General features: G+C 35.5%; 2 protein-coding genes across 2 annotated transcripts; both read right to left on the reverse strand.

The window, feature by feature from the left end:
• Nucleotides 1–13,892: 13,892 nt before the first annotated feature.
• CalpA (calpain A) lies at nucleotides 13,893–119,461 on the reverse strand. Its single transcript, XM_089091691.1, has 16 exons — nucleotides 119,381–119,461; nucleotides 117,351–117,533; nucleotides 113,157–113,226; nucleotides 109,430–109,550; nucleotides 101,414–101,548; nucleotides 91,689–91,857; nucleotides 87,221–87,402; nucleotides 84,297–84,387; nucleotides 82,902–83,064; nucleotides 72,231–72,391; nucleotides 69,183–69,400; nucleotides 66,426–66,468; nucleotides 40,117–40,261; nucleotides 29,457–29,584; nucleotides 23,682–23,877; nucleotides 13,893–18,279 (listed from the first exon to the last, which is right to left on the reverse strand). Exons 1-16 carry the CDS (start codon nucleotides 119,459–119,461, stop codon nucleotides 18,194–18,196), a joined length of 2,172 nt encoding a protein of 723 aa, XP_088947817.1. The 3' UTR covers nucleotides 13,893–18,193.
• LOC148949924 (uncharacterized) lies at nucleotides 53,017–55,494 on the reverse strand. The gene is made up of 2 exons (XM_089091311.1): nucleotides 55,420–55,494; nucleotides 53,017–54,553 (listed from the first exon to the last, which is right to left on the reverse strand). The coding sequence occupies exons 1-2, from the start codon at nucleotides 55,492–55,494 to the stop codon at nucleotides 53,555–53,557; spliced, it is 1,074 nt and encodes a 357-aa protein (XP_088947437.1). The 3' UTR covers nucleotides 53,017–53,554.
• Nucleotides 119,462–128,192: the final 8,731 nt, after the last annotated feature.

Here is a 128,192-nt window from a genome sequence, read left to right on the forward strand (position 1 = left end):
TTTTTATTTTCTCCTGAGAAAGTAGAATTGAATTGTGTTCGTTGGTAAAATTCAGAAGAGAACTAGGACTTTTCTATCTTCTATGAAAAATTTGGAAGTATTTTTAATTTTTTCATCTCTTTGAGAAAAATCTGAACTGAAGTGGACAATTTTGATATTACTTTTGGGAAAATAGAATTGATCAATAACTTATTTCATTTTCATTAAGAAAGTTCAGAATCGAAGTTGAACTTTTCTTCTTCCGGGGAAAATATTTGGAACAGAACTTTAAATTTTTTCATCTCTTTGAGAAAGTTCGGAATTGAATTTAAGAAAATTTAGAATTATATCAAAGTATAACTTTTTCTATCTTCTATGAAAAATTTGGAACAATATTTTGAATTTTGTCATCTCTTTGAGAAAAATCTGAATTGTGGTGGAAAATTTTTTATTATATTATGTAAACAGACTTGATCAATAACTTAATTTATTTTCATTGAGAAAATTCAGAATCGAAGTTGAACTTTTCTTTTCCGGGAAAATATTTGGAACAGAACTCTAAATTTTTTCATCTCTTTGAGAAAGGTCGGAATTGAATTTAAGAAAATTTTTCCTATCTTCTATGAAAAAATTTAGAACAGAACTTTAAATTTTTTATGTCATGGTGAACTTCAAACTGAAGTGGAAGCTTTTTATTTTCTCTTGAGAAATTAGAATTGAATTGTGTTCGTTGGTAAAATTCAGAAGAGAACTAGAACTTTTCTATATTCTATGAAAAATTTTGAAGTCTTTGAATTATTTTCATCTCTTTGAGAAAAATTTGAACTGAAGTGGAAAATTTTTACATTATTTTGGAAAAATAGAATTGATTAATAACTTATTTCATTTTCATTAAGAAAATTCAGAATCGAAGTTGAACTTTTCTTTTCCGGGAAAATATTTGGAACAGAACTTTAAATTTTTTCATCTCTTTGAGAAAGGTCGGAATTGAGTTTAAGAAAATTTTTCCTATCTTCTATTTAAAAATTTAGAACAGAAGTCTAAATTTTTTACGGCTTAGTGAACTTGAAACTGAAGTGGAAGCTTTTTATTTTCTCCTGAGAAATTATAATTGAATTTTGTTCGTTTGTAAAATTCAGAAGAGAACTTGAACATTTCTATCTTCTATGAAAAAGTAGGAGGCATTTTAAATTTTCTTATCTCTGAGAAAAATATGAATTGAAGTGGACAATTTTGATATTACTTTTGGGAAAATAGAATTGATCAATAACTTATTTCATTTTCATTAAGAAAGTTCAGAATCGAAGTTGAACTTTTCTTCTTCCAGGGAAAATATTTGGAACAGAACTTTAAATTTTTTCATCTCTTTGAGAAAGTTCGGAATTGAATTTAAGAAAATTTAGAATTATATCAAAGTATAACTTTTTCTATCTTCTATGAAAAATTTGGAACAATATTTTAAATTTTGTCATTTCTTCGAGAAAAATCTGAATTGTAGTGGAAAATTTTATATTATCTTATGTAAATAGAATTGATCAATAACTTATTTTATTTTCATTGAGAAAATTCAGAATCGAAGTTGAACTTTTCTTTTCCGGGAAAATATTTGGAACAGAACTTTAAATTTTTTCATCTCTTTGAGAAAGGTCGGAATTGAATTTAAGAAAATTTTTCCTATCTTCTATGTAAAAATTTAGAACTGAACTCTAAATTTTTTATGTCATGGTGAACTTAAAACTGAAGTGGAAGCTTTTTATTTTCTCTGGAGAAATTGGAATTGAATTGTGTTCGTTTGTAAAATTCAGAAGAGAACTTGAACTTTTCTATCTTCAATGAAAAATTTGGAAGTATTTTAAATTTTTCATCTCTTTGAGAAAAATCTGAACTGAAGTGGAAAATTTTGATATTATTTTGGGAAAATAGAATTGATCAATAACTTATTTAATTTTCATTAAGAAAAATCAGAATCGAAGTTGAACTTTTCTTCTTCCGGGAAAATATTCGGAATAGAACTTTAAATTTTTTCATCTCTTTGAGAAAAATCTGAATTGAAGTGGAAAATTTTATATTATTTTAGGCAAATAGAATTGATCAATAACTTATTTCATTTTCATTGAGAAAATTCAGAATCGAAGTTGAACTTTTCTTTTTCCGGGAAAATATTTGGAACAGAACTTTAAATTTTTTCATCTCTTTGAGAAAGGTCGGAATTGAATTTAAGAAAATTTAGAATTATATCAGAGTGTAATTTTTTCTATCTTTAATGAAAAATTTGGAACAATATTTTAAATTTTTTCATCTCTTGGAGAAAAATCTGAATTGTAGTTTAATATTTTATATTATCTTATGAAAATAGAATTGATCAACAACTTATTTCTTTTTTCATTACGAAAATTCAGAATCGAAGTTGAACTTTTCTTTTCCGGGAAAATATTTGGAACAGAACTTTAAATTTTTTTCATCTCTTTGAGAATGAACTTAAAACTGATGTGTCCGAAAAATTCAGAATTATATCAAAGTATAACTTTTTCTATCTTCTATGAAAAAATTTGGAACAATATTTTAAATTTTGTCATCTCTTTGAGAAAAATCTGAATTGTAGTGGAAAATTTTATATTATTTTATGTAAATAGAATTGATCAATAACTTATTTTATTTTCATTGCGAAAATTCGAAATCGAAGTTGAACTTGTCTTTTCCGGAAAAATATTTGGAACAGAACATTAAATCTTTTCATCTCTTTAAGAAAGGTCGGAAATGAGTTTAAGAAAATTTTTCCTATATTCTATTGAAAATTTTAGAACTTAACTTAAAATTTTTTACGTTTTGGTGAACTTAAAGCTGAAGTGGACGGTTTTTATTTTCTCCTGAGAAATTAGAATTGAATTGTGTTCGTTGGTAAAATTCAGAAGAGAACTTGAACTTTTCTATCTTCTAGGAAAAATTTGGAAGTCTTTTAAATTTTTGCGTCTCTTTGATAAAAATCCTAACTGAAGTGGACAATTTTGATATTATTTTGGGGAAAATAGAATTGATCTTATTTCGTTTTCATTAAGAAAATTCAGAATCGAAGTTGAACTTTTATTCTTCCGTGGAAATATTTGGAATATAACTTTAAATTTTTTCATCTCTTTGAGAAAAATCTGAATTGAAGTGGAAAATTTTATATTATTTTAGGAAAATAGAATTGATCAATAACTTATTTCATTTTCATTGAGAAAATTCAGAATCGAAGTTGAACTTTTCTTTTCCGGGAAAATATTTGGAACAAAACTTTAAATTTTTTCATCTCTTTGAGAAAGGTTGGAATTGAATTTAAGAAAATTTAGAATTATATCAAAGTATAACTTTTTCTATCTTCTATGAAAAATTTGAAACAACATTTTAAATTTTGTAATCTCTTTGAGAAAAATCTGAATTGTAGTGGAAAATTTTATATTATTTTATGAAAATAGAATTGATCAATAACTTATTCCTTTTTTCATTGCGAAAATTCAGAATCGAAGTTGAACTTTTCTTTTCCGGGAAAATATTTGGAACAGAACTTTAAATTTTTTCATCTCTTTGAGAATGAATTTAAAACTGATATGGCCGAAAATTCAGAATCGAAGATGAACTTTTCTTCGTCATGGACAATATTTGGAACAGACCTTTAAATTTTGTCATCTGTTTGAGAAAAATCTGAATTGTATTGGAAAATTTTATATTATTTTAGGAAAAAATAATTGATCAATAACTTATTTCATTTTCATTGAGAAAATTAAGAATCGAAGTTAAACTTTTCTTTTCCGGGAAAATATTTGGAACAGAAGTTTAAATTTTTTCATCTCTTTGAGAAAGGTCGGAATTGAATTTAAGAAAATTTAGAATTATATCAGAGTGTAACTTTTTCTATCTTCTATGAAAAATTTGGAACAATATTTTAAATTTTGTCACCTCTTTGAGAACAAAACCATCTGATGTAGTCACGGCTATGTTTGATCAAGAAAATATCTGAATGCATTTAAGGTATAGTATGAATGGCTTGCAAAAAAAAACTAAAAAAGTACTATCATTAAAAACTCACTACACTACAAAACCATCTAAGGTAGTCACGGCTATGTTTAATCAAGAAAATATCTGAATTCATTTAAGGAATAGTATGAATGGGTTTCAAAAAAAAACAAGAAAATACTAATGCTAGTAACAACTCACTTCACTACAAAACCACCTGATTTGATCACGACTATGTCAAAAAACACAAAAATAATTCTACTAGTAACAACTCACTGCACTAAAAAACAATCTGATGTAGTCAGAGCTATGTTTTATCAAGAAAAAATCTGAATACATTTAAGGTATAACATAAATGGCTTGCAAAAAACACGAAAATACTACTACTAGTAACAACTCACTGCACTAAAAAACCATCTGATGTAGTCACGGCTATGTTTTATCAAGAAAATATCTAAATGTATTTAAGGTATAGTATGAATGGGTTGCAAAAAACAGGAAAATACTACTACTAGTAACAACTCACTGCACTACAAAACCTTCTGATGTAGTCACGGCTATGTTTTATAAAGCAAATATCTGAATGCATTTAAGGTATAGTATGAATGGCTTGCAAAAAAAAAAACACGAAAATACTACTACTAGTAACAACTCACTGCACTACAAAACCATCTGTAGACAGGGCTATGTTTTATCAAGAAAATATCTGAATGCTTTTAAGGTATAGTATGAATGGCTTGCAAAAAACACGAAAATACTACTACTAGTAACAACTCACTGCACTACAAAACCATCTGATGTTGCCACGGCTATGTTTTATCAAGAAAATATCATACACACCTATGAAAGGCTAAGAAATCCAGCACAGAAAAGTAAAAAATAGCAAGCCACACATCCCAAATCATAGATTTCAGACAACACACACCAACGAAAGACTAAGAAATCTAGCTCTGAAAAGTCCAACTAGCAAACTACACATCCCAATTCATAATTTTCTGACAACACCCACCTATGAAAGGGTAAGAAATCCAGCTCAGAAAAGTCAAAAATAGCAAACCACCCATCCCAAATCATAAGTTTCAGACAACACATACCTATGAAAGACTAAGAAACCCAACTCCAAAAAGTCAAAAAAAAAACCCATCTGATGTGGTCACGGCTATGTTTTATCAAGAAAATATCTGAATGCATTTAAGCTATAGTATGAATGTCTTGCAAAAAACACGAAAATACTACTACTAGTAACAACTCACTGCACTACAAAACCATCTGATGTAGTCACTGCTATGTTTTATCAAGAAAATATCATACATACCTATGAATGACTAAGAAATTCACCTCAGAAAAGTAAAAAAATAGAAAACCACACATCTCAAATCATAGATTTCAGACAACACACACGAACGAAAGACTGAGAAATCTAGCTCTAAAAAGTCCAACTAGCAAACTGCACATCCCAAATCATAATATTCTGAAAATACACACCTATGAAAGGGTAATAAATCCAGCTCAGAAAAGTCAAAGCAAACCACCCATCCCAAATCATAGGTTTCAGACAACACATACCTATGAAAGACTAAGAAATCCAACTCCGAAAAGTCAAAAATAGCAACCCATACACCCTAAAACATAAGTTTCAGACAACATTCACCTACGAAAGACAGGAGCCCGGGGAGGGCCTTTGAGGGTCTGAGGGGGGCCTGGTGGGATGGGTGGTCCTTTGGGAGCTTGGGGGGCCTTTGAGGACCAGGGGCTTCCTTCTGGATTGGGTTTGGGGGATCGGAAACCTTTGGGGTTGGGGCTTCCTTCGGGGTTGGGGGGGGGGGTTGGATCCCTTTGGGGTTGAGGTAGGGGACCTCACAACACTGTTCAAATGGAACTTGTGTATTATAACGACCACAGAGTTTCACCCTCAAATCCTCTTCTAAAATCATCTTTTAAATCATCTTTTAAAATGTTTCTAACTGTTTCACCGAAATAATTCCCTAAAATAATAATTTGTTCCCTTGGGGTTGGGGCTTCCTTCGGGGTTGGGGTGGGGGGGGGGGGATCGGAGCCCTTTGGGGTTGAGGTAGGGGACCTCACAACACTGTTCAAATGGAACTTGTCTATTATAACGACCACAGAGTTTCACCCTCAAATCCTCTTCTAAAATCATCTTTTAAATCATCTTTTAAAATGTTTCTAACTGTTTCACTGAAATAATTCCCTAAAATAATAATTTGTTCTGAAAAGATATAATAAAGCCTTAAAAAGTATTATAATGGGGGCTCAGGAGCCTTTGGGGCGCCGGGGGTCCTTTGGGAGCCCGGAGAACCTTTGAGGACCGGGGGCTTCCTTCGGGGTTGGGGTGGGGGGATCGGAGCCCTTTGGGGTTGAGGTAGGGGACCTCACAACACTGTTCAATTGGAACTTGTCTATTATAACGACCACAGAGTTTCACCCTCAAATCCTCTTCTAAAATCCTCTTTTAAATCATCTTTTAAAATGTCTCTAACTGTTTCACCGAAATAATTCCCTAAAATAATAATTTGTTCTGAAAAGATATAATAAAGCCTTAAAAAGTATTATAATGGGGGCTCTGGCGCGTTGGGGGGCGCGGGGGGCCCTTTGGGAGCCCGGACAACCTTTGAGGACCGGGGGCTTCCTTCGGGGTTGGGGTGGGGGCATCGGAACCCTTTGGGGTTGTGGTAGGAGACCTCACAACACTGATCAAATGGAACTTGTGTATTATAACGACCACAGAGTTTCACCTTCAAATCCTCTTCTAAAATCCTCTTTTAAATCATCTTTTAAAATGTCACTATACCCTCCATGTAACTGAACACTTGTATAACGAAAACCCTATACAACTGAACCCCCGTGCTAATGAACTCTCGTGCTACTGAACCCTCGTGCAACTCAACCCAATTTAACTAAACCCCCGTGTAACTGTACCCCCTTTAACTGAACCATCGTGCAACTCAACCCTCCATGCAACCCATGATTTCTCATAGGCCACTGGGCTAATTTGGCTTTTGTGTGTGCCCCCATTGTTTTTGTGTTGGTTCCATTGTAACTGAATCCCCGTGTAACTGAACCCCAAGCAAGTGAACCCCCATGTATCTGAACCCTCGTGCAAGTGAGACCTCTTTAACTGAACCCCTGTATGACAATACTTTTCAAACGTTACTTGTGTATTATACAGACCACATCGAAGAGGTAAAGCTAGGTCAAGTCACAATGTCATTCTATATTATTTATATCCTCATTAAGGACATTCAGAGCAGAGTTACACAAATGGAATATCATTTTTGCAAATTGAGTTAGTTTTATGCGAACGATAAAAGTTTTGGCAAATCGAGATAGCTTTACGCAAATGAAATACCATTGATACCACAAATAATACATGCGACACTGAACGAGTTATCAGATAGCTATAGCTTACAGGTTATTAACACGTTTGACCAGTTTTGATTGGAGTTTGTATTTTTTTTTGCCAGAAGAAAGATCATGGATACATGTTTATTTATTTATTTTTTTTTTAAACTGGTATTTTTTCAAGGAAGCCCATAACACATTGCAGAAACCCGTCTGCTAAGCCAATGTACCGTTCCTAGTAATAGATGAATGACCCTGGTAAGGCATATTACGCAATCACTTGTGAAAGCTTTATATAGGTTACTACTGTAATGTTATATAATTTAATGATCGACAAATTTTGAAACCCCCCTAAAATTGCAACCACATCACTCTCGAAAAAAATTTATTTGTCTGCGTTTCAAAATCATTTGTTTAACGCTACTACAACTACCATCACTACTAGTGCTACAACCACTACTGAGACCACCACTACTACTACCATACTACTACAATTACAATATTGAGGGAAAATTTGAACTAAATTAAAAGACACTATGCGCATGTACAATGACAAAAGAAGGTATCTCAAGAATGGAGTTGTGTATTAAATTGGAAGTTTCAGAGAATGCTTAAAGGGAAAGATCAACTGACTAAAGCACAATATGTGCCAGTGGCGGATCCAGAGGGGGGCGAGGGCTCCCCCCTAGGGTAGTCTAAAGTAGTGTAATTTACTTAATTAACTCAAGTTTGCATTAATTAAACTTGCTCTTAAGGCAAGTTTATCGGATCCACCTATTTTGTCCCCCCCCTAAAAAAACCTGGATCCGCCCCTGATATGTGCAACGTGCACAATACTACTAATATTACCACCGCTACCACTATTAAATTTACTGTTCCTAATTCTACTACTAATACTTCTATAACAACTACTTGTAAGGCTAAGAGCATTAAGATAAGAATTTTAGGAAGTATATGAATATGCATGTTATCGAAATGCTATTTCAGCAATTTCATAGCAGCGGCTAATTGTATTAAGTTGAAGCTTCCAGGACTTGATGAGAGGGATGTTCAACTGACCAAAAAGCGACACTTTTATACTGCTGCTACAATTAGTACTTGTTGTATTACTATTAATACTATTACTGTGACTAGTATTACAACTATGCCTAGGAGTTTAATGGTGAAATTTTCAGGGAATTTGGAGGAGGGAATCACAAAGCACCGTCTGTATACAGGCTGTCAAAAGGGCGCATCATTAATACCTTATGAATATCGATAATAATGATTTAATAGGATACCGTTCTGTTTTTTTAATTTATCTTAGATGTGAAGCAGTTCACGTTAACAGGTGTAATATTTTCCGATTGTCTTGTAAGGAAAGGTGAGACACTAATTTTTCCTGGAACTTTGAAGATGCGAATCGAATTTGTTGAAGGAAAAACTCGAAAAGTGGTGGTTGAAAGCGAAAAAATACAGTATTTCAAATAAAGTCCTGTATCCTTATTCATTCCTGAAACAAACATTGAGTTTGTCAAAAAAAAAAGAAAACAAGATGCATTTTTGATTTTACTATTTCTGATTGTATAGAAAGTATATTGTTGTGTTTTATGTCATGACTGTAAACGCTTCGCATTCTATTAACCTAACCCATTACTAAGGCCTTTGCCTTAGGCCATATTTGAGAGAGTAAAGTTCTTTTTATATAAACCACGATGTATATCTTTCAATAATTGTAGAAATAAACTGTGAGTTTGAGAAACCAGCACTTTTCATAAACAGAATATATGTAATAAAAAAATATCATTATTTTTACAGGAGATACATTGAACTTTCAACAAGAATTAGGATATTTGCAGTTTTGTGTTATAGTGATGAGCGGGAAAATGTGTATTTCGACGAGAAAGAAAAACTAGATCCAGGTCTAGGTTCAGTCCAAAAAGGCCCAAATACACCGGCTTTTGGGAGATGTCAAAAATAGGAAATGTATTTTTCAGTTATCATTTCTCGGAATGGGATTCTCTTTCCCCTCTTGCTTCGTTTTCAAGTATATTATTTTTGAATGCTCTAAGGGCATTTGGAAAATATTCATTTATGGGCACCATCTAATGTAGTACAAGACTATCTGGAGATAGGGCGGTTGTACTTCACAATACTCCAGATAACTGTTAATCCAAATAAACCGGAATCCAAGTAAGATTTTGCTTTTTGGGAATCAACCTGGGGAAAAAAAAGCAGGTCATCCAAGGCCATATCCAGAGGTGGACTAGAGGGTTTGAACCCCCCACCCCCCGAAACGTTTGCCCGACTCGTAAATACGTAGACAAAATGAATACAAACAAATTTTTTATGTGTTTTTTTGTTTTTTTTGTATACCTCCCAAAGAAAAATCCTGTTGGTCACCCCCCCCCCGAAAAAAAAATCCTGGAAATGGCCCTGAGGTCATTTCTGAATGGGATGGGGAGTAAGAGAGGATTTGAATGAAATTGCAACTGCACTGGAGGGTGTAAAGAGCTTGGGTAATTTATTAGCCAAAGAAAGTGGTACTAGAAGAAGGAGGGTAAGTACGGAAGATATTTCTTAGGGTAGTAAAACAGATTCACCTGCTGAGGATTTGATCAGTAATCATGGTTGCAACAGTAACTGCAACCTAGTAAAGAGCGAACCACAGCCCATAGTAACAAGAAGTTGAAAAACACGTTTTGAAAAAAAACTGCCTAGTGACAAAAAAATTGCCATGACACTGAATCAGAAATGGTAACTATTGTTTCGGTTAATCTTAAAAGCAAAAGTTTATTGCTAAAACGAATTTCTTTTTCAACCGTCTACGAAGCTAAAATACAATATAAAAATTCCAACGTACGAAAAGTTCTCGTTAACATCTAGTTTTATTTCAAAACGGGTTTTCACCTTTTGGTTACTAAGGGCTTTCGTTAGCTGCAACCATGATTAAATAAAAAAAAAAAATCAGCTAAAAGTAAGGAGCAACATTAGAACTAACGAACAGAAATGACTACGTATATGAGGGGACTGCTCCTCCTCACACCTCGCTCTTTACGATAAAGTTTTTTAGTACTTAAAAACAAACTTCTTATTGTTCTAATTAAACGAACATAGTGTTTCAGGGAGTCGTTTTTAAAGAATTGGGACATAATTCAAACTTTAGCGTAAAGAGTGTGGTGTTGAGGAGCAACCCCCCTCATATACGTGATAATTTCTGTTCGTTTTAAGTTTTAATGTTACTCCTTATTTTCAGAATAAAATTGTTTTTTTTATATTTAATTTCTGATCGTTTTTTAAATAGTGCCGGAGAAATCCCACCAGTAGAAAATCCCCCCCCCCCAAAAAAAATTTATGCATACTTCCCAATAATAAATACTATGCGTAAACAATGGGCAAATTTTGTAACTTAAAAGGCCTTTCCTCAGGGGTTGTGGGGGGGTCATGATATCGCCAAAGGCATAGGTATTCGGCCTTTCAACTATGCTCAACAAAATTGTTGTCTCAAAAATTTTTATCAAAGGATTTTGAGAAAAAAACGGGGCGTGAGAAGGGGCCTAGTTGCCCTCCAATTTTTTGGGGCACTTAAAAGGGGCACTAGAACTTCTAATTTTTTTTCGAATGGGCCCTCACCTGACATTCTAGGACTACTGGGTCAACGTGATAATCCCTGAAAAAAAAAGGCATCCGTGATTTTTCTTTTGGCAAAAAATAGGAATTTCCACATTTTTGCAGAGAGGAGCTTGAAACCTTTACAGTAGGGTTCTCTGATACGCTGAATCTGATTTTGTTTTTTTCATTAAGATTCTATAGCTTTTAAGAGGTGCTTCCCCCTTTTTTGAAAATCAGGCAACATTTCTCAGGCTCGCAACTTTTGACTGGTAGGATTAATATTAATGAAACTTATAAATTTGAAATCACCATAAAAAAGCCAATTTTCTTGATATATCTATTGATATCGAAATTCCGTTTTTTAGAGTTTCGGTTGCAATTGAACCGAGTTACAGTCTGTTACTTACAGTTTGTTTCCACGAACTGTTTGATGCGAGTTAATGCAGTATGAATTAAAGAAATAGGCCTACTGCTATTACTCAAAGGAAAAAAGCTGAAAAGAAGTTTAGAGATTTGGCTGAATTAAGACAATGAACCAAAGCAATTGTATATCGGTTTTATAAAGAGTTTATATTGTCATAAAATCGTATAGATCGTGATATGGCAGTTTTAACAGGTTGTCTAGATAATATAGGTCTGAATCATTCGATCGAAGGTTCTAGGCTAAGTATTCTTTGCTGATAAATATAAACTAGCACAGCGTTTTGAGGCTATTGAGAAAAGCAGGATTAGCAGCCATAGGTTTAGACTTTCATTGGTAAGGACTGAGTGAAAGACTGCATCAGATCCGGCCCGACGTGAAACGTGACTGAGGGGGAGGGCTGAATCTTTAAGTGAAGGAAATTATGATAGAAAACAGTTGTAAAACGTTCGGTGAAATGCCCTTGGGAGATGGAAGCATTGTTCTCATTACTAATAATACTACATAGGTAAGTGAAGCTGTCCACTTGATCCTTACCTAACTTCACCTCTTCACCTTCACTTCTTAGCAGCCTTGGTTCCCCATTTGATTCCGTTCTCTCCCATAACCCTTGCTGTTCTCCGTAGGACAAAGTGCATCAAAGTGATCCATATAAATCTTGATTCTTAGCATATTTTTAGGAAATAGTAATAACCGTAATTACTTTCTATCATAATTACCTGCAATGAAATATTTAGCTCCTCCCCTCAGTCACGTTTCACGTCGGGCCAGTTCTGACGGAGTCTTTCACTCTATCCTTACCAACAAAAGTCTAAATCTATGGCTGCTAATCCTGCTTTTCTTCGCCAATTGCGTTCTCAATAGCTTCAAAACGCTGTTCTATTATATATTTATCAGCAAAGAATACTTAGCCTGGAACCTTCAATCAAATGATTCAGACCTATATTAACTAGACAACCTGCTAAAACTGCCATATCGCAATCTATACGACTTTATGGCAATATAAACTCTTTATAAAACTGATGTGCAGTTTGAATGGTTCATTGTCTTAATCCAGCCAAATCTCTAAACTCCTTTTCAGCTGTTTTCCTCGGTTAGTAAGTCAGAGCAATTTATTTTTGAAGTTTTCTTATCTTTATTTATTTCAAGAATCCTCAAAAAATTGAGTAATAGCCCTATTACTCTAAGTCATACAATTTTTACTCGCATCAAACAGTTCGTGGTAACGAACTGTAAGTAGCGGACTGTAACTCGGCTCAATAGTAACCGAAACTCTAAAAAACGGAATTTTCTACCACAACCCTGCTTAACTCCTGATATGATTCTCCCTACCCCTAAAGATAATAATCCTTAGCACCCTCTCCTGTAAATCTAGAAAGATTTTATTTTTCGCGGTTTGATCTCGAAGGGTTGGGCTAAACTTAATCTCTTTACCCCACTTATATTCGTCCAAGGAACATTACCCCAGCATTAATTTAAGACATAAAAATGCCCTATTTGTGTGTTCTGACCCCCTCAATTACATAAAAAAAACTCTGATTTTTCCTCCTATCAAGGGCCACTAATTTACAATAATTACTGATTACTTATCACTAATTGCCAAATAATTGTTACTATATAAAGACGTTTGGAAAAACGTAAACCAGAAACTTCAACTTCTGAAAATATTTTGTGTCGAAAAGAAAAATTACTTATAATAACAGTCAAAATTCTATAATGCCGCTTGAAAAGCATTTAAACACAATAACGGGTGTACCTGGGCCAAAGTTCTCCCAGATGGGTGAATCTATTGACTGCATGGTTTTAAAAAGAAATATTTTTTCAAATATCTCCGTTACCATTTTATTTTGAGCAAAGAAGCAGCATTCAGCCCCCTTCTCAGGCCCAGATAAACACTGCTAGCTAGTTACTGACACTTATTTATTTACTTAGAAGATTTAAACGGCGAGAAGCAAACTTCCTTTATGCTGTTTTACCTAACATACTTAATTTCAATGGAAAACATTGTTATTTACGACTTTATTTTGATTAAAAGTCTACAAATAAACATTAACAATAATCAGACCTCAGTAAAAAAGAGTAGCTACAATTAAATAATTCGGAAGCACAGATAACAAGCTGAAAATGAAGGGCAGATTGATGTAAAAAAAAAAAAGATTGATGCAAAAGAGGGCCAACCAGGGTAATTAAGTGAAATCATAATATGTATTTCCGAAGAAGCTTTTCTAACCATAAACGTGGAAACAGGTTGAGAAAAAGGATTTTTTTTTTTTTTTATCAAATTCCATAAATAGACACTAACAATAATAAGACCTCAGTAGAAGAGAAGCTACAATCAAACAATTGGGAAGCCCAGACAAAGGGCTAAAAACAAAGGGCAAAATATTGCAAAAAAAGTGAGAGGGCTAACAAGAATAAGTAAGTCAATTCGTAACATGCATTTCTGAAGAAGTTATTCTAACTATAAACGTGGAGACACCTTGAGAAAAAGAATTTGATTAAAAGTCTATAAATAAATATTAACAATAATCAGTCCTCAGTAGGAGAGTAGCTACAATCAAACGACTCGGAAGCACAGATAACGGGCTAAAAAAGGGCAGAACGAAAGGCCTAACATGAATAATTAAGTCAATTCGTAATATATTTCTGAAGAAGCGATTCTAATTATAAACATGGGAACGGCTTGATAAACAGAATACATAGTACTGATCCTTCTCTATACATTTTAAACAATTTATAGTAAAGAAATATCTTATAACAAGAGTAATAAGAAGCATAATAATTTTAGATAATCAAAGTAGACACTCAATTCTGTGATTACAAGCAAAAATCAGCTAATATGAGCTTTTCTAATTTTTGTGAGAATAATTTGCTAGATTTTAAGAGTAGTTTTTAAATGCCATTTTTAACATTAAAATCGTGCTAGAGAGGGGATTCTTGGTGAAAAAAAGGTAACATTGCATTTACCCCTATCCGAATCTATCTTAGTGCAGACATTACTACAAAAACAGATACTAATCCTTACAAGGACTCCCACAAAATTTCCCAAAATCCCTATGGCAACTAGCAAGACATGCTGCCAGAATTTCCAAAACATGATATTCTGCTAAATTTTGGAAGTATTTACTATAAATTAGTACAGGCGCTCAATACTAAGATGGTGGCAACATCGATCAGCGAAAACTATTTGTTGGCGACAAAATTCCACAACTTTTCGTACAAGTTAATACAGACAATCGAGAATAACTTGGCAATAAAATTAATTGTCGAAAAAAATTGACTGGTAATAAAATTACTAACGCTTTCCATATAAATTAATAGATAATACTGCTTTAGACTAAAAATCTTTAATTTAAGTTTTATAATTAACAGAAATAAATCTTATTCCATGTATAGATTTGTCGCTGAATATCATTATCTGTGGCTGAATTTGTTGCTTAAATAAAAATTCACTTTCTAGAAAAGGTTGACTTGGCTGATTTTTCCCTTGTGCCAGAGCACCGGAAGAGACAGAAATAAGTGTATTCCGTGCAACAAATTATAAGACCACTAAACAAGATAGAAGTAATCAGATCTGTAGAAAAAATAAATAACATCTCGGAGAAAGATCGAAAACGGATCTTCAGCACCTTAACTTATTTCAAATACAAATCAAGCTACTAGTTCTGCAGCACTAAACGCAACAGTCAAGTGCTGCCGACAGTATAGAGTTATCCAGATGAACTAAAAACAGGTCAAAACATCTATAATAACAGTTTCAGTACATAGTATGCTATGAATACCCTAAATTCGGCTTTTATTTTTTAATAAACAAATGTAGGCATACTCGTGATTATGCGATGCAGCGTTAGATGGCATTCTTTATTCATTTATGTTTGTCAAAATACATGAAACTATATGGAATATTGCTTTTTAAATTATTGTGCGCTCAAGGGAGACGAAACTGGTATTCCTCACCCCCACTCTCTCCACCCCCTAGAAGAAGAAACATACACAAAAGTACATAATTATGTGAGATTTGCATTTTCACTTACTTTTTACGCATTTTGCGACAGCCAGCATATATTTTTGAACACATTATACCTGATATATAAATACAAGGCACTGCGTCACCTACATTTTATAGTCCCTTAAATTCACCATTTTTATACTTGCTCCTACCAGTCCTTATCCGCGCCACCATTCCTTTTCCAACCTTAATAACTCCATCCGCCTATTGAGCCTCCAATCAAAGGGTTCAACTTGTGACTTCGATGAGATCGAAGTCACAGTTTCGAAGTGACGAAGTCCCTCCGTCACTTTATGATGTTTTCATAGGATAATCCATTATCTTTACCAACTAAACAGGGCGTGCACATTACAGAAAAAATTCTACCTTTATAACGGTAAAGTTTACAAATAAATGATTTTTTTTACCCTGCCTTGTGTTTCTAAAAACCCTCTAGGTATGTGGAACAATGTTATAGAGAGCTTTCCGTCAAATTGCACACCTTTTAAAAACTATCAAAATGAATAAGAAACTTATGTGATGTATTTTTGGCGATTTAAAGATTGAAATAAAAACCCTAGCGCCACCGATAGTTTATATACTCTGCACAGGAACACCGAGATTTTCTTGGAAAAATATTGGAAGGCTAAGTAGGCGAGTTGACTTTAAACTCGTAGGCCTACATTTTAAAATGCCAGAAAGAACGATCATGCAGCCACTTAAGGTAAAAAAAACCGTCAAATCCTAGATGCCGTTGGTGGTCATTCTCTTCGACATTAGTGTTTTCCTCTCTTATGTTTTGTGTACTCTTTCAGCTAAATATGCCAGAATAACGTGCATATTTTTAAAGACTATAGCTAAACTTCTATTATTTAATTTAAATGGACCAGGAGTCACTATATGACTGAAATATAAATTGAAAATCACAGCTACAATTTCCGGGGGAGGGGGTGAGTATTCAAGGACCAGATACTTCAAAAATACCCTTTTTTTTAGCGAAAATATACTTTCTCTCGAAGTTTTCTTAGAGGCTTTTGGATGGCCCTTGGTAAAACCTCCTTATAAACAGAAAGACAGTGTGGTCTAAGAAATCATTCGTCAAGGTACCACTCTTTCTTTGTGCAAGCATTAATATATTATTGAAAAAAATTAGACAACAAATATAATGTAAAAAGAGGAAGAAAAGAAAGGAAACTTAGGTTATGATCGAAGAAGACCTATTTTTATTAAGAAACATCCGTTCCAATTTTCCCCCATCATTCCTGATACGTTTTCTTTCATATAAATTAATTAACAGAACTTAGACAGAGTAAATTAACAATAATAAGAACTAGTTACAATCTCGAGTGAGGCTGGAACCAGAGTGGCCAGATGGAGCGCATTTGCGCCATTTTGACGCTGTTATAAGGCAGTTGCGCATTGAATTTTTAGAATCGGTGCATTTTCTTAGAGAGTAAATCGTTTATTCGGCGCATTTTCACTAGAAAGTGGAGCTTTCGGTACTGGAACAGACTTACTTATCTGGAACAGTCAGAAATAATTCCTCAATAAAATACGAGCTTTTCAAATAAAACTAGCCACATGACAATTAAGTTAAACTCCATCACAGCAATTCCTTAAAAACCGTCTTTTAGAACACGATAGGACAGCAAATGAAATTATATAAGGCAGTATATATGCGTAAGGTCTTTGTGGGCAGAATACACGTCGTGTTTTTGACAAGATATATAAGTTTTGAAAATCACAACCCAAAGAATTTGCTTTTTATTTCTCATTGGTAGCCAAAAAATAAACCCAGTTATGCATTTTTATTAACGCGAAATCTAAACTCATTTCGTGTCTCACAATGTAGTTACTGACATTTGTAGTCAAATTCATATATCAATTTTATTATGACAAGCTATTAACGGGAACTATATTAAATTCTTAAAAATAAGGCTTACCATTCCACTGACAGACTGGGATGTGAGTTTACACCTGTGAAGGATTGTGACTGCATCTTGCTTCCAATGGCGGATCAAGGGGGGCGAGTGGGCCCCCCTAACACAGTCTAAAGTAGCGTAATTTACTTCATTAACGCAATATTGCGTTAATTAAACTTGCTCCGAACGCAAGTTTATCGGATCAACCTATTTTGCGCCCCCCCCCCCTAAAAAGAATCCTGGATTCGCCCCTACTTGCTCGAAAAAAAAATAATTGTGGCTTAGGATGACAGCCCTTAATTACATAGTAAATTTTACAATTCCATAGTTTGCAATTAGACAGTTTCATAAACCGGTTTATAAAACTGTTTTATACCAGTTTAACAAGTTTTTAAAACCAGTTTTACAAAGCTTATCGGCCCATTGATATTTGTGAATCTCAAGAGAAATAAAAAAAAATCAGTTCCTCAGAGGAAGAGGCATAAACACCTGATGGACTTACAAGGGCTACCTTATAGACTTTCATGGATCACCTGATAGGGTTACATCGGCCACCTGACAGACTTACATGGGCTACCTGACAGATTATGGGTCACCTGACAGACTTACATGAAATGGCTTACATGATATAAACTCGTACGAAAGACCACCAGATGGTGGCAGTTCAATTTGAATGCACTCACTCAAGATAAAAAAAATAAAAAATGACACTGGCAGTAAGATAACTGGGTTAAATAGAACAAAATACAATAGAAACTTGAAGAAATTGAAAAGGGTTGTTCTCTCTAAATAGGGCGTTTTTCTAAGATGGACCGGACAAATATTAGTACAAATTAAATTAAACTTGAATAAGGCTGTAAAAAAAAATCACTGGGATTAAGAACACTGAGCTGAAGTCAAATGAACTAGAAAAAAAATACAAGGTCGAATATATTTCCTTTACGAATAAAGTGTCTTCTCGACCCATTCATCCAATGTGAACGTTGCGCGTCTAGTGTTCATAGGGTCTTTTTGCTGATACAGCTCTGAAATAAAGACAAGAATAAATTGAGAATCAAGTTTGTAATGAGCTTTTTAAGTTCATTCATGATTGGTGTCAGTATGAGGAAACTGGATGGTTGATGGTTTAAACCATGCAAGGTGGCTTTGGTTGGGTTACACTCTGGTATCCTCAGCACTGAAACACTGAACACCATAACAATGACTTTAATTCATGTTTCTTCTACTGTCCATAAAAAAAGTGAAGTAATTCAAACCTATCAAAATCATGTCCTGCAGTTTATGTTTAGCTTTCTATATACATTAGGGTAACCGGATCTCATAGAGGGAGAAAAAATTTCGGAATTTTTTTGTCTCAACCCCACAGAGTCGAATCGATAAAGATCAGTTCGTAGCATAAACATTAAACTGTATCAATCCTATACTCTTCATTCAAGATTTTTGGGACATATCAGTCGCACACCTTCCTTTATTACTCCGCCTTCACTATGATCTGATTGAATCTGAAGCAATTACTTTGACGTGTTAGTTACTTACCAAAGCGCCCGCTGTGATGTAAATTTGCGAACAAACTTTTTGCTACTGTTTAATATTTATGCTGTTACCTATTCCTTTTTACCTGTCAAACGGAACTTTGTTTGGTAAACTAGTTAGGTAATCCTCATAGAATAAAAGGTTAAACAAAAGCTTCATTATGTTTGAAAATCGAGTTTCAAAATACTTTTTAATAAAAAGAAATATTAATACCAACAGATTATGCAAAAACCCGTAAAATTCGTAGAATACCCCAAACTGGCTCCTAAAGGTACCAGGTCGCGTTATTGGGGCTAAATACTGTCGTAACTCTATTTGCCTTAAAATAACAACAATTGTATAGAATATAAAGTTTCAAGAACAACATTGGCTTTCTTTTGAGATATTAAGCGCGTTTTTATTATTTACCATTCTGGAGCTATGGCTCCAGAATGGAGCTATGGCTCCATATGTCAGCGTTTTGGCCAAAAATTCTGATTTTTTCAAACTTTGAGTCACGAGCGGCACGGGTTAACGTCGCTTAATCGAACTCAAATTTCGGCCATCTGAATATCTGGAAAGGGGAAATGTTTTCTGGGTTTGAGACCAAGGAGATTCCGACATCAATTTTTTACGATCACCCTTACGTAAAGATTCAAAATAACACGATATTAGTTAAATATAGTTGAACAAAAATATTTAAGTTGTGGCTACGCTGTGATTAGGCAAACACGCAGAAGAGAGGGAGGGGCTTCAAGCCACTTCCAAATTATCAAGAATTTCAAGATTTTCGCTTCTATCTAAACAATATTGTATGATTCAATATTGATTTTTCTTTTTGTTTTCTGTTTCAACTTTGGCTAGATTGACCACAAACATGACCAGTGATTAACTTGACATTGATTAGTCTAGTTGACCAGAGCGGGTCCAGTCAAACTAGGGCAATATTTCGGAGCTCCCTATGCTTGTTTCACCCCCGAACCGCTTTAGTCCTTCCGGAACACATGGCATAGAGCTATCCTATTATATTACGAAGAAAAATGAGGTTCACAAATTCTCTGTTTGGGTGAAAGTACTTGAGAAACTTGAGTAGGAATATTATACACGAAAAGAAAAATGATATCAACATAAATATAACCTCAGTTTAAAATAACATAAAATTTTGGCGCTTGGAACTAATCCTTATAAATTTTCTGCTTATTTGGCATTTTAGTTGATAATTCGCTTTTGGTTTGTTTCCCCTCAAATCCCTTTTTTTATTCTTTGCCCTGTAATTTCTTATATATTTCTGTACTATCACTTACTTTGTTTGTATCACCCTCCCACTACAAAACAGTTTCTGTATGGATGTATGAGTGAGAACCCCGACAGATTTTTCAATCTATAGTTTGGACTATGACCCACGAAAATATGGAAGCATGAGAAAATTGGCATAGTTTCAAAAAAGGGGCAAACATCCCCAGAAAGGAGAGTAGTCTTTATCAGAAATTGCACCATTGAATTCAACATGTCCAAAGAGTGATAAAATGACAATCGTTCCTGGATCATTTAAGCTGTGTCTTCCCTTGTACTTTACGGTGAAACTTACCAGATAGGGTCAAAATCAAATAACCATTTGATAGGAGAATGGATAGAAAGAGATTTTAGGCAATTTAAGACGGACGTACCAGGACTTAAAAGCAAATATCGCCACTGAAAGTGCACGATTTCCCAGGACAGATACAAAAGTTGACATCTTACTTAGATTGAATTTGGGTTTTAAGAAAATTCGAATTTTCAAATTTTTGAATCTAAGAAAAATGTGAATTTGTTCAACGGTATAAATTTCTAAAAGCAGAAAAACATTGGAGGATGAAGAAAAAAATAAGGCAAGTCAAAGCTAGAGAAAGCAAGAAATGAAAATTCCAAATTTTTGGTCGAGACCTTCGCTCAACCGTCTTCAGCGGAGAAAGATGAAAAAAGGTATATTGATAAAAGTGCCTTTGTCGAACTACTACTACTAACAACTCGCTACAGTACTAAGCCGCCTAAGGCCAACACACCTGCGCACCCTCCTTTTCTATCCTACTCTGTTTAAAGATTCAGTCTTTACCCCGTATCAAGAAGTTTCAAATTCCTTAAAATTTTTATTATAATCTCTCTATCCGAGGGCAGCCTACTTTTCGTTAACGTCATGGCTTTTTCAATTAAAGATCAGAGCACTAACAACCTATCTCCTAATTGTTGGTGGTCCACAACCACAAGAGCAGGGGATTCTATACACACCACCACGCAAAACACGGCGAGTTTTATCGTTGCCATAGTTTAAAAAACTGTACTCTATTTCAATTTATAAAAGTATCAATAAAGTTACTTTTTCTAATTCTCTCTATGTTGCTCAGTCAAGGGACATAGGTTGAAACAATGAAATTTTCTTTTTGGCCCACAAAGAGATGTTGTCAGTTGAACACTGTGGTGCTAATACATCTTTTTCTACCTTTTTTAATGTTTTACCAATAACAGATTGCAGCAAATTAATGGGATATTCACTGCAAAATAAAATGCTTTTGAATTAGTTCAGTTTTAAGACTATGCGAGCTTCGGAACATAATCTCCTATTTTTACACAGGGAGTGTGGTGTGAAATACAAAAGTGCATTCAAAAGGATCATACAAAACGAAGTCCAAACTCAGAATTTGAAATACCATTCAATATAATTTTTTTTTTGTTCGGTTGCGTTGTTCGTTTTTTTTTCTTTTTTTTTTGTTGCCTTTTCAGCGTTGCTGAATAAAGGGCATCTTCTACTTTAGTTTTTGTCTTTCTGAATTGTCTAATTGACTTTAATTTGTACAATTTTTATACTTATTTCTGCAGTTGAGCTTATAAATACTTGTTTCTTATAACTATTATTATTTCCACTTATTTCTTGTACGCAGAATAGTTGAGCAAAAGTCTCGACCAATATATTTGCGTTTTTCTCTCCCATTCTGCTTGCTCTGGTTCCCCCGTTTTTATATTAAGTTACTCTCTGTATTATCAAATAGTTTGAGTTAGGTTCTTTAGCATAATTTTAAAAAATACACATATACTGGTGTGCCCTTTTCACAGAATTGATGGCCCTTGGTTGCCCTTTCCAATGCAAAGCAAAAGTTCATAAGAGATTAATTAAATTGTTGTACAAATGTCATGATGTACAAAATAAAATTGTTGTACAATAAGCTTTCAATAAGTGGTTTGAGCCGAGTGGTTAGCGCTCCAGACTTGAAATCCTTGAGTCAGGGGCAGGGGCGTAATTTTCTATGGGGTAGGGGGCAACTGTACCCTCAGACCACAGTTTGCCTCCTCCCCCCAAACTGAAATTTAGTTTTTTTCAAAAAATCTTGTCAAAACTAAGATAAGCCTACTTAATTCAGGCATCCAAAAAAACGGGTCAGTTTTCTTTAGTATACCTTTGCTTGTATGGTACTATATGGCTTTCATTTTTTACTGTCATTTTCACCTGATTTGAGAAAATTGGCTCCAACTCTCCCTCCCCTCCTCCTTACCCCCAGGATTCTGACGAAATTTCACCGCTAGTCAGGGGTTTGAGTTCTGGCGTTGCTGGTTATTTAGTTGGAAACAGGGGTCAATGGTGTGACTCTGTAAGTTCAGTCAGATTCGACCCAGCTCTAAATGGGTACCTGGAGAAATCTGGGAGAAAACACCGGAAGTGTCAGATGATTTCCCCCCAACAACGCATTGCACTCCCGACCAAAGACATTGAATCAGGTGATCGGCACTTTTAAGTTTTTTCAATAAGTGACTACACGCGTTTTCTGGGTAAAGCTAGATGGCTCTGGTCGTTTTTTTTTGGCTGAGACGTAAACAAATACTCTCCAATATTAGTTTCTCATACCCACACTCTTTAATAGAAACGTCAGTGACCAGCTTGAATGCTTACTTACTTATGGCCTCTCTTCTAGATTTTTGACTGAGCATGCCAGAGACAAATAAAAGAATTTCAAAATGTCTTTGAATCAAACCTGATATTCTTTTTTAATATAACAAGGAATTATTTTAAGACAAAAAAATTAGACAAAACTAAATGACTGTTTCGGATTTCTGTCTAAAATTCGTCTTCAGCAAATTAAATAATAAAATCAAATCCTGATCTCTTTTTATCTGAATGAATTGCCTTCTTTTTCAGTCCTAGCTGAACTTGCTTTGTATCATGAAGTTGAGAAAGTTTCAAAGTTATAATTCTCATGTATTTTACATAGAGTTTAACCTTATATTAATTTTTTAGCTGAAGACGGCTTTTAGATATAAATCCGAAATATTCATTTAGTTCTTCTAAACTTCACTGTCTTGAAACAATTCCTTGTTATATTACCTTTTGTTATTTGTATAATGGAAAAGCAGTATAACCTTTGTCGTTATTTACCACAGACAAGGGTGCCCATTAGTAGGGGGGGGGGGCTCGAGACAATTGCCACCTTCCACCCTAAATTTGGAAAAAAAATTGTGTTTTCATTAAAAATGCCCCCCCCCCACCTCCAGACTTTGAAAATCTAGATTGTAGTCTTCATAAAAAAACTTGCCATTCCCTCCCCCCATTTCCGTGATTTTGATGGACAAGGTTAGATGGCTTTGGTCCTTTTTTCATGAGGACAAACGCAGGACCCTCCTTTCATTAGTTTCCCATACCCCTATACTCCTTAGCAAAAATATCAGTGACCAGTTGAATGCTCACTTACTTGTACACCCACCCCAGATTTCAGCATGAGCATACTATAGACAGGGGCACCCAATGGGGGAGGGGGCTGGAGAAGCAATTTCCCCCGTCTCCCTGAATTTTGAAATATATTCTTTGTATCTTCATTAAAAATGGGGACAAAATTACCCTCCCCCTCAGTTTTCGTGAATTGGTATCCCTGAGAGTAAATTTATTACTTACCAATCATATTTTTCAATTTGATAGCACACATTAGGTAGTCATCAAAAGAGAGGGATCCTTGTTTGTTGCCATATCGAAGAACCAGGGCGTTCAAAATCTTAAAATTCACTCTATAGCCAGCAGCAGCCAAAGCCGAACGAAGCTCCATAGTGGACAGAGTACCAGATTCGTCTGCATCGTATTCTTTGAAAATACCCTGAAATTTAAAGGGGGTTTCATTAAGAGGCAAAAGGGGATCTCAACTGATTATTTCAAAGTCAATAGAGAATAGTAATTCATACCCTCAAGTGATGCGTCTCTCAGTCATGTGCTGTAAGATCATTCATCTTTGACTTCTCTTCCCCCATAACGAATTAAACTTAGGGAAACCCTGACTGATTGAAAAAAGAGGCTGGAAAGAAACGGAAAAGGACTGAACCTGACTGATAGAAAAGGACTGAGGAACATCAATTTCTGACGTTGCTTCGCAATTGAATTAGAAATAAATTTTGACATAAAAACTTTGCTTCATATTTTCACAGTTTGAAAGGGGTGAGTCTCCAAAAAAACCAATCACCCCCTAGAAATATATTCAAAAGTTGGTACATGGCCAAGTTCTGGCAGAAGAAGATAAATTTGCCCCCTTCTCTAAGATAAAGCTCCACCTATGCCCATGTAAGCTCAATTGAGTAGAAAGGGCCAAATTTACTGGCGCCATACTTCTTTGAAAATACCGCGAAAGTTGTGCCCCGAAAATACCCTGAAAGCCCGATGAGACCCTAAAAAATAGGATACTGTGTTTTTGTGATGAAAAATTGTATAGCGTGTACCTTGTAACATAAATCCTATCATTTTTCTTAAAAATATTAATCTTTATTCTTTGGATATCTTCTATCGATAGAAAATTGTACGAAAATGACACCTTTAAAGTAGAAAAAGATGCAAGGATTCACACATGTAATAGGTTGTGTTTTTTTTTACTTAAAACATTTTAGGGCTACATTAAAATGGAACATTTTAATGTAGCCTAGACATGACCAGGATTTTGCTTAGTGTGATATGGTGGCAAATAGCTAGTTTTCCTTGGAGAGTTCAGATTATAGAAAATCACTAAGAGATTCGTTTAGAAATCATCAGATCTTAAATAATTTTCCCTTTTATCTTTAAATGACCCTGTCTGAAGGTCTGCTCTCCCTTGCCGTGTAGTCTTTATTTCATTTCATCAATAAAATTTCAGATTCGTTGCGTTCTCTCAAACACCCACATTAATTTAAAATAAGAGGCTTGTCCAATCAAATTTTAAAATTAAAAAAAATGTATTAAACTTAAAAATTAATGATTAAAAAATAACAGCTCCACCTACCCCCCATGTAAGCTCAATTGAGTAGAAAGGGCCAAATTTACTTTTTTTTAGTCTTAAAAAACATATGACTTAAAAATATGTAAAAAATATTCTACATTAGAGTTTATAATGCTCGCAAGAATACAGTTACCCTCGCATTAGTTTTGATTAAAACTCTGTGGTTACTACAGTGAGGGTTTCCCCTGTATTAGCTTTAAAGGCTAATTTAAAAGTCAAGAAAATCATCCTTGACTTTTCCTGCAACTGAGCAGCCCAATTACAAAATCAAAAAATCAAAAATTTTGATCCTACTTTATATTTTAGCATGGCGTAACTCCAAATTCAGACAAAAAATTCAACTTACAGTGCTATTTATTAAAAGGAAAGCAAAAGTTTCTCGATAGTCTGTCTAACGTGCTTTAATGAAAAGCTTTCTTTAGATTTAGTCTCTTTTCAGAGGTGAAGTGACTAGGTTTTCACCGTTTAATTTCATACTGAAATTAATTAGCCATTTAATTAGTTTTATACTAAAATGATAATATGTTGTGAAATAGAAGAAAAGGTTTAAATTTTTTTTATATTTAGTGGTTGTTCTCTTCTGAACGTAACATGTTAAACAATTTTTATTTCATAATAAGCAAACGAGTTATAGATTGTTAACAGATTTTCTGGGTCACTACCATCCTCATTAACATTTGTCTACTTTTTCTGATTTAATATACAATTTCATTTGCTTCTGCGTATGTAAATACTGCATTAATGACGCTTCTTGATTACTAAGGTCCTTGCATCGACACTGCCGTTTGTCGTTAAAGCTGAGATCGAACTCGAAGTCTGGTATGACCAACTGCGTCACCGCAGGAAACCCACTGCGATCAAACTCACTGCGTCACCACAGGACATTCTGTTTCTTTTATTGTGTGCATTCGTATCTTAAACATTGGCGATAAAACGCCATCTATATCTTCATGTTATCAAGGGAATGTTTTAAAACTCACAACAATTTTATTCAAAATTGCCGTTTGTAACTATTTATTTTTGGCATACTTGAACTCATTGTAATAATTGTTAGCCTTCCTTTCGAGCTTAGCTCCCTGTTGGCTCTATGTAATTATATGTGTTGTTGTATTTGTATGAAATAAAATTTATCTATCTATCTAACGTTCAATAATCTGTCGTCACTAACCCTTGTTTCCCATTGATGCGATTGTTTTTTTTAACACAAAAAGGCTCACGGGTAGAAGATGGCAGGAAAGTCGCAAAAATGTTAAAACAGAAACGGTTCGGCGCAGCCGTTGAAGCGCAAAACATATTATGAGATATTTAAACAGAGAAACATAAGAAACACGGTATTTTTACTCGTAAAAATATTATGATATATTTAAACAGCAAATGCAAGAACAATTTTCAAAGGGCTAACCTATATAAGCCTAAATTCGCTATATTTAATTAAAAATATGTTTCTTATCTTTTATGTTCATTTCCCTTAAAATATTTCCCCAGGCGCTAAGGATTAAAATCTAGGCTTAAAAGGACATGAACCTCATCTTTTTTGGCCGATATTAATTAAGAGCTTCTGATCAATAATTAGTTTTTCAATTTATAATTCTACAAGCCTTAAATTCAGAATAACGGATGCAATTCCCGAAGTCTCAGCAGAAGCAGAAATATTTCAACGTAGCCATTGAACGGTTGTGACGCATAAATTTAAAACAAAAAACGCAGAAAATTTGTTGATTCACGCAAAAAAGGCCGATTTTGCGTAAAATTGCATCAGTAGGGACGAAGGATAACGCAATTTATAGTTTTTGAATCAACAAAAATTCTAAGAACGCCACCTTGGTGGCATGAAAATAAAGAAGACACTTGATACTCAATGTTTAAAATACAAACGCTTGAGATAAAATGAACAAAGGGAAATGATATATTTATAAAACGAAGAAAAAAGTGGACAAAATGTGAAAAAAATTGGAAGCGACCAAGAAAATCTGTTGACTAGAAATTGTGTGCATATTATGATGTAAAAATTGTTTTGTTAACATGTTTCCGTCTGAAGAGGCCAACCAATAAATATTTATCTAAATTTAAATAAATTAAAACTTACAAAAAACCTTCAAAAATGAAGCTACTGTTATTACGACTAACAACTCAAAGTAGCACAAAGCTGCCTTACCCTTATACAGCTGCACACGCCCCTCCTCCTCCCAAAATGAAACTGCATGAAGCAAAAAAAAAAAAAAAACACCAAACAGCCCATATTTTTAAGGTCACAACAATCTAATTACACTTGTCTGGCACAAGTTATTCCTGACTTTCTCTGCGAATGAGCTTCGCAGAGAATATATAAAATCTACAAAAACATAAGTTTTTTTCTTTTTTAAATCTTAGCATTGCAAAATTATTGCGGGATTTTTAAAATATGATTTTTATTGAAAAAAATAACAACGAAACAGGCCCATCCCCCCTTGCACTTTGAAAAATACATTTTCAGCCCCTCCCCTAACCGCTATTAAATATCTTAAGCGTTATGAAAATAGCTATTAAAGCATTTTATAAAGATAGCGTTATGCAATAACCTGAGTTATTGATATGTTCTACGTAAAACTTTAAGATATATCAATTAGTAAAACCACAATTTCCATAAAAAGAAGAAGCTAAAAATCAAGCTGGAAAAAAAATGAAACGAGTCTTGAAATTGAAAAAGCAACTTCCAAGTAATTCCCAAATTACAAAGCTAAATCCCTAAATCGTTTATCTAATTACTGCCCACAGCCGAATTCCTCAATTGGTTCTTGGCAGACTTGCTGCACTGCTCTTAAAAATATGCTCTAGGTCAGAGGTTCTTAAACTTTTCAGGCCGTGCCCCCCACTTTGGTTAACCCAAGACGAGCGCCCCCTCATAAAAATAATTTTAATAGTCAGTCATAATAAGAATAAATTTAATAGTGGTTATCGATAAAACAACAATCCTTTTATAGATAATGGCTTGTGTTAATTGTCGCTTCCTGTATATGATGCATAAACATACCGAATTGACAGAAGCGCATCCAGGATTTTTGTTCGGGGGGGGGGGAGTTACTAATTTTTTCTTTTTTTAGGGGGGGGGGTTACATAAAAAACCTCAAAAAACGCATACAGTATTTGTTTATATCCATTTTTGTTACGTTTTTACGAGTCAAACAAACATTTCGGGGGGGGGGGGAGGGGGTTCAAACCGAGTACTCCCCCCCCCCCGGATACAGCCTTGTGAATCGCACACACTATAGAGGACGCGATTATTATTACGCAAATTTCACAAATCTTTTTCTGTCCTACCAATACAATGTCGATTTTTAAAATTTTCACGCCACTCCTATAAGGCCTTGACGCGCCCCGGAGTGTTGTGCCCCACATTTTGAGAACCTCTGGTTTAAATAAAGCTTAAATTATTAACTTACAGTGCCTTTTCTTTTTAGGACAGAAGAAGTCTTACTAGAGGGTTTACCTTAAGTATGACCTTTAAGAGGCTTTAACCCCGTTTAAGAGGCTTTAACCCTTTACCCTAAAATACAACCCTAAGTTTTACGTTCCTTGTGAAACGTTTATTTTTACTGCAAACCTACAGCTGTAATTTGCATCAAAAGTTGCGAACAGCTATAGCGGTAATATGCTGTAATTTGCAACATGTAATTACTACAGCTGTAATTTTCAAAAATCGCTGGACTCATTTGTTTCGGATCTATCCATTAACCATACCAGAGAAACGATATTAATTACACTTTTTCCAAGAGAATGAACTAAAGTTGCTAAAAACAGGAAAGTTTTCCCATTTTCGTAAATTTCCGAGTGCATTTTTCAATATAAACAAAAATGAAAAGCAAATTTTAAAAATAAAACTCAGTGACTAGATAAAGGCGAATATAAGAAATTGAATTGTTACAGAATTGTCGTCTTATGTTGAATCGTTAATTCTATAGAACCGCAGAAAGGTGACGCACCTAGAATTCAACAAAAAAGGAAGGAAACAAAGAAAGGAAAAAAAAATAATTAAGAAAATAAAATAGGGCAACTTTCAGCCAGTGAAAGTCTCAGATCGTCCCATTCATCCTGTTAGAATTAGGATATTTCTTAGAATATTTCCTAAAGGATGAGCCAAACCTTCTTTAAACCTTCATCCACAGGCTGAAGATCACCCTTCTTTTTTTTTCTCTTTTTGTCAAACGTCGTGCATACCTTTGTGGTCTCAGAACAAAACTCTCATAAGGCCGTAAGCCTTACTTTAACTTTTAGCCCATAGCCCTTGTGGTCTAAGAACTTATCTAACGTACTTAGAACATCAAACTCGCACAGGGTCCATAAAACTTACTTCATTTATTTTTATTTTTTTGGGGGGGGGGGTGGAGTGAAAAGGTCTTAGCCATTTAGGAAATTACCCGCTCGTCTTTAAACTGGCAAAAAGATATTATAAGATATACCTTCAGTGTTACAATATTAGACCAAAGCTTCCTAAACTCTTCGTAACCCAATCGACCAGAGTGATCCACATCCAACATGGCAATCATGCTACGACAAGTGTCCTTACTAAAGCCTTCAAACTCAAACTCTAAAAAACATAAGACATTAGAAAGATTATAGAAAGAAGAGAGTTTACAAAAAAAGAAAAGGACAGAAGATTCAACTTTCTAAGTGTTTAAATTAAAAGTGTTTAGTGCTTAAGTTTAAACGCAAAGAAAGTGTTTAAGCGTGTTGCATATCCACGGTCTTACAATTTGTCGCTAAACGTCCAGGGTCGCAACTCCTTGGGATTTTTCTAAAGATCCTGGTATTTTAGGCCTGGGCTTGTGTTCTTAGAAAAGGTAAATGCAGTGAATATCACCGTCAAAAATAAATTAAGTATATACATTACTACTAATTAATATTTTGGCATTTTGTTCAAAACTTTGAGATAATTCGCAAGTGAATTATATATTGATAATTTCAGTGACAATTCTGGTTCTGTCTAAAAAATTTACGCCAACTCATTATTATTGTGAGCGGCAAAATTACATTGAAGCGCTTACTACGTTAAATTTGGCAGTGAGGGGGCCGTAGCCGTAAAATTCCCTACCTAGTAGGTTCAATTCCCATCAATGATAAGCTTCGAAAATTATAGTTTCATTATTTGATTTGGTGTTCCCCAAACGGTTGGGATAAGTGATCTGCTTAAATCAGATACATTACACACTTTCAAATCTTGGGCAGAGCGGTTTTTAAGCGTATTACACGTACAGACCCTTAAGCAGTTGGTCTGATACCCCCTTTATTTAGCTATGAAAAATAATTGTCATTAGAAAGGGCTATTAGACAATAAAAAGAATGTAGAAGGTGAAAATTTATTTAGCTATGAAAAATAATTGTCATTAGAAAGGGCTATTAGACAATAAAAAGAATGTAGAATGTGAAAATTTATTTAGCTATGAAAAATAATTGTCATTAGAAAGGGCTATTAGAAAATAAAAAGAATGTAGAAGGTGAAAATTTATTTAGCTATGAAAAATAATTGTCATTAGAAAGGGCTATTAGACAATAAAAAGAATGTAGAAGGTGAAAATTTATTTAGCTATGAAAAATAATTGTCATTAGAAAGGGCTATTAGACAATAAAAAGAATGTAGAAGGTGAAAATTTATTTAGCTATGAAAAATAATTGTCATTAGAAAGGGCTATTAGACAATAAAAAGAATGTAGAAGGTGAAAATTTATTTAGCTATGAAAAATAATTGTCATTAGAAAGGGCTATTAGACAATAAAAAGAATGTAGAAAGTGAAAATTTATTTAGCTATGAAAAATAATTGTCATTAGAAAGGGCTATTAGACAATAAAAAGAATGTAGAAGGTGAAAATTTATTTAGCTATGAAAAATAACTGTCATTAGAAAGGGCTATTAGACAATAAAAAGAATGTAGAAGGCAGAAAGTGAAAAATATAAAATCGATAATTTTAAAGCGTTCTATATATACATACATGCGGTTTTAGGATCTGATCACTTCGCTTTTTTAAACTTCATTGAATAACATAAAGATAATTTGTAGTGATTTTGAATTAGATTAGGCAAACACAAAAAACTTTTTTCAAAAACTGCAGAGAATTCCGCCTATCCTAATTCACAAATAATAGGATAAGAAGAAACCACGCCTCCCTCTCCTTCGTAACGAACAGCTATTCCGAACCTGTAACCAGGTGTTGCTTCAATTCTAAGATGAAGTAGAAAAGGCAGAATTCAGTTCCAATTCAGCACTATTGGTGCTATTTCCCATATCACGTTATTAACCTCAAATCGGGATGTTCTAATTATCATTATTTGTCAATTAAGACAGGCCCCTTCATTAATTAGAAAATAAGCTTAGGTGTGTTTGTACTCCCACGTAAGAATTCATCAATTAGACGACAAAGAATCTAGAAAGAAGAAAAATATAACAGTTTTGGAGAGAAGAGAGAAAGGGGGAAGCAGATTTCGTATCTACAATGTATTTTTTCAAGATTTTTCAAAATTTATTTTTCAAAATCTAGTATAGGGAAAAAGGTACTTTTCAAAATCTTTGGGGGAGGGGCGAAAAATCTAGTGGTTAGATGTTTATATCAAATTTTTAGAGCAGCACCTCATTTTGTTTCAGGCACAAATATTACCACCTTTTAGTTGCCACTAGAATTTAAAAATCAGAGAATAATGATTTCAGAATTATTATAACTAATAGGATTTTGACGACATTGAAGCAAAGACCATATCCGAAAAATCCCAACGTACTTACAAATTTATTATTATTTTTTATTTTTAAGCATTTTTTCTTCTTTAAGGAATACTTTATTTGAGCAGTCAAATTAGCCAATATTGATATTGAGCGTTAAGAATGGGTGCTGAAGTGGCAGAACCTCTACTATTACTACATAAAGAATTTGTGCATAAAATAAATGTTAAACTAGTTCTATTAACTGCGCAAAATGGGTAGAGGGGGGCACTAGTGGCATCTCCCTAAAATCAAGATTCAATATTTTGATTTACCCATTAAGGAAATCGTGGATTGTTTCACGCATTAAATAAATCAAGAATCAAATCCATTTAGAAAATTGATTATCGGTCTGCAGAAATTGCATTTATTAAGTCGTTTTCGTCCCACCAAAAAAATTGTTTGATCACTGATATAACTAGAATCAGCTAATTTTTTATTGCGTAGGAAGAAAGGGGGGAAGAATGATTTAGAGATCAAATATGGAGGAAACTTATCTTAACCCCCCCCCCCTCATTGAGAATGTTCCTTTTTTGCATGCATTTTACTAATTTTGAATTGGGGGGGGGTGAACCCCCTTCCCCTCCTCCATAAGCAGTGGTTTCAGAGCCACAGAACCTGAGTGAATTAAGGCCAATTTTCTATTTTCCCACTTTTCAGCAGTCCATGGGGATAATAGGGGAACTGGTTGGGCTCTATCTGAGAACCCCAATAAGTAAGAATAAGTCCAGCTGTTGCAACAGACCTTTCCACAAATTTGAACTTGCAAATGGAATTTGCGCCACAATGGAATTCAATCAGAAGGATTTACTTTAAGTTTTAATTTTAAAAGATAAAAGATTGTAAAAATAAATATTTATAGTTATTAAAACTTCTACATAGAGAAGTGACGGTGCAAAGGAGAAGTACTCCACTTATAAAATTTTTTCCTCAGGTTTATGAAACTGAATAAAATTACTTCCAGCGTTACTGTCTTCTTTTCACAAACGCCAACTAAACTTAGAACTTGGAAAAGCTTTCTATTCACAATACTTCATCATAAAGTAGGTTCAGCTCTCTAGAAGAAGCTAAAAGCTATAGTAATAAATAAACCTTCATGCGCAAGTTTTGAAGCAACGAAAAGATTTGATTTCGTTTTGTAATTTCTTATCAGTCAAAGAAAGAAAGCTAAGATTTGAATTATGGTTGTAAGCAGAATAAAAAAAAGGATATGAACCTCCACCTCGTGTGTGAGGTATTACTTGTACATGCAAAAGCTTTCTTACCACTGTCTCCTGTATGTTGACCAACAGGGCAAATCCAGAAAAAAAGAAACAGTTATTTCAACAAAATACGAAAGGGGTATAGCAAAATGACCTAATATTCTCAGTCTATCAAGCCCAGTTCCTTATGGTGACTACTACATTTCAAAGCAATTTTTTTTAATGTGTAAATGGAGAATTGAAGCTGAAGTTTCTGTTCCGTTTAACTATATTCTAAGAAGACCAGAACAAAAACAAACATCACTGGAATATGAATCACAAAAGTCACTAAAAAGAATAGATTTCTTCAATAAAAGGAAAATCACAATTTTGCTAAATAGTCAGATAATAGAAGGACCTTCGAAATGTCTTCAGCTTTGTTTATGAAGACTTACGCAAAAAAAAAAAAAAAAAAAAAAAAAAAAAAAAAAAAACATGCGTATATAGGAAGAATTACATTTTAAGGTTATACAACAAAATAAGTAACAATTTATATCAAAAACAAGTTTTACGGAAAATTGTTTCTTACTAGGGCAAAGGAGAAAATATTTAATAATAATAATAATAATAATTTATTTTTGCCCTTGATACACTACAAAAATGCATTAGAGGAGAAACAAGGGGAAAAAACACAAATAATTAACGATTTAGGACCTAAAAGGACCATAGCTATTCCTCACCCCTTCTCTTCAGGGAAGAGGGTGAGAGCAATATTTTATTTGTTTTTGGATACAGCTAAAATATTGAAGTGAAGAATTCTTAAAAAAAGAGGCTTGCTCGGGTTCATGGGTGATTGAATTGATAAAAAATTGAAAGATTTATGGGAATTCCGAAAAATTCCATCCTCAAATTAGGGAGAGAACGTCAGAATCTAAAAAGTGTTAGTTCATAGTGGCACATTCACAATTAATTCATACTAAATCACAGTCAATTCATAGATAATATATAGCATTAATTCATGGTACTATATTTATGGTTAGATTATAGGTTATATATTGTTAATTTATAGGATGCCAAATGCAATGCCATATCCAGGATTTTTGTTGGGGAGGGGATACAAAAAGAACATTACAAATCGCAGCCAAAAATGGTTTAAATGTATTTTTGTTACTTTTTACAAGTCAGACAAGCTTTCAGGGGGTCAAAAGCGGGTAAACCCATCAGATGAAAAAAGGATGAAACCCCAGGGAGGAGGGGTTCAAACCATCCCTGGGTAAATATGAATGTGTTGAGGAGAAACGCTTCTGTATTATTATTAATTTTTTTTATCAGTAGTCTGTAGCTCGGTAACCTTAAGAGATAGAATTTTGAAAATATTTGCAAGTATAGCGATCATACACATCGTCAAACATAGTTCAAATTTTGCAGGATTCAGAATCATGAAAGGATGCTCAAGGACTGAAGGGCACTGTTGGGGTTCCACCCCTGTTTCTTTTCCTTTCAGATAAATGACCTGTTTTCGTTTTCTTAATTACATTTGCTTATAGTATAATTTCAAAAGACAGGTTAAATTCTCGTTGCTAAGTTAGAGGCGTCGCAATAAGTAAGCTTTGAAATAAGTTTTATTTTTGTACTTCCTGGTTTAGAGTCATTGAAAGATAAAGATAAAAGGTAGAATTGGTTTTAAATGGGGATTGGAATGATTGGCTGAGCCAAGTGAAAGTCCACCCCTACGAACAGTTGCTGTACCTATTATTAATTTTGTTTTAGTCTGTGTTTAGAACCCGTTCAGGGAGATATATTTTTGTGGGATTATTGTGAACCTTTTGGAATAATACAAGTAAGGTATTTTCTACAAGCTGTGTACTAGGTTCCGTAACCCAGGCAGGGTAGGAACAGAGCTACGAGGTACCGTCATTATTATATTGACAGGGAGGTTTGTTACCTCCAAGGAGAGAGTTAGAGATTTTCTAGCCGTAACCCAAGGCGGGTACACTTGACTTTAGAAAGTGGCCATTTGACCACTCGATCGCGTTATCATACCCGGGAACAGGGTATACTGTAAATTAGGGAGTGCCAAACCCGCTTTTTGCAGAACCGGTGTGGTAGACACGGGACTAACAGTATAATCTGGAGTCGGGGCTTTCCCATACAATAAGCGGGGACACCTGGATATTAGCATGCCAGTAGCGTTGTGGCCTACCGGTATAACACTGGTAACTAAAAATACCACGCACAAGTGGTGGCAGCAAGAAAAGGAGCTATCAGTAAACCTGATAGTAAAAGAATTCCGCGTTTTCGAAGAGACTAGTTGAGTTAGCCTACATAGTGATAGTAGCCTATTGTGGTTATATATAAAGAGAAAAAAAAATACGGAATCAATTAGTAGAATTATGAAGATCTATTATGGGCTGTGCCTTGTTAGATCATAATTGAAAAATTGACGGATCAATATATCGCGCAACTAATGATTCAGAAAAAATATAAGGCTAATTGACATACAGCAATTTTTCGCGAGAAACCGGAAGTTACATGGATAAAAGAATTTTCATTTAGACTGATAAAGTATTTTGAAGCTAACAGAATTTTGAAACAATATCGGACAGAGATAACATTAACTCAAAACCCAGAAGGGCGAGTGAAACCCATAGAAAAAGTAGGAAAATAGAAAGAACGGCTAATATGGAGGCCTTTGAGAGAGAGCACCGAGAATATGAGGGGAAAATGCAGGCTGAGCAACATGAAATTAGAAAGAATAGAAAAGAGGAGGAGAAGGCTAGAGTAGCCTATAAAGAAAGAGACAATACGGATATAGAACGAACAGATTCAGAAAATGAATTAAGAAGAAATAATGACAGACGGAATCAAAGTAGTCTGAGTAGAAGGATCAGTGTTAAATCGAGGTCCAGCAGGTGCTCGCGAAAAAGTACTCAAATAGATATGACACAACGTATATTAAATTTCACGGAGAAAGAGAGAATAGCTAGAGAACAGAAAGAAGAGGCTGATAGAATAGCCAGTGAACGAAAGGAAGAGGCTGATAGAATAGCCTGAGAACGAAAAAAGGAGAATGATAAAATAGCTAGAGAGAAAGAAGAAAGATATCACCAAGAGTTTAAAGAACCATGATAGGTCTAATAGAAGCCCGCTTAGGAATTCCAGAAAGTGAGATTTTATCACAACTAACTTCTAGACTGTCAGATAGCCATAATAATTTGTCTAAAAATCAATCACGAGAAAATGAAAATTACCAAACATTAAACACTTTTACGAGAAAATATACAACTTCGCTGACTGCGGGGGAAGGTGGACCGGCCCATAGAACAAATTGGGAGGCTGTGCCACCCTGTCGGAAAAAAGAAATGCTTGATACTCAAAATGTTGATGATCTGGTAAAATTTGATTCCTCGGAGCCTTTTTCTAAAAATTACCATAATAGAGATAACGGAATAACCTCTAAAAGAAGAAATTGGGCTACAGCCTATAATGAAGGAAACATTAACGAGTTCGTGAAATCATATAAAATAGAAAGAAAATTAATCGGAAAATTGAGCGAAATGGTAATTGACTCAGGGAGTGAGCAAACTTTTGTGCGAATGGACCTAATTAAAAAGACGGAAATAGACCATAAAAGTAATATTAAAACAGTGTTTTATTATGGAGATAAGCACAAATGCCCGTCTGCTTGGGTAAGAATAGAAATTGCAAGGAACGACGGTACAATCCAAAGAAAAACAATAAAAGTAGGCTTAGTACCTACTCTAGCAGTGGATATTTTAGCAGGAGGAGACTTTGGAGATATAAAAAATCGGAAATGCAAATTTCCAGAAAATGGAAAACTTGAGAACGCTTTTAACGAGTACCAGACGCCAAAAAAAAAAATTGCCAAAATGAAACACTGATTGTACCAGAGAAAAATGAGACGAAATTTATTGTACGCGCTTTTCTTCGCAAAGTTTGGGAAATTTTAGCACAATATGAAAAACCAAATGTCAGAATTCAGTTTCCATTTGATAACGAAATATTTGTTTCTACGGTAAAAGTAAAGAGAAGTAAAAGAGAGAAAAGAGATATTAAACGGAGCTACAATGAAGTAATGCAGTCAAAGATGGTGGACACTGGAGTCCAAATCAGATTTAAAGATGAGGTATTATTTTGCGCGACTGACAAAATTGAGAAAAGTAGAGATGAAAAGAGGAATGCAAAAAAGACACAAAATTTGTAAATTCAGCCTGCAGTGACGAAAAATAAAAATATGTTGGATTCGCTGTGCCTTGATAACATAAATAATAGGGGGGAAAAAGAGGTCAAAGACCCATGGCGAATAAAACAAGATGGTTACAAAATAGAGATGAATGACCTACAACGGGTTGGGGGAAAATTGGGAGATATTGAATGTCGAGTCGGATTGGAAAAACTTGGAAAGAAATCTGAGATTGGTACTATCAACTCAAAAGATATGTCGATCCTTTATGAGGGGGAGGAATCCCTTGGGGAAGATCCCCTGCGGGAAGTCGCAAAAGAGAGCCCTTTTCCTCAATGCACAACTGGCGGACAAGTTGTGATTTCTTTACCGAGGTTTTGCCTCTCTGATCTGGAGTCCTTGGGGGATACTCTCTCCCAGTCACTTCATACTTCAGCCAAACCTTTGTCCAGTAACCCTATTCATAGTTGTTATTCTTCATGGGAACCGACAATTATTTCCGGCAAATTGTATTCAGTGGGAGATGTATCCAAGTTTCATCTTCAATTAGCATTAACGCTTATTCTGGATCTGATTGTTCTAGGAGATGAAACCCAGAAAAAAGACAATCTATCATTTAGGCAAATTGGTTCTTTCTTCCCTGAATTTCCGTAATTTGATCGTAGCTGTATGGGTCTGCGTTTGGATCGACTCAATTGATATACCGAGGCACCTAATTTTTTTATAAAGGCCTTAGGCTGTATTACCATGTAAACCTCGAATTGGCAATACTACCAATTTTTTACGAGAAATGGTATCTTCATATGTACCAAACACGCATTCTCTTCTTCTTTCGAATTTAAATTCGTGAGAGCAAGAGATTTTTTTATTTTTGGTTGTGCTGCGCACAATCATTGTCTACGAATCTTGGGGACTTCAACTTTCAAAACCTAATGCGGAAACTATACGATTTAGACCATGGTGGTCCTACAGTAGAGACTTATCGAAGACGACCGACACAGAGCCACGCGGTGGACGTAGTAGCACAGACACTAGTGGAGAAGAGAAGTCAAATAGATTTTGTGTAGTTGAAGTTATGTGTTTGTGTTTGTAAGGGTGGACCAAGGTAGCACGTGGGCGGTGATTTATCTTACGGGGGGAGGTGTTGGGGTTCCACCCCTGTTTCTGTTCCTTTCCGATAAATGACCTGTTCTCGTTTTTTGAAATACATTTGTTTGTAGTATAATTTCAAAAGACAGGCTAAATTCTCGTTGGTAAATTAGAGGCGTCGCAATAAGCAAGCTTTGAAGTAAGTTCTATTTTTGTATTTCCTGGTTTGGGGTCATTGAACAATAAAACTAAAAGGTAGAGTTGGTTTTAAATGGGGATCGGAATCATTGGCTGAGCCAAGCAAAAGTCCACCCCTACGAACTGTTGCTTTACCTATTATTATTATATTTGTTTAGTCTGCGTTTAGAACCTATTGAGGGAGAAATATTTTTGTGGGATTATTGTGACCCTTTTGCAAGAATAAAAGTAAGGTATTTTCTACAAACTCTGTATTAGTTTCCGTAACCCAGGTAGGGTAGAAATAGAGCTACGAGGTACTGTCATTATTATTTTGACAGGGAGGTTTGTTACCTCCAAGGAGAGAGTTAGAGATTTTCTAGCCGCAACCCAAGGTGGGTACACTTGGCTTTAGAAAGTGGCTATTTGACCACTCCATCGCGTTATCAAACCCCGGGACAGGGTATACTGTAAATCGGGTAGTACCAAACCCTATAGTACCAAACCCGATATTTGCAGAACCGGTGTGGCAGACGCGGGAATCACATTATAATGTAGGGCCGGGGCTTTCCCCTCCAATAAGTGGTGACACCCGTATATTAGCACGCCAGTGGCGTTGTGGCCTACCGGTATAAAACTGGTAACTAAAAATACCACGAGCATTGGTGGTAGCAACAAAAGGTCCTATCAGTAAACCTGATAGTGATAGATACGGAACCGTTGGGGTAAGAGCGGGAATCCCACTAACATTTGGACCGACAAGGGGTTCTCCCCCTTGAGTATGTAGCATAGCAACCATTTTGCGCCATTTTTGAACCAATAAGTGGTGATCCCCGTACTTACCTCCCAATAGGCACCAAATTAGGGTCCTCTATTGTACCCCTCTAGTGATAATTTGGTCAATAAATACGAGAATCCATAAATGACATAAGGACAAGGTAAACTCTATACTCGATTCTTTTTTTATACCATTTCCGAATTTAATAATCAATTCACTCGCAAATATACCTTTACCCCTGACGTCTCATATATACCCTGTGGAATATTTAAAAACTAAAAAAAGCTAAAACAATGAAAATCTTAATTTATAATATGCAAAATATTTTATTGATCAGATTATGATGGTTCCTTCCATTATTATACATTTCTTAAAATCATTTCAAATAATTATTTTGATAAATTACGGACTCAATCACACATGGAGATAAATTGGAGGGCGAAAAGACGACCGGTTTAATACAGAAGCTATAACGTATGACTGCGTTGAGAAGAACGATGAGACACTTTATTAAGGCTATATATGGGACAATAAGGAAGGGGGGGGGGTTTGCGAGTAAATTCATAGTCATAGTTTGCGAGTAGTATGTTCACCTTGTCCCTATTTCAATTATGGAATCTACATAATATATTGACCGTTAATTCATGGAGCATTTGACTGCCTTACATTTTTCACAATTTTTCAGGGGAATGAAAATAAGAGTTTTATGTTAAATAGAAAGAAAAACACAGAAAAAAGGATTACAAAGATTATAACATCAATCAGCAAAGAAAAAAATGATTAGAAAAAAAACAACAATGAATAGCATAAATAAGTTAAATTCATTATTTCACCTATATGAAACAACGATACTGCTCACTATTAGGGCAGACTTCTGCGAATATCGTATAAAGTTTTACCGCCAAAAAAATAACAATCTGATTATTCTTATAAAATGCCTACCTTGCTTCATGACAATATCTAAAGCTTGTTGTAGTTCCTGCCAATCAACTTCAGAGTCCTCTCCAGCAATTTGTTTGAATACATCTCTGACACTGGAATTTATGCTCAATTCCCCATCATCTCCGTCTCCTTCATCTTCTGGCATCTACAAAATACTTAGGTGTTAGTCAATTTTCTCAATCATAGATGTTAGGTCGATCGCAAGGGTGATGATATTCACGACTAGTGGAAAGCAACTTCACCGATATTCACGAGCTGGTCAGAATTAGCCAGACTGGGAAAGTAAATCTATTCTGATTGTGAACAATATTTCTGGTTAGTGGTTTTTAGCAGCAAATTCAAAATATTACCTTTATGGCTTTAAAACAACCTGCGAATTTCACTAATCCCATTATTTTTTATATCAGTTAATTAATGATATGAGTAGTATTTTTGAGTCTTGCGTAAAACAAATAAATTTATTGTAAGCCGAATAAGGCCATAAAACAGTATTCCATAGTATATATCTCAATATCACAACATAAAAAAATCATATCTTCCCGGAAAACAATAACACAAAAAAACAGAAAAGCACAAACTTAAATAATTTTTCTTTTTTTTACCACTTTATTATATTTGCAAACCTGAACAGTTATACTTTTCAAAGTCGTCTCCAGGATCCCCGTAAACTCTAGGGTATCACCCACAAAAAATTACGTCTTAAGTGAGAAAGCAGCTTCCACCCCACTAGATACGTGCCACATCCTCAACTCCTAAGTTACATCAGGAGAAAAAATAATCACCATCGGCCAGCCTTTTTTTTTATAAAACACCTTATTCCTATTTTTCAATGGTAGATAATTCCTCAAATACGCAACCAGGTCTGTAATATATCGAACACTAAACCACATTTAAAATAATACTCAAAACCAAAAATCTTTTTTAAAAACCTCGTCATATATTAACGTCCCAAAAGACATAGTTACCAAACGGCGTAAATTTCAAGAAGTCAAACTTCAGGCTTTAACGTATTTCCTTCTAGGTCGTATAAACTTTTTTTTTCTTTTGGGCAGAACCTTCTGAAATTATGTAGTATTCTGACTACAAATTAGATACACTTCATGATTTAAATATTGCCATCCTCATGTTTGTTAAATTTCGTTGCAATATTTCCATCAAAATCGCACCCCTTTTGGGGGGAGATTCATTCTTATTTCTAAAATGAAACCGTATAGTTTAAGGAACAAAACTATAAGCTAGGCTAAGGGGTCATGGTACTCTTTTGGGTTTTAAGAAACAATAGAATAGAAACAATAGAAACAATAGAATAGAAACAATAGAAACAATAGAAAGGCTTTGCAAAACAGCTCTTTAAAAAAGAAGGAACGATGACAAAAAAAATAAACGATTTGAAAGCACGTACTTTGTGGTCTAAAATTGAAGGCTTTGAATTATTTGACCTTTTATTATGTAGGTTAAAGGATTAACACCATAAAAAATCACAAGGGGTAATTATGCTTAGGATTTATAAATCACAATGAGGATAGGATTAAGGTCCCGTGGAATCTTGGCATCTTTAGACGCTGTGTGGAATTACAGCCACTAACTCCTTTATTTAATTTTTACTTACTTGTTCAGATTTAATGCAAATTCTGGAGCTTGTGTTTTACAAGCTGAAAGTGCATGCGGCTACGTGACTAAAAGTGAAATGCTAAATTCAAATAATAAAATTCAAAAAAGTTAAAATGACAAAATTAAAAAAAAATGAAAAAAGTTCAAATGTATAAAATTTAAAAAAAAACAAAAAAATTAAATAATAGAATATAAAAGCCAAATATAATGAAAATACTTAAAAATAAATTCATTAGTGGCGCCGTGAATTAGCTCCAAAAGATTTACTAGTTTTAGAGGGTGATGCCAAATATCAAAATTGGAAAATTAATTTTCCTCTTTTTTTACCATGAAATGCTGGTAATCCGTGGCAAGACTTGAGAGTCTTAGTGCTAGGTTGTTCGATTCAACCCTTTTGATAGACATTATCTGGAACAAACTAAATAATCTCGACTTCACATAGTCCGTTTTATCACGAGCACTTACGGATTGCACAGTTCTTTACATTCCAATTTGAGTCTGCAATTCCGCGACAAGCACACTACAGGAAAAATAAAAAAAAATGTAGAACTTTTTCGATCTCTTTACCTCTAGGCCAGGGATGGATGCAGGAATTTCTTTCGAAGTTTAAATAAAAAGTGCTAGAAGTTCATGATTTTTTTTTAATTGGAAGGAGGTGGCAAAGTCCCTGCTCTAGGTGTAGCAAGGTCTTCCCGTAAAAGGAGGATTGTGAAGTTCAAGTGTAAGGTTTTCCTAGTTTTTTTTTCCCGCTCGGTTTCACCTGATTACATTGGCCCTTTCCCTCGACATCTGCGTATAAGTAAAGCGAAACAGGGTTCAAACCCATTGGGAGGAATATTTTGCTCAAGAAAAGAGGCACAAAAACCTTAAAATCTTAATTTCTGGCCCAAATAGGGAGGTTTTAAGAAGTATCATCTTTATTTGAATAAAATTCTTGTGGGGGTTTGCCACGGCCTACCATCTTGACATTGCATCTCTTCCCCATTCTTTACTTCACAATCACATCAGTTTTAGTTAGAGTTTTACCAGTTAAGTTTTATTACCAGTTTTACCAGTAGTTATTACTAAATTTACTACCAGTTAAATTTCCGTCATATCGTCTCCATTATGACTTTGTCATATTGCCTTTGAATTTTTTTGATATCTTTCAATTACTCTTTGGAAGCTTTTATACCTTGCTTTACTTTTCTCACCTTTTGGACTTTTTCATACTCTCTTTGTCTTACCGTTTGAAATGATCAAAACAAAACAATGTAGGTGAAATTCTAAGAACCAATGGAGCCTACAATTTCCGAAGTAGTCTAGTCGCTTAGTAAAAGGTTCGTGCAAATTTGGAAAAAAGCGTGAAAGTTGGTCCACAGGGGCAGTTTGGTTTGCTCTTTCGAATGAGACTGGGACACAATCGATCCGACCACCTTAAGAGGGGAAATAAGGGGTAAAAATCACACAAAAGGGGAAAAAATCCCTATTTTAGCTTGATATTGGAGTGTCCACCGTCAAAGGGAGTGGTGGGGTAGGAGGGGGGGGGGTGAAATTCACCTAACAGGGGGGACACGGGAAATATTTGTTTTCACCTATTTCAAATTAGCATTCGGTTTGTTTATTCAATCTTATATAGTCACTGATTTAATGCCATGGCAAAAGTGCAGAGGATGTCCTGGGAGGGAGAAACAGGGGTAAAAATATTTCCCCCAGGGGAAATGCTAACGAAGGGAAATTTCTGATATGCTGTCTCTAAGTTTGTTCTCGCCATTTCAGGAGGCATTCTCAAGATCGAGTGGTACAATATTACATCCTAAATCCTGGATAGGGGAAAGAGGGGAAACTGGGGGGGGGGCAGGCGAAAATGCCAAACTGAGTTTCTTTTCAATTTTGGCGGCGGCGGTTATGATGACTCTACTGGGAATAGGTGGCAAACACTGGACAAAGGAAACCGTGGATGACAGCTGTGACGCGCAAAACTATGACTGCCCCTCGTTGCCCCTCCTTTAAGAGTGAAATACACTACTATAACTTTCGTTTAAAGATATGACTTTAATCACTGAAGGAAGAAATAAAAAGAGGCAAAAAAAGAAAAGTGGTACGCAGTTGGTGCCCTGGTGCAGCAGCCTATTCGTTGCTGGCGTCAGATCTTTAGCACGCTCCACTACATTGCATGGTGGCTTGCAGGTTTTCTTGCAGCCACATTTGATCAGTTCTTTGCACGCCTTGGAAGCCTCGGGTAGCGTCGTCCAGACCGGATATCACTCATCATTTATCAGCTTCCGACAAAATTCAGAGGGGGAAGCCAGATTCCGAACGGGGTCGGCTGCTCTTCCCCAAATTCGGCCAGCCTGAAAGTGTGCACGTTTGGTGTGCTGAAAAAGGTCATCGGATGTTTGTGGGATGCGGTCAGTCTGCCGTCCCTTGGCAAAAAGCACTTTTCTCGCTTCGTCAACACCCTGGACTTCGCTTGTCCGCTCATAGCATAAAACTACAAATCTCTCCAGTAGCTCGTGCGTTCGCGGTCTCGTAGCAGTCGACGCAGACGACAAATCCAAGAAAGCGTCAGTTGCATCGGGATAACTTTTCCAGACATCAAAGGCTTTCTTCTTTCCAATTCCAGAGAAGGAAGATACTGTATTGCAGCCTGTAAACGCGTGGAAAAGCTTTTGACTTTTGGGGGCCAAGCGTATGATGAATTTCGTGAGCTGGGATGATTCTGCACTGCTGCTTCACACCAAAGTCCACATAGAGCTCAATAAGTGGGACGAATGAGCAAGCAGCCAAAGCTAGCACGAGCACATCTGTATCTACGGTTCGTATCATAACTTGTTAGTGACCAGACAGTTATTAGTGACGAACGTGGAGCATAACTTACGTATCTGTCTCTCCATGATTGCAAGGGATCAAATCATCTTGAACAGCTGACACCGAAGGCACAACATATGCATCTTCTGTGCTATAAACTTCTTTTCCAAACAAATTCATGCTTGCCAAGCGGTCTGCTAACAGGAAGAACCTTGGCTATTTGTTTTCTTCGGTACGGAGGAAAGCAGAACAGTTCCAAGGGATAGGAGTCGATTCTCTTAGGCTGACTCGCTGTCCAAAACCTCTCCTTTCTCTTTCTCCTTTCTCCAAGCTGCTTTTGATGTACCTGTCCCGTATAACATAGATACTACTGACCGTCTCTAGTTGGCTATGAATGTACGGTAGAAAAACTGGCTCCGCGTAATCTTTGAAAAATTTGCAGGATCCGTGTGCAAGCATATGAACCAAGACTGATCCATCGAATACTTTTGCACTGATTCGAGGAATAGTAGTTGGCATATCCAGCAATGCTTCTAAACAAGTTGTAAGGTCAGATTTTGCAGTTTTCCCAAGGGATCCGCTGTCGGACAGTTCAGGGGGAATTGGCTGGTTCTCGTGCTTAAAAAACTCGTTCATGTTGCCATCGCGAGACTGGCGGACAGTGTACAATCTACCAAACAAAGAACAACTGTTTTTCAGACTAGAAATCTCTTGTTTCGCCTCTGACGGTTTCTTGGCTATCACACTTGTGAATAGTAACAGGTTATTTTTCTTAATAACTTCTGTGACTGGCATGGAGCATGTTGTCAGTCGCTCTTCGGTAAACTTCTTATATTGGTCAAGTTTAATTTTGTATGCGTTCCTGGCGTTTTGTACTACGTTACTGGGCATGACCTTCCTCGTTTCAAGGGTACGAAGGTCGTTTTCTAATTCAGCAAATGGATTGCCCCTTCCTTCAATGACTTAAAGAAAGTTCTGAACTCGGCACATGAATCGCATCTGTAATTTTGTGGGTCCTCATGATGCTTCAAGTTTTCTTCAGAAGAAGGGTTTGTGAAACTTTCTTCATACTCCTCAATGGCTCTTTGAACATCGGGACCTGATGTGATCCATCGAAGCATGGCATCTGGTTTTTCGGTGAGTCCAATCAAACTGGCTGTTACTTTCATTTTCTCGTTGATCTGTTCATGCGCTTGATCCATTGCCACGGCAGAAAAAGTATGTTTTATCTTTCGAACTGTTAAGTTTCCTTTCATAAACTCACAAAATACAGCTGGGTTCTGAGTGCTGATGGCAATCAGGTCTCGAACGTGCACCGACAGCCATCTGGCGTAGTTTGTGTGGTCCAGAGCGAAAATCTACGGCAGAATCTTTCGCAGAGCATCGACAAAAAGCATAAAATCTGCCTGGCGGATGGATCGTACAAACATCAACAAAATCAGTTCAATATCGCGCACAGTTGACCAGTAACTAAACTGGGCGCTGAATTCTTTTCTTGATTCACGCCATTGATCGAAAGACAGCCCCTCATTGTCGCTCTCTTCATTCTCAGGAGCATACTCATCATTTTTTCGGCGCCTAAGGATATGAAGGACTGAAGCAGTTACATGGTGAGCATAACGGGACCTAGTAACATGCGACCCTTTAAGAATGGCATCTGCCCTTCCTGTCGTTGTGACATCAGCTTGGACGATTTGCTCGTCCCATTTAGATCCATTAATCCTGTCTCCTAGCACTTTCAGGATATTCATTTCTATGTGCAGGCTACCGAAAACGACGATAAACGAATCTTCCGGATGTATTTCTGGAAAGCTCCACTGTATCAGTTCTTTTTTAAAGAAAACATAACAATCAAAACCCTTTCTTGACCATTTTCACCCCCTTTACCCCACCCCCCCCCCGTAATTTACTAGGGCACTGAGAACTTTTCATTACTTTCTTCTTTTTTTCTAATACTCGAGAATAAAAACCGAATGTCGAGTTAAAAATGGCAAAAACAAACATTTCCCATTTCCCCCTGCTGGTTGAATTTCACCCCCGCCCCCCAGGGCGGTGGAACAATCCAAACACTTTCCCCATGACTTCCCTTCAGTTTCTATCTAATAACGAATATACTCACCAAATATCAAGCTGAAATAGGCAAAAAGATACTTTTTCGCATTTCCCCCCTTTGGGTGACTTTTACCCCATGTTTCCCTCCTTTAGGGTGGTCGGATCGATTGTGCCCCAGTCTCATTCAAAAGAGCACATCCCCTGGGCGAACCAACGGAAAAATTTAAAAATTCCTTAGAGAAAACAGCAATTTTAGGCATTACTTTAAGTTTATTTTACCACTTTGCATGCAAGTTTTGAGTAGGGACTAAGGAATAAATGGTAAAACCGAGCAGATTAAATAAGATTTAAAAGTAGAGTGTAATTTTTTCTTGAGGGGGGGCTAAAGGGGTTTTGGGCGCGCGCCTGAATCTCCTTGGGGTAATTGAACACGAAAGACATGATTCTAGAGAAACGCTGACAGACACAGGCTGTTATACATTTGGCATTTGCTGCTGAAAAAATAACATTTTCGTCAAATTCACAATATAAATAAACATCGATAGCTCCTATTTTCTCCAGTGAAAAATTTAGACCAGTGATTCCCAACGAGAGGTGCATCCCATCGATCGGGCACGGCAATATTTTGGTGGATTATGGGCAGGACGTTCATCTTTGGCTGACAATACTTTACAGCCTTAAATATGAAAAAAACATATATGAACATATATGTTTGAACATATAAATATGAACATTTTTCATGTGGCTACGTCACATTCATATGCAGTTAAAGAACAAAGAAGATACATGATATTATTGCAATAATGTCATGCATTGTATAAAAGTTGTTTTATACAGAATATTATTTATTAGCATGAAATATACCTCGAGAACGACCTTCCCCCCCCCCAAAAATACCAAGCTAATGGCCCTATGAGCTTCCTTCAGGTGAATACATGTAAAATCTTGAATAACAGAATTTAAATATCATGGGGGGAGGGGCTCCAGGATATTAGAAATGCTTAGATGGGGCATGACACAAAATTGGTTAGGAACCACTGATTTAGACTCTTTAGGCACACAGATGACCAAATACTTCTTTTTGGCTCCGGCTTCATGCGCGCGCAACAATGATTTCTTATGGATGGTCAGTACATATGCGACACCCATGTAGCAAATTCCTTTGAATAGCTGTGACTCACCTTAGAAACAAAATTTAGTTACCATATATAGGACTATGCTGTGCTCAAAATAAAGGGACAATCTCTTCGACGCGTCCTCAGGTGGTTATTCCAAGTAGTAAGGGAACTATTTGGAGGCGATGAGGAAATTACTTTGAATCAAAATACTTATGTTTCGCAGACCATCTTCCGCGTCTGGGAGTCCCCAGTCATGTCAATTACAAACGCCGGTTTTAGCCAGATAAATTAGCAGTTAGTTTTTACACGACCATCCATCCTACTTTTTTTGTCAATATCGTCTTCATGTTATTATTATATTCCTACAATCATTATGGCCTGGCCTCAATAGCAAAGATTTGACATCATTGGGATCCATGCTCTTATAATCATATGAATTTATCTTGTTGCTTCTCGCCTCGAAGCAAAATTTTGACTCAATCTTTGGAAAGATTACGACCGTCCATTGACTAGTACCGTGAATGTTTTTCGTCTCTGTACAAAAAGAAATGTATCTAGGGCTTTCACTCTTCGTCGTAGAAACCTATTAGACATCAATTTCTTATGTGCTTAAAGTGACAACATCTTATTTTTAGAATTATCTCTCACAAAGAGAGGTCTCCCCCATGTGTCTCTGTGGCTGAAATTCCTGATGAGGAATGGTATGCCTGCTATGAATCCATTTTGCTGCTCCTGATCAACATCTTGAACTCTTTTATGAAACCGAGTTGGATAATTGCCTTGCTAGCATAGCATCGATTGAAGAAGTCATCAGACATTCCAAGCCTGAATCGTCCACTGGTTGACTACAGCTGTGATTTACATTTGAAATTTGGGGGAGATTTTGAATTTTGGGGGATTAGTCTAATACCTGGCGCTTTTAAAGCAGATGGTTTTTACACAGCAAATTGTACCCTCTTCTTTTTTCAATGGAGACCTTTCCCAATTCCCAAAAAGGAAAACCGAACCAAGAATGGTCATCATTTCGACCTATTACGGTAGTAACTTCCTTTTCAAAAGTCTTCGAGCTTCTTTTCCGACCTGATCGCGAACAAACATGTTACAATCCGCCTCACCAGTTCTGGTTCAAGCTTCATAGCTTGTGCGGAAGCTCTCACAGGTGTAGGCGATGCACAAACTGATGCCGAATCCTCAGAAGAATATCTAGTTCTCACTAGTCACGATATCAGACGTGCCTTTGATTTTCTCATCCACCCAGTTATAATCTTCAAAACAGCCAAATATGGACTGAGTTTCTCGGTGATTCATATTTTTATACGGAATAAGTTTTAGACAAATGCACAATCGAGATATATACCCTCGATTATGTAATTGCCTGAGACTACCTCCGGATAAAAGTATCTCCCCTGTTCCACATAGGGAGCCCATTCCTGTCTTGAAAAGTGCATGCCAACGGGCAGCTTCGTCTCCTAATCTTTTCAATAGCTGTGTGTTCTCAAGACTAGTGCCCCACATATCTGATTCTATCTTCATTGAATCTATCTCAAGTTTGCTATGCCGATAACGTTTTAAATCTCAGCCAAAGAAAGAATGAGATATTTGTCAAACTTCAACAGGAGTACCTTAAACATGACCTTCGTTTCAATCCTGATAAGTAAGAAATACTGCTTTTTAATTTGATGAGAGGTGAGTCATCGTCCATTATAGCACTTGGTGACACCAATGTTAGAACCGTCAACCACCTCGTATATCTAGGTCTTCTCAATGGCTCCTCACCAGGGGCACCCCGAGGGGGGTGGGATGAGGGGCACACAGCCCCTCCAACGTTTTTGGCATTCGGTAAAATTTTCGCCCCCGGCGAAAATTTCGGTAGAATCTTGCAAAATTGCCCGAAATTTAGCAAAATTCTTGATTTCTGCAGAAAATTCGGCATAAATCAGGTAGAATTTACGAAGATCGCCCCCCCCCAATGAAATGAGTCTCGGGACGCACTGCTCCTCGCTACATCGCACCCGATCTATGCTTATAGACCATATTCACACGGCGTATATCTACTTCTTATGTATAGATTATTGCAGGAATGTTCATCCGCCTACTATTAGCTAGACTTTTCAATGTTGTAGTCCTCTCTCACATCTTGTATATTGACCCATTTTGGAAGCTGTTTACTCGAACTGATTTTCTGAAGGACCATTTTCGTTTGGTTCGCTAAATATTTGGTTCTTTTGCCACCTCGGAATTCTCCATTGATCAGAAAGTTTAAACTCGGTGAACCTGATCTTGCGAGACTAGGAGTTGTCACCTTCCCCCCAAAAAACCTAAAAATTTCTGTACTTCTAGGCACTACTTATTCAAATCACTAAATTAAATTTATTATATATTATTATCCCAGTCCCCAAAAGAAAAATATAGAAGTATCCAACTGCATCTATGTTTGGGGACGTATTTGCCACCACACTGCCGCAGAACCTCTAGGATTTTGAGATTATACACATAGCTTGTTAAGTACTAAGCCGACCGTCTATCTCAAAGTTTTCATTCATCCGTATTTTGAACCTATTTTGACAGAAATTGTTTTTACAAGGGAAACAATGGCAGAAATAGCGCAATTCTTCTACTTGATTCTTCTAGATATTCTTCTAGATGAATATCTCCTTCAGGCATCATATAAAGGTCTAACTAAAATGAAAATATCAAGGAATTTTAGAATTCTTAGAAAACTTAAACTATTTTTTCTATGGATCGATTCTAAAATTTTTGGTTCGATTGTTTAATTCAGTCTTACGTCTCCTTTTCTTCGTTTCTTATAACGCCTTCTAAGTTGTATTACAAAGCAAGGAACCGTATACTTGAAACAAACAGTTTTGTTAATAAGTCATTATTTGACTTGAAGTCTCCTTATATTCTATCATAAGTGTCCTGTTTTCTTGAACTACGTGGTGATGTTTCTGCAAACCTCAGAACTAGTCTTTCAGTTGCCTGTGATGATACCATCTTCGTGATTATGGTAACACTGAAATTCTATTCAGGTCATCAGTTAGATGATACTTTAATCCCCTGGCCTCCTCTCATACTGTCTGACTCAGCTGAAAAATGTCACTCGTTTTACACCTTCAGAAAAGAACATTTTTGATTTCTGGTTTTCATTATTTATGCCGGTGTGGGGTGAATGCCTCAGGAAAAGCTCAAAATGTTTTTTTTCGTGTTGTTTATTGGACATGGAACTTTGTTCTGCCTTGGTTTTCACCGAGTAATGAGTGTTATTTGGTTATTCGTCATTTTGCTTTATAGTGGTCATTACTTTGGCGTTTGAAATAGATTTTTTGGGCAAAATTTCTTTTTTGTTGATTTTTACAACTGCTCCCAATTTAACTTCGTCCTAGTCCCCCCCCCCTCAATTAAATGCCGAACTTAGTGGATTTTCAGTATTTTTTAGGCTTGTTTCTCACCAATACTTAGTTCAAAATCCAAATAAAGACAGCTTGAAAAATTTGGTGAGAAACAAGCCTAAAAAATACTGAAAATCCACGAAGTTTGGCATATAATTAGGGGGGGCGGGGTTAGGAAGTAGCAATAATTCTTTGTTGATGTGTTTTTTTTTCAATAAATCCTTCTCTCTCTTTCGAAAAAAAATCCATCGATTTTTTGAAACAAAGCTTGGATTTGCATCTTGTTAAATTATGGGGGGTGGGATTCAATTACAATGGCAGTGATTGTAATATTTTTGAAGAACGATGAATAGGGAAGCAAATGATATTTTTTTCCCCATCTGATTTCTGTCCTATACCCTAGATTCCTATACATTTACTCTCAAGGCCGTACCCAGGATTTTATTCGGAGGGTGTTTTACTAAAAAAAAAAAATTCGGGGGAGGGAGGTGGGTTACACAAAAATACTTAAAAAACGCATACAAAATTTGTTTATATCCATTTTCGTTACGTTTTTGCGAGCCAGACAAAGATTTCAGGGGAGGGGTTCAACCCCCCCCCCTCTGGGTACGGCCTTGTTTGCTCTGAATGATCTCCAACATCTCCAAAATGCAATTTGCTCTGATCTCAAATCCTCGAAAACTGAGTTTCTCGTCTACGGTCCTTCCAAGCAAGTTGTCGTAGCTATCAACGGTGGTACAGCAAATATTTACCTGCCATGCATTTTTACCATTCAAATATTTACCTGTTCATTACATATATGGTGGTAGATTTATTTTTGTTTTTTTAATTTTTTGTTGAACAGGTGCATCTATCTATCTAATGAGACTTTTTGGGAGTTTTATATGGGAAGAGGAGGGTGTCTAAGAAAAAACTATCCCGAGCCTGCTTATAGATTTTCATTTTGGATTTTTACGTACAGAATTTTCAAGATCAGTGGTGTAACTCTATTAGCCAAGCCAGAGTCGACCCGTCCTTAAAAGGGTACCTGAAGAAATCTGGAAAAGATTAACTCGAACAGAGTGCGAAAACACAGGATGGCTAGTCACCAAATCCCCACTGCACTTCCTGGCTTAATGGCCATGAAACGGAGATCAGCACCACTGATAGGGACTGTGAAGTCCAATGCCGTGTTATGTATTTTTACTTCAATCTTTTGTTGCACTTTTACACTGGTGTTGGGAGTGTGGGGCCAAACATATGTAGGTGAGCCCAATCTGAAGTTAACCTAAAGCTATGCCCAGCCTCAACCCCATTATAATTCCCAACATCCTACTTAAACTTGAAAGTACCATCGCACTTAAAAGTAGAAACTCCCTAACTGCAGCACAGCGTCCTTCAAGTGGACTCTAGTTACTTCCTAAGAAACAGGAGAAAAAAAAATAATAACTAATTAATCCAGTTTATTGGTCTTTATGATAACTGATACAAAAATAGGAGAAGATAAGGGTTTGTCTTGACTAGCGTGGTTTAAAAACAAAAAAAATTTTTAAACAAGAAAAACGGGTTTTAATTTTCTATAAAGCAGTGAAATACAAAACAATTAATTATGCAAAAAAGCTCCTAATATTTCGGCCCCACATCCGGGAGCCTTTCTCAACGGAAAAATAAAATAAATAAATAAATAAAAACAAAAAACTTAACTTACATCACAATACTAAACACATAAAGAGAAAGAAAAAAAAAACAAAAAAAAAAAAAAAAAAAGAAAAAATATAAATAAATAAGAAACAAAACTCACATATTAAATAAACACTTCCATGCAAATATTCGGAGCTTTTGTGCATAATTAATTGTTTTGTATTTCACTGCTTTATAGAAAATTAAAACCCGTTTTTCTTGTTTAAAATTTTTTTTTTTTTTAATGGAAAAGCAGTGTGGTCTAAGAAATTATTTAGCGTGGTTTTGCAGAAAACTTATTTTCCAAAGAAACTACGAGAACCACTTTTTCACGTTTAGAACCACCTGGTTCAACCACCTGGTTTAGCATTGTTTAGAAAGGTCCTACCAGCTACGTGGACAAAATACATATTTCACCCCAGAATTTGAATGATCAAAACAACAATGTGACTTAATAATTCAACTGTCCGCCCAACCACGCTATACAAGTTTAACCCAAAAAAGAAAAATATTTATGAGCCTTCCTGTCACAGTCTTCCCTATTCTTCCTCTCTTCAATAACGAACAGGCTTCCTGACCACTATACCAATAGGACTAGGGTCTCTACTTAGCTGAGGAATAACTACTATGATAAGTGCCACTGATACTGAGGCCACCTGTGTTTCTGGGATTAAATTAAGATATTCAATTCCCTCCTCGACCAAAACAAATCTGGGATCTCTTGATCGCCAAAGAAGTTTACGAAATTATCTTGTAGTGTCTCGCCTGAAAGTAAAGAAGAAACGGGGCTCGTGGAAGATGGTATACTTAACACTAGTATCAGGGTAAATGACCTCTACCCCCATCATGTTTCTTAGGAGAAGCTTGGGGGTTAATTTGGAAAGAATGGGGGGCTGTTGGCATACCAGGATATGAGGGATAAGAGTAAGGAACCCTTGGGCGGGAATAATGGTGAGGGATAGAACCTGCTAGAGAATGGGGGACAACGGAGGTAGCCGAGGGAGGCCAGGGCAGGCTTGAATAACGACTTTCCGTGGCGCCTGTTGAACGACTCGATAATGGCGTAACTGCACGGTTGAGGACGGATGGTTGCGTCGTCGTTATCTGGAGGAAATTCGAAGGTGGATGGAAGGGCCCCTTCATCTGTTCACGAATTTGGATATTCCCACGAGATGGTTGTAGGGGCGGATTATACCTAGGTCTCGACGGGTCCAAAATAGATGCAGGAGGAAGATTACGGCCTGCCATAGTCCCATTCCCCTCCTGACGGGAGGGTAAATGTTTTTTTGGGTTGGAGAGCTTTTGGCGAGAATTGTTTTTTAGCCTTGACGGGCCTGATTTAGGAGGAGGAGGAGGAGAATTGTGACCTAACATGGCCAAGTTACCCTTCTGGTGGGAGGCTAAATGATTTGTCTGAAGGGAATCTCCCTTCCATACCTTACATTTGCACTCTTTCACCACCTGTCTAATCATCTGATTGATCCCTGGCGCGACGACATAGGTTTTTACTCGGTGATACATTTCGTTCACTTCTAGGTGATTCTGGCTTAGGTGGAGATCTCTGAGTAATTTCAGGAGACTCTTCTCTGGGACCTCTACCCGCCAATTTATATCATCCCTCTCAAAAATCATAAATCCTGCGAATGAATTCCCCATGACTATCCGATCTGGTATCACCGCTGGCTGTGGGTCTCCAAACTTGGTAAGGGGAAGGTCTCGTGGTTTCTCTGAATGCTTGAACACTGCGATGGTCCGAGCTGCAAATGCAACTAGCAGCTCCCGTCTAGTTGGCAATCTCTTTGTCCAAAATAAGGTTGTCTACATACAATAAAAATAATTAACATTAAATAGTCACACTCAATAATCTGCCTATTTAAAAATTTCCTACTCACAGTACACATACTAGCTTGATACCCATCCAGCAACTACTTATTAAACCCTTCATATGTCACAAGCGTTTCTACTGGATGTACCTAGTTGAGCTCTCATCTCAAACTCAGACTTTTAGAGACACTGTACCCAGAACACTAAGCGCGATTATTTGGTCTTATACAGTATTCAATTACAATAGTGGTAACATATCCATTTACAATCTTAAACCATAGCAAGGGGCAATGATCCACTTATTTACCCGCATGCAAAATGCCCAAACATTCTTATTCAACGATGCAGTAAAACATAGATAAAAATACCGTAAATACAACACCAGCTCCTTAATTCGAGCTACATGTTTGAAAAGTAAATGAAAGACCTGAGTTCTGAAGTATCTATCTGGTTGCTGCAGAGGGCGTCCTTAAAAGTTTCAAATGCTCCTTACTATAAGCTTCACTAAGTCATAGGATCTGGAACTCATTTTCTTATTAAACATGACAGAGGTTTAGCCATGTCTTTGAAATTTGCGATGAAATAATAATTGTAACCGACCAAACCCAGAAATAACCGTTTTCTTTTGAACAACTGCATTTTGTATAACTTCCGCTATTCTGTAATCGAGGCTATTCTTTCATTTCCAATGTGATAACCAAGATGCTCAGTCTAACATTGTACAAGGTAAAATCAGCAACTTCCCAATCCTCAACAAGACTTATACTGCATTGCTCACATGCTCACATGCCCCAAATAGGATCACCACTTCAAGACACAGTCCATTAACCGTTGAAATAAAGTCGGCATAAATGTCCAACCAACGACGTATACTTGAGCTTATATAGCCAAAATGACCCGATGAAACCAGCATCACCTCTATCTGCAGGATACATTTCAACCCATAAATATCCTTGCCTCAAGTCTAAGGTTAAAATAAATTAGGTTGAATCAACCGGCTGCAACAGTTCATTAGCCGTAGGCATTGGATGCTAGTCTTCTTTTGATATAAAATTGGTTTCCCTGTAACCCCCACAAAACAAATGCATTCATCGATACCGGGACAAATCGCATCCCATATTCAACGTTAAATGGCTGTAAGACCAACATAATTAGGATTCGATTAAATGCTTCCTTCATCGTCTGGGGCTTTGTTTTTAGAATCTTCACCGGTGTTTCAAATGTAGAATCTTCAACGGTGAAGTTTCACCGGTATATCTTCCTTCATATGCTATCAGTGTGTTAAAACTAGCATGTCTGTCTCAACAATGTGGTACTTCAGTACATCTGCAGATAAAGAATTATGCCAGTTGGTCCCTTGAAGATCCTATTGGGGCCTTGCACGTACCTAGCCAAGTCCATAGCTTTTAGTGCCGCATCATCTCGTTACCAAGGCTGAAATCAAGAGACAATGGGAGAGTGAATGTCTTTCATCTGTAGACTCGGTCCTTAAGTCCTGACTTAATCGATTTAATGGTTTACATGATACACCTCTGTTTTCTTCCTAGACCTTCCAGCTAGGCTATGTAACCAAAATTATTCGACTTTTGTGAACTCTTTAATCTCCCCGCTACATCAGTTCCAGCTTATTGATGCCTTTATGTAATAGGATGATGACAGACTTTCTCTCTTCCGTGAGATTGCACTTCGAGGTTGACTTCTCCAGCCAAACATTTGTTGTTGTTTTTTTCAAATTGAGCATGCGCCTGAATAACAAGATCGCGATATATTCTTAATCTTTCTTCTTGAGCTCCTCTTCCCAAGACAACTTCAACATATCCAGTGCCCCTCTAGGATTGACCCTCTAAAGGGACCCACAAGGCGAAAAACCTATAACTGATCATGGGATTTCCAAGACACCATAAGGAAGGTACTTACCCCATCTATTTATGCCATCTTTTACAAAACCAAGTTTCAAGGTACTCAGATTTCCGTTAAATCCTTCTGTACCTCCAGTAGTTTGGGGGGAAAATGGTATCGCTAACATCTGCTTCATGCCGTAAATACTATAGAGTTTTATTTTTGTGCCAAAATGAAATCTCTGATGATCACATCCTTGTCTTAACAAGTTGACACAAATATTCTTGTAAGCCAAGTAGTTAATATGATCTTGCAGCGCGAAAAGGCATATTAGTCATGTAGCTTTTCTATATTCTCTCATGTAGTCATCCACTAAGTCATGTAGCTTATTTTTATACAATCAAAATTATAAATAAATTGAAATTTTTAGCCCAGGTAACTATTTACCTATAATCCCAAAATTAACAAAGCCGTTACAAACATCGACAATCTCATGCGCTCTAAATCTAATACACAGCCAAAACTCGATGCACATTTTGCTGCATTGCACTCAACAATATCTACCAAATACCAGCTAACTACTTCACAATAAAGCGCTTCATGCAAAAACAAAATCAAAAAAGCGCAAAACTGCAAGATGTGCCCAAAATGTTCCTTCATGCAATATGGAAACCAAGCAGAAGCTAAACCCATGAAAACACCCTACCTTAACTCCAATGCACATCCTTAAATCCTCCTTTAGCTAGAGAATACTGCTATACCTAGAGGTGAACCCCCCTTTCATTCCTTCAAATGAACTCTGTTCACAAAAGTAGGAGAAGATGAATTTTTATCTTGGCTAGCGTGGAGAGCTTGGTATACTTGATAAAGGATATTTCCAGCTAAGTGACACGAATACATGTTTTGAACCGGAAGTTGACCGATCAAAAACACCCGGCAGCACAAAACTAAACTAACAACCCACTGCCACGCAAAGCCACGTCAGCAGATATCACATCCCTGTCAGTTACCTGTTGGCGTTTACCTCAGCGGTCGACACCTCCCGAGGAAAAAGGCCTCGCGACGTACAGGTGAAATCTGCATTCACTAAAAATTCCCAAATGTGAATGCATTCTTAGCCGTCATATCCACACATCATGATTTAGTAACAGTGGTGGTTTCGGCCTCTCTTGAGCCCACGACAAAATCTTAATTAGACCCCTCTCCCTGTCTCCCATAAAATTTTCTGGCAAAATTTTACAAAATTTTCATTTACTAACAAAATTATTTTCAATCTAATAGTTAATTAGTAATTTATTATTCAAATTATTTAATAATTAATTTTTTTTTATTTTTCTTTATTCTATTAATTAATTAACAATTTATTAATTGTTTGCATTTATTAACTGCACATTCTACTTTATTTTAATAAAAATGAATTGTAAAAATACAAAATGATTATAACCATTAAATTATTTATTTGAAATTCTGCACCCGGAGCAAGAGCCTCCTCTGTCCCTCTTCTGAAACCACCTCTGTTTAGTAAAATATTAAAAATATAGTAAAAAAAAAGGTAGTAAGACTGATTTCAAGTTTTGGCACAATCTTGTAAGTTAAACCCAGGCTATCCATCTCTTTCGTATACATTCAAAAGAAAAGTCAATTGAGAACTACGATAGAAATAATAATGAGAATACTCGAACTGATGCGGTTAACTGAGTTGACTGGAAACTGGATGTGGTTAGATTAAAGGTTGTATTAAGTTACAATTTACAACCAGAACATATGTATGATATCTGCCACCTTGTGACAGCGATAATAAATATAGATGTGGCAACTTTTAGCCTAGCAAACGATCACAAGGTGTTATAGTACAGTCAATCTAGCGTCAAATAGGACTCGACCGCAAACAAATTACAACAGAAATGATTTTTACACCATCTTGTAGAGAAAAACAAAACTGTACAACATATCAAAAGTTGAGAAATCCAGCAGGGTGCAAAATAAGTGTTTTTTAGCGTTTTCCGTTTGTTTTTTGTGGTTTTAGCGGAAATTTTCCGTTATCCTAGAGCTTAGCATTTACTTCATGGGAGATATGTTTCTGAACTAGTTTTGTGTGCTGAATTCGAATATCACATTAGATTCAAGTTATGTCCCACCATTAGTGTTTCACATTCATCACCAAACAAGAAATTCGTATTTCGTGGCCATATTTCCCTTTTTTCGTCCTTTGGGGTGAATGAAGTCAGGAATAACGTCGCCCTATCGACTGAATACTATATTTTTGGAAAGTTCCGTACATTCTAAGATTGTCGTCATTAAGGTTTAACGGCATATACGGCCATCTAGCGGAAAATTTCGTAGCGTATTTCGCTAAGGTCGGTGTTGGAACCCTTGGTCCCAGTTTTGTCAGATAAATGTCCCTCCCAGATTCATTTCTTTGGGCCCCTTCATTATTTTCCTTCTTTAAGTAATAAATGTTAATTTTCCTATTATTTTTTTACGACATTTTGCGTCCTCTTAACTGCGTACGTATTTAATTGACCACGAGGGAAAAATTGCGCAGATAGGGAGATTGGCCGGTATATTAGTAGTCCTGGTATTGGCGAGAAAGAGTCATTTACCATCCCTAGTAACCCCCACCACGTGCTGAGGTTAGCGGGCTTGGTGAATCTGTCCTTTTTCAGTTCAGGTAATTTTATACTTGTGAGTGTGAATATAGTAAGAACTTTTTTCTATGTACCTATTTTACTTTTCAGCTTAGGCCGAGACTAAAGGGTTAATTAGAAAATCTTATCGGTAAACTTTGGCTTTAAATGTGGCCATAGACCACCCGATCACGTTATTATAAAGGAACCGTTGGAGTAACCGTAGAAACCCCACTAATTTGGGGCCAAAGAGGGACCGTCCCCCCTCCAGTAAGTGGCATAGCAACTCTTTGTGCCATTTTGCCTTTAAAAGTGGTGACTCCGCACAAAGAACCTCCACTAAGTGGTGGCAGCAAGTTAAGGTCCTATCAGTTAATCTGATAATTAAAGAATTCCGCGTTTTCTAAGAGACAGGGTAATTTAGCCTACAAAAGTAGCCTATTGTAGTTAGAGAGGCTCTATATAAAAATTTTAAGGAGAAAATGTTTATCTGATCTGTGCCTAGTCAAATAATAATAGATAATAAAATTTAATAATCAATAAATCACGCGAATAATTAACTTGGGAGACAAGGGAGGCTGAGCCCCCCACATAGAATCGACAAATTAAAAGAAAATAATTTTTCACGGAAGAATCAAAAGAAATATTGATAAAAGGATTTTCATTTGAACCAAAGACGTTAAAAAAAAACCTTAAAATAATGGCGGACAAACGAAGGAGGCAGACTATGACCTGCAGAATAGCATCTTGTGAATTTGAGAGTACAGCGTAGGTGAGTAAATTTTCTATTTACAATGTAGAACAGCCTACTGCTGATAGTAAGAAACAACTAATTAAACTGAAACCAATTTCTATTACAATAAAAGGTTACAGACATTTTCTTATTTTTTTTTTGTACAGCGTCATCTTCTGAGTAAAGATTAATAAGATGATCAGACGACGAGATGGCACTTTGCAAACATAGGTTTAAACCTCTGTCTGTATTTCTATTCCAGGTCTATGGCGACTGAAAACGAGCGCTGTTTGATATGTCTCAAAGAGATTGACGAAGAAGCTGAGTATACTACACTCACAGAGACTGGGGCTGCCGCTATTAATGGGTCCAGTCGCTTGCGGAAAATCACCCTCGTTGCAAATGTTGGAGAAAAAGCCCACATCGTTCGCAGACGGAATTACAACCACCGATTCTGCATCGAAAGGGACAACAAAAATCGTAAAGAAGAGTGGCTTGCACAGTTCTCGTCCGAAAAGTGTGCTCTAAGATCTGGCACTTCCACATTCATGTTTAAGGACTGCTGCTTTTTTTGTGGGACGGTAATCGACTTTCCGGCCACACACAGGAAAAACCGTGAGATCTTTTCCGTCCGAACAGTCGACTTTGATGAAAAACTAAAAGAAATCTGTGAAATGAGAAGTGACGAATGGGCAGTCGAAGTGTTTCGCAGAATATGCACAGTGTCAGATCTCCATGCAGCTGATGCAGTTTACCATCAGATCTGCAGAAAAAATTTTCGAACAATGCGTGCTCTTCCGAGCAAATTCGATGCAAGTGGCAACGAGCCTGAGCGTAAGAAAAGGAGATCTGGCAGGCCAAAAGATGATGTCAAAACAGAAGCATTTTTAAAGGGTGTGGTGTGCTTAGAAGTGAATGATGAGGAGCGAATAACGATTAGTGGCTTAGTTGAAAAGATGCGCGAGAATCTGTATGGAGATCTGGAACCTTACAGTAAGGTTTACATGAAGAAGGTCGTCGAACACTTTGGATCTCGAATTGTCTTTTCAACTGTAAACGGCAAACCAGATGCTGTTACTCTTAGAGAAAATGCGGCAGATATTCTGCAACAGTATTATGCCAAGTCGAAATCTTGAGATTTGAAGGGGCAAAAAGAACAAATTCTGATTGCTGCAGACAAGCTGATGAAAAGCAACGTAAAAGATATTCCGACGAACAAAGAAAGTTATGACCTTTTGGAAAGGGTGTCATCAGTTTCTGATGCTCTAGAATTTGTACCTGACAGTCTCAGAATTGTGCTTCGTGAACGTTTTGTTGGGAATAGCTTAGATCTGAAAATTGCAACGATCGGCCATGCCATTGTCCAAGCAATACGACCGAGAGTGCTGATCGCACCATTGCAATTGGGTCTTGGTGTCCAAATGCACCACCATTTTTCATCGCGATAGCTCATTGACAATTTAAACTCACTTGGGCTTTGTTCTTCATACTCAGAAGTAACGATGTTTGAAAGAAGTTCAGCGGTCCATGCAGTAACTGACCTGGATGGAATGATGTCTCAGGGATTCATCCACCACATCGCTGACAACGTTGACCATGACATTTGCACCATTGACTGCAGGAACACCTTCCATGGCATGGGGATCATAGCCTCAATAACCCCCGCGCCCAAGTATTTGCCGAGGAAAATTCCCCGAACAAGTCCGTCAGCGGCAGACATGAGAGACGCATACAAAATCCATGTGCTTCATGTCAGATGTGACGACAGTGTTCTTTCAAAAATCAGATACGTTCGTATTCCTGACTTCACTGCACTGGATCCCAGTGCTAGTCTCGATACTCTTTGGCTTTCGTCGTGGTATCTGAAGACTCCAAGGCCGGGATGGAATGGGACACCTCAGACTGTCATGGTTGGAAACCATCCGGGGAAAGCGTCTGTAAAGTTTCTCCCGATGATTGATCTGTCTGCCAGTGATGACACCTGTGTGTACTCTACCTTGATGTTCATCGCAGACCAAGCTAAACGCCATGGATTCGCCCCAGTCGTGACCTTCGATCAGCCATTGTGGTGGAAAGCTATGAAAATGGTTGAGGCTTCTGAACCAGGAAGTGAGCTCTCAGCAGTAGTTCTGAAACTCGGTGGGTTTCACACAACCATGAGCTTTATTGGATGCAAAGGATACACAATGGAAGGATCCGGTCTCCGCGAAGTCCTGGAACTTGCATATGCCCCAAACACTGTTCACCATCTCCTAAGTGGAAAGGCTATTTCACGAGCTGTTCGAGGTCTCTTGCTAGTTGATAGTGCTCTACATGCCGTGCTGCTCTCCGAGTTACTTGACGATGATCCCAGTTCAGAACCTGAAACAAAGTTAGGCACCAAAGAAGTTGCAGACCTTAAAACACTATACAGCAAGCTAATGAATGGAGAGGCAACAATGACGGAGATTGAAGAAAATCCTGCACTCAAGCAGATCAAAGGTTTCGTCGACCAGAAGATACTTGATCTGTCTCAGCACAGAACTTCAAAGCTGTGGTTTCAGCTTATGAATATGGTTGGGATACTTCGTTCTTTCATCAAAACTGAGCGGATGGGGCTTTGGGACTTACACCTAAAGTCTGTGTCTGAAATGCTACCTTTTCTTGCGGCCTGTGGTCACAACAACTATGCCAAATCGTGCCGAATATACCTTCAGAAGATGGTGAAGCTTGAAGAAACCCATCCTACTGTTCATAGTTCATTCCAACAAGGAATGCACGTCGTCAGACGATCTGATCGCTATTGGGCTGGCTTGTCGACGGATCTAGTTATTGAACAAGAGCTTATGCGCTCGTTGAAAACAGCAGGCGGACTGACTAGGGGTACGGGCATGACCGAAACCCAGAGTGTTCGCTGTGGGTTTTAGCACGCCCAACCTGCTCTGCTGTTAACCTTCTAATGGAAGATCTGACGCAAATTCTCTATGGGACAAGCGAGCAGCACAAGGAGAACGCAGGCCCCAGACAAGAACGAGACTTCAAGGATACGCAGGCGATGGTCACGTACTTTGAAAATGGCTCACCATTCGGAGGGGATACCCAGCTTAGAAGCATTGCTACCGGTTTGACTGCATATGAATCTGCATACGTTGACTGTGCGAAGGCTGTCGGGCTAAAAATCCTTGATGCTATGATTGGAAAAGTGGCGAAGGATTTTGTCTTCCGAAGAAAGGAACAGGCAGTCCAGATAACAACAAAGCAAACAGCTGGAGGAGATTGCAAGCGACTGGATTCAGCTTTGCTATTCCAACTTTTCATTGCGTTAGCCAAAAGGACAAGACTTCCTGAATCAGTGTGCTTCCGGTATGAACTTTGTTCGTATCCCGCTACTCTGTTTGACAGCTCATTTATGCCGAGAGTGCCGAACAAGGCCGAATTCACCAAAGCCATTGCACTTGCATGCAAACTCGAAGAAATTCCGTATGTGCTGAACGACGGGACACACTACGTACTTGACGGCGGATCTCTATTGCACCGAGTCCCATGGATAAGAAATGACACGTATGCGAGTATCATACAGAGCTACTCTCTGCATATTTCGCGGAAGTACCCTGGCGCAACTGTTGTTTTCGATGGGTATGATAGTGGACCTTCCATCAAAGATATGGTCCATTCGTATCGTAATCGAACGATTGCTCGCGAGGTTTTCTTCACGAACGACATGCGTCTGATAGTTAAGAAAGAAAAATTTCTCGGGAACAAGAAAAACAAGTCAAGGTTCATTAGTGCGCTTGCAGTTCATCTCTGGCAAAAAGGCTATTTTGTAGTCCAAGCCCCCAGTGATGCAGACGTGCCTATTGTAAAAGCTGCTATCGAATCAGCTAAAAAAAAGGTAACTTCCGTTATTGGAGAAGATACGGATCTTCTGGTCCTTCTCTGCTACCACTGTGATGTCTCCACTAACAAGGTGTACTTCACCCCAGAGCCAAAGAAAAATAAAGAGCGAAGGTGCTGGGATGTTCATGAAATGAAAAAAAGATTAGGCCAAGAAGTATGTGGTCTGATCCTCTTTGCCCGTGCATTCCTTGGGTGTGATTCTACATCACGTGTCCACAACATCGGAAAAGGTCTTATCCTGAAAAAAGTGATAGAAGATGAAATTTTTCGAGCATCTGCCAAGGTCTTTATGAAGAAGGCAGCAACAAAAATCGAAGTCAAGGAAGCCGGAGAAGGCGCACTTCTTATAATATATGGTGGAAAGAAGGGGGGAAATCTGAACGAGCTTCGAAAGCAGCTCTTCGAAAGAAAGCTCGTCACAGCAACGGCTTTTGTTCACCCAGAGCAGCTACCTCCCACATCCAACTCTGCAGCATTTCACAGCTATAGTTTACTTTCAGGAACACGCCTGGAATGACGACCGTAATCTAGAATTGGACCCTCAAGAGTAGGGCTGGAAGGACCGAAATGGTACATTATACCCTGTGATGACGGACCTACCCCCAGCACCTCCCCAACTTCTTAAGATTGTTAAGTGTTCCTGCCGTTTAAACTGCACCTCTGCTCGGTGCACTTGTGTCAGAAACGGCATGTCTTGCACTCTCGCGTGCAAAACTTGTCAGGGAGCAGAATGTGATGATTCTCCCAAATCAGAAGATCTCATCGACGATCTCGACGACGAAGTTTCAAACTACACCGCCAGTGAATGTCGCAAGTAATTTGAAAAGTTGCCTACTTTTTACCAATGTGATTTTTGTTACCTGTGATTTTAGTCAGTTAATACATTATGAGATGATTGATTATTTTGAAGAAACCTTTTGGTGATGAATGTGAAACACTGTCGGTTGAATATATCCTTGATCTGATGTGATATTCGAGTTCATCGCATAAAACTACTCAAGAAATGTGGTCAAACGACTATGTTATAATAGAATCGCGAACTTCGTGAATGGTGATGAATGTGAAACACTTTTGGTTCACCGTATCTTAAATCCGATGTAATATTCGAGTTCAGCACATAAAACTACATCAGAAATGTGTTTCCCATGAAGTAAACTCTAAGCCTTGAGAAAATCGAAAATTTAGTCTTAAAAACGAAAAATAAAACACAAAACGCTAAAAAACACTAATTTTTCACCCCGCTAGGTTTCTCAACTTTTGATATGTTGTACAGGTTTTTTTTTCTCTACAAGATGTTGTAAAAATCATTTTTGTTGCAATTTGTTTGCGGTCAAACCTTATATTGACTGTACTATTAGGCTATTTGAACATCCGTTTTGGCGATAGCTTTAGCTACGTGAAGCTAACTCATATCACCAAACCTGCTTACTTGACCATATAAAATCAGCTAGAGTTGCAAAAAATAAGTTTAATAATCTAAAGCGGCAATTTTGACTAATCCACTGAACTTCATGTTGCCAGAAACGTGAAATATATATCAGGCGTGATAATTTAAAAGGTTTTAGTGGGTATTTTTGACAGAAAAGAAAGATAGCTAATCCCAGAATGAGAACAAAGGGGAGAGAGGGAGGGGGTCTGTTCTCTCCAGATATTTTAGGACTCGTGTGGATTTCCCAGTAATTTCTGGCTCGGAGCTGCGACTTCTTGAAGTGTCGCAGGCATGTGAAGAAAATTCCGGCGCTGACCATCACAAGGTCAGTGAATTCATTATTTGGCCTAAAATCTTCGACAAAATAGGCAGAAACTGCTAGATCTAAAATCAGTGAACTAACTTTGATTGATTAATTATCCATTTTAATTACTAAAGTAAAACAGGTTTGCTTATAAAAATGATTTTGCCTATCAAGATTTCAAGATTCAATCAAGATGCTAATCAAGATTTTGCCCCGGGGTTAAGAGAGGCCAAAACCACCACTGGTAAAAAAAAGGTAGGTTTATTGGCTTCCCAATAATACGCTTAACAAATAATGTGGTTGTCTAAAAAACCTGACGATTGTCCTCACCAAAATAAACCAATGAAATTGTAGTACAATTCTCAAGACGAACTAAAAAACGGTAATCTCACTTATTCTCCCTTATTCAAGAGTGGCAAATAAACAAGTGGTAAAAAAGTGGCAAAAGTGTCAATAACTAAAAGTGGTAACTAAATTTAACTATAATTCCTTTAAAAATACGTCCTTAATATTTAACGCTCATTGGTTCCATTTTGGGTCTTTATACATTGGTAACACAGACTTTACATTTTATATGTATATAGCTGTTACATTTATGTAAAAATGGAAAATATAGATAAATGAAAACCCCTTTTATAATTTTTTATATCATTAAGTACAACAATAAGTCTATAGGGAAAAATATTATTAGAATATTACAATGGCATTAGTTTTGAGGGGAAATATAGCAACTTAAATGGTAATTTTTTGCTTAATTTAAATTCTTTTGCTTAATCAATTTACATTAAATTACGATTACGATTTACGATTACATTAACATTTGATCATTGTGAGAAACTGATGCTTGTCATCAAGGCCGTATTCAGGGGGGGGGGGGTAGGGGGGTTTAGACCCCACCCCCCTACCACCCAAAATGTTTTTCCGTAACAAAGATGAATATAACCACATTTATGCGCGTTTTGAATATTTTTTGTACGCCCCTCCCCCGAAAAAAAATTCTGGCTACGGCCATGCTTGTGGCAATTAAAATTCAATTTAAAATCAATTTGAGAACATACCTGTTCACCGGAATCATCGTATCCTAGTTCAGCGTCATTCTCTCTGGAAAATAAAAAAGAATAACTTAATGACTTTCCATACTGGGCAAAGCAAAACCTTTACCCTCCAGAAAGGCCAGGAAACAGGTTTTTCTTTTGTTTTTTAGCTTCCGAGCACAGCAACCCCTTTTACCCTTTTAGAAAGAACGATGCTTTATAAATACAAACATTTTTCGTTTAAGGAAACAAAGTTCTTTAATACAGCGTCTGGAAAAGCATATCTTAAGTCTACATAAGAAGCTACTTTTTGATCAAAGAGCTTTTTAGGTTTTAAATAATGAGCTATGTCCAGTTTAATCAAGTAAAGATTTGCGTTGACCATCCTATCTACCATGCCTCCTCTACTTCACCAATTTTGAAACATAGAATTTGAAAACAAACATACTCTTTAGAGAAAACAAGGAGCTTAGCAGCGTTGCCAATGCTTTTGAGATGAATTGTACCGGTTTCCTGACCAAATTGTACCCAAAAGATTTTTTGTAGCACAATTATTGCATTCCAGGTTATCTTCCATTTCACAGACAAAATAAAAACTAGAATATAGCTTTTTCTTACTAATATCTTCGGTAGTAGTAGTAAAAGTAAGTATGGCGGCACTAGACCCTTAAGGTCCAAACCGGCGGTGCTGATCTCCGTTTCGTGGTACTCCAGCCAAGAAGTGCAATGGGGGGGGGGGGGGGCTAGGGGCCAGTCATCCTGCGCTTTCACCTACCCTTCCTGCTTACCGTCCCCAGATTTCTCCAAGTACCCATTTAGAGCTGGGTCGACTCTGACTAAGCTTACAGAGTCACAACACTGACCCATGTCTCAAACCAAATAACTGGCCACGCCAGGGATCGAACCCCTGCCCCTTGGACAAAGAATTCTCAACCCAGCGCACGTCCACTTAGCCAGGACTAATATCTTCATCCTCTTTCTGAAACCAATTTTGAGAGCTGTTCCCCGTATGATGATTAGCTTGAAATTTGTGGAAATTTTTCATCAGTTTTGTGGAAATTTGGAGGAATTTTGATGAGGTGTGTCACATCAACGAATACCGTTTTCTTTTGCTTGAATCCCTAAGAGGTGACTTTGGGAATTTCGAAAATTTAGAAAAAATAAAACTTGATCCTGTAAATACAGTCCAGATGTACCAAAACGTACCAGAAATTATAGATTGTACCACAAAATACCCAAATGTACCTCATTGTGCTAGGACCCCTAAATCATACCGAAAGCGGTGCAATTGTACCACATTGGTGACGCTTGGGGTTAGCATGGCATACCCTAAAGCGAAGCTCTTCCGACAAAATTTCAGACACCGGGTTTTGCCACCCTTAGTGGTTCATTACTAGTTTTAGTGTGTTTTTTTTTTCTTATCCCGATGACATTTTTTAATGTTACTTTTATATGATAATGATTCTGAATATACAAAAACAGGTTAATCGAAAAAGCAGAAAAAATTGGGACTGTGAACAACCGAAACTCCCAAAAATAGATGCTTAGATATCAATAAATAAATCAAAATAATCTGTTTTTTCTTTTACAGCAATCCCAAATACACAAAATTGACTATTTTGAAGTTATTTATCAAAAGTTATGATCGCACAAAAAAGGGGAAAACCCCAATAGAAGGTGGTCATCTAGATGACACTGATACTATTAAATTCAAATTATAAAAAGAACTCTATATCGAAGGTTTCAAGTTCTTATATGCAAAAACTTTAGGAAAGCCAAGGAACTCAATTTTTGAATGAACAAGACCTCATGCAGTTACGTAGTTTTACACTTAGCAGGGGCCAGCAGGGCACTTAGCAGGGCACTTTACACTTAGCAGGGGCCAGTACGAAAATAAGGACCATGTATGAAAAATCATCCAAAAATGAGCGAAAAATATATCATCATGGAGTTTGTCAAAAAGACAAACGCTGCCTGAGCTATGCATTTATATAAATAAAAATATTAATATTATTGAAGATAAAAAATTCAAGTAATTAGATCTTTTTAGAGATCAGTTAAGCTATCCTATTCTGTTATACTTATCCCTTTAGTTGACTATTGACATATCAACAGAATCCTTATTTTCTCCTGATTTAAAAACTCTTTTTTTACATAATTTTTCAAAATTCTCGCTAGCCTATATTTACTCAATAAGATGGAATGAATAAGATGTTTGTATCACCCGATGTATCGCTCGATGATCAGTTGCAAATAAATTGGATGTTACAAACATTTGATTGCGCTTGTTTGTAAACATGAAAAGTTTCCGCTTGACTCTTTTCGCGATTCAATTGTAGCAACAGCGGAGAGAATTTACGTAACGAAAAAATGTTAATAGTTGCATAACAACCAAAAAAACCCATAGAAATCCCGGCTTTCAAGTAGGAATAGACCGAGTATGGGGCAAAAGAAGATGGAGGCAGTGGCGGATCCAGGGGAGGGGCGAGGGGGGCGCGCGCTCCTCCCCTAACGTAGTCTAAAGTAGTGTAATTTACTTAATTAACGCAAGTTTGCCGTAATTAAACTAGCTCCTAACACAAGTTTATCGGATCAACCTATTTTGCGCTCCCCCCCCAAAAAAAATCCTGGATCCACCCCTGGGTGGAGGGGGGGCAGGGGCAAAAAATCTTTTTTTATGTACTTAGTACTTTAGCGCAGCTATATAGCATCAGCGTAATATATTTTATGGCCCAGTTTGAATTAATCCTAAATAGTAGAAAACAAGAGGAAAAGACTTACTGCATTGAGTTAGATTTTTCAGTAAATACTCTAATAATAAATTCGCCCTCTTCACCACGATCAAATGTAGATGGCACTAGGCAGTAAGTTCCAGGTGGCAGTTTGAATCTGGCACAAACTTCTCTGAGATTTATAAAGGCAGGCGATCTAGCTACAGACGCATTATATTTGAAAAAACGCATGTCCAATGGCTTGGGTGCGTTATCAGGATCATTTATCTATAAAAGAATTTTTTTTTTCTTTAACTGTTTTTAGCATTTAGAAGCATCAAAGATTCTTCTCTGGATTTTGAACGTTTTAAACAGGTCAATGGGTACTACTTGGGCTATCCCAAAGAACTAGAAAAATTTAAAAAAAAGCTTGATCTTAATTTAGATGCCTGTCAAACATTTAGACAGAGATCGAAATTAATCTTAGACTTAGTTCGTCCTTAATTCCTTAGCTGGTTATAAAAGCTCTAAATAGAAATATTAACTGTTTTTTTTTTATTTAAAAGTTTAGCTATTTGAAAGGTGCAAAAGTTAGTAACTTTTTTTTCCGAAATTGACCAGCCGAGACATGAAGCTATCGAATTGTTTCCTTAAAAACAACCTATTTTTAGATTTGTCCAGAAAAGGAAGGAAAATAAGTTAAGAATTTTAACTTATGGCTTTAGTATTTCAACTTTTATGCGAAGAATTTAGTTCCTCCTTAATCCTTAAGAATTCAATTTAATAAAAATTAGTTTTTTCGGACAGTGTGGCGCATACGACATCGACAAAGCCTCTGTAGACATCTCACACGTTTGTTGCAGTGAGGACAAATTCCCCCCTATGGTCGGAGTGACGGATGCGCACGTTGAATTTCACGGTCGTAAGCGCGTCTGAGTGTATTTTCCAGTTTCCCTTTCTGTCGACTTCCACATGGTTGCCATTGCTCCAGGATTCTTAGCTCCTTGAAGAGAAGGACGTGTCCAAGATAGCTCCTTCTTTTCTTCTTTACACCTTCATAAATAAGCGGCTGGCCAGTTCTCCGACGAATCCCTCCGTTAGTGACTTTAAGAAAAAGTTACTTTGGAGTTAGATGACATTAAAAATGAAGGGCTATAAACAACAAGTTCCGTGCTTCGTTTTGTATCTGGCACTAATTTCTCTAAGAATTATTAAGACAAGTGAACTGCTAAAACTTGCTGAAAATGCATTTGAAAAAAACGCGCCCAATGACTCGTTAAAGTATTTTCAGCAAGGAACCACCGTCCTGTCTGAGTGGTTGCTGCGCTAGACCTTAAATTCTTTGTCCGTGAGGACAGAGGTTCGAGTCGTGGTGTCGTTGGCTATTTTTTTTGGAACGGGGGTCAGCGGTGTAACTCTTTAAGCTCGGCCAGAATCAACCCGTCTCTAAATAGGTACCTGGAGAAATCTGGGGGAAAAACACGGGAAGCGTCGGATGATCTTCCCCGAACCAAGCATTGCTATCTCGGCCAAAGGTAGAGGATAAGGAGATCAGTACCTGCGCTACTCAGACCATTTGGCAGCATGCAATTTTTTGCTTTATGTTTTATTTTAGCAAACTGCTAAGAGAGGAATCTGGGCACTTTAAAATGGGCATTTATTTAATTTTGTTCTGTCTATAGTTGTGTCATTTTCCAGAGAAAAAAAATGCCTTTTATGAATAAAATGAGTTCAATAAATTGAATAAAATCAAATTAAATTAATTAAATAATTTTTTCAGAGTCCATTTTTCAGAATAAAAAGTAAACCACCATAAGCAGTAAGATCATCGTAAGGGTTTGAACATGGCACAAATTCCCTAAGATTGGTAAAGGCAGGAGATGTAGAGGCAGACGATTTATTTGAAGAAACACATGTTCAATGGCTTAAATGCATCATCAGGATCGTTTAAATAAAAAGTGTCGGTTAAATATTTTTAGCAAAGAATGTAGTAGATCACTTTAAAACGGCCATTTTAGTAAATTCAGTAATACGTACAATTTCATTGAACTGCGTCTGTGTTTGTATCATTTTTGTCGTTTTTTTTTTTTAATTAAAGTCCAATAGAACTCGACCCTAAATCGTCCTTGATATCAATGGACCTAGTCCTACCTAGGAAAAATTTAATTTGAATTTCGTCTTGGAATTCAATAAGTCAAGCATCGATAATATCAAAAACGTGTCTCTAAAACACGATTACGGTTACATAATTGCACTTAATTTTGGTGAATAATTTATCAAAACTGGTATAAAAATGGTAATTTGTGGAAATTGAAAACTTTACCTCCTTAAGATCAAAAATTGGTAAATTTTTAACCAAGTAAGAAGTTTTTAAACATTTTAGGCGAAAAAAAAATTATAAAATAAGTAAGGTCCTTTGCTCAAGACCTATATACCTAGACGTTTCTTTAGAAGATGTGTCTTTAAGACACGACAAATATAAACTATGATTCATATGATGAACCACACGAAAGCGATTCATCCCTTTAAATCACTTTGACACTGAAATTTTAGTATTCATTCTTGTTTAAATTATATTGTCTTATCATACAAGGAGTGAAAATGATTGGCAGGAGGAGAGGGACTTCCAGCCCTAGTTAGCAGAATCATTCTCAAACAGCACCGTACCGGTGTAATTTAGCAATGAGTAGTTACAATTTTTCCTTCTTAATATCAAAAAATTGGTAATTGATAATTTATCTAAACTGGCGTAAAAATGGTAATTTGTGGAAATTGAAATTTTTACCTCCTGAAGATCAATAATTGGTAAATTTTTAACCAAGTTAGAAATTTTTAAATCTTTTAGGCAAAAGAAAAGTAAGGTCCTTTTCTCAAAACCTAAGTACCTACGATTCACGTGATGAACCACAAGAAAGTAATTCATCCCTTTAAATCACTTTGACACTGAAATTTTAGTATTTATTCTTGTTAAAATTACATTGTCTTATCATACAAGGAGTGAAAATTATTGGCAGGAGGAGAGGGACTTCCAGCCCTACATAGCCTTCTTGCACAACCCAATTTATTCCACACTAAAAAGAGGATTTAACTTCATATGTTTTTGAGATTAAACTCATACCGAATAGATTGCAAATCCAACTGTAAGCAAGTCCAGTCCAGCTTTACGTTGAGATCTGCGGTTTTTCTGCATGAGGCTGACAATCAGTGTGCATTTGTCGTCTTCATCCTCATCGCAATCTTCAAGGGTCATACGGAATTGAGGATTGGTCCAAAATGTCTCTGAAAATGATTTGCTTTTTTTAGCAGTTTGTCTCTCTTGACCCAGGGAAAAATCGTCATTAGGACTCCCCTCCCCCAAAATTGTCATTAATTAACATAAATGTAATTTATAAATTAATAATTTATTTTTTATTTGTAATTATATTAATTTAATTGTTATTGTGATTTAATTATTTTAATTTTGAATTTATTCTTATTTCATTAATTAATTGATAATACATTTATTATTGTTTAATTTATTTATTATTATTTAATTTATCTTGAGTATTTAATTTATTTACACTGTTCATTTGGTCATCGTGGGATAACCAAGTGTACTTGTGAATCATTTTACGCTCTAAGATACTACCACCTATTAACAAGTCGTTGCTTCGTGCAAAGTCGACTAGGAGTGCCCCATTTTCGCTCGTCTTGTCCTTACCATGTGGACCTAGAACTTCCGGGCAGTACTGACGATCTGCATTGGCTTCAGCGTTTAGATCACCACACATATAGTACATCATGTACAGGAACATCTTTGGTGGCCAAATAACTAATTAACTAATAATTTAATAATTACTTTCATTTTTTAACTGTGCCCCTAATTTATTTTAATAAAAATAAATTTCAAAAATTATAAAACATTAGATTGTTTATTTGAAATTTTACACCCCTAAAATTTCTGAACCTAGGGCAAGTGCCCCTTCTTACACCCCTAAAGCTGCCACAGGTTAAAGCCCCTAAAAATGTTGTCAAAAGTAAAAGAAAAAGAATATTTTTTGCTTCTCGCTCTTTTTGTTAATGGCATCTTGACGTCGGAAAAAAAAAAGATGGCTAATGCAAAATCCATACATTGAGTGGAATTAAAATATGCGACCGAAAATATGAATCTGAAGAGAAGCGATTTATTTTGGCTTTAGCACGACAAGTTTTTTTTCTGAAAAAAGCGTGCAGCTTTTTAAAATGTTTGTTCCCAGGGATGAAAAAATCACCAACTCTTAGCACATGACGTACTAATTCTTAGGTACCTAAACATACAATATACAATGTGCATTTAAAATATGAAACAGAAAATACGAAATAAAGAAGATACAAAAGTAAACAGAATTAATTTTAGGCACTTTAGCATAGCTTTTATCGGTGATCTCTCCTTTTCATCTCTTTTGGGAGCAAGTTCTTCGGCGAGTCTTTCTACTCAGCCATCAAAGGCGGTCTTTGCTAGACGAGTGCTTCGGCTGCTTCTAGCTAGTGATTTATAATGATTTTTGTTCTAAAACTAGTGATTTCTTCCTAAATTTTGTGATTTTTCAAAATATAGCTCGTAGATTCATTATTCAATTGAATAAATCATACAAGAAGCTAATTAATAAAAAGAAAAAAAAATGCACAATAGTGATTCACTACAGTTCCTAATATGTTCCAAATCGGCATTTATGCAAAACATACTGCCTTTGAAACTTCTGATTTCTCACCATATGCCTTTATCAGATATAGGACATCAGAGAGGTATCATCAAGATAATAGGCGAACAAGTTAATTGCAAAATTACAAAAATGTTCTATACTTCCTATTTCGCAACATTTGCTCGGGTTGAATTTTTATCTTCATATTTATGGGTTTTTTTTCTCTATAACCTATAAGTTTTAAATTACATTTTCTTCTCTCAAAACCTTTGCAAGTGGAGTGAATGGTGGATATGAATACACCCTCTACATCTGCAAACAGAACAAGGTATGTATAGATTAAATATAATTTTGTAAATGAAAAAAGAATTCGTTGAAAAAGAAAATAGGACTTAGTGTTTTCTATAATAGGATTTTTAATATAACTGAATAGAATAAATCGATTGCAGTTTGATGATTGAAGTCGGCTGGGAATAAGGGGTATCTACTCTTGGAATTGTCTAATGGTTGTAATCTTTACTTCTAATATCTAATCGAAACTCTAATAATTCCCCAAAGTCTCTTATTTGTAATTGAAACACCTATTAAGCGCAGATAACAGGTGTTCTTTATTCTTTAAGTTTTTGGATTTATGTGCTAACATATCAAACAGTTTGTGGTAACGAACTGTAAGAATGGAGCGACAATAGTAACCGAAACTCTAGAAATGGAATTTTGATATCAATCGATATATCATCGGCTTAATATATTGATTCCAAATATGTTAGATTCACTAAACTTAGTTTTGCCCATAAAAGGCTAAGAAATTGCAACAATTTGCCTGAAAGAGGGGGGAAACACCTATTTAACGTCAAAGAATTTAAATTAAAGTTGAACCATTAGATTCGGCATATCAGTGAACCCTACTGTAGAGGTTTGAAGCCCCTTTCTCCAAAAGTGTTGAATTTTGTATTATTTGCCAGTAGAAAAATCACGGATGTCTTAATTTGTCGTTTTTTTTCAGGGGCGATCGTATCCAACCAACGATCCTAGAACATCAGGAGAGGGCTCATTTGAACGGAAATTAACATTTCTTGTGTCCCTTTTATTTGAATAAAAAGATCGAACGGCTACTAGCCCCCCTCCCTTTTTCCTCAAAATTGTTCAATCAAAAGTTTGAGATAACCATTTTGTGTAGCATAGTTAAAAGGTTCCAAAACTATACCGTTAGATTTAACATGACCAACGCAGGCCCTGAGGATAGGTCTGGGGATGAAAGTATGCTAAGGATAATTTGCTAAGGATAATATACAATCTATGAAACCAGTTTCATAGCCACAAAGACAAATAACAGGTGACAGAATGCATTGGACTTGTATAACTTGGGCTATATATTTACACATTAGGGGGTGGGGGTAAAGGTTAATCTACGTTACTTTACCCCCAAACGTCCCATAATGTGCAGATATATAGCCTAAATTATTTTTATAATATAATATAGTATAATTATAATGTAATTATATTATTAAATATAAACTAAAGTATTATATTTTCATCATATTTTGGCATATTCATTAGTATTAACTTAACTTTACTTGTTGGTGTGTTCCGTCCCATAATGTGCAGATATATAGCCTAAATTATATTTTTATAATATAATATAGTATAATTATAATATGATTATATTATTAAATATAAACTAAAGTATTATATTTTCATCATAATTTGGCATATTTCATTAGGATTAACATAACTTTACTTCTTGGGTGTGTTCCGTATAATTAACAAGTACCTCTTTTCAAACAGTTCGTGGTAACGAACTGTAAGTAAGGAGCGACCCGGCTCAATGGTAACCGAAACTCTAAAAAATAGGATTTTGATACCAATAGATACATCAAAAGAATCAGATTATAATTCTGATTTCAAATATATAAGTTTCATTAATATTACCCATCAAAAGTTACGTGCCTGAGAAAATTTGGCTGATTTTTGAAAAAAGGGGGAAAGACCCCCTAAAAATTTTATAACCTTAATAAAAATAAAACCATCATATTCAGCGTATCAGAAAACCCTACTATAGAGGTTTAAAGCTCTTATCTACAAAAATTTGGAATTTTCCTTTTTTTGCCAGAATAAATATCACGGATGCGTGTTTGTTTGTTTTTTTTTGTTTTTTGTTTTTTTACCCAGGGGTGATAGTATCAACCCAGTGGTCCTAGAATATCGCTGGAGGGATTATTCGAACGGAAATTGAATTTTCTAGTTGCCTTTTTAAGTGACCAAAAAATGGAGGACAACTAGGCCCCCTCCCACGCTCATATTTTTCCCAAAGTCACCCTATCAAAATTTTGAGATAACCATTTTGTTCAGCATGGTCGAAAATATGATAAATATGTCTTTTAGGGTGACTTGATCCCCCAAAGTCCCCAGGGGTAGGGCTGAAAGTTATGAACTGAACTTTACTCAATGTTAACATATAGTATTGGTTATTGGGAAGTATACAGACTTTTTCAGAGGAGATTTTTTCTGGTAGGTGGGGGTAGGAGTGGGTCGGGGGCTATTTGGAAGGATCTTGCTATGATGGGGGCGCCGGATTTCCCAGCATTATTAAAGAAAAAGATCAGGAATTAAATAAAAAAAAACAAGTTTTTCAACTGATCAACTGATTGTGATTAAGAGGTCATTTTTAAAGAACTGGAAAACAAATTCGAACATTAGTTTAAAGAGCAGGGTATTGACTAGGGGCGAACCCCTAATATACGTGTTAAAAATTTATGAATATAGAAGTTCGTTACGTAAGTTAATTCTAAGTTACGTATATTTATTACTAATAAAAACGTTCGTAAATAAAATTAAACAAGTTTCGAGAAAGCCATTTAACCAAATATAATATGCAAATTTTGTTTTAATTATTCATGTACGGTGAGCCAAAATCAAAACCTGCATTAATTCAAAAACGTTCAAAAATTAAATAAAAAAAACAAGTTTTTTAACTGAAAGTAAGGAACGACGTTAAAACTTAAAACGAACAGAAATTATTCCGTATATGAAGGGGCTGTCCCTCCTCAACGCCTCGCTCTTTACGCTAAAGTTTGACTACTTTCTCACAAGTCTATTTTTTTAAACAATAAAAAAACTTTGGCGTAAAGAGCGAGGCGTTGAGGAGGGGACAGCCCCCTTCATATACGGAATAATTTCTGTTCGTTTTAAGTTTTAACGTCGTTCCTTACTTTCAGTTAAAAAAAACTTGTTTTTTTTATTTAATTTTTATTAAAGAAGAAATAAGACCGATGCTTAATGAAATTTGTGAAGGGCGGTACAAATTTTTTCCATGAAAATACAAAAAGGCCATTTTCAAAATTTTCGCTGGTGTCCCAGTAATTATACCAGCTCAACTAGAGTAAAAAGAAAATAGTTTCTATATTTTTGGGGAAAGAAATTGAAGTTTTGAATCGACAAGGGAAAAAAACTAAAAAGAAAAAGGAAATATTTCGATTAGATCACTGATAACCAATTTTCAGTGATCGGGGTATAAGCCAATGGTACCAATTTCAGAAAATACGGGGAGAAAGCAAGGATTTCTTTATATTCTCTGCATATAGATGCAAACAGGCCTTTTTTAAAATTGCAAGGGCAGTTCCCGCTTGAGAAAAAACAAAAAGTCAATCTAAAGGTATTTTTCCACATCTAGGGGGGTAATTTTACTCCCTTCCTGTAGGTGCACCTGTAGAGAACATGGTAAAGAAACAAAACAATTATTGAATACAATGATAAAAAGTATTATAATTCTAATGATTTTTAATCAATAATCTAGTGATTTATGTGTTAATTTAGTGATTTTTTTCAAGAATCTAGCGATTGTTTTTCACTGAGTGGCAACCCTGCATATAGGCATATTTAAGCTTGAAGCTTTGGAGAAGCTAGTATCGGAGATTCTATTCCGTTAAATCTAGCTACTAAGAGATAAAATTTCTTGTTTATTTTTCTATCAGTATTAATTGGCTATAGCAGGTTACTTAGGTCTTTGCCCCAAGCCTCTTGTTACAATCCTTCAATCCTTAGATAAAAGATATTTGTCGTCCTAATAAAATTCCAAAATCCTTTATTTCTAGTCAATATAGTTATTTCCATTAGCCTGTTAACAACAACAACGATTGTGGCACCATCTTTCGAAAAATATAAGTAACTATTGCTCAATGACGCTGTAGGTAAATTCTAAAAATTCATAGTTACTAGTAGGTGGGATCAGTTCGTATTCCCAGCCTGGCATCAAGTACTATCTACGTCAAAAAAGGGATTTTCACAATTACCATTTCTTTCTAAGTGACTCCCTACCAGAATTATCAAAAATTGCAACTGGCATTGCTTCCATGACTTTACCAATGGTTCTTCTCATGCAAAGAATATCCTGGTTTAACGAAGAGAATCATAGAATTTTCATTCACAGATAATATGTACTAAGATTGATGAAAGGGATGAACTTTTCTACGACTTTTTCCTTCCAAGAGACTGCCAACAGAACTTTCTTTAGTCCCTTACCACCGACAAAGAAAACAATCAAATACTTATCTGACTAAAAAGGTATCTCGCTTTTAAATTCTTTTTCCAACTTAAAGAGATTTGATATACCAACTGACGTTTTAAACAGTGTTTCCACTTCAAATTTTTTCAAATCCCAAAAAGGCTAGGGGAAAATCCCTCGAAATCCCTATTTTCAAAACCAAAATCCATAAAAGTTTCCCCATTTTCTGACTTCTTTCCAGGTCACAAGTAAAGCCTTATTATTTTTACTTGTACCAAATCTCGTATCTTCTTTTGACGTTTAAAACAGTGCTTTGTATTTATCGACTAGATAAGCTCGGTTTCGATTTACAGATCCTGGTGTCAGATCTTAAATTCTGGACCATATAAATGTATTTTATTTATTTGTTTTTCTTTGCCAGTATTTTTTCCTTCTCTATTACTATTTTTGCAACACCCTCGTTTTTATTTGAATTGGTACGAAGGATTGGCATGACTGATATCCAACCGGTCGCTTTTTCAAGCATTATTTTCGTTTTGAATTTTTTTATAATGATTTGTGCTTATTTAAATAAAAATGTCTGATTTTTTTTTCCGAAGTTTAGAAAATCCTATTTTCCAAGGGGGAGGGGTATGGACGCCTAAAACCTTCAAGAACCTTCTCTTAGAAGGCTCTTTCAGGGTTGCTGCCTGGTGAAAAAAATTACTAGATTCTTGAAAAAAATACTAAATCAGCACATAAATCACTAGATTATTGATGAAAATCACTAAATCAACCAAATAATCACTAGAATTATAACGCTATTTATCAGTGTAATGAATATTTATTTTGCTTCTTTACCTTGTTCTAGACAGGCGCACGAATGGGAAGGGTGTAAAATCCCCCCCCCCAGATGTGGAAATATAACTTTATATTGGTGTTTTGTTTTTCCTCACGCGAAAATAACCCTTGAAATTTTGAAAAATGCCTTTTCGCATCTTCATGCAGAGAATAGGGCGAAATCCTTGCTTCTTCGCTGTATTTTTCTGATTTGGCACCCTGGGTTTATAAATTACAAATGAATACAAATAGATGCAATTACAAAAAAAAAAATACAAATAAATGTGCATTGTCAGTTTAATATACATATGCTCATATTTTTTCTTTAAAATCTTAATGATTTTTTATTTATTAAAGTTATTAAAGTGAAAACATTTAATTTTTTTCAGTACAGGGCAAATTCTGTTCTGGCCTTAAGTAGGCACAGGGATTGTGAGCCCTAATCATGTTATTTTCTGCTCATTTTGAGTTTGACTCGGTTATTTATTGTAATTTCTGTTCATTTTGGGTTTCATTTATTTATTGATGCTGATTTGTGGTAGTTTTACGCTTACTAGATTATTTGATTCTATTTTTGCTCATTTTCGGTTTAATGGAGTTCTAAACTTTTCCTTGAATAACTTATTTTTTGGGAAATAGTTTTTTGAAATTAATTGTCAGTAATAAACGGAACTATATTGGGAGAATTTTTTTTTTCTTTTGGTCCTTTTTTTTATTAAAGAAACAATAAGACCGATACTTATCAAAATTTGAAAAGGGCGGGACAATTTTTTTCCCTGAAAATATAAAAAAGATCATTTTCAAAACTGTTGCTGGTGCCCCAGTAATTACACTATACTTTAGGTTTTTTTTTTTCCTTTTGTAGATGGAATCCATGCAAAATTTCTTCTGGAAAAATTACACAAACGATTTCTTCTGTGAATCACGGTGTTCGGGGTATACATTTTCGGAGGTGTTGGGGTACACTGAACGTCATTTTATGTCTGAAGTTCCTCTCACAAAGCGAAGTTTGGTCTCCTAGTACTGCTTATTAAAACTGATAACCATAAAAAAGACTAAACGTTGATACCGCTTTCATGTGCGTATAGTTTTGGAATCTTTCAACTATGCTGAACAAATGGCTATCTCAAAATTTTAATCGAACGATTTTTGAGAGAAAAAAGGGACGTGTGAAGGAGGCTGGTTACAATCCAATTATTCTGGTCATATAAAAAAGGCACTAGAAATTTTAATTTTCGTTCAAATGGTCCATCTCCCGATGTTCTAGGACTATTGGTTCGATACGATCATTCCTGAGGAAAAAAACACAGTCCGCGATCTTTCTTCTGGCAAAAAATAAAAAATTCAACATTTTTCGCAGGTTAGAGCTTGAAACCTCTATAGAATTGGAAGTTATTCGTGCTTATTAGGCATTTCAATTACAAACAAGAGAATTTGGAGAATTATTGGAGTATCGATTGGATACTAGAAGTAAAAACTGAAACCATTAAACAAATCCTAGAGGAGATACCACCAACCCCCTTACTCCCTACCGACTTCAGTCATCAAACTATAATCGATTTAACCTATCTAGTTATATTACAAATCTTTTTATGAAAAGCACAAAGATCCTATTTTCTTTTTCAATAATTTCTTTTTTTGCATCAGAAAATTATGTTTAATGTATACCTACCTTTTTTTCAATGAATCCATTTCTGATCTATTTGCAGATATAGAGGGTGGATTCATATCCAATCCACTTTCAAAGGATTTAAAAGAAGAACATCTAATTTGGAACTGATAGATTATAGAGGGTAAAAAACTTTAAATATGAAGAAACAAATTGACCTGAGCAAATGTTGTGAAATAGGAATTATAGAACATATTTGCAATTTTACGATTAACTAGATTCGCCTATCCTCTTGATGATAAAGCTCTGAGGTTTATATCTGATATAGTGCGAAACCGGAAGTAGCAAAGGCGGTATGATTGCATAAATGCTAATTTGGCACATATTGGGAGATGTAATGAACCACTATTTTTCGTTTTTTTTATTAGTTACCTTTCTGTATGATTCATTCGATTGAATAATGAATCTATGCGCTACATCGTGAAACATCACTATATTTAGAAAAAAACCTAAAAATTCCTTAAAATATCCAGAAGACTTGTAAAAATCCCGAAAAATCTCAATCCGTAAATGAAAAAACTTGCCCCTAACAGACCACAAAAATACCTATTATAGGAGGGGAAATCCTTAGAGTAGAAACCCTAGGTTTTAAAGTCCGTATTCTGCAGTTATGCTAAACCTTGTCTTGAATACGCATTCTCAGCTTGGCATCTGGCGCTGACGAAGGAACAATCAGGACGACTCGAGATGGTACAAAAAAGACGTGTAAAAAATATACTTGGACATAGCTAAACAACATACGATGATGCGCTGAAACAACTCAACTTGGATTCCCTTGATAGCCGTAGACGTGAAATGACATATCGATCTGGACCAAAATTTTCGAACTATTCAACTCACAGTGATTTATTAATTGACCTTAAGAATCTTCCTGCTAAAGGATTAAACACTGAAGTCCAACAAATCAAAAATAATTGTACACAGTTACTTGTTTACCCAGCGTCTAGTACCGAGAGAAAGCTTAAATCGTTCGTGCCTTATTCACATTTTTATTTTGATTTGACTCTTTTTTTAGGAGTTGTGGGTTTTTATATTTCCTAACACTGGACGTGATCGTCTCTTACTGGGTTGCTAGCTACCGCTGCAACCCGGATGACATTTTAATGATAGCACTTTAGGAAGTAATTCATGTACGTAGTTTATGCTATAGATTGCATGCGTGTTATATTATTGATTTTAGTGTATACACGACGTACCTACGCTAGTGTTTCCTATTAAAGCATCTCATCTTATAAGTCGATTTAAATTAAACGAATATTTAAAGTATTTATAATGTATAAATAAATACTATATAAATACTAACAGTATTCATAGTAACAGTAAAAGTAATATTTGTCCTTTAATGTAAGCTAGATTTTAATTATTATTGTTCAATTAAGATTAAGATTTTTGAAAATTACCAATTTAATGATTTTAACTTATAATAGGTATTGTTTCACAATTATTTCATTTTAATGTATAGTTTGTTTTGTTCTAACATATTACAATATTCATGAGACAATGAAAAAACTGTATGCATTTTTAGCTATTCATAGATGTTCTCATTAATTCGTTAATAAATTAAAAAGAAAGATTTTATTGCTATGGACGGTTACCTATATCAAGACCGTATTTAGGTGGAGAGGTTTAGAGGATTTCAGCCCCTCCCCCCGCGAAATGTTTGTCCAACTCGTAAAAACATAATAAAAATCATATAAACATATTTTTCATGCATTTATTTGAAGTTTTTTTACCCCCCCCCCCGTCCCCTGAACAAAAAGTTGGATAGGACCCTGCTATACATGTCTTTGCAGGGATATCTAATTGTGTTCGTTTCAGTGATTGTTCCTTAATGATTTTAATTAAGGTTGTTGGGACTTACTGATTTAATGATTTACATTTATCTAGATGATAATTTTAATGTAGCATAACTGTTTCATTTGAATAAATTTATTATATATATATGGATATGGGTTGGTATATACATCAAAAGGAGAATAAAAGGAGAAAAAAGGAGAATAAAGAGCTCAGTACAAAAGTGAACCAAGTCATTTCTTTTCAATCTTAAAGCGCTGAAGCCAAAATAAAGTTGAACTCTGATTCACTTTAATATTGAGCTTTCTTCTGTTCATAAAACGGGAACTAAAATAGGTATCTTACGTAAATTGTTACGGCATCCACCAGCAGTTGCACCACGAACCCAAGCTCCTTCAAAGCTATTTAGTTCCCACTTTTTCTTGCACTCCTCACCTTCCACTACCTCGTCGTAAATTTCGGGACTTAAATGGACTATCTCCATTCGTGAGAAATATTTTTTGTAATCCTGAAAGAAGTTAGAATTGGCTACATGTTTTATCAAATGCCTTTAAACTGTGATGTAGGATAAATATAAACCAAAGACTGTAAGCAACTGTATTAATTCGGAGGGAGGGGGGCCCAATTAACACTGGAGACGCCGAAAAAATTAAAAAAGCCCAAACTGCTCCTCTTAACAAGCCATAATGATAACACAGCTTAATTCTTAATTAAGCTTAATGATAACACAATTAATTAAGCTTAATGATAACACAGCTTAATTCTATGACAGATTAAACATTATAGGAAATTAAAAATTAAACAGAATTCGAACATAAATTTAAACATGTCATCTTATACATTTTCCGTTTCTTTTTTTTCTTCACATACAATATGAAATACATCGTGATGCACTTAGCGGTTAGCTGAGGATAGCAGCAGATCTCCAACCCCACCCAGCCCCCAATATCTGAAGTTTTATAACCACTTTAAATACCAGCGCATCCCAACGTGAGGAGATTTTCGCTCGTTTAAATTTTTTATAAATTTTTACTTCCATATCTAAAAAAAACGTGTCACCCAGATGTCTCTCTGCATCAAAGAAAAATGTATTTGTAACATTTTTCAGACAACAATCATCGGGATTATGCATTTTTATCGTTAAACTCAATACAAGTATGAATAATAAGACTGGAGTTCTTTGGAGTAAGAAAAAACAAATAATGTAAATGGAAATTTTCATTTAAGACATAAAATAGTAAATAAAAAGCAAGGACTTTTCTGGATTTTTTTAAAAATATATTTAAGTAATAAATAACAGCTTTACGACTAAAAAATTATTTATATAATAAATATATACATTAATAAAGGTTAGATTCTAATTTACAATATAGAATAATAAAAAAGAGCTAGAATTTTAAGGAATTTTGGGCTAACCTGACATTGTTGTGAACTACTCTGGTCCCAAGTGTTAAGGTGTAACAAATATGGCGACTTCCCCTTATAAGTACTCCTCTTTAATAGTTTCATCCTTAAATCACTGTTTAAAAACATACTCACATTATCATGTGATATGTAAGCTTTATACGCCACACAATGTAATTACAAGACAATGTAAAGTAATGTGCGCACATTATAAAAATAATTTGCTCAGACTAGCACAAATGCACTACCCCTGGAAACCCTTGGAAGGGTTTTTGAAGGTTTGAGTCAAGAAATTTCCAACTCTTTTGTCATTCCTTCCTGGCGATTTAAACATACCTTAAAGCTCATCCAAAACTCCCCGTCAGTGTTGAAGGTCAGACCAATTTCTTCTTTTTCTTCGTCAGGTATATATTGCCATTCTGGTGATCTACGGACATTCAAATGATAAGGGAAAGAAAATTGGCAACTAAATGATATTAAGTGTCTCTCTTTTTAACACAACTTTAAATTACAAAAATACCACATCAGATAGTATGCGTATATGTAACAAAAGAGAGGGGCCTGAGTTGTTATCCTGGAATAACTAATAAAAGAAAACAAATCTTTGGGGCTGGGTATCCCTTGTTTCCCCATTCCTTTTATTTTTAAAAAAGGGGGAGGGGAGGAAATGTAAGATTAAACCAAAAACTTTCCTATTGTTTCGATGTAAAAAGAAACCAATAACACTCACTTTTAAAAACATAATAGATTCCTGTAAGGTTATGCCAATAGAAAGAATACTAATTAAATTCAATTTAATTGGCTCAAGTGTGTGAAATTTTAAGCCAATAAAAAGAACGAAATAATTTTTGTGTTAACAAATTTCTACAAATAAACTCTTTGTTTCTATTTGAAAATTCCAGATTTGAAAAATAGTTTATCTGTAAAAGCCTGAAGTTTCAAAATTACATAAATGAGCTAAGTTTAATATTTCGATTTCTGCGTGGGTTGCTGGAAATGCTTACAATACCTCCAAAAACATTTTTTTTTTTACAAAAGACGTATTTTTTAGTAATCCATAATTGATGTATTTAGTGGAAGCTGTTTTCTCTACAGATTTTTTTTTTTTTATTAAAAAAACGAAGGAAAATAAACCGAGTTTGGATTCTGTAGGCCGAGCAGACAAACTGTCTTGTGCTCACACCAAAATTATGAATTTCCAACAGCACGTTTTTTTCTCAGATTTTATTTTTTTTTATCTAGTGGAAAAATAAATAAAAAGTTTTACATAATTAACTATGGTACGCGGGTTATACAAGAAGGCGGGAACGTGGGCAAAGTAAAAACAAAGAAGAAAGGCATTCAAAGTTCAAATATTTTCCAAATTTCTAGCAAATAAATTCTGCATTGTTTGTTCCATGGAGGTACGTGGAAAGAAGGATAGATTTTAAGTTTGAGATTAGGAAGTTGTCTTAGTCCCTTAACAAAAAAAGAGTAACAATTTCTGATGAGAATACATAGCGAAATTGAAATACCTTCCAAGCCTATGCAGCAGTCTTATATAAAAATAAAGCAAACAAACTGACTACTGACATCTCCTGTACTTGAAGGATTATGCAAAACTAGCACTTCACTGAAAACACAAAACCCACGCAAAAAAGCAATCAAGAATATAATATCGATATCGACCTTCCATGATATCAACTTTCCATTTCCATGATATCGATAACTTTTACCATGATTTATACTTCTGAGTAAAGTTAGGCCCAAAAGAATCCAAATGTATACAACTAAAATTCGTTTCAAACTCAAGCAAAGAAAAATTATTATTTTAGTAACCGAAAAGTCATTAAGCAGTCAATTAGCAGTCAATTAAGCAGTCATTAAGCATAAACAAGTGACTTATTATAAGGCAATCCGTCTGACTTACCAACCTGGCCAAGATATCAATAGCTAGTAATATAAAATTTTAAGAATAAAACTAGATAAAGCATAATCTAAGACAATGTAGATAAAAATAAATTAGAATTAAATTAGTTAAAATGTTGCAACATTTTTTTTAAAGCGCAATTAAATAAAATGCATTTTAGAATTAGATAAAAATAATAAAATATAATTAGGAAAAATAATTAGATAAATGTATCTAATATAGAATTAGAAATAGATTTTAGTGTTTGTTAAAACCAAGAAATAATAAACCGTTATTTTTCCTCTAGAAGTTCAGCTATTTCTGTTTATTACGGACAATTTCAGACTGTGATGCCAATTCCTTAAAGAGTTAGTCTATTGTTCTTGCACTATCGAGACGGCTTGACTTCAAATTAGTCTACAGAATCATCATGAGTTATCCCTAGCTTAAAACCTAATTAAAAACTTAATTAAAACTAAAAATAAAGCCTGTCATTGGGCTCATTTTGCATCATTTAAAGACCCTACAGTTCTTTATTTTCTAATTTATAGAAAAAACAAAAACAAAAATAACCTAAAGCGAAAACCATGTTAAGTGCCTTATGTTTCTACTGTACAAAAATCCTGTGCCATTATGTGTTTTCAGCAAAGGCCAAGTTTCTATAATCCTACAAATATAGGAGAATCTCAGCAGCGCCATTCCTGGGGTTGGTGGTGCCCAGAACTAAACTAATTACAGCGCCTCCCTCCAGACTCAAATATAAGCGAAAAAAACGAATCAAAGAGAATAAGCTGATCAAAGTAGGCCCCCCTCTGAATTTCAGCAGTCAATTCATTTGCACAAATGTCATTGATGTTATCGCTCTTTACTTCCACCAGAAGAACATTTTTTTCAAACTAGGCATGCTTTACAGTAGTTAATGAAGAATTATATCATTTTTAACGGAAACTTGATTTTATACATACTAGCAAAGTGCTTAAATGCAATACAGTTTAACTAGTGTTACTAGGAACGTCTGCTCACTTTTCAATTTTAATAGCAACTAGCAAAAGACAACATATGAAAAAAAAAAACAAAAAAACTGTAAATTTACCTTTTGTGAAGATCTGAGAAAAAGCAGTTGCCCCCTTCCGTCAAAGACAAGCCATAAGTCCCCTCGTCCCTTCGAGAAAAACACTTTTCCAGAAAGTTTCAATTAATTTCCCCCACCTTGCAACAAAACAGTGTACACCCTTGTGATAATTAGAAAGCAGCACAATTGTGATTGCAGAAATACCCTACGGTAATGATGGCTTCAACTAACCATTGTGTAACCACACGTTCGCATAAGTAAATACAATAAAAAGTAAAAAGGGGTTAAAGGGAGACTCACTTGTCACTCCAAGCTCCATTCCACTCAGCCTCGTTACCCCATGGATTTCTTATTCGCACCATAGGAATCTTACCACTCACACGAGGAGTTTGAATACTGATCAGCCTGACGTCAGTGATACTGTAGGCGTGACCTTTGATCAGTCCAACTGCTGTTTCTGCTTCGACAACGTTTGGGTCTGGCTACAATTTAAAAATTTTTTTTTGGTTACGACTTGTTTCAAGTGAAAACGCCAAATAAAAAATAAAGACCTTTCTAAGGTCTAAAGAGCCAAATAGACTGTCTTCACAGAGTACTACTAGTACCACTACTAATACTACTGACAACTCACCGCAGCACCACGCTGCCTGAGTCCAATACAGCTACGCACACTCCTTCTCCATCACAATCTATTCAAAGCCTCCCTCTTTACATCCTCCCAGGAAGAGCCAAACAGACTGTCCTCACAGAGTACTACTACTACTACTACTACTACTACTAACAACTCACCGCAGCACCAAGCCGCTTGACAGCTACGCATGCTCCTCCTCCATCCCAATCTATTCAAAGCCTCCCTTTTACACCCTCCTAGGAAGAGCCAAATAGACTGTCCTCGCAGAGTAAGAAATTGAATTCCCGACTATTAGACTCTCTCACCCCCTCCCCCCAAAAACAACATATCAAACAGACCTGGCCACGTGGAAATATATGCAGATTTGCTTTTGGCAGGACTCATTTTAATCACTTACTATATATGTGCTTTAAAAAAAAGAACTAAAAGAAGAAAAATTGTAATTATATATACATATATTTATATATATATATATATATATATATATATATATATATATATATATATATATATATATATCGCAAATATGATGAATCCCAAAGGAATCTCCTCACCCATTGCTACACAGCAAGAAGTTCTTCTTATTTTTGAAAGAAGGTCCACTCTCTACCATCCTGGTGCTTTCAGGAAGAATATTCGAAACCACAACACCCACATGCTTAAATCAAACAGTTCGTGGTAACGATCTGTAAGTAAGGAGCGACCCGGCTCAATAGTAACCGAAACTCTAAAAAACGGAATTTTGATACCAATAGATACACCAAAAGAATTAGATTTTTATGCTGATTCCAAATATTTCAGTTTCATCAAGTTTAGTACTTAGCTTAAGTTACGCGCCTGAGAAAATTTGGCAGATTTTAGAAAAAGGGGGAAAGACCCCCTAAAAGCTATAGAACCTTAATGAAAATCACACCATCGTATTCAGCGTTTAAGAGAACCCTACTGTAAAGGTTTCAAGGACCAATCTACAAAAATGTGGAATTTTGCATTTTTTGCTAGAAGAAAGATCACAAATCCGTGTTTATTTGTTTTTTTTTTTTCCCAGGGGTGATCGTATCGACCCAGTGGTCCTAGAATATCGTGGGAGGGCTCATAGAACAGATATTAAAAGTTCTAGTGCTCTTTTTAAGTGACCAAAAAAAATGGAGGGCAACTAGGCCCCCTTCCACGCTCATTTTTTTCCCAAAGTCACCCGATAAAATTTTGAGATAGCCATTTTGTTCAGCATGGTCGAAAATATGATAACTATGTCTTTTAGGATGACTTAATCCCCCGAAATCCCCGGGGGAGGGCTGAAAGTTAAGAACTTTACCCAATGTTAACATATAGTAATGGTTATTGGGAAGTATACAGACATTTTCAGGGGGGATTTTTTCTCGTAGGTGGGGGTGGGTGGGTAGGAGGGGGGTTATATGGGAGGATCTTTCCATGAAGGAAGTTTTCGTGGGGGAATGGAAATTTCAATGAAGGGGGCGCCAGATTTCCCATTATTATCAACGAAAAAGATCAGAAATTAAATAAAAAAAACAATTTTTTCAACTAAAAGTAAGGAGCAACATCAAAACTTAAAACGAACAATAAAATATTAGCTATATGATTGGGTTTACCTTCTAGTCAATACCTTGCTCTTTAAGCCAAATGTTTTTTATTATTTTCATAAGAGTTATTTATTCTATTTAACGGCCTATGTGATTAAGAGGTTATTTTCAAAGAATCGGAACAAAATTCAAACTTTAGCTTAAAGAGCAAGGTATTGAATAGGGGGCGAACACCCTACTACACTTATTCAAAATCAATGAATATAGAAGTTTGTTCCGTAAGTTAATTCGTAAGTTACGTATATTTATTACTAATAAAAACGTTCGTAAATACAATTAAACAAGTTTCGAGAAAGCCATTAACCAAAAGCCATTAGCCATAACCAAATAAAAGTAAAATTAATATGCAAATCTTTTTTTAATTATTCATGTACGGTGAGCCAAAATCAAAACCTGCATTAGTTCAAAAACGTTCAAAAATTAAATAAAAAAACAAGTTTTTTTAACTTAAAGTACGGAGCGACGTTATAACTTAAAACGAACAGAAATTATTCCGTATATAAAAGGGGCTGTTCCCTCCACAATGCCTCGCTCTTTACGCTAAGGGTTCACTTTCTCACAAATCTATTTGTTTAAACAATAAAAATCTTTAGCGTAAAGAGTGAGGCGGTGAGGAGGGGACAGCCCCTTTCATATACGGAATAATTTCTGTTCGTTTTAAGTTTTAACGTCGTTCCTTACTTTCAGTTAAAAAAAAACTTTTTTTTTATTTAATACAAAACAAGACCTAGCAGTATGTTGTAAACAAATTATCCAAAAACACGAGTACGAGTAAATAAAAAAATACAAAAACACAGAAATACATAACAAAAAACAGCCACTTTCTGTCCAAACAACTAAATATTGCTGCCAACATGACCCAGTAACCGTCAGACAGAAAAAGATTGTATTTTACTTTAGATTTGTCAGGTCATAAAAATACATGCTTACATCTTAGGGAGCATATAATGCATCAGTTACAAGGCCATATCCAGGGGGGGGGGTTACCCGGTTTGAACCCCCCCCCCCAAAAAAAAAAAAAATTGACTGAGTCAAAAATAAGTAAAACCTAGGTAAAAATCAGTAAAATTAGTCGAAAACTGAGTCAAAAATTAGGAACCCCCCCCCCCCAAAAAAAAAAATCCTGGATCCGCCCTTGATCAGTTATGACCTTGCTTTTTCACGATCCTAACAAAATTTTCAATTTAAGCAATCTTTTTATTTTTCAGTAAAGCAGAAATGGAACTCTAAATTAGGGGTATGAGGTAGGTCAATGTCACGTTAAATCAGGTTAATTTTCTTTCCAATTTGAATGTTCGTGTTCATTGTAATTTCTGTTTGTCTTAGGTTTGATTTGTTTATTCATATCAATTTCTGCTCTTATTATAATTAATATCTTACATTAGCTAATTTGTAACCGTTTTAAGCATCCAGTTCGTTCTTATTTTTTTATGACCAAGCTCTGTTCTTCTAAATTTAAAATTACATAATAAAGAGCAACAGAATTGTGAAAACAGATTACTTAAGTCTGTCGACATTTTTCAATCTATCCAAGGCTAAATTTAAAGCTAAGCTTACCTTACTGCTAAATTAAATTTTCCTCCATTTACCTAAATTTACCTTAAAGCTAATTCAAAGCTAAATTTACCGGCCATTAGTCTCATTACTTAATTTTGTCTTTTCGCTTAAGTTTCTGTTTAAGCAGATTTCATGGTTACATTAATTTACCTTAATTTTATCTAATTTACCATGAATTTAAATTTACCTTAACTTACGAACATTTACCTTAAAGCTAGATTTGACAGACACTAGTTTCATTATTTAATTTTGTGTGTCTATTATAGCTCCCCTCTTGACGGTTTTGATAGTTACATTAATTTACCTTAATTTTGCCTAAATTATCCTAAATTTAAATTTAATTTACCAAAATTAACCTTAGAGGTAAATTAAGCATAATTTACAAGCCACTAGTCTCATTATTTAATTTTGTGCGTCCGTTTAAGCTCCCCTCTTTGCAGATTTCCTAATTACATTAGTTTACCTTTATTTCACCTATTTTACCATGAATTTAAAATTACCCTAACAAACAAAATTTACCTTGAAGCTAAATTTACCAGCCACTAGTCTCATTGTTTAATTTTGTGTGCCCGTTTAAGACTTAAATTTTAAGTTCCCCTCCTAGTTAAATTAATTTACCTGATTTTACCTAGTTTATCAGGAACTTGAATTTACCTTAACGTACGAAAATTTACCTTAGAGCTAAATTAAACCTAAATTTACCAATGCATAGTCTCATTTTTTAATTTGGTATGTCCGTTTTAGTTCGCTTCCTAACAGATTTCATAGAGTTACAATTACAATGACTTTCTTCTTTTTTTTGTCGCCGAAATATTTCGGAAGAAATTTGTCCCACACCAAAATATATTCTCCAACTGAAGTGCAATTTCGACCTATTGTCACTTGTTTCTAGAGGTTCTTAGAGCTCCTCCATGAAGCCTTCATTGCGAGTAACCTTGATGGGGATAAATCTGTATAAAAATTATAATATAAGCAGGTTTACCTCAATGGCACAACTCATAAGAGATGATCTTTCAAAAGATTTGACCATTATTTTGAAGAGACTCATATCCGCATTGTTTAGTTCATACATTTCTGCCACTCCCCCAGTAAAGTCCTCCATGGCTTCAGAGGTGGTGCCACCTTTAAGGGCTTCATAGCTACCATGTAATCTAAATAAGAAAATAATGGGTTACAATTTGATTGATAACTGGTTTTAGTGTCTTATTCTTGCGTAAATTAATTTCTGATTTGTGAGTACCATCTGAGGAAGGTTTCACCTACAATGGATTTTAGATTAAAAAAAGTTCGAGAAATTAAAAAAAAAATCAAGAACGTTACTCAAAATCCTCTAAAATTCAAAGAAAAAAATTCAAAAAATAAATCGCCTATGGTGATGAAATGTTAAGGTGACTGGATAGAACTGTACCAGTTAAGAAAAGAGCAAGACAAGGTGCTATTGCCTCACCTTGTTATTTCAAAAATCACGTCCTAGAAGAGGGTTTCCATCATAAAATTCACATGTAAACATTTTCATTTTCAATCATATAACCAGGTGTTCCTTTTTTTCTATGGACTTGGTCAAGTTGGTTTTTCAACTATTCAAAACTTTTTTGCCTAAATGTAAAAAAAACTAAATTTTTTAGAATGCAATGTGGATCAGGTCCATTCAAAAATGTACTTAAGAATATCCTTAAGTACATAACTACACACCGAAAAATTTTTACGATTTTTGAAATTAAAACCAGCAGGTTAAAATAAGCGAGACTGACTGAAAACCGAACCATTAAAGTTGGTGCATTAACATTCAGACAAGGAAATCTTTATTCAGTATTTTTGGTCTTATAGCCACCACACTCAAGGTCTTGTATACTGAACACGAGACAGTGACCGATTTTCATGGTCTTTATACCAGACAATATTAGCTTCGGCTAGGTAGGAAACTACATTGTAGCTATATTTTAATTAAATATATGGCACTTTTGTCTTATAGCCACCACACTCAAGATCTTGTATACCGAACACGAGGCAATGACCGATTTTTATGGTCTTTATACCAGACAATATTAGCTTCGGCTAGGTAGGAGACTACATTGTAGCTATATTTTAATTAAATATTTTGTACTTTTGTCTTATAGCCACCACACTCAAGATCTTGTATACCGAACACGAGACAATGACCGATTTTAATGGTCTTTATACCAGACAATATTAGCTTCGGCTAGGTGGGAAACTACATTGTAGCTATATATTAATTAAATATTTGGTACTTTTGTCTTGTAGCCACCACACTCAAGATCTTGTATACCGAACAAGAGACAATGACCGATTTTTATGGTCTTTATACCAGACAATATTAGCTTCGGCTAGGTGGGAAACTACATTGTAGCTATATATTAATTAAATATTTGGTACTTTTGTCTTATAGCCACCACACTCAAGATCTTGTATACCGAACACGAGACAATGACCGATTTTCATGGTCTTTATACCAGACAATATTAGCTTCGGCTAGGTGGGAAACTACATTGTAGCTATATATTAATTAAATATTTGGTACTTTTGTCTTGTAGCCACCACACTCAAGATCTTGTATACCGAACAAGAGACAATGACCGATTTTCATGGTCTTTATACCAGACAATATTAGCTTCGGCTAGGTGTGAAACTATATTGTAGCTATATTTTAATTGAATATTTAGTTGATATTTTGGTTAGGTTAGTTTAGGTTATATATTTAATATAATGTGATCTGGGCGGCCTCCTTCTATAGTTCTTTGTTGTGGTTTTCATAATTAACCCGAAAATCTCGATCATCCTCATTGCAATTACAATGGGCTTTCCCAGTAGACGAAGCTAACATAATGCGAACAATCTTAGCTTCCCAATTGCCTGCAAGTCCTGTGGACATATTCAGTCATAAATCTTTGAAAATCTTTTATTTGGGGTCTCCAATTGGCTTCAAATGATTCATAAAACTGATAGACTATTTGAATTACCCTTACTCCATGCCTATCTACCTTAGTTTTGACCTAGGAATGACAGACTATCTATCAACAAGTGAAATGACATCATTTTTATACAATTCTGAAAAAAGGTTATGCCAGGTTTGCCTCTCACTCAGAATACCTGTCTTGCCTGTACTCCAATTAGCCATAGCTCTCGTGTCTTTCACACTGTCCATCAAGTTGACTTTCATTCTAATATTTCGGCCTATTATCACCCAAGTCGTCATCATAGTCAATAATAGAAAGAGAAATAATAATACAAAGACCCATATAATACATTTGGGAAAAATAGCAAGGGATGGAATAAAGCACAAAAAGATACAAAAAAAGAAAAAGAAAATCAGAAACTAAAACTTAAAAACAAGATGGAATGATAAGATAAAAAAAGGAATAATCGACGCAAATTTTTTGCTTTTTTTTATAACTACGGTGTACTGTCTCTATTTTGGATTTTAGCCGACAAAATGAGCCAGAAACAGAAACTAGCAAAATAGATCCCGAAATTGAAGGGCCTGAATCAAAGTTCTAAATCACATCATTCCCAGGGTTACCAACTTGCACAATTTCGTAGTTTTGCACTCTTCTTAGGCCTTGATTTTCACTCTTTTGAGACATCTGCAGTTGGCAACCCTGATCATTCCAGGTCTCACTTTGAGGAACTCAACACAGTTTCAGTCACTATAAGTAAGATCCTCGACTTGGTTCGTTATCACTAAGAAAAGGTATTCAAAACTTTCAGAGTACTACAGCAAAACTCACAATGCATTGGCTCATGCATGAGTTAGGACTTGGTTTGCCAGCGCATTGAAAAGTGTTGTTTTTTATAATATGTCATAGTATTGGCGCTTTCAAAATTACAACAAGTGAGCTTAGCAGGCATACGCAATTGGAGAGGAGGGGGATACCGTGATTACGCCTAAAGATCTTAACATTTTACAAGTATGCCGATAATTTTGGATTTTGAGTAGTTCGTCTATAGCTTTAGCGTATGGAGCAGCAGGCAGTATCCGCTTTATATTTAGGATAAACCTCGATATGGTATTAAAAACTAAAATCAAATAAATGCAAAATTTTGTAATGAAAATAAAAAATGACAATAAAGATTAAAACGAACAGAAATTATTCTGTATAGTTACCCCCCCCCCCCACCACCCTCCCTCTACCACTATTCTTAACGCTAAAGTTCGACCTTGTCCCCGCTAAAAAAATATAATAATAATAAAATAAAAGAATAAAAAACGAATACTGTAATGCAAGAGCAATTGGAACTAGGGGAACATTTTTTTCTCACGATACTTCAACAATGGAAGGGCTTACTGCCCGTTTGTATTAAACAATAATATTTTAGTTCTATTTTTTGAAAGGCTATCAGTAAAAAAAGTGTTTTTTTTTTTTTGGGGGGGGGGAGTCCCCCCATATACAGGAAAATTTGTATGTTTGCTTATGATTTAATTTCACTTTTTTTATCTATAGACCCATGGAGGGGGGAGGGGTGAAGGTGAAAATTGAATTCACTATCAATTAAGCTGTACCTAAAGAATATTATTGAAAACTTTTTAGGGAGAGCATAGACCTCAAAGCCCTTTTGCCCCCAAAGCCCTTATTGTGAATCAGAACATTAAGAAAATCACCAAGAAAAGTAAAATTTAATTAGAAATTTTAACTGGACACTGTGGATTCTACTTAGAGTCACTGTTCCAAGGCATGAAAGAGTGCCTTATTTAAAGTTGAAAAAAAAAATTCGACAAGATTCCGTCAAGATACATCAAAGTGTCTAATGATAGCATTGGGTACTCTATGAGACATATTCGACAAAGAAGCCGGTTTATCTTTTCCTGATAAAATTTGGCAACAAATTTTGTAATATTTTTCCTCAGAGAAATGAGTTGTTCCTACAGCTATTTTATTATGAGTTAGAAGTTTCTGATTTTTTTCCCTCAAGCACTGATAGTTATTCCAAATTTATTAGAACAGATTTTGTCGGCGAGATTTGCAAAAAGCTCATTTGACAACATTGTTTTTTCTTTCCCTCATATGATTTGTAAACAGGTTTTTGCAATTTTTTCGCCAAAAAAACGGTTTTTCATGGCTTTTTCGGTTTGAACTTGAGATTTTTAAAATTGTTTACGTGAACATAATGAGTGGTTGCTGAAAATTTATTTAAACATATTTTATCTGAAAGGTTCCTACAGTGTGGGGGTAGAGAATGCTCAATTGCAGTACTGACTACTGAATTATATCATAAATACTTTGACCAATTAGACCAAAACTTGGCACATGACACTGTCTGTCAGAGGCAGACCAATACAGGAGAACAGAGGTAGAAGTTGAGTCGGCAGTAATATATCCCATTTCTTTTGCATTGCTTATTGCACATGATACCGTCTCTAGCAGGAGGAAGTCAAGAGGAGGGGGGGGCTGAAGGGGTTAGGGTTGTTGGAAGGAACTGGGAGAGGGGGTCAGAATTTGACTTCACTTACTTATATTATAGTGGTCCAATCCCGCTTTCTAGGCCTATAATGAGAGAAAGGTTGAGATGACTTGGGCACGTTCTGCGGATGAAGGATGACAGATTGCCGAAGATTATCTTTTTTGGCCAACCGCCTAGGGCTAAACGGTAAGCAGGTCGTCCGAGGTTGGGGTGGGAGAATGTCGAAAAGAAAGATTTAAGGGAAATGGGAACTTCCTGGGAGGGTGTAAAGAGGGAGGCTTTGAATGGATAGAGATGGAAGAGAAGTGTGCGCAGCTGTGTTGGCCTCAGGCGGCTTGGTACTGCGGTGAGTTATTAGTAGTAGTTGTAGTACTTATATTATACAGTATGCGACTTGGCATGTGATATTATTATCCTTAGCTATCTCGAGCTTTTTTTTGTGCAGGGAAAGGCCAAGACAGGGGTGAGATTTCGTTGGACGGGGACAGATAAAAGCTTTCTTGCTTTTGAATACTAATTTATTTGGAACTGAAATATCTACATACGAGGTTCTGAAGCGTAGCGGTTATTCTCTCTACTTAGATCACAAGGTTTTCCGTTTCAGTCTAATCTAGGATGCAACAACTTTTTATTTTCTTTTAGCTATTGCCAATGCGGCAAGAAACGGGTGGACAAATTTTGGGTTGAAACTTTGTGCACGTGACCGTATGACCCTCTCAGACAGAAGAAGATCAAAACATGCCTATGAGACCAGTGAAGTAATATAACTCGGATCGTATCAAGTGCACATAGCCTGTGTGACCCACATTTGGAAGGAGAAGGGCCAGAATGAAGGGTTGGAAAGCTTCCTTGTATGGCCTAAAAAAAAGATGGAAAGTCATAGGGGAAGTTCGAGAGGGGATGGGGGCTAGTCGGTGGTAAAGTGATATTACGAAATATAGAAAAAAAATCGAAGTGATACCAAACGCCTATAATAAACCATTAAGAAGATTCCCGGAACACATCGGGTAGTTTCAGCAAATTTGCAATAAAGTTTTGTAATTCTTTTCTCCAGAAATAAAGTTTCTTTTACAGTTTTTTTTATGAATTTGAGGTCTGAGTTTTTTTGTTTTTTTTTTACGGACGGGGGGACTAGAAGCACATATGGCTATTCAAAGTACTTTTGAACAAATTTTATCAGAATAGTTCCGACAGTACGTCATCAAAATGTGCTCACAGGTTGCAGCTAGAGTGTATTATGCCCTTTATAAGGCATATTTGATAAAAATAAAACTAAAAACCTATTAATTGCTTCCTTATATAATTTGGCAAGAAGCCACTTGATGTGTAGGCTTAAACCAAGATTTGTTGGTATAATCACGTCTGAATCCATATCTCGGAACGAATTGTGTTTAAAGTACTGTTGGAGAACGTCTAAAAAAAGAGGGTGTACTCTGCCAATTTCTTGGACAAAGAAAATATACTGAATGTCAGTCTCTTTCGGTAAGATATAATTGGACGAGGTTTAACAAGAAAAAAGACATCAGGGATTAAAGAAACCATTTTCATTTTAAAGTTTCTAAAATTTTAATTCTAATTTCTATTAATTTATTTCAAATAGAAATTTTAATTTCTAAAATTTGCAAGTTCCTAAACCATCTAAAGAAAATCTGCCAGAAGTAGCCTACTATCAGAGAAAATACAGGTAGAGAAGTATTATCTGGAATTTCGTTTTTACCAGGAATTAAATTGGAGTATTTCTTATTTTATTCCTTTAATACATTTTTTGAATTTACTTATTGCTTCTCACTTAGGTAGAGTCATCTCCCCTTGTGGTACCCATGCTAACTTTCTTTCCAAACCGAAATTTTACCAAAATAAACAATAGGTCAGCCCTTGTTACCGATATTTGATCATTTTTATATTTCAAAAATATTTCATTTTAATATAGAACAAAAAAATTAAAGGCTCGATGACATTTTAATGGAGAATTTTTAATATTAGCACGGATTGACAATTTAAAAAAAAGAATACATCATTGCCATGTCAAATGAACAACACAAATAAAAATAAACACATGAGTGACAAAAAAAAAATCAAATTTAATGGGGCAGCGTTCAATAGCCAAAATTCAAGAATTTACATAATTGAATCTAAAGAAAATAAAGAATCAAGGAAAATCCTGTTGAGTAAAAATATTTAAAATCAAATGGTAAGCCATGTCAGTGCATGCAAAAGAGAATCAGAGTCTGTGAACAAAAACGGCACCAATTCACGAAAATTTAGGGGGAGGGACAGGTTTTTTTTTATTTTCTAAAGAAGACAAAAAAATCTGGTCGGGCGATATTTTTTTTTTTTGAGAATATCAGAAAAAGTATTTTTCAAAATCTAGGGAGTCCTGTATAGATAGCTAAAAGCGCAGTCTGGCAACCCATCATTTTTTTTCTGTAACACGTGACCAAGCCGTTTTAACCTTCCGTCATCTTAGCCCCCGAAAATAGATAGAACCATCTCTTTTGTACAACTTATTGTGTGATATAGGGTGAGTTAAACGAGTGCCCAAGACTATTCTTAGGCATTTCCTTTGGAAAATATATACCAAATCTTCTTCTGTCTTTCGAAGCAACCATGTTTCAGAACCATACTTGACCACTGTCATAACTGTAGCTTCCAATATTCTTATCTAGACTCACAAACTTATCTTCCTATTCTTCCCAACTTTTTTCAACTGTGGAAAAATAATCTGGACATTGGCTAATCTACTTTTTACATCTTCACTGCACCATTTTTTTACATCTGTACCATCTTTACTAATGATACTACCCAGACAAATGGATCTATCCGATCGATCATTTTGTTGCCTAATATTAATTCTTCGTCCTCATTTATTCCTTGTCTAAGCTACCTAGTCTTTTCAGCATACATTTTCAAACCTTCTCTTGAGCCTTGAAGTCTCGGAACCCCCAAAAATTCATTCGTTTCAATAGCATTTTTACCTGAGATATACAAATCGTTGGTACAATCTAAATCTAGCAGAGTTTTACCTTCAAATTCTTTATCCTGTTATCTATAGCCTTTGTCATGTTCCTTAAAAAACATCAGTAAAAAAAATCCATAAACGAGAAAAAAAAAACCCTGCTTAAATCCTGATTAAACACCAAACCAACTTCCAGCCTCACTTCCCGCCTTAATCACAGCAATATCATTCTCGTACATGGCACTAATCACCTTAACATAGTCTACTTATTCAGTATACCATGGAAGACAGTACATTCACTAAAGCTTTTCTACGAACAAATAAACGTTCAAATGGGGATAGATCTCTTTATTAGACAGTGGAAACTGATACAGAAGTCTACATATTTCGACAAAATATACAGCGATTGTCACCAGCAGAGCATATCTGCTGATGACAATCGCTGTATATGTGTTTTAAATATCCAGACTTTTGTATCAGTTTTCACTGTCTAATAAATGGACTTATCCCCATTTGAACGTTTATTTGTTTGCAATAGAAAGGCTGTTTGGTCTTGGGAAAAAAAATATTTTCCTAAAGTCAGTAAGTGCTTTCCCTTTTTCACAACCTTCAGTTATTTATTTCCAATTTTTCAACAACCATATTTCACTTATTTACAACAATACCAACACCTGAAGCAGGGGCGTAATTGGCTATGGGGCAGGGGATGACTGTCCCTCCCAGACCCCGATTTACCATCCAGCCAGCTGAAATTTAGTTCCTTGAAAAGTTTTGTCAAAACTAAGATAAACCTGCATAATTCAAGCGTCCCCATAAACGAATCAGTTTTTTAGTATATCTTTACCTTTACGATGTGGCTCATTTTTCCGTTTTCACTGTTATTTTCACTTGATTTAGGAATATTGGCTCCTGCTTTGCCCCCCCCCCCCTCCCAAGATTTGGACAAAATTACGCCACTGACATGAGGACTTATAATTTGTAATCTTTTTAGTACTTTCCCTAACACTTCCTTACAAAATAAACCTTCCTTCCTATTTATCAAAAATTATTTTTTACGTCATTTTTTGAAACTTTATCACAACTTAACAGAGTCTCAAGAAGTTTTGCATTTTAGAGGAAAGAAAACTCACTTTTTTCCAAACCTATCATAGAATAAACAGTGAGTAAACAGAGACCCTAGTCAGCAGAAGCTGAAACTGTAGAAGACTGAATATGCATATCAAAAATTTCTACCAGCCAAGGGCTTATCCAGAATCTTTTCGGGGGGGGGGGTATTTTCCTTCGATTGAGGAGAAGTTGCAAAAAAATCTTTACATAGCGTTTTAATAATTAGCTTAAATACATTTTGCTACTTTTTTACGGGCCAGACAAAAAATTTCTAGGAGGGGGTGAACCCAATAACATACCCCTCCCCCATGGATACTGTCTTGCTACCAGCCTCTCGGAACTTGCAACTCTATGTCTGCTACTTCTCATTTTTTACACTAAAGCATGACCTTTTTATCTCAATGCCTAAAGAATGGTTATTCTAACACAAAAGCAATTTGATGAAAATTTTTAATTTTTCTACTGCAATGCTTCAACTATGAAAGGGCTTAGTTAGTCAAATTTGCTTTAAAAGATAGTATTTTCATTTTAAGACAAATACACAAAATCCTTAGAATTACCACCGTCTAACGCACGTGTTAGGTTCTAAAACTTTTTTCAGAAGAGCGGTTGAGGTTGATTGCTCCCTCTTTACAAGGATAGATCTTCTTTGTTGTCAGTTTTAATATCGTTTAGTTTTTATTTTCTCATTATAACTGCTGAAAGTCAACACTGCTGACAATCAATACTGCTGACTAACTTTTAGGATTTAACGGTCTATCCTGGCTATTCGGGAACTTAAAATTAAGAAAAAAATCATGGAAAAAAATTAAGAGCTAATCGGTATTTCTGTTTTATTAATCTCAGGAGTGAATGCAGATTTAGGTTCAGTGGCAACACTGGTAACAATGATGTTTCAGGATCTAAAAGACAATGTAAATGTCTTGAGAAATATTATATGTAAATTTCAGGATAATTATTTCCCCGATTTTAAAGTGGATACGTTCAAAAATAAATTAACTAGGAATTTCTTCAATAGATGTCAGCGTAGGAGGCCAAGGGATCCATGCCCCTCCCCTCATGAGACAAGAAGATATTAAGAACCCTTAAAAGTAGAAAATGAGAAATTTCTCCATTTAAGTGCTCATAAAAAAGCTTCTGGAACCACAAACCTCCCCCCCCCCCCCCATGGTAAAATTTTTTTCTGTTCACAGTGTACCTAATGGTGATAGAACTGAAGTACCTACTTTGCATAAGCCTTCTCCAACAATGCACTCCAAAATTCATTTTTCTCTTGGGATTGAAGGTAGACTAATTTGCCGTTATACGTTGGTAATTTGTCATCTATGACAACGTCCACCCATTGGCCATACTGCCAAAATCTGAAATAGATCATAAAAACTTTCAGAGCCGCTTAATTTTTTTACAATAACCATGAGAAAGAGCACCTCCTCTATTCACATGCCTGGTCTAGACTAAGAAAGCGGCCTTTTTACCCCATGAAAAACAGTTTCTTTCATTTGTATAAAAGTTAAATGTCAACAAGGGGAAGGGGGTTAAAATTTAGATTTGATTAGATATAATATAGAAATCGAAAGATTCAGAGCCGCCACCTTAGAGTGCTACAGAGGAGGTTTAGAGACCATTTAAAATCCCGAATTTTCCTTTAAATTCTAAAACGCAATCTTTAACCAAAATATATTTTTTCTTCGGTGATACTAAAAATCAAATTTGTAAGGGCAAATTACAAAAAATCTAACCAAGTAGTAATAAAAATCTAATAATTAGTAATAAAACTCAAGTTCGGACACCTGCGATTAGTACTGTAACAGTCATGTTACAAAAGGTTAATGCCAAGGTCATTTTATGGAGCGAAAACAAGAAAAGTGAGGTACAGGGTCTTAGAACTGAAGTTCCAAACTACTAGTACTACTCGGATAAAACAAAGAAGAAAAAATAATAAATGAAATATAAAATCAAATTGGCGAGAAAAACGAGGGTCTTAGAATGTATTTACTACTACTACTACTACTAGCAACTAACTACAGCACCAAGCCTCCTAATGCTAACACAGCTACGCACATTTTTCCTCCATCCCGATCTATTCAAACCCTCCCTCTTTACACCCTCCCAAGAATTTCCCATTTCCCTTAAACCTTTCCTTACGACTTCCTCCCACCCCATTCTGGGACGACATGATTTTCGTTTGGTCCTAGACGGTTAGCCGACAAGCACGTTCTTTGGCAATATGTCATCCTTCATTCAAACATCGTGTCCTAGCCATCTCAACCATCCTCTCAATATAGCCCTAGAAAGCAAGACTAAACCATATTTTCGTACAGCTTACTGTTTGAGATACGGTCAGTCAGTGAGGTACCAACACAATCCGTAGGCACCTTCTCTGGAAAACACGTGACAAATCCTCCTCCGTTTTTTGGAGCACCCAAGCTTCAGAACCATATTTGACCACTGTCATTGCAGTAGCTTCCAAAATTTCTTCCTATTTTTCTAAACTTTTTTTACTGTGAAAACACCCTGGGCGTTGCCTATTCTCCTTTAACATCTTCACTGCACCCTACGTCAGTACTGATAATACTATCAAGGTAATTGAAGCTGTCCACTTGATCGATATTCTCGTTACCCAACATCACCTCTTCAACTTCACTTATTCCTAGCCTTAGCGACTTAGTCTTCTTATCATTATTTTTCAAACCTATTCTTGCATCCTTAGCTCGCAAAACCTCTACAAATTTATTCATTTTGCTAACATTTTCATCAAGGATGCTTGAATCGTCAGCATAATCTAAGTCTAGGAGAGCTTTACTTCTCAAATTGATCCTGTGTTCTCACATTGCCCTTGCTGTGCTTCTTAGGACAAAGTCCACCAAAATAATCTATATAAATGGGATATGACGCAACCCTTATTAACTCCTGATTTAATACGAAACGAGCTACTAGCCTCATTTCCTACGTTAACCGCAGCAACGTTATTCTCGCACATAGCATTAATCCTTTTAATGCATTTATCTAGTAGCATAGGCAGCGCAATAGCGCTGCCTAACTAAAGAACGATGTGAGCACAATGTATTATTTATTACTTTTTTTTCGTGGTCTTAGACCAGGGCACTTCGTATCGAAGGAATTGTCGTAGAAACTTCGAAAAGAGCTCATTCGATTGGAAATTGGAGTGGCTAGTGCCCTTTTTAAGCGTCGAAAGTGATTGGAGGGCAAATAGCCCCCCCCACACCCCTCCTTGCCCGAAACACAATCGATCAAAATTTTTAGGTATCCATTTTGTTAAGCGTAGTTGATTTTCAGATAAAAAATATGTTTTCGAGGAAGTCACTCCCCCACAACCCTCAGGGCAAGGGTTTTAAGTTATGCCCGGGGGCATATAAGGTTTTTATAGAAGGCGTTGTCTTAGAAACTTCAAAAAAGGCTAATTGGACTGGAAATTCAAAGGGCTAGAGCCCTCTTTAATAGTAGAAAGTGATAGGAGGGCAAATAACCCCCCTCTCACGCCCATTTTTTCCCCAAACACATCCAATCAAAATTTTGAAATAGCCATTTTATTCAACGTAGTTTTACGTTCTGGAAATCTGGTCTTTGTGGATGACAACCCCCCACCGTCCACAGGGCAAGGGTTGTAAGTTATGCCCTTGCCCTGACAATAAAAGTTATGCCTTGCCCTTCAAAATAAAAGGACTAATCCATTTGAAACTAAAACTTTTTCGCCTTGGAAAGAAAGAGGAAGCCTTAACCCTCCGTAAACAAATTAAGAGGGAAATACGTCATGCAGCTTTGCACTATGGTAAGAATAAAATAAATTACTTAAAACAGAGCAAACCTCAGCAATGTTTTAAGAAAGTGAAAGGGGGCCGGTCGAGCAAGAACCTTCATTTTCTTCTGGATGAACCGCCTGAACAGACATCAAATGAGCTAAATAAACCCCTAGCTAGCAGTCTGCAAGTGTTCCCCCCTCCCTTAGAAAACCAGTTAATCCCTGAAACTCCAAAACGTAAAATCCCAGAAATTTCGGCGAAGCAAATAATAGAAAAAATACAGAAACTGAAAAAAACTAGTATTTGTCACATTGATATCCCAATTGTGTTTGTATGAAGTCGCATAATTGATTCTTTAGAGCTTTAGATGAGGAATTGCAAATATTTTTTGTAAATTGTAAAATTGTTTATATTGTAAATTGTTTAGGTCCCAGAGAAAACATTTTAGGTCCCAAGACTTTCCATCAGAGATGGAAATTTACATTCCTAGGTAAGATTAAAAGGGTCGTTTCATAAAGGTTGTATCAACCTCAGGTAAGTGATTAGTTCCTGAATAATTTGTTGTCTTATCCCGTGAGAATTTAAAAGGGCTTTTTATCGTCAAAAAAAGAAAAAAACAACTGTGTTATGGTTAGTTGTATAGAGGTTTTTTTTGTGGTCATTATTTAAGTTGTTTTCTTCGTTCGTGCATGTATTTTTTCTTTCGTTTTCCGATAGGTCGGAACGTGTCTTGAATTTGATCGCGATGGATGCAATACGGCAATGCGGAGGGAAAAGAGGTGAAACTTTAAGTATAAATAATAAATAAAATGAGAAAGTTCAAATCCACTAACCTTTCGTCAACATATTACACTCACTCCTGTTTTTTTTTCTTGTTTTTTTTTCAAAACTTACTGAAGGTCAATTTGCTAGTTTAAGCAAAACCCCCACCGTCCATTACCTTGTGTCGGCCATGGAAAAGAAAAAGAGAAAAAAGGAAAAAAGAAAATGAAGGAGGAGAGACAGAAGGAAAGTTAGTTCATTCAAATTTGACGAACCCACAACTGAAATCAGGCGATGTGGGACTCAAAATACTTTGCAAAAAAGAAAACAAATAAATAAAATAAAAGATTCATATTTAACAAATTGCAGGTTAAAATTATACAATAGAAAATCAGCGCCCAGATTTTTTAAATCATTCTGCTTATTTTCATTTTTATATGACCAACTAGAAAAAAATATCAATGAATACACTTATAAAAAAAGACACTAATTTAACGAAAATAATATCCAAAATATAGAAATGAAAAAAATGAAATTATAAATAAATTAAAAACACCCCTAACGATTTACAAATTAAACCTAACTTTTAAAAAAAATCAACCGCCAAACGTTTGATTGTGGCAAAAGAGTAACAGCCCCGAGCAACTGAAGGTTGTTCCATCATCTTGAAGATGCCACCAGAGAGCTAAAATCAAACCGAAAGCAAGGTGTTAGCGATTCGAACTGTTTAAAAAAAAAAATCTTACAATTCGGTTAGGGGGGTCGGAATTGGTATTCATCCTGAATATTGCAATGTGACACCTGTCAGATACAAAAGCATTAGTCTATGACTTAAAAATATCTTCAAACCATTCGGAGATAATAATTTTGACATAAAATTTTCAGCAAATTCCAGGTCAAATTTCGATTTTGAAAGTTCAACAAAAACACAAAAAAACCTTTTTGAAAGTACAACAAAATATATTGGAATTCTTTGTCTGGCTTATATAAACAAGGATATTAGGTGCCCTCTCCAAATGTTCTATTTCTAAATTTTATTAAAAGTTTCCTCACTAATTCATTTCAGATTTCTTAAAAATTTTTTGTTTTGTTTTATTTTAGCCTACTAAATTTACCAAACTTTTTTCTTCATTAGAATCTGGAACACCATTGAACACATTAAAAAAAATACAATTTAATGTACAATACATCTGTTCTTCTCTGTTCACTTCTCTGTTCTTCTCTGTTCACTTCTCTGTTCTTTCAAGAAAGTGACTGAATAGTTACCGGAATAAGGATGCAATTTTTGTGAATGCTTGAAATAAATACAGATTCTCATAAAAAATATAATCCGTAATAAATACAGATCATCAACGTCATCCGTAATACAGATGACATTGATATATCCCTTATCTGGGCAGTTGGTTTTAAGCCCTCTCTGAATCGAAGCAGTGGCTTGTGTAATTAGTAAATATCAGCAGTAAGAATCTCTTTTTTTTCAGCAATTAATTAAAAAAACTTTTTCCAGAAAATAAGTTTTTCAAAGAAAAGTAAAGAACTCCATTAAACAAAAAGTGAGCAAAAATAAAATCTAATTATCTACCAAGCTCGAAACTACCACAAATCAGCATCGATAAATAAATGAAACCCAAAACGAACGGAAATTACAATAACTAACCGAGGCAAACTCAAAACAAGCAGAAATTAACACGAGACCAGAACATAATTTGCATTTTACTGAAAAAATATAAATGTTTTTACTTTTATAACTTTAATAAATCAAATAATATTAACATTTTGATTACTAAATATCAGTATATGTATATTAAACTGACAATGCATATTCATTTTGTATTTTTTTTTCAGTAAAGTACAAATTATGTTCTGGCCTTGAGAAGGCATAGGGACTTTGAGCCCTGCTCATGTTAATTTCTGCTCGTTTTGAGTTTGACTCTGCTTTGACTCTGCTCGTTTGACTTGGAGGAAACATACAAAGGCATTGATCTCAAGGGGAGATTTTTTTTGTATTCCTTATTCCAGTGGGGAGAGGTAATAAAACCTCTATCCCCTCCCTGGAGGTACCCACAATTACAAATGCAATCAGAGTAGTCTAGAATTGCTTCAGAGACTACATTAACTCTGCTTAGGAAATGTTTTGGGAATTACGCTATCGATCCTTAAGCCGAGTGCCTAGTGATAGGAAGCAGTAAACATTCAAGGGAAAATGCATCTAATCAGTCTACATTGAAAAACAAAATAAAGAGTTTTAAAATTTAACTTTGAATGAGATAATGATCCTCGGTTAGGAAGGTTTAGATATTTACAGTCTTTAGTTCTTAGCAGAGTTTATATAATTATCCAGTAAGCTTATCGCAGATCATTTCTGGTCTTCGTTCTCGGTGAGAAGAAAAAGCTCCTCCCACTTCTTCGTGCAGTTATGGATCAGTGTGTTTGCGTCAATCAATGAGAAATGGTTAGAAAGTGCATTATTCGTAATAGCGGGTTTCCACTTGTTTCCGATTGTTTCACGTCTGACTTGTCTACCCGTGAAAAGATCGGATGCCGCTTATGTTTCTACGTTCTCTGGAGCACTCGCACCCCGGTTCGGGTTTTTATAATGGGTGAGATAGGGAATGATCATACTGGATAATTATATAAACTGTGGTTCTTAGAGACAATCCATTTAAGGATTGAATTTTCCAGCGTACGGTGATTAGAAAAAGTAGGAAAACACCCCCTAAAAGGCGGTCTTGACGAAAAATAAATCATCAAATTTCCATGTCAAGAGCCCTTTACAGGACACTTCAAATCAGGGACGTACGAAGGGGGGGGGCCTCCGGGCCCGCCCCCCCCTCCCGAAATCTCACGATTTTTTTCATTTTCCCATAATTTTCTGAATTTTCTCACAGAATAATGGGTTTTAAGGATTTGACCCCCCCCGAAACAAATTGCCCCCCCCCCCCGAAACAAGTTCCTGCGTACGTGCCTGCTTCAAATCCCTTTTTGCAAACATACGAATTTGTAACTTTTTTCCGAGAAATTTGGTCAGGAATGAGTGTTTCTTTGTTGCTGCGTATTTTTTCCCCAGGGGCTGTCGTATCAAGCCTTGTGAAATTCATGGCCGTAGAGTATCGGGAGGGAGCTCATTAAAGCAGAAATTCAAAGATCTAGTGTTCCTTCTAAGAAATGAAAGAGGTTGTGCCATAGAGAAGTGCTTTTATAAGTACCTTCATAAGTAACATTTTGGGGAAATACTAATGTTACCATGAACGAGGAAATCATAATCTTTAGAGTTAACTAGGGATTCGATTGTAGATTCTTGACCTTACCCAATAGGGGATATTTTAGACAGCTAATTTTCATAATTAAATTTTAACAAGTACCATATGGGGGAAAATATTCAGTTACCAGGTTAACCAGGTAAAGTTACCAGGAGCAAGGATAGTGAAATCTTTTTTAAAATACGACTGTAGATTCAGGCTTTGCCAAAATGGGAACGTTTTCAAGAGCCACGGACGGGGTGAGGAACCCTAATATGGAAGAGGCTTATACAGTAATATATGCAGGGAAACATTTAGGTTACCGAGAAAATTTTACTAAAATTTTGCAAAGTAAATTAAGGATCCGATTGGATGTTCTTGGCCTAACCAAATTTGAAAAAAAATTAAAAAAGTTATGGACATGGGGAGAAAACCCCAAGAGTTATCAACCTTCTGGTTTTTACAGTAACATAGAAGGACAGGGCATTCAGATTAACAAAAAAGGCAAGCAAAGTCTTTAGATGCAATTAAGGACCTGATTATAGATTTTTCGCTTTACCAAGTTGGTAACATTTTGGAGCATTACAGACTGAATGAGATGATAAGGTTTAGATGATATTATCTAAACCCTAAGATTTAACAACATTTAGGCAATTATATTAACATGGAGGGGGGGGGGGGTAAGGTTACCACAAACAAAGGTGTAAAACTTCTTAGTGTTAGATTTAGGGTTTGATTTCAGATCTTCTTTTTTTTTTTTTTACCGAAATAGGACATATGGAGAGGACATTTGTGAATAGAGGGGGGGGGGGGAAGAAATGGAGATTTTTAAGTCAATAGAGGTATCAAATTCTTTTATTGGCACAGTAAATTCAAAAGTTTGATATATGAGATTAATTGCTAGGTACTCGTGCTGCCGAAGATGAAAATTTTTCAGAATGTTTTGGATTTAGCAGTAACAGTTGCCATTATAGGAAGTCCTTGTTTTTCTAAGAGCCCCATTTTGAAGGGGGGCCTCTCCAGACCCACCATAGCACAAAATACAAAGCTATTATATTTCCTATTAGAAAATAAAAGCCAGACTAACAGCAATCAATTGAAGCAGCACAAGGTATGTACACCATATTTTTTTCCCTAGCTGCTAAGGTAGCGGATAGTTTACTTCTCTGTTCTTTTACTTTTACACTGATTTACATTTTACTTTACATAACGTTTACATTTGCACTTTATATCGCTTTACATTTACCTTACATTATTTTACATTTAACTTTACATTTGTTTTTGCATCATTTAGTTTCACATCTTTGAGCTTCAGAGAACATTACAAATTTACAATTTTTCAGCATTCGACTTAATCAAATCATGTGATATTGGATTTAAGCCCCCCCCTCCTCCTTCCATACCTCTATTCCATCATTATTATTGTGTATTGTTTTCGATCTGTTAGTCTATCTTCCAAAATAATTTATGTAATACCCACCTGAAGTGGAAAATTCCAGCATATTCGCCATCGTCAAAGGACTGATCATCAGGTACAATTCGTTTAAAAAGAACTGGATTGATTGTAAGATTTGCCATAGCAGCCAATAGCCAACAATCCCCTGAAAAGCAAGAAGCATATACATGGTTCCTACCGAAATTTCCAAGTTGCAGACGAGTTAAACCTAAAAGTATATAAATTCTAAACAAGGTCAAGCACTGGGAATAGCAATTTACGAGCCTTCCTAATTCTGAAGCAAGGCCGTACCCAGTAGGGGGGTTTGAACCCCTCCCGAAATGTTTTTTTAACTCGTAAAAACGCCACAAAATGAATATAAACAAATTTTGTATGCGTTTTTTGAGGTTTTTTCCTGTAAACCCCCCTCCCCCCCCCCGAAAAAAATATTTGAGTAAAACCCCCTTCGAAAAAAAATCCTGGGTACAGCCTTGTTCTGAAGCCTTGTTCTGACATTGAAAGGAGCAAATGTCAGCAATAACTTGAAATCAGAGTAGGTGATGACGGGTCTAGGAGATATCCCCCCCGAAGATTTCCCCCCGGTTTTGATCTACTAATATTGTAAAAGAGAAAGTGTTTAAGATATAGGCCTAGTTTGTTTTCAGTAAAGCGTCAATAACTACGCTGTGTGTTATCCCTGATTATATGATAAGAACCTTATTGTATAACATTTTGCTGCAACAGCCTATTTATTAAAACAATGCATTTCAAAGTCATTTAATCTTAAAGAGTTATTCTGTTATTATATATATCAAAAAAAGAAAAATAATAAAAAAAAAAAAAAAAAAATTTAAAAAAAAAATAAATATATACGTTCTGAAACCACATTGGCGACTAATTTGTTTATTGCTTATTTGTTTGTTTTTGGAAATAGAAGAAAGAAATATAGTTTGAATTTCTTTGTATTAATACTTGAAAATGTTGAATTTGTATTTTCACAAATAGGATTAGAAAAATATCCCCAGTATCTCTGTTTAAAGCGAGATCTTTATGCTTGTATTTTCTTTATGTCAACTGCTTTCCTAAAGACTGTGATAAACCACTCAGCGAGGAAACCAAGGTTGACTCATCAAAAAGACGGATAGATTCTGCCTGCGTCAAATTTTTCCTCGTTTGGTTTTTTAACTATTTGTCTTCTTTCTTCGGTAATGTATCGTATGCGAAGGATCAATACAGTCAAATTTGCTTCCCAATTGAGGTTACTTGGTTCAAAATTTTAAGTGAGATGTCTTCATGACTTGACATTTTATAGCAGATCGGTGTAAAAACAGTTCGAATTTTTCCCATTACGAATAAACATAACCTTGCTTTTTTCTTCCGAAATTTATTGTTCTTGATAAATCATTTTGGTCTATTTTACCCACACTGAAAGTTTCACACCGATCAAAGAAAAAAAAACTTTGGCCATTTTGGAGTTTACGAATTCAATACAGCCCACTTTTTTCTTCAAAATATTCCTTGTTCACTTTTTTAAAGCAATCTTTTCCTCGTAAGATCATTTGGTCTAGCATACATGCCAGGTAAGTTGCTAGTCGATTGAGCATAAGATGAATTTAGGCCTATTTTGGGTGTCAAAAAACTAATGCAACCATTTGTTTCTAAAACTTTTGTCTCCGTTGACGTTCGCTGTCTCTGTCTACATCCCCTCTAGCCTTAAAAAAAAAAAAAAAAAAAAAAAAAAAAAAAAAAAATCCCAAATTTAGGCATAATGAATAGATACAACCAATCTTCAAATTATTTTGATTTCAGTTGAGTCTACCTGGCCCTGTCTAAATTTGTTAAATTTTAAAATTACAATCCTATCAGAGACAAAACATGGACTCGTTTTGAGCACTGGATATCGATGCAGCCAAAGTTAAATCCATATAATATCATTTTTCAGCTGGTTGGAGAGGCAAAGTACAAGAAGGACCAGAAACACAAATTTTATTTCTCACAAACCCTCCTTCTATTGCAAAATATGAAATCCCTTTGACCCACTGAACCCCAAAGACTCCAGAACTTTCAGCTTAATCCCCATCTGTTGTTCTCGAGATGTTGAAGATGTGCCAATTTTATCAACTAGACACATAATTTCTTTCAATTTATCTTTTACTTTCCTCCCAGTCAAAATTCAAGGCCTTCTTGACCCCCTAGCATCCCCTAGAAATTTCAGCTTGATCGCCCAAGCTGTTCCTGAGACAATCCAGATATGCTCCCGAACCCCGAGACAAAATTTATATCCCCCTGTCCTTCCTCTCTATCTTCTCCTGCACTACCAGAAACTTTCAACTCAGCCCCTCATTTGTCACTGAGATATTGCAGATATGGTATTTTGATAAGCTGAATTCCCATAGTATCTTTTGCACATAGTATCTTCAACTCTGTTCTCAAGGGCCAAAGTTCAAATGAGTGAAAGAGACATATACGCTGAACCTTTCGATAAATAAATAATTCTAGCCTTTTGATAAAATATATCGGACAAAATATTACCACCGATATAAAAAAAAGTAAGAGTTTTGTCGCATAAAGAAGGAATTCTACTAAGTGAAATTGTATTTATTATTGATTAAAATTTATATTTTATTAAAATTTTACGAAAGCCTTAACAAGGGTAAGCTGCGTACAAAAAGTTAAAACTGTTCCGGTGTTGAGATAGCCTAGTTTAGAGTCTCCACATTGTCGTTAGCTCCTTCCTCCATCAGATCAGATGTCCTCTTTCTGCTTTTTTTCTCTTTTTTTATTGCAGCACCCATATTCATTTACTTAAAAACCACATAATATGTAGGCCTTATAAATTCCGTTTGGGTTTTAGACGATCAAATATTGGTCACAAGCTTATTGAAACAGAGCAGCATAGAAATTCCCTTTGACTTGTGCACCCGCAATTGTAAAAGCCTTTGACTCCTCCTCCCTTAATCTGTTTGAGGGAGGAGACTCCCTTAAACAGATTCCCTTAATTGTCTTATTTAGGTGAGGAGACTCCTCCTCCCTTAATCGGTGATAAGTATATCGCAAAAGACTAGCTTACAAAAGCTTCTTGTCCCTCTCCGGAAACTAGTTTAAGTTACAGGCTTACGTTAAAAAACCATTGCTTACAACAGCACTTTATTTTTTAGTCCCCAGTCCCTCTATTTAGTTACTAGCATTTATTATATACATATTTAACAAAAAAACAGCCTATATGAACAGTGGCAGTTCTGCTTTCTCTTGAGGTCACGACAAAATCTTGATTACCCCTCCCCCCTGTCTCCCACAAGATTTGCCAAATTTTAGTGAAATTATTGTCGATTTATTAATTAATTAATTAAGTATTTTTTTTCTTTACTATTTAAATTAGTTAGTAATTAATTATTATTAATTATTTTAATTTGATTATTATCATTATTATTATTGAATTATTTGTATTATTAGTTTATTTTTATTTTATTAATTAAATAACAATTTACTGATTATTTCATCGATTAACTGCACCCTCAAATTTATTTGAATAAAAATAAAATGTCCAAATTACAAAATGATTATAACCGTTATATTATTTATTTGAAATATTACGCTCCTAACCTTTACGTGCCGGGGGAAAGTCCCCCCCCCAAAAAAAAAAACCTCAGCATATGAGCAGATAACATATCTACTAGACAAAATAATGTTCTATCTCGCTTGGAAATACGTGCAAGGATAAAGTGAAGCTCATCTTGAGCAACAGCAACACATTTTGATTTGCAGGACTTACCAAGCTCTCCTTGTTGAATATCAAATCTTGATGCATCATCCACCACAAACTGTGGATCTGAACATATTTCCTAGAAAAGAGACGGTCGGTTTACACCCTATGGCAAAGGGAGTTACTAGCATCAATAATGTTTATTGTCACTTCAGAGCTAAACATGGCAATTGTTATGTTTTATTGTTTAGAAACCTTCTTGAGGCAAAAAAAAAACAGTTTATGAAATGATTTGTTTTAATGAACTTGAAAAGCACAAACAATGTAAATAGCAACCGATTGAACTTACCTTAAAAACTTTTTCGCATGCTGAACAATGGTCTGCGTTGTGCAGGTACCGATCTCCTGATTCGATGCCTTCGGCCGGGAGTGTAATACGTGGTTGGGGGCAAATCACCCTATCCTTCCCGTGTTTTACCCCCAGATTTCTGCAAAACCCATCCAGAGCTGGGTTGACTCTGGCTGAGCTTGCAGTCACATCATTGACCCCCGTTCCAAACCAAATAGCCAGCGAAATTAGCACTCAAGCCTCAGGATTTAAAGCCTGGAACGCTAACCACTTGGCTTAGAGTGCTCAAATAGCAACCGATGCTTACTAAAATATGTATGTTACCAAAATATATATAAAAAAATACATAATTTTAATAACAATGTGCCCATCAAAAGAATCTGCCATCCATTGGAATTTCAAACATGTAAAAGATATTTTTTTAAAGTTACCCCCGAAATGTTGATTTCATTTTTTTATTAGTCGTTCCAAGTGCCCCTGGGATTTTTGGCTTAGAGAACGATCTTTAAGATATCCTAGCTGATCATACACCTGAGATCAAACAGTCTCCTCCGCGTTTTTTTTTTTTTCCGTTACGTAACCTATGTTGCATCGCTAGCAGCCCCACCTCATATATGGAATAATTCTCGTTCGCTTTAAGTTTTAATGCTGCCTCATTACTTTCAGTTGAAAATTTTTTTTTTTTAATTTAATTTCTGATGATTTTTTAAATGATGCCTGGAAATCCACCTTCCCCTCTGTGGAAAATCCACCCCCAACGAAAAATACTTCGTTGAAAATTTCCAGCCGCGTAAAATCTCCCCTCTCCCGGAAAATTACCTCCAGAAAACTCCATCCTCGCTGCAAATTCCCCTATAAAATTTCTTGCGGACTATTCAGCCGGAAAAATTTCAGGCGGAATTCGCTATTCGCTCGTTAAGCTAAGTTTTTAGGGCTCTAAAAAAAAAAATTCTTTTCCCAATGCAATGGCCCTTGTGTGTAAGCAAACATTGTTAAAGAATCTGGACAATTCAAACTTTAGATTAAAGAGCGAGGAGTTGAGGAGGGGAAAGGTCCTCATTTGAGGCATACTTTGTGTTGCTTTAAGTTTTAAAGTTGCCCCTAACTTAAAATTGAAAAACTTGCTTATTTTTAAATTTAATTCTGATTTTTTTTTTTAATCATGCCCAGGCCTTACCATGATATGTTGTGGGGTACTGGCCCCTTACAATATCGTGATCTTAAATCCCCGTTGTTAAATTTTACATATCTAAAACTATACACATATTTTATATATTTAAATATTTGTAAATTGATTGGCAGGCCCTTGCTCTTTCAATTTTTCTGCTTAAGAATTAAAATACTGAATTGTAATTAACATTTTGACGAAATTTGAACATATTGTCAAAATTCGTGATGAACAGTAGCTTTATTGAATAAGTTAGGTTAGCAGCTCGTTTCTTATTAAATTAGGAGTTAACCAGAGTTGTGTTCTATCCCCATTAATACGGATCATTTTGATTGACTTTATCTTCAGAAGCACAGGAAAGGCAGATGTCAAAAATAGAATAGCCAAGGCTCAGGGTATTTTTTCATAGTTGAAAAAAGTATGGAAGAATAGAAAGATAAGTCTGAAAACCAAGATTATGTTACTGGAGGCTACAGCGATGGCAGTGGTCAAATATGGTTCTGAAGCCTGGACGCTCCGAAAAGCAGATGAAGATTTGCTAGTTGTTTTCCAGAGCAATTGCCTACGGATTGTTCTGGGTACCCGGCTGACTGACCGTATTTCAAACAGTAGGCTGTAAGAAAGGTGTGCTTCAATCCCACTTTCTAGGGCTATAATGAGAGAAAGGTTGAGATGGCTATGGCACGTTTTACGGATGATAAATTGCCGATGGCTGTCCTTTTCGGCCAACCGTCTAGGGCTAAACAATTAGCAGGTCGTCCGTGATTGGGGTGGGAGGATGTCATAAAGACAGATTTAAGGGAAATAGAAATGTCCTTAGAGGGTGTAAAGAGGGAGGCTTGGAATAGATTGGGATGGAGGAGGAGCGTGCATAGCTGTGTTAGCCTCAGGCGGCTTGATGCTGCGGTCAGTTGTTAGTATTAGTAATTGGAATACAAATAACAATTCAGTAGGCACAAATATTTTTAACTGCTGACTGTATATGTGACCGAAATATCCAAAGATTTTGTTGTTGTTTCACTGTCAATTAAAAGGATTTGTCCCTATTGGACTGTCATTTGTACGCCACGGAGAGGCAGTGTGGTCTTAGAAAATGTTTATTGGAAAAGTGAAAACTTACACATCCATATATTTCCATAAAACAAGAATTCAATATTTGATAAAAAAGACCTCCACATTAATTGCACAATTTTTGGTTGTAGCGGACATCAAATGGAAAAAAGTGAAAATCAGTGAAACATAATCTGAAATCATAATGACACCAAACAGCCCAAGAAACGTTTCACAGTATTTTTAAAAATATTTTGGATAAATGAGCGATGAACGATAATGAACGATATTGGGGTTTGATATGTGTTAAATCTCAGAAAGTAACTTCACATAAATATATGGTGTTGAAAGGCAGAAGAACATATAACGTCATATCTGTGATTGCGGGAAATTCAGTTCTAGTTCTGATCCAGAATTCAGTCAAGGGTTTTTTGGAAATTGTAGTTTTAAGTGTGGATTACTCGAAAGCTCAGCAAATTCCTCTTGAGCTTAAATGGCATGTGGTCAATCTCAGTTACATCAATACAAAACAGATTTTGAATCCAAACACCTTTTTGAAATCAATATTTAATAAAAAAAAAAAACATGAACGGAACTAAGTTTCTAGCGCTTTTAAGTGACCTACAATAATTTTGGCAATAAAAGTTTTACAATACTCTCGATTATAAAATTGTCGACACTGGAAAATATTCCGAATGATTTTTTTTCTATCCTATCTTTCCAAGTTTTAATCATTTTAATGAAACTTTCAATTTTATCATTTTATCATTAGAAGTTAATTTTATCATTAGAAGTAAATATATCACAAGTTTTTCCTTGAAGAGACAAGTTGAGATCGTCTAATTTCGCAAAGATATCCGACAAATAACACAGCTTGGATAGCCAGAAGTCGTTTCGAAGAAAAGCAGCAAGTTCACATTTTCGTTCAATTAAGAATATTTCAATTCCGTCTTCTAAAAAAAAATTAGAATAAGTGACTATTAAGGGCATGGCTCTTAATAAAACTTATAATCTTAACAGCATTTTGAAGCACATTAGCTTGAAAAAATGATTTAAAACCTATGCTTTTGCCGGTCATCGCTCTTGCACCATGTGTGCATATTCCACAACAATTTTCCATTCTAGACCTTCAATATTTTAAAATTCATCAACTTTGCAATATATGTCTTTTCCTGTAGTATGTTATAAATATTTGAATTTAATATTTAAATATTTGACTTTAAAATTACTTGCGACCACACGATTTAGCTACGCGACCCCATTTGGGGACGCGACCCATAGTTTAGGAAGGTCTATATATAGATATCTGTTGTTTTTATTTTTTGGTTTAGGATTATATTTGATTTTATTTTAGGTTATTTTAGTTTTTATCTTTGTTTCTTAGCGTTGAGGATGCCTTATTTTATGCAGGCGAAATATCCGTGTCGCTTTAGATTTGTCTTTTTCTTCTTTTGCCCGTAGTCCCGTTTGTTTTCTTCATCATGATTTCTCTCCCTCTCTCTCTTTTTGTTTTTGTTTCCCATCCTCATGGGTAAGAGTCCACCGAGTTCTTATATACGTAGGTCTTTGGGAGCCAAATGGGACCCCAATGTGTAAACAAAAAATATTAGACTGGGTACATGAGCCTTTCAAAATAATGCCTTAGCCTTACACGGAAAGCAACATACTAGATACGAATTATTGATTCAGAACTTACATGGGGTCTTAGCCAACGAAACCTTCTGAATGGTCGTTTGCTGTAGAATAAAGAGCAGTCTTCAGCTGGGAAGGAGGAATCTTCAAAAAGCTTCCCTTCAGCTAAGCAGTCTTCTTTGATTTTTTGGTAATCTTGGGGGCTGGATTTGCTTTTTCCTGGTATGGGCCTTGCATGTTCATCAATCTGAAATTAGACGATCCAATAACAGTAATTATTAAGCGATACTAAGCTTACTGGAAAAGAAGTCTGTGAAAAACAACTTTTTTTTCTGTACTTATTTAATTTATGCTATTATATTTCAGTTATGGAAAATTTAATAGACTTAGTTACGAAATGAGACAACTGGACAACTTCTGTCATCCTGCATACATGGAACGAAGCCTCATTTTCCCCGTACATTGTTCATGTTAATGAACAATTTAAAAGTCTAAAAATTCTTTTTTCCTTCTCCTGATAAACTGGCATTCTCTACATATTAGGTGTGCACACGAGGAACATGAAACGTCAGGTATTTTTATGAGAATCGTTTGAGTAAAATTCCTTCTAAGTACTCGTGAAAGAACGGAATACACAGAGCGTTAACAAGTATAGGCTAGTCCGTTCTAAGCAAAGGTTGTCCTTGAATTATTATGATTTTTCTGGGGATGTCGTAAGAAAACATTTTAGGGAAATGAAAACTTCCTGTGAGGATGTAAAGAGAGTCTTTCAAAAGATTTGAATGAAAGAGGAGCGTGCGCAGCCGTGTCGGCCTCATATGGCTTGGCTGCAATGAATGATTATAAGTAGTAGTTCTAAGCATTGTATTCGCTTGAATGGTTGTATCTCACACATTTAGTTTTGAAAAAAATGAAAGAAAAATGTTGAAAATATTTACTCTCAATAGGCGAACTTTAACAGAAAAAACATGAAACTCTTCTGAACAAATACAGTTTCGAATGCTTCGGGCCGGGAGTCTCCAATTCTCAGATATTACGTACATCAGTTGGCAGGTACTAAGAGGGGGAACTGAGCCAAGGGTGGTAGAACTATGCTAACCATAAAAGAACTACGCACGTGTGTCAGAGCTGTGCAGCAAACGTGGCGTTCAGATATATATACCAGGTAGTGGAAAAATGGGTGACCCTTCGACTTCGGCTTCAAATATACAATACACGTTTTTATTTGTAGGGGGAAAAGGGCAGGGTTTAATAAGAAAATAATAGCTTAAATAATTTCGTAAATGCAATAAAAATGGGAGAGAACCATGTTTTTCATTGAATTATTATAATAGAAAAGTTGAAACTAGTTTTTTCCATATTTTTTTTCGTTTTTGATTGTTTTTCTGTATAGCCTTTTTACCGCTCAGCACCAGGCACGCTGGTGCTATGCGTGGCATTGATGTTTTTCATTGAATTATTATAATAGAAAAGTTGAAACTAGTTTTTTCAACTACTAGTTTTTTCCATATTTTTTTTCGTTTTTGACTGTTTTTCTGTATAGCCTTTTTACCGCTCAGCACCAGGCAGGCTGGTGCTATGCGTGGCATTGATCACCTTGTGTAAATGGTTTTAGAATGGGGCTTTCGGTTATTTCATTGACTTGTGAAAATGGATGCGACACCTTTGTCATTCTTATGCCTCTACAGAATTTGGCTGAAATGATTCAATCTAAAAGCTACCTCCTCTAAATACACACTAAATGAAACAGCCAGTTGGAAAACAAGTTTTCCTATGCTGTTTTGAAAACAAATGGTTTTCATTGGTTGAAAAGCTACCCGTCCATAAATGTCAAATGAAAATAAGGATTTGAGGTATTTATCGGTTAAACAGCATTAGAATGCCTTCTTTTTGGCTCTGTCAATTTTTTGCACTGTGTCATTATCGTATCAAAAATTTAACCCGTTTTTTATATTCTCGTTTCAGCTCTGATTCTGATGAGAAATACAAATCTTTTAGATTTTTTTTTATTTGAAGCAAGAAGTAACCGATATTCATAAATCATGTACAGCAGGCGGCGTGTGCCAAGTTAGGCTGGAATATGCCGTGCATTACGGGGACTGTACCACGCGTGGCAGAACTATTTGGCACATGTGGCGTTCCAAGTCGTACAGCAATTGGCTGGAAGTAGACCATTTCTCGATTTAAAGTTCAAGCATTATTCATATTATTTTAAATTCCTATTTATAATATTTATATTATTATTATATATTATATTTATATTGTTATATATAATATTTGTATTATTCCTAATCTGTTACGATTGATGTTAAGAGTCTCCCTCGTTGACTTCCGTTATAAGTTTAAATATCTCAATCACAATGTTTGATTTACCTCCTTTTATTACGCCAAATACAGAGGTAGGTCCGGCCTGTTTTTGCATCCTGGCCCTTTCAAAGAACAAAATTAACAAGGAGATAGGCATTCAAAAAGATCAGCAAGAACTATCTTCAATGAAGAAAAACTCGGGGATGTCGGTCGACCCAATGGTCCTAGAATATCATGGGAGGGATCATTGGATGCTTAAACCGCCTGTCTTAAACCGCCTGTCTTGAAACGCCATTTAGTTTCATTTCTTATTTCGCTGTCGTGGTTTTGTTGAAGAAAATAACTTAGTTATGAGGCAGTATTAAATTCAAAATGGAAATAATAAGCTTAGCAATTTCTTTTTTGCTTAAGGAATTATGAATAAATAATAAGATCAATAATAGTAATACCAGCAAAAATCAAGAGGCTTAAAAAATAATGTATAATAATCATGTAAATCCAATTTTTGTGACTTTAAAATTGGGCTTGAAAAATACAGATTTCGAAACGATCTTTGGTAGCTTCATTGCATTAGAAAGCAATTCTTCATGCATTAGAAAGCAATTCTCTTGTATTGTGCGTTGATAAAAGAAAAAGTGGGACTGTAATTGAGAATTCTCATTCATTTAAAGATAAATCCTCTAGTCTTCCCCAAACTCACTTAAGGGACAGTCTGAATGAACAAATTGATCATTCTAAATGACTATCATCAACATTTTTAGAAAAAAAAAATACTCTTCCGTTGAAATGATTCCATCCCGCTAGCGCACGAATATAAATTGAAAGGGCCATTCTATTGGCCCTTTAATATAAATAGAATAGAAAGGAAAATATAATTTATATTTTTAATATAAATAGAAAGGCCTCGTTGACTTCCGTTATAAGTTTAAATATCTCAATCACAATGTTTGATTTACCTCCTTTTATTACGCCGAATACAGAGGTAGGTCCGGCCTGTTTTTGCATCCTGGCCCTTTCAATTTATTATGATATATATATATATATATATATATATATATATATATATATATATATATATATATATATATATATATATATATATATATATATATATATTTGTTCAGAAGAGTTTCATGTTTTTTCTGTTAAAGTTTGCCTATTGAGAGTAAATATTTTCAACATTTTTCTTTCATTTTTTTCAAAACTAAATGTTTGGGATACAACCCTTCAAACGAATACAATGCTTAGAACTGCTACTTATAATCATTCATTGCAGCCAAGCCACCTGAGGCCGACACGGTTGCGCACGCTCCTCTTCCATTCAAATGTATTCAAAAACTCTACATCCTCACAGGAAGTTTTCATTTCCCGAAAATGTTTTCTTACGACATCCCCAGAAAAATCATAATAATTCAAGGACAACCTTTGCTTAGAACGAACTACCCTATACTTGTTAACGCTCGGTGTGTTCCGTTCTTTCACGAGTACTTAAAAGGAATTATGCTCAGACGATTCTCCTAAAAATATCTGACAGTTCATGTTCCTCGTGTGCACACACGAACTGTATATAAGGAGCGACCAGGCTCAATAGTAACCAAAACTCTAAATAACGGAATTTTGATACCAATAGATACATCAAAAGAATTAGATTTTTATACTGATTTCAAATATATAAGTTTCATCAAGTTTAATCTTACCCCTCAAAAGTTAAGCGCCTGAGAAAATTTGTCTTATTTTTGAAAAACGGAGGAAATAACCCCTCAAAGTCATAGAACTTTGATGAGATTCACACCATCAGATTCAGCGTATCAGAAAACCCTCCTAATGAAGTTTCAAGTTTCTATCTGCAAAAATGTGGAATTTTTTATTTTTTGCCAGAAGAAAGATCACGAATGGGTGTTTTATTTTTTTTTTTTTCCAGGGATGATCGTACCGATCCAGTTAGTCCTAGAATATCATGAGATGGCTCATTCGAAAGGAAATTAAAAGTTCTAGTGCCCTTTTTAAGTAACTAAAAAAATTGGAGGGCAACTTGGCCCCCTCCCACGCTTATATATATATATATATATATATATATATATATATATATATATATATATATATATATATATATATATATATATATATATATATATATATATATATATATATATATATATATATATATATATATATATAGGACCTATATATAGGTCCGGCCTGTTTTTGCATCCTGGCTCTTTCAAAGAATTAAATAAAAAAAACAAGTTTTATTAACTGAAAGTAAGGAGCGACATTAAAACTTAAAACGAACAGAAATTATTCCGTATATGAAAGGGGCTGTCCCCTCCTCACCGCCTCGCTCATTACGCTAAAGTTTTTTAGTGTTTAAGAAAAAAAGAGTTGTGAGAAAGTCAAACTTTAGCGTAAAGAGCGAGGCGTTGAGAAGGGGACAGCCCTTTTCATATACGGAACAATTTCTGTTTGTTTTAAGTTTTAACGTCGCTCCTTACTTTCAGTTAAAAAAAACTTGTTTTTTTATTTAATTTTTGAACGTTTTTAAATAAATGCAGGTTTTGATCTTGGCTCACCGTAAATGAATAATTAAAACAAAATTTTCATATTAATTTACTTTTATTTGGTTAAATGGCTTTCTCGAAACTTTTTAATTTTGTTTACGAACGTTTTTACTAGTAATAAATGTTTGTAATTTACGAATTAACTTACGTAACGAACTTCTATATTCATATATTTTTAATACGTACATTAGGGGGTTCGCCCCCTAGTCAATACCTTGCTCTTTAAGCGAAAGTTCGAATTTTGTTCCAATTCTTTAAAAATGACCGCTTAATCACAAAGGCCGTTAATTAGAAAAAATAGCTCTTATGAAAGTGCTAAAAAATCTTTGGCTTAAAGAACTAGGCATTGACAAGGGGGTGAACCCAATCACATATGTAATATTTTCTGTTCGTTTAAAGTTTTGTTGTTGCTGTTGTTGCAGTTGAAAAACTTGTTTTTTTTATGTTTAATTTCGGATCTTTTTAAAATAATGCTGGGAAGTCCGGCGTCCCATTCATAGCATTGTCCCTTCCCCCATGAAAATTTCCTTCTTTGAAAGATCCTCCCTTGTAACCCCCGACCCCCCCCCCCCCACTACCAGGAAAAATCTCCCCTGAAAACGTCTGTATACTTCCCAATAACCAATACTATACGTTAAGATTGGATAAAGTTCATAACTTTCAGCCCTCCCCCCGGGAACTTTAGGGGATTAAGTCATCCTAAAAGACATACTTATAATATTTTCGAACATGCTGAACAAAATGGCTATCTCAAAATTTTGATCAGGTGACTTTGGGAAAAAAATGAGCGTGGGAGGGGGCCTAGTTGCCCTCCATTTTTTTGGTCACTTGAAAAGGGCACTAGAACTTTTAATTTCCATTCCAATGATCCCTCCCATGATATTCTAGGACCATTGGGTCGATACGATCACACCTGAAAAAAAAAAAAAAAAAAAAAAAAAAAAAAAAAAAAAAAAAACACGAACCCGTGATCTTTCTTCTGGCAAAAAATACAAAATTCCACATTTTTGTAGATAGGAGCTTGAAACCTCTACAGTGGGGTTCTCTGATACGTGGAATATGATGGTGTGATTTTCATTAAGGTTCTATAATTTTTAGGGGGTCTTTCCCCCTTTTTCGAAAATCAGCAAAATTTTCGCGTAACTTTTGAAGGGTAGGATTAAACTTGATTAAACTTATATATTTGAAATCAGCATTAAAATATAATTCTTTTGACGTATCTATTTGTATCAAAATACCGTTTTCTAGAGTTTCGGTTACCATTGAGCCGGGTCGCTCCTTACTTACAGTTCGTTACCACGAACTGTTTGATAAAATTAACAAGGAGAAAGGATAAGATATATATATATATATATATATATATATATATATATATATATATATATATATATATATATATATTTTTTTTTTTATATATATATATATATATATATATATATATATATATATATATATATATATATATATATATATATATATATATATATATATATATATATATATATATATATATATATATATATATATATATATATATATATATATATATATATATATATATATATATATATATATATATATATATATATATATATATATATATATATATATTTATATATATATATATAAGCGTGGGAGGGGGCTAAGTTACCCTCCAATTTTTGTGGTCACTTAAAAAGAGCACTAGAACTTTTAATTTCCCTTCGAATGAGCTCTCTCACGATACTCTAGGACTACTGGATCGATACGATCACCCCTGGGAGAAAATGTAAATAAACACGCATTCGTGATATTTCTTCTGGCAAAAAATAAAAAATTCCACATTTTTGCAGATAGGAGCTTGAAACTTCATTAGTAGGGTTTTCTGATACGCTGAATCTGATGGTGTGATTCTCATCAAAGTTCTATGACTTTGAGGGGTTATTTCCTCCGTTTTTCAAAAATAAGACAAATTTTCTCAGGCGCTTAACTTTTGAGGGGTAAGATTAAACTTGATGAAACTTATATATTTGAAATCAGCATAAGAATCTAATTCTATTGATGTATCTATTGGTATCAAAATTCCGTTATTTAGAGTTTTGGTTACTATTGAGCCTGGTCGCTCCTTATTTACAGTTCGTGTGTGCACACGAGGAACATGAACTGTCAGATATTTTTATGAGAATCGTCTGAGTTTAATTCCTTCTAAGTACTCGTGAAAGAACGGGACACACCGAGCGTTAACAAGTACAGGCTAGTTCGTTCTAAGCAAAGGTTGTCCTCGAATTATTATGATTTTTATGGGGATGTCGTAAGAAAACATTTTCGGGAAATGGGAACTTCCTGTGAGGATGTAGAGTTTTTGAATACATTTGAATGGAAGAGGAGCGTGCGCAACCGTGTCGGCCTCAGGTGGCTTGGCTGCAATGAATGATTATAAGTAGCAGTTCTAAGCATTGTATTCGTTTGAAGGGTTGTATCCCAAACATTTAGTTATGAAAAAAAAAGAAAAAAAATGTTGAAAATATTTACTCTCAATAGGCAAACTTTAACAGAAAAAACATGAAACTCTTCTGAACAAATACAGTTTCGAATGCTTCGGGCCAGGGGTCTCCAATTCTCAGATATTACGTACATCAGTTGGCAGGTACTAAGACGGGGGAACTGTGCCAAGCGTGGTAGAACTATGCTAATCATAACAGAACTACGCACGTGTGCCAAAGCTGTGCTGCAAACGTGGTGCCAGGTAGTGGAAAAATGGGTGACCCTTCGACTTCGGCTTCAAATGTACAATACAAGCTTTTATTTGTAGGGGGAAGGGGCAGAGGTTAATAAGTAAACAATAGCTTAAATAATTTCATAAATGCAATAAAATGGGAGAAAACCATATTTTTCATTGAATTATTATAATAGAAAAGTTGAAACTAGTTTTTTCAACTACTAGTTTTTTCCATATTTTTTTTTCGTTTTTGATTGCTTGTCTGTATAGCTTTTTTACCGTTCAGCACCAGAATTTGGCTGAAACGATTCAATCTAAAAGCTACCTCCTCTAAATACACACTAAATGAAACAGACAGTTGGAAAACCAGTTTTCCTATGCTTTTTTAGAACAAATGGTTTTCATTGGTTGAAAAGCTACCCGTCCATAAATGTCAAATGAAAATAAGGATTTGAGGTATTTATCGGTTAAACAGCATTAGAATGCCTTCTTTTTGGCTCTGTCAATTTTTTGCACTGTGTCATTATCGTATCAAAATTTTAACCCGTTTTTTTATATTCTCGTTTCAGCTCTGATTCAGATGAGAAATACAAATCTTTTAGATTTTTTGTATTTGAAGCAAGAAGTAACCGACATTCATAAATCATGTACAACAGGAGGTGTGTGCCAAGCTAGGCTGAATTATGCCGTGCGTTACGGGGACTGTACCACGCGTGGCAGAACTATTTGGCACATGTGGCGTTCCAAGTCGTACAGCAATTGGCTGGAAGTAGACCATTTCTCGATTTAAAGTTCAAGCATTATTCATATTATTTTAAATTCCTATTTATAATATTTATATTATTATTATATATTATATTTATATTGTTATATATAATATTTGTATTATTCCTAATCTGTTACGATTGATGTTAGAGTCTCCCTCGTTGACTTCCGTTATAAGTTTAAATATCTCAATCACAATGTTTGATTTACCTCCTTTTATTACGCCAAATACAGAGGTAGGTCCGGCCTGTTTTTGCATCCTGGCCCTTTCAAAGAACAAAATTAACAAGGAGATAGGCATTCAAAAAGATCAGGAAGAACTATCTTCAATGAAGAAAAACTCGGGGATGACGAAAGTACGATACAATTCACCATTTAAAAGAATAAAGTATTCTTACACCTGGCGATGGCAGAATGGATCGGGCTGAGTCTCAATGACAAGGGTTCCTCGGCTCGGTCCCTCTACCCGGTTATAATGGTTTATGAACAAAATAATAAGAATTACAAGTTAGAATTATGCGCCCAGAAAGCTGTAATGTCTTTCACAATCGCTGAAAAATGATCTCTGCCTTCAGACTTCACTTTCGCACGCCACATGTGCTCGGCTAAATAAGCTGATAGATGTTGGCGGGCAGCACCTCGGTGTCGTTTATTTTGCCATTTGGCTGAGCCCCACATTCGTCCTACTTTTTGGGTGTTTGCGCCCGTTATTGGGTCGACACACTTCACGGATATAGTTATTCCAATTGACTACCGTATGTCTAGAAACTCCTAGTTCTTCTTCACACATGGCAATAGACGACCATTCTTTAGTCCAGAAATAAATGAAACGAACTGCAGTAAGAAATGGTATTTTACTATTAGCAAACAACGTATTGACAGGTTGACACGCAAACCGACTTTTTGCTTACATTGCCGTATACAACACCTCCAATATTGTCCAGTATGCTTCTCATATACGTATAAGGTCATGGTGTGTCCATTGACACACTCTTTTATCTTGGGCAATAACCTCTTATCCTGTAACACTCATATTAGATCAATTCCACTCTAACAACCGTTTTAGTACCGAGTTTCTGTCTCTCCCGTTTCACTGTAGCATTTCCCGCTTGACATTCCACATACAGTATAAAGCGGCGCCTTCTCAGCCAAAATCTTAGTTTTGATTTTTTTTTTTCTTTATGGTTGGCCAAAGATGTAAGACATAACTTTGTCAAATATGTTCAGTAGCCGTGTTTTACAAAGTCAGGAAATTAGGTATTCTTACTTATCAGTGTGTAGGTATTATTATTTCAATGTATAATTTTGGATCAGCTATTATTGATGAGGGTCAGTGGATTTTTTTTTCTTGGAGGGACAAGTGGGATTGAACCTCCAAATACCCAAACTTTCTAGTTCCCCATTAGCCAATATATAAACACAGAACGAGGTTTGGAAGGGGAGTAATGATTACTCTCAAATCCCCCTTTCTTTCAAGGATCTTTTTTTTACACTTTGCCTTCAATACAGATTCGGAGGAATTATATCGTATATATATATATATATATATATATATATATATATATATATATATATATATATATATATATATATATATATATATATATATATATATATATATATACATATATATATATACATATATATATATATATATATATATATATATATATATATATATATATATATATATATATATATATATATATATATATATATATATATATATATATATTTATATATATATATGAATGGTTTGAATGGTTGTATCCCAAACATTTAGTTTTGAAAAAAAAATATTGAAAATATTTACTCTCAATAGGCAAACTTTAACAGAAATAACATGAAACTCTTCTGAACAAATACAGTTTCGAATGCTTCGGGCCAGGGGTCTCCAATTCTCAGATATTACGTACATCAGTTGGCAGGTACTAAGAGGGGGGAACTGTGCCAAGCGTGGTAGAACTATGCTAACCATAACAGAACTACGCACGTGTGTCAAAACTGTGCTGCAAACGTGGCGCCAGGTAGTGGAAAAATGGGTGACCCTTCGACTTCGGCTTCAAATGTACAATACAAGCTTTTATTTGTAGGGGGAAAGGGCAGAGGTTAATAAGTAAACAATAGCTTAAATAATTTCATAAATGCAATAAAATGGGAGAAAACCATATTTTTCATTGAATTATTATAATAGAAAAGTTGAAACTAGTTTTTTCAACTACTAGTTTTTTCCATATTTTTTTTTCGTTTTTGATTGCTTGTCTGTATAGCTTTTTTACCGTTCAGCACCAGAATTTGGCTGAAACGATTCAATCTAAAAGCTACCTCCTCTAAATACACACTAAATGAAACAGACAGTTGGAAAACCAGTTTTCCTATGCTGTTTTGAAAACAAATGGTTTTCATTGGTTGAAAAGCTACCCGTCCATAAATGTCAAATGAAAATAAGGATTTGAGGTATTTATCGGTTAAACAGCATTAGAATGCCTTCTTTTTGGCTCTGTCAATTTTTTGCACTGTGTCATTATCGTATCAAAAATTTAACCCGTTTTTTTATATTCTCGTTTCGCCGAAAAGT

This window comes from Artemia sp. Qi Xiang Cuo, chromosome 7 (genome assembly GCF_049724085.1).
Source record: "Artemia sp. Qi Xiang Cuo chromosome 7, ASM4972408v1, whole genome shotgun sequence".
NCBI classification, from domain to species: domain Eukaryota; kingdom Metazoa; phylum Arthropoda; class Branchiopoda; order Anostraca; family Artemiidae; genus Artemia; species Artemia sp. Qi Xiang Cuo.

What these genes read in the sequence shown, in the direction of transcription:
- LOC148949924 (XM_089091311.1), bottom strand. Translation starts at nt 55,494, where the DNA reads ATGTATCCTGCAGATAGAGGTGATGCTGGTTTCATCGGGTCATTTTGG. An exon ending in AGCTCAAGTATACGTCGTTG is followed by an intron (nt 54,554 to 55,419) that starts GTTGGACATTTA and finishes TATTGTATGTAG; the next exon opens with ACAACCTTATTTTGGACAAA.
- CalpA (XM_089091691.1), bottom strand. Translation starts at nt 119,461, where the DNA reads ATGGTCTACTTCCAGCCAATTGCTGTACGACTTGGAACGCCACATGTG. An exon ending in TTGGATTTGCAATCTATTCG is followed by an intron (nt 69,401 to 72,230) that starts GTATGAGTTTAA and finishes ATTCTTTTATAG; the next exon opens with ATAAATGATCCTGATAACGC. An exon ending in GAAAAATCTAACTCAATGCA is followed by an intron (nt 66,469 to 69,182) that starts GTAAGTCTTTTC and finishes TTTATTTTCCAG; the next exon opens with AGAGAATGACGCTGAACTAG.